This window comes from Lissotriton helveticus, chromosome 3_1 (genome assembly GCF_964261635.1).
Source record: "Lissotriton helveticus chromosome 3_1, aLisHel1.1, whole genome shotgun sequence".
In the NCBI taxonomy this organism is placed as follows: domain Eukaryota; kingdom Metazoa; phylum Chordata; class Amphibia; order Caudata; family Salamandridae; genus Lissotriton; species Lissotriton helveticus.
The window spans coordinates 1,797,774,931-1,797,919,109 of NC_136061.1; the positions used below are offsets into that span (position 1 = coordinate 1,797,774,931).

General features: G+C 43.2%; 1 protein-coding gene across 1 annotated transcript; it reads left to right on the forward strand.

Moving 5' to 3' along the window:
• Nucleotides 1-3,126: 3,126 nt before the first annotated feature.
• LOC144823825 (uromodulin-like) lies at nt 3,127-117,654 on the forward strand. Its single transcript, XM_078682686.1, has 11 exons — nt 3,127-3,266; nt 10,112-10,129; nt 14,482-14,643; nt 30,399-30,494; nt 37,709-37,929; nt 56,781-56,938; nt 63,504-63,749; nt 65,273-65,432; nt 78,022-78,091; nt 80,615-80,647; nt 116,016-117,654. The coding sequence occupies exons 1-11, from the start codon at nt 3,218-3,220 to the stop codon at nt 116,075-116,077; spliced, it is 1,275 nt and encodes a 424-aa protein (XP_078538812.1). The 5' UTR covers nt 3,127-3,217; the 3' UTR covers nt 116,078-117,654.
• Nucleotides 117,655-144,179: the final 26,525 nt, after the last annotated feature.

A 144,179-nucleotide genomic window follows, 5' to 3' on the forward strand; every position in this document is an offset into this window, starting at 1 on the left:
GGGCGTAGCCCCCACACCCTCAGTCAGAAACCGCCACTGGTGTGGGGGGTTAACTGCAGGCCTTCTGTAAACCCCTGGCCATGCACAGCTGAAGACTGTGCATGGCGGCAGTTGGATCAATTAAATATTACTTTACATTACGAAATATCTGGAAATTCACTGAAAAAACAAAGGTTACTGGGACATTACAGCTAGGGAATAGCAATAAAAAACTAAAGAAATTCACGGAAAAAAAACAAAGGTTTAAAGGACATTGTAGTTAGGATATTGAATAAAATAAACCTTCAAAATTTACTAAAAAGCCAAAGATTACAGGGATGTTTTAGTTAGGCTTAGATTTTACACATATAAATCCATTGAAATTCAGCAGCTAAAGTTCTAGGTATCTCAAGAAACTATAGGTATGACATCTTCTATGGCATCATTGATAAAATCACTGCAACATTTGCAATAAAATTATTGATAAGAAACCTGTGCATGGCAGGGGTGTGAGTCGTACTTACATGCTCTTTTCCTTTGCTGTCCAGTTGCAACCATGCCTACTCCAAGCAAGCTAGTTTACAGTTTGAGACCAAAAAAAAAGGAGAGGTACTGCAGCAATGGTTTATAAAAACAATATCTGACCTTGAATTGATGGGATGGAGTGAGTAAAATGCACAAGACTGCTCTGCACACGATGCACTCTTTTGGATGCAGTGCAATGATGCAAAGTAGTGGCAAATTGTGCAGACCATGCTGACTGTGCCGACTGCTCTGCAATGGGCACTGCATTAAAGCATTCAGAGACCACTAATCAGAAATGTTCCTCCAGGTGCATTGCTCTACTCAGAGTGCACTGTGGTTTGTGCTATGTATTGAGTGCAAAGGTAGCATGTCAGAGGAGGCACGGAAAAGGAAGCACTGTACTTGGCTCAATCCATAGGTTCATTTCTTTGCCAGTTTTGCATTGGGCAATTCTTTAGAATATTGCAGATGCAGGGAACATACACGTTATGCTGTGTATGCTCAGTGTCATCAATATGCTTTTAAAATCCAATTATTGTTGCCTCTAACATCACAATGGCCTGAATAAAAACATTTTCCCAGGCTCTGCTTCCTTAATGCACATGAGAAATAACAATGCCTTCAACAAATAGTCTGAAACAATATTCTTTTGTGAAATCTAAAATAAAAACAAAATATCCAGGTCTGATATTAAAAACTTCAAATGAAAAAGGTTTGTTTTTTAAATGTTAAGCTACTTTGGCAAGGCCAATTAAGTCTTGTCCATGAAAACGTTTATTTATTTTTAGGATGTTTTTTTCATTGAAGATTCAAAGCAATAAATCATAACATAAGTTAGTATATCATATAATCAACAGCATAGTAAGAGTGATAAAACAATCAAAATGAATGTCACCAAAAAGGCAATATATCAAGTGATATTATAAAGAAGAAAGAAAACTAGAAGGAGAGAAAAAAAGAGAAGGAAAAAGGCGAGGGGGTAAAGAAGAGAGTTAGAAGGACATCAAATACATTTTGAGACAATGTTATAATATTGCAAGAGGTGACAACAAAATATCCTATTAAAATCTGAGCAAATATAACAATAATTACTCATAACATAGCCGAAAGTATTCAAAAAAGGTGGTTAGTCTTGTGAACATTAACAATAGCACTATGAGATAAATAATTGGTAATTGGTATTCACAGTTTGTCACGTTTAATTTCTAACAGTAGGGAGTTCAGATTAAATCTGTCTAAATTCCACAAACAGTTAATAGACATATTTTCTTTGGATTTCCAGTTGGACAAAAAAACACATCGTTTCCTAAGTGTGAGCAGGAGAACACTACAAGTAAGCCATTCAAAAGGATGTAATGAGGCTATACTCCAGATGAGTGACAGCACAAGAAGAGGAAGAAAAGCAATTCAATAAGTCGCAAGAAAGTGAGAGTGAAAATAAAGCCAACAAATGGAAGCAGTGGGAGGTCTCTATACCCACTGTAGGTTTTTGCTATAGCCCACAAGAGGCATTTTGTAAACAGGGAGCATACGCAGTTTGGCAGGCTAGACCTAAACGTAAACCTGTTGAATCAGCAGTGGAAAGATACAAGTCAGTCAAATAAGAGGACGGTAAACAAGGAGTGAGTTAAATTAGTTAAAATCAAGAATAGAGAGAAAAAGCAGCAAATTGTGATAAACAATACAAACCAAAGGGCTGAGCCAGAGCCACCTTTGTGCATGTTGTATTATAGACAATAGGTCTTACACAAAAGACAGCTAAGGATGACTGTAGGTCAAGATCTAAGACTTTCATTTTAAAGAGTGAACAATTTTCAATGCAAAGCTGCAAGTCATAAAAATAAAAATACATTGCTTCCTTTACAATCAATGTATTATCATGTTTTACAAAGTGTTGGGTTCCTAGCACTCATAAATTGGGGAAATATGTTGCATAAAATTGTAGCTATGTAGCTGCCAACAAGGGGAATTCCTTGACTGGTGCTCTAATGGTCTGTGATTCCACTTGAGAACCACATATAAAGTGACCCTGTTGTTGAAACCAGGCTTCCATTGCTATTATTTATGTTTTAGTATGATGATGAATGTGCTGCAGTATGAGGTTGATTTTGAGGACTTAAGATTGTGGATATTTTTGTATATACTAGTGAGTATGAGTGAACTGGTATATGATATTGTTTGTTTCAGCTGATGATGTTGTGACCTTTTTAGCTAAGATCCCTGAAGGGGGTTCCATCTTGGTGGGAGGATCTGCTGATGGTGAGACAGATGACGGGTCTTTAAACAATCTAATTATATGGCTTCCAAAATGCCAATGGAAGTATACTGCCTGCAAGTATTCTATAAATATGTCACACACCCCTGCCTGCAACCTATACTTAATATTGTGAGAGAAGTCGTAAAGTAGGTTAACCCTCCTTTATCATACCTTGCATTCTTTCACTCCTCCACACCCTCACTCCCAACCCACCTGGACTGTATGTGGGAGAACCAATATTTCCGTGCCTTTTCTACCTCCCAATGAGTCACTTCCTTGTAGGTCTCTCTCTCGGTCTATAAAAGATCTGGCATGTGGGTGTTTCTGTCACTTTGTGGGGCTGGCTAAGATTGCAGCAGTGTTTGCTTGCCCCTGTTCTGGTCCTCAGCATTCAGCGTTCTCTTCCAAAAGGCACCTTGGAAAGCAGCAACCAATCCCAGATTGCAGACTCCAAAGATGGCACTCCTTATGGCACTGCTGTTTGCCGCTCTCCTGGGAGAAGCAGGTACCTATCCCTAAGCTCTGGTGCACACCCATCAATTAAAAGGGGGACACATAAAGGCAATTGGTATAAATTTGTAACTGTTTACTATCTGTTTACTGCTTATCTTGAAAATGTTTCATGGATGCAATCCTCTTGGTCTGTGTGCTGAACCTGCAGTTTCATTCTGAGAGATCTTCTGTGTATCGATTTGGAGATTCTGAAGCCAAGTATTGGGTTGTAGGAAAAGGGCGGGGGTGGAAATCCATTCAGCAATGGGCTGATTTATCACTTACTCGCGTTTAATTGTGTCACATGTGGGCCAGTATCTTTATATGTGTCTTCCTGGTTGTAATGTTGGCACACTCCTTGTCGAAGGAGTACATGACACTGCTGGGTGAAATCAGTGCTGCTCCAGTTTCAGGACAGAGCTAAAGACACAGAATGCAGTATCAATCCAGTAACTGCTATGTCACCTGTCACTCTCTGGCTGAATACTTCCTTTTGATGCTGCCCGGGGCTCCATTGCATTCAGGCTAGGTTCGCTCCATACAAACACCACACGCACAGAGACATAAATAAGTAGGTCTCCCTCTCTTTACAAGCCATCCCAAAGTCAGCAATCAGACCCCGTGCAGCATTCGGGGTTGACTGCTAGAAAGAGGAAGAACAATTATCTGACAATTAAACTAATCCAGAAAGGAAAGGATAAAGTGTGTTCAGAGAGCTGCCTCGTTGATCTAAAAGCAGCGTAACTTCAGAAAAGTGCGAAATGATTAAATGAAAAAGGACTTGTATACAGTGCGTTTACCGCGGTGTGTTTTGGAACTGCCAGCAGCCTGCTCAGCGAGCACAAAGAGCAAGAGACTAACGACGAAAGAGCCATGTTTGCAAAGATTTCTTGACAGCGAGATGCTCCTCCCTGGCCTGGCCTGGATATCATTCGGCATAGTATTGCAAAGTTTGGCTGACATAAGAAGCCATTGGGAATATACCAAGAGAATTTGGGCCTGAGGAATTCAGGCCCCCTGTTATACAGAGATTTGTTGGCCAGACAGAGCGCCTTAAAAATGGCCCTCCTCTTATAGGTAAACAATGCATCCTGATGAGTGCCTTAGAAAGTGACTGAACATTAAATATAAGGTGGGTAACCGTATTTTGGGCTACATGTAGTCTGATTAGGAATAAGTGATTAGTCCCAATGTAAAGGGAATTACAATAATTCAACCGGGTGAAGCCAACAACACCACTATAGTTTTGTTTGAAGTCAAAAGACGGTGGGATAGGTAAAAGTAAATAAATAAATAAAACCGCTTACCTTGTGTTCGCTGATTCAGCCATGTGGCAAGCGCAAAATAAGTGAGTTTTTTAAAATCTCATTTTACGTATCCTGTTGTATGTTGAATTACCCCCCTCCGCCTTGCCCCCGGCCCACGGCTCTTACCTGTACCGCCGACCGTGCATGGCCCGGCTAATCAAGTCTGGTCACTACCACGAGTGGCAGATAGCATCAAAAGCACCGAAGGATCTAGTAAAATATGCACATCAGAACTGTCAACTATACATCTAATAGCGTTGGCTGCTGCTGCCAGTGCCGACGCCATGCTTTAATCACTCCTAAAGCCAGCTTGAGACACATCCAATAATGAATGCCTTGCCAGAACAGCTATCAATTCTGCTTTCAGTGCCTTTTCTAGAACTTTCTTGGAAAGGGCTGATAAAGGAATTGGATAGTAGTTTTTATGTTCCTTAGGGTTAGCAGATGTGTTTTAATAAGAGGCTTTAGGAAAAACCCTTAAGCACATGATCTGGTTGCAAATTACTTTGAGAGCTTGGAAACGTGTCAGATGAGATACCGGCTTGAATGTGCGATGGGGACAAGGATCATTCAGTGATCCAGATTTAGTAGTGATGATAGAGTTTTGTACTTGCAGTTAGTTCTGTAAGATGCAAGAAAGTATGTAACACAGGGGAATTTTCTAATCAAACCATGGTCCTAAAAAGAGAGTCTTAATATAGGGCACTAATCTTGGTCTGAAAAAAAGCGGGCCAATCATCACAGAAGGGCTGAGTAAAATTGCAATTAGACAAATGACTCTGCTGGGCAACACAGAGGAGGGCTCTTTTACTGGATTTCTGGCATTGTTAATTTTACCAGGGAAAACCATAGATTTTTCATTCGCAATAGCGGTTTTATATTCGCAGATGACTTCTTTATAGAGCATCCTTTATCAAGGATCACTGTCTTGACTCCATTTCTGCTCCTGTCTGTGGCATTTTCATTTAAGTAACTTGAGAGACTCTGAAAACAAACCATAGGGAAGAGTGGGTAGACTGTTTTGGTCTAACCCAAGCTCCACCAACGAGTAGCTTGTGAGCTACTGGTAGCTCTCCAGCTACCTGTAAGTAGCTCTACTGTGTGCATTCCAGCCTACTATTTTAGAAGCTATTGCTTGATTGAAATAATATATATATATACACCAAATTTGAGAGTGCTGATGAGTTGATGTTTTCAGAAAAATAGCTGAATTTTCAATATGCATTTAAAGCTTATATTTGAGTGATAAATCATGTAGTACAGGGGAGACAATTACTAATACAGTTAAGTTGGTATTGGGAACAGCTATGGCTGTTATGCATTACCCATGTAGAGGCATTCAAAATCGACAGTCTCTTTTTACATTATTGCTAGCAACCCCGGATCAATACTAACAATCTTGCATAGGTGGCCACTAAAGTAATGTTGTCTGACGTGGTCACTATTTCAACACTAATAATATTAGTAGATCGGGGAGAGTCTCTAAACCTAAGTAGTTCCAATTACAGAAAAGATTGGAGACACCTGGTCTAACCTCTCACAAGGGAGCTACCGTGTAAAGTCCAGAGGATAGCCAGTCCTCATGGGCTGAGACTGCCTGATCAGAAGAGTGGGTATAGCACATTGGCATTTTAGTCAGCGCATGGCTTAGATTCTCCTTATTATCTTAATTCCCAGACTGCATTTGGAGAACTTGGGTCACTATTAGACCGTTGAAGGTTACAGGGACCTTAGGAGTACATTCAACCTGCATTTTGCATGTATGGGTACATATTTCGTACATTTTCATGCAAACTGCAAATGCATAGTATCCATAAAATCTGTAACTCTTGCAACAATTTTGTATTATAAGTGGAATAAACTCTGCCTACCACTACTATGGACAACTGGACCATATGGAATGCTTTTCCTCTGTCTGGCTATGAGACTCCATAGAAGGTGAAACCCCACTGTTCAGAAGCTGTTCACTTTGCAGATGCGAGCTTCATCCTGGGTCTGGGTGGTCTACAAGTTTATCATGATCAGGGTCAGACTGGGACAGAAAATAGTCCTAGGGTACCCAAAAAGGGTCTCCATTAACGAATTAGGAAGCTAAAAAAGGTGACCAACATTTGGAAATCATGACAGTTTTCAACTTGTAGAGACACCCTGTGTAGGGGTTTTGGAAGGTATAGAAGACTACCTGCATTTTTGATTTCTGCAGGGAATTAGTGTGGTAATACAGGAAAATCAACAGTAAAAACCAGCCCATAAGATGATAAAACAGGCCCACAAACAGGCAAATATCGGCCCACACACTGACCTGTCAGACTCATCTTTTTGAGTTAGATCCTATACATTTCATAGAATATGCACTGCAATACTACAATCCTCATTCACAAATAGGCCAATACAGGCACAGCAGGAACAGAGGAGGCTCAATTCCGTCAAAAATGTACAGCACAGTGAGAATCCAACACAGAAAACAGACACAACATGGGAAATATTCACACAAGCTTCCACCAGACACACAGGAAAGGATAAAGAGACAGCAGTGTAAGCTTCCTTCACACTGTTCTTACTTACAAACGCACAAAGAATAGGCACTGCATGGGCAGCGGAGTGCAAGCTTCCCTTAGTAACACAGACCAACCACAGCCTGGACGACCATGGTGCCTGCCAACTCTCAAGACCTTCACCTAAACTCATACAACCTTTTCTAGCCCTCTCCATAGACAACTTGTCTAATTCCAATGCGTAGTATCCACTACCGACCCCCTTCACCAATCCAACCGCAGTGCTCAAGTCAAACATATTTCATGCCATGATCATATTCAGTCACGCATTTGGGAACATTATATGTCACTGTGTTTCCTGTGTTCTGAGACCCAATGCCCATACTCAGTCATAAAACAATCTGGGGCAGTTTATTTATTCTCCACCATTCTTTGGTTTATATTGGGCTCAGTTGAATCTATTTCCTGATTCAGTTCTAATTTTTATCTGGCTCATTGGGTATATTATCTGGCAGTGACGGAAGAATTATCTGGCAGTCGTGGGCGCCCACTAGATATGTTGTGAGTATTTTCTATGATTGCTGGGACAGTCTTTGTCTCGGCTGGACATGCTCTCTTCAACAAATACATATCTTCCTGCAGCAGTGGGTGTTATTCTCTGGCATAGTTCAGTTTCTTGAGCATATTTAATGTCACAGTTGGTTTTATTTCCCTGCACAGTCGATAATATTAGCTGGTACATTTTGGAATCTTCTCTTGAACAATAGGGCTACTTATCTAGCAGAGTTGTGGGGGTTTCTTTGGATCCTTTGAAATTATTCCTTGAAATTATCCAGTAAAGTTTTGGCTCATGTTTTGTAGAGTTGGTTGTATTCTCGGCTCATTTGGGATTCTTTTCTGCCACATTTGAGGTATATCATGCCCAGTTTGTTCTAGTCTCTCTTTGACTTGGGCATGGTCTCTGGCAGAGTCTCCTCAATCATCTGCACAAATGTGTTTATTCTCAGGCTCAGCTATGCTTGTTATCTGTGACAAGATGGCTGCTCTATGGCCAAATGGGTGAGTCTATGGCAGAGCAGCTTCTATTCTGTGGTCCAACTAGAAGCATTTACTGACACAGCTGTACCTATTTGCTATCACAGAAAGGTGCAATCCCTATTTCTGTCTGATTTACTGTCGCATACAAGTAAGATTTATTGTCACAACTAAAGTTACAAATTATCTGACAGGGATTAGGCCAATCTCTGGTGCAGTTTGGACTTTTGCATGCAGTATCTTGATGGCCAATACCTATTGTATGATAAAGACCTCAGCAGTGAACACAGATTCTTGCTCTTCCTCTCTCAAGGTCCAATTTTCATTCCAACACAACACGTTCATCACACAAATGCAGGGGCAGGCCTGTTGGCTTAGTTAGCAATGGAAACCTGCCATTTTGGAACTGACAAAGCATTCACTTTACCTCTGAATGAGATCTGAAGGAATTGCCTTGGTAACAGGTGATCTTGACTAGGCACAACCACAGCCATAAAGGATAAAGTACTCCTGAAGTACATTATAAGTATGGCTCTCAGTTTTCCGTTTTTACTGATGTTTACATATAAATACGGACAGAAAGCAATGTGTTCCTTGTCTGGATTTAATTTTACAAGCAGAAAAATACTGAAAATTGTGCATTTTACAATGACTTGCTATGCTTCCTTCCGCAAATTCCTATCCAACAGCAGAACAGATAGACAGCATGGGGTGGTAAAGAACAGGGAAAGAGATCCCTTAATACAAGCATATGTTAACGTATATATTACTCTAATGCTATATTTACATGTGGATGGAGTGTTTTGTTATAGTTGACTGCTTAATTTGCTAAAATATGACAGGCATCAGTATGAGTGCATGCTTACAAGTTAAATAAACATGGTAATACACCATTTTAAGACTCCATCTATTCTCAAACCACAAAATTGATATGGATAAATACCATTAAGATGCCCCAAAAATAAATATGGATAAATACAGACAGAAATGTTACAAAAATAAATACCATAAATCCGGGGGACCTAATTATAAGGATATTGCTAGCCGATGGGGAGTTCTGTGACTGTATAAAAGAATAAAACCAAAGGCTGAGTTCATTTATAGGACAGAGATCTCCACGGTAACTTTGAATGTCCCCTAATGTGTGGCAGGGGGTACTTTATTCCTTGTAATGCATGTTCACACCATTATCTGTCCCACTAACCACTTAAGTCATTGGTGGTATACTCTTTTATATGAAAGACACAGGGGTTTGTAAATATGGAGAATATAATTGAAAACTCTAGTGCAAAATTAAACAGAACAAAAAGAAGTTAGATAGTTGTTGCAAAAATACATTACAGTTTATACAAGTCAGATTTAAAAACAAAAAGCTGTAGCTCAAAATGTCTAGAAACATGCAAATGGGATTCTAAAATTACCTAATGCAAGAAAAGTATAGCCATGTTGCCATAAATATCTCCTTTCGACGTATCACTCTACATCTAGAAAAATAGAGCTGAAGAGGAAAAGCCATGTTTTATTTCGTTTTTCAAAGTGCATCTTTTATTATACTCAGTGATCTGCCTTTCCTGTGGGCTGCTTCTCTGGCAGCAGGTATTGTGATGTCAGAAACCCAACTGTAATAATGTATTACAGTTACATCAATTCATTCAGTTACATCAATTCATTATTACAGGCGACTAAGGATATCACACGTTGCCTGTAATACGGAAATTAGAGACAGGTTTTCTACAGGTAATTTATGCTGTCATGTACTATTATGAACGATAGGCCTAGACTACAGGCATTATCTCTCATGTGATGTTCTCTGAAGAAGGCCTGAGTGCATAAAACAAGCTCATCTGAATATGTAATTCATCAAGACTTGCTTCAGTCAGTAGGTGCACAAAGCCTTTCAAAGACGCACAGGGGCAAATATTTGTGACAATTGATTTTTAGATTTACATTTTGATATTTTACTTCTTTTGAGAAGCAAGCAGTGGCTGACTGATTTTCCTCTTTTTCTCTCTTTTTTGCAGGAGCCGTGGATTGCAGTGGTAAGTGTCTGTTTACTTTCTTGTACAGAAACTAGCTTAGTTCTAGAACTTTCTTTGTGAAAAGGTGAGCTTAACTTTTTTAGGGTTTTTGTGTAAATTGAATCTTCAGCAGAGCACATTCCAGCAAAGCTCCTCCTGCATTTAGAGCCTATCCACACCAAATGTTCAATACCTGATACTTAGAGCCATCACACAAACTAAGTAGGATAAGTGACTATTTTTGTTTGAGGTGCACAAGTTGGTTATTTACATTAGTTGGAGAAAAGTCATAGAGACACAAGTAAGAAGCTGCAATATGGTTCTGAAAGCTGTAGGCCATTGAAAAGTGATCACTGCGGGGTTAAGCTCGATGTTTTGTTAATTACTGAAAAGTTCTTGTATTTTTTACACTAGTAGCTTTTTCTGGGACAGCGGTACATAAACTGTCTTCCTAGAAGTCTACTTGCATGTAGGCATATGCGGGTATGTGGATTTTTAGATATGTCGGTTCCCCCTGATCACTGTGGTGGTGTTTGAACAGCCAGGTCTGAAAGGAGGAGAAGAATCAGCTGATGGAACAAACTGGGTCCAAGGAATTGTTCTCTCTTGTAAGAGTGTGACATGGGAAAAACGTATCATACGTGTGTTCCTTTCTCAACCCCTGGGGAAACAAATAGCCTTGTGTGCATGGCAGTCGACCATTCAATAGACAAAACATTTCAATGTCATTGTGGCTGATATCAGGAGACATGACATGATAATAAGAGATGTGTCATATTAAAGTCATACGCTTGTGGGAGTATCAAATTATGGGAATTCGAATGAACCAAGTTCTGACCAGATGATATAAATTGGTTAACATGGATGTCAAATTCTGAGCTCTAATCCAGAAAGAATTATTTTAGGACAGCCTCAAGTTTGTTGTGCTTGTTGCTTAAACATGAAACACTGGGAGTGGGTTACCTTAAATATTTCAAAACAACCTACTGGGTTGCTGATCTCATAGCAGCTACTGAAGTTCAAATTTTGAGATACGATTTCTCACATATGATTTAAGAAAAGCAAAAAAGGAACATATCTGATTTTTGATTACCAGTCAATTTTCTATAAAGCTATGTCTTATCTATACAGGTTTGAAAATGAACGCCAAAACAGGTCCAAACCTACAGAGGAGCTTATCAGTAAAACTGATATGGATTCCTGTGGTATGCTGCAGTAAAGACCTAGCAGTGTCATGGTGAAACTGTCCATCAGTGGTCACTACAAAGAGGCAAAAGGTGGTCCAGATAAACATTTCCATGATAGCTTGACCAATTTGGATAACTGATACAGCGGACTGAAGTTGGGAAGGATGCATAGTGCAGTCAATGGATCCTGAGGGACAAGCTTAGGATCGGTACAGCGTACACTCTTCATTAGACATGGACAACAGATCTCTCACCTCTATAGTTCTCAAAGTCTAAATTCTTATTGAGAAATCCAAGAAAGTGTGTTTGTCTGACAAGCTTTGGATCTGGAGTGTCATCACTCTCTTGAATCGTGCTTAGGAGCTGGACATTCTACACTCAATGGTGGCATCAGATGGGCTCAAATACTTCGTTGGCACAAAAGATGCAATCCAGGACTGGTTATAGGTGTCACAGATAACATTAATTCCCATTGATTGGTGGATCAGCCCTGCCAATGAGGGAGCACAAATGTTCTGCAACTGTTCATCAAAAATGTAAAACAAGGTTCTATACAGGAACCTGAGCTCTGGGATTAACGAGTGAGGCAAGTCAGGGATAACCGAGCAGTTAATATGGGTTAAAAAAAAGGTGATGCTAGAAAAAAGTTATCAAATTGTCAGAACTATCAATATTCTATCTAAAGTGTAGCAAACTACACTTCTGTTATACTCTTCTTTGTGATTAACAGATATTGTGGCAAATCCTCTGTTCTGCCACAAACAGGGAATTACTTGGATCCAGTAGGATGGATTGAAAGGAACTTCTATCCTGTTTTGAGGCATAGTATAGGTTGAGAAATAAAATCCTGAACTAAGATAGCTACACTGTACCCCTTCCTATAGACCTTAGAAATCTTCTCATTGTAATTTTGTGCATAAAGGTCATGGGGCAGATTTACAAGCCCCTCGCACCACTTATGTGTCACTTTTAACATGGGAAAAGTGACGCAAAAGTGGCAGGAAGGGCTTGTAAATCTGCCCCTAAATTTATATGAACATAAAAGTTTTACATTCACAAACCAGCCATATCCCAGTTGCGTGAAACACTAATATTTGGTCCCCCTTACTAAGATATGCTTCCTCCTCTGAGATCTAAGATGTTTTTCATCCTAGGCATGGTTCCATGGTTAATATCAGGAGAACAGTAGTTCTGATGCATAGAACGTAGCTGTTTTTTAAAGCCTTCTGCCCGACAAAAGTTCATCAAGAAAAGTTCATCAATGTTTTGCAATATAGTGGTGGTTCTAAAGAGTGCCTCAAATCTCTTTGCTGTGTTGCACCTGTGTCTGCAGTAGTTTTAGAGCCTTAGTTAGTTCCACAGGTTACTCTGCCATGCTAGAATGAACATTGTCAGACAGAAATTTCACTGCAATGGTTTCTGATTTTTTCTATCTGAAGTTATAGGGCATCTGATTACCTTCACGTTGTTCCTCTGCTTGAACAGTGACTCGATTTTTCTTCCAAACTGATTCATAGATATTACCAAACCCTGTGGCCACTGACACTCCAATTTTATTGTCACTTTTTCATCTTGCAATTTTCTTTCTGTCTCACTCACTAGTGTGTTTAGAAATAGGAATGGTACATTTTGCTCCCCACTTTGTCCACCTTGTTGGGCAGAGGTTCAATTAAGTCCACGAAGGTTCGCTTCGTTTTGGAAAGGCCTGGCAAGTTTCATGAATGTGTGTTGTCCGTCCCTTAGTTGCTACCCAAATTGCAACTAGAAGGTTGGAAGAATTACTGGGCAGAGGTGGAGCCACATACTTTTTTAAGTTTCCCCAAATATATATAATTTGTCTTCTCTTTTATGTTTCTTTATACTGTTAATTTTATGGGTAAAATGACATTTTCTCAGCGGTATAATCATTCAGAATTAGGATGTTTGTTACTTCTGTCTTTCATCCCCACCACCCCTCTCTTCGTCCTGCCAAGCCACAACAGTTTGGCCTTTTGTCACTTCAAAACCACGCTTTCGTTTGCAGGTTCTACAATACCTTATCCTACTGGGGGAGGGGATGGTGACCCAGACATATTTTCCGACTCCCATTGTCACAGTGGCCCACTCTCACAGGCACACGCTTCCTATTAACAATATCCAGTGCTGACAATTGATGGTGGCTCTCCCACGGGTCAGTACAGGAGTGAAGTCCCACCCGATGGCGGCACACTGCTTCTTGGTACTGCGTCTCTAGGCCTGAGCTCTGCCTTTTGTCTGTGAGATGCGCATGTACACCATGACCCGAGAATTCAAAGCATTCAGAAGAAAGTAGTCCTCTTTGTGCCTTGGTATCCATGCCATCCATCTATCAGCTTTGTTTAAGGGCCAACAACACACAAGGTGCACGCTTTGAAAGGGAACATCTTAAGGATTTTGGGGACCCAGAGCCTTGAATGTATGGTGCAATTTCGGCTGTTTTAAGCACTCTTTGGGCAGTACACAGACAGTGCACAGGCAAACGCGTCCAACTTCTACATGTGTTTACATATAATATTTAGGGATAGAGACTCAATATTGCAGCACAGCAGCAGCTCACTAATATTGCTTCAAATAATCTCATTGACCCCCTCCCATCATTTATCATATGTGAGGTCCTGGTCTGATGATCTGAAAAATCTTTTTTTCATGGATGTTTTTATGAGACAGAAACACAATATTTCTCTGCAAATCGATTGTAATAGGCTGTCATACATCACCCACATACAAAAATAAAATAAAGGAAAAAGGGATTAAAATTAATAGTTTTAAGAATTATTCAAAGTCATCAGGGCGCGACTCTCTGCAGAACAGAGATTGAAACGCAGGGGCTTTGAGCCACAGTCCACGTTGGCCAAGCTGTAAAATACTCTGGCTTTGAGCCAGAGAAAGATTAATAAGATGCTTTTTCTGAGGAGGTTCTGAAAAAGATTGAATTTTATTTGCTGTACCGATGAAGTGACCAGCACTAACTGGGTGACTTGAAAGCAGCTGTCCATCTTGCTGGTGGTAGTGGTAGCATATTGTGTATCACAATGATTTCAGGATAGCTATTTCAACAGTTTTTTGAAAACCTGCATTTGTGACACATGTTATTTTTGCGCAAAATATTGACTCCAGACTGTGTTGAACTGATCTCCCTTTCAACTCCTTTCTCTCTTCTGTCTGCAGCGGCATACCCCTTGTGTAATGCCTGTGCAGGAAGCTGTGTTCAAGGCGCTGGCTGCTTCTGTGGTACTGATGGAAGCACATGCCTTCCCCAGACATGTGATATGGACACTTTGTGCTGCCCCGATGGACTCTTCTGGCACACTTCGGCGAACTGCTGCTCACGTGAGTCATGGGAGCTGGAGACTGTGTTCGGGGAATGTGTGACCTAGAGATGTTCTGAAAGCTGATGAAAGTTTGTTTTGCTTTAGGGTTTGAGGGAAGACACAACTCAAAAAAATCATCCTCTCTCCCACCTCCAGTATGCGCAAGGGAGCTGCGTTGCAGAGAGGTGTTCAGAGGCCAAGCCCCTTTTTACACCTCTCTGCAACACAGCTCTGTGGCGCATACTGGTGGTACCTGGTGAGCTAGTTGGATCCCAGGAACGCTCAGGATTCAATGGGACTTTATCCCCCAACTCAAATGCGCCACAGGGTGCGTTTGCACTGTGGTGAAGGGAGGGGGCGGGCCTGAGGTGACATGTGTGGAAACACACCCTGTGGCGCATTTTAAGTTGGGGAATTAATTCCTCTTCAATCCTGAGGGTCCCTGGGGGGCCAACTAGCCCACCACTTACCTCCAGTAAGCGCCACTGTGCTGTGTTGCAGAAAGGTGGCCCAGGCCATGTCCCTTTTTACAGCACTCTGGAGCGCAGCTCTGTGGCACTTACTGGAGGTAAGTGAGGGGCTAGTTTTCCCCCAGGGACCTCAGGATTCAAGGGGATTTAATTCCCCAATTTATAACGCACCAGAGGGGGCGTTTGCGCAGTGGTGCAGGGTGAGGGGGCGTGCCTGATGTCACAAGTGCGGAAACGCGCCCTGTGGCGCATTTTAAGTTGGGGAATTAAGTCCCCTTGAATCCTGAGGGTTCCTGGGGGCCAACTAACCGACCAGGTATGTCCAGTAAGTGCCACAGAGTTGGATTGCAGAGAGGTGTAAAATGGGGCATGGCCTCGGACCACCTCTCTGCAATGCAGCTGTGTGGTGCTTACTGGAGGTACATGGTGGGCTAGTTGGACCCAGGGTCTCTCAGGATTCAAGGGGACTTAATCCACCAACTTAAAACGTGAGACAGGGTGTATTTGTGCAGTGGTAAAGGGAGGGGGCGGGCCAGAGGTGACGTGTGCAAATACACCCTGTGGCACATTTTAAGTTGGGCAATTAAGTCCCCTTTAATCATGAGAGTCCCTTGGTCCAACTAGCCCACCATGTACCTCCAATAAGCACCACAGAGCTGCGTTGCAGAGAGATGGTCTGAGGCCATGCCCCATTTTTTTACCGCTCTGCAATGCAACTCTATGGCACTTACTGGACATACCTGGTGGGTTAGTTGGCCTCCAGGGACCCTCAGGATTCAAGGGGACTTTATCCCCCAACTTAAAACGGCTACAGGGCGTGTTTGCACACATGTCACCTTAGGCCCACCCCCCTCCCTTCACCAGTGTGCAAACGCACCCGTGGCGCGTGGTAAGATTTAATTTTAATCCCCCTGCCCTATTATGTACTAGGGGCTTACAGATGTGGTCATGCTAATCCCAGGGGTACCCCAACGTATAGTGTTCCCTAGTGTATGTAGGTGTTTTCACTGTATTTAAGTGTCTTTTAACATACCACTGACTCTAGGCCTGGTTAGTCAGAGTCAGTTACCACCAGTACCCATCTGAAAAAGTTGTGGGCACAGGATGATTTTGTAACAAGGCCTCTTTCTGCTCCTCTGTTGGTTCTTTCTGCACATATCTTGCTTCTTCCTTCAATTTTCTTCGTTTTTGAGGACTTCTATTGCTTCCTTCTGCATTTCATTTGCTCCTTTCTGTGCGTGTTTTCTTCTTTCTTCACATGTCCTACCTCTGTAGGCATAGTTAGAAACTAGCATTTAAAAAACCTTTGAAATTCACTGAAAAAACCATAGGTTTGAGGCACGTTATAGTTTGAAATTAACAATTAAAAAACCTTTGAAATTTACTGAGAAAAACATAGGTTTCAGGCACGTTATAGTTAGAAATTAGCATTTAAAAAACCTTAGAAATTCACTGAAAAAACCATAGTTTTCAGGGGCGTGATAGTTAGTTGGACATTTCACTCATACAAAACCATAGAAATTCCCCCATTATAGTTAGTTCAGCTAACTATAACTCGCGTGCCCGCAATGCAGTGCTGATGACATCACATATTACATCACTCATGACATGGTCAGTTACATCACTCATGACATCACTGATGACATCTCAAATGACATCACTGATGACATCATCCTTGTGATAGAGTGGCAGACCTCCTATCACCCTAATATAACCTTTGATACACGCACTCAAAAATACAAACTAACATTTTCAAAACAATGGACATACCAATACCAGTTACAACACACCTATTCAGTAATTCCAGGATCTACACACATCCACTCATTCACCAACAGTCCTATACAGTCACTCATACATGTACTCACTGATCATATGTACTCATACACCTATACATCCTGTTACACACCGCCACTCATCCATAGAGTTACTCACACACATAGTCACACATGCAAACAAAGTATCACACATCCATTTACTTGTATATGCAGTTATACACACACCACCACACGTACTTCTACAGAAAAGTACACATACTTACTCTCTTAAACCATCACTTATAAAAACACATACTTATTTATATAGGAACTCTTCCCATCTCTCACTCTCACATATACTCACTTATATACACCAATACTCACATATACTAGTTTAAAACATATGTAGTTACTCATAAAGACACTATTGAGACAGTCATTCACTCACTAACACACCCATACACACACTCATCCACCCATACAGTCCTGCACACATGCTGTCTTCAACACATACAAACAGTGAGTCACTCATTCATGCATCTATGCACTACGTATTACCCCCACTGAACCATACAGACACTCATAATGATACTCAAAAAACCAACTAATAACCCATATAGACACTCATGTAGCTACTCACCAACCCATGCAGCCACCTATACACAAAGTGAGAGACTGATACAGATATTTACATATTTAAACATTACTCGCTAACCCATGTATTCACTAAGATACACTTAATCAGTCAGTTATACAAACATTTTTACAAAAAAATCATCCATTTGGACATTTATAGACCCATTTACTCTTCCATAGGGCTTGAGATATACATATATAAAACATATTTAATTTTCAGAAAAAAACACATTCACTGGATGATGCTATCAGTGATGTCATCAGTGATGTCATTTGGGATGTCATCAGTGATGTCATGAGTGATGTCACTGACCATGTCATTAGTGATGTAATATGTGACATCATCAGCAGTGCGTTGCGGGTGCGTGAGTTATAGTTAGCTGAATTAACTACAACAGGGGAATTTCTATGGTTTTGTACGAGTGAAACTAACTATAACGCCCCTCGAAACCTATGTTTTTTTCAGTGAATTTCTAATGTTTTCGAAATGCTAATTTCTAACTGTAACGTGCCTGAAACCTATGTTTTTTTCAGTGAATATATATATATGCAACTTCTATCTATCTACCTATCTATCTATCTACCTATCTATCTATCTATCTATCTATCTATCTATCTATCTATCTATCTATCTATCTATCTATCTATCTATCTATCTATCTATCTATCTATCTATCTATATCTCTATCTCTCTGTCTCAATATATATATATATATATATATATATTTATATATTATTCAATTTGATCCAAGTTCAGGGCTTCCGGGTGCTCTGAGGCGGTGCACGCGAGGTGTTGCTGGTTTATGGAAAAATAAACAGAATATCGACTAAATACGAGTGTGGTATTATTGCTAATCACACGGGAGTGCACGAGGAAAAGCGTCTCTGTAAAGAGACAAACGGAATAATATATATATATATATATATATATATATATATATATAGAGAGAGAGATATATATATATATATATATATATATATATATATATATAGAGAGAGAGAGAGAGAGAGAGAGAGAGAGAGAGAGCAAAAGAGAGATAAAGATAGATAGATAGATATAAGTTACATATATATGTGTGTGTGTGTGTATTTCTTCTTATATAAAACCGAACTTAAACTACACAAACATTACAAATTCTGAAGTTACAGTTGTCTATTAAATTAATAATTTACACACAACCTTCAAATTACTACAGGTCGTGCACCTCCGTATAGTCTTGTAACCTCACTCACCACACAATATTAGCTATATCTTGCCCCTTCTGCATTCACTACCCTAGTTATACCCTTGCATATTACATAACTTATAGCATGTAAAAGCATAGCATTCATAACAACATTTATGACATCTGAAATGACTTGATTTGTGAGAACAGTGTATTACACAGGGACCAGTTCTAGTACATGTAGCATGGCGAGTAAGTTGGCAAGACTGTGTTCAGAGATGCACAATTTATAGTAATTTGGAAGAGGTGCATAAATTAGAAATTTAAGAAATAAATATTCCTTATAATATTTTTAAGGTGGTGCATAAATTATAAACTTAAGTTGGAACTATAACTTAAGAATTTCTAATATTTGTGTAGTTTAAGTTGGGTTTGTTTAGGAAGAAGAAATAATGTTTTCTTAATTCTAACTCATCCTTAACCTTTCTTTTTTGCATTATATTTCAATAGTTTTTAATGTTTAACCCCTTCCATGCTCATGACGGAACGGTTCCGTCATGAGAGTCGGTTGAGCTGTGCTCATGACGGAACCGTTCCGTCATGAGCCCATAGGCTCATTAGAACGTTCAGCACAGCGCGAAAATTCGCTCCGCGCTGAAGGGGTTAATAAAAAAAACCGATTCACATTGTACAGTTTACTGTTGTCGAGTGGAGTGTCATTAAGTGGAGTGTGGTAGAGTAGAGAGGAGTAGAGTGTCCTAAATTGTAGTGTCATACAGTAGTGTCGTAGAGTGAAGTAGAGTGGTGTAGAGGGGATTGTGGTGCAGTGGATTGGCATACGGTGGAATAGGGTACACTGGAGAGGTGTAGAGTAAAGTAGCATTGAGGGGTTTATGGTACAGGTGAGTGTGGTACATGGTAATGGCGTATAGTGGAGTGCATAAAGTGGAGCGGCATAGAGTGGAGTAAAATACATTAGACTAGAGTACAGAGGAGTGGCGTAGAGTGTAGTGTGGCAGAGTGCAACAGTTTACAGTAGAGTAGCGTAGAGTGCAGTAGCATAAAGTGGAGCATCTTACAGTTGAGTGTACAGTGTAGTGGCACACAGTACAATATCATCGAGTGGATAGTCATAGATTGGAGTTGCTTAGAGAGGAATAGCGTATAGTGGAGTGTTGTACAGCGGATTGTTGTAGAGTGTAGTGGCATAGAATGGAATAGCATATATTGGAGTGAGTTGTGTACTATGCATTGGTATAGAGTGGAGTGTGGTACAGTGGACTGGCATACAGTGGAATAGCAAAGAGTGGAGTGGCATATAGTGCAGTGGCATGGAGTGTAGTGGAATACAGTGGAGTGGTGTAGAGTGGAGTGAAGTACAGTGTAGTGGCGTAAAATCAAAAAGTCTAAGGTGGACTGTTGTAGAATAGCGTGGCGTACAGTGGAAACGTATAGACTGGAGTGAGGTAGAGTGAGATAACATTGAGTGTAGTGGCATACGGTCTAGTGACCTAGAGAGGATGTGCATGTAATGGAATAGCATAGAGCAGAGTGACATAGAGTCAGAGTCATACAGTGGAATAGCATAGACCGTAGTAGCGTAGAGTGTAGAGACATACAGTAAAGGGGCTTTTAGTACAGTGGTGAGGAATGTAAAGTTGTAAAGTGTAATAGCACACACTGGATTGTCATAGAGTGGAGTGGCATATAGGTCAGCATCGTAAATTGGATTGGCATTGAGTGGAGTAGCGTACAGTGGAATATCATAGAGTGTAGTGGTGTACACTGAAGTGACACAAGTGGAGTGGAATAGAATAAAATAGCGTGGAGTGTGGTGCTTTAGAGTGGAGTTGCATACAGTGGAATAGTGTACATTTAATTAATTGTACAGTGGAAGGGCGTAGAGTGAAGTGGCATAGATTAAAGTGCCATAGATTGGAGTGGTGTACAGTATAATAGCACAGAGTAGAGTTGAATAGAGTGGAGTGGCATAGAGTAGATAGTATAGTGGAGTGGCGTACAGTGGATTATCGCAGAGTTTAGTGGCATTTAGTAAATTGATATAGAGTGGAGTGCCATAGAGTGTAACAGCGTAGAGTGGAGTGGAATGTGTTAATTGAAACAGACGTAGCTTGAAAATGTGTAAATGGATGTAGATGTAATATTTCAGCAATATACATTATGAGGTGTTAATGGTAATTTTTGTTAGTATGGGTGAATAGTGTAAATAGTGTTCAAGCTATGCATCTTTATAGTATAGTGCTGCAGTATACAGTGGTAGGTTTGCAGTATACTGTGGAACATAGGGAAGAGAATTCAGTATGTGATTGACTAATTACAGTGTTTACCAAAGGTAAAAGGCAACCATGTTGTTTTTGTCACAGTTTTGCTACATTCTGCAGTCTGCGTTTTGCTGCATTCTGAGTTAGGGTCCTAGATATAGGTAAATACTAGATTTTATTGTTGTTCTCTACCTATTACCTCTTTATTTAAGTGGTAAATAGTAGTAATAGGTTGCAACTCCTATTTATTATTTTATATACATTGCATTAGGAGAACAGCACATTTTTTAGGAAGCGTGGTCATTTGTAGGTATTACAACGCTACTCTGTAGACATTCTGTGCATATTTAAATATGTTAAGAATAGAAAATACACTTTTGTACAGTTTTTTTAAATATGGTGTATTACAGTATATTTTGCATTGTTTAACATTTTCATTTGGCATTGCAGTACTCTAGAGGTAGTACTATGGTAAAAATATATATATATAGAAACTTATAAATATTTTACCTGCCTATTCCCACTTCACTAAAGTGGGACTAAGTGGGGAAAAATACCAAAACGACTACTTACCTAGATCTGAAGGCATAATGCACCACTGTCAAAATTTACCTAAAAACAGCGTGATTGCTTTAGCTTGTTAAAAGGTAGACATTAGCCAATCCCCTATGACTTGTTATTGCTATGTACTGCAGTACTTCTGTAAAATACTGCGAAATACCACAAAGTGTTGCAAAAATTCAGTGACAACAGATATTACTAAGTTCAAATGCCTTATAACTTAAATAATACTTACCCAACTTATCACTAGTACCCAAAAGGATCCTCTGTATACCACAATGTCTAATCCAGTCAAATTTTATGTAAATGTGTTCAGCTGTTTTGATGCTCCGTCCAATACAAAAGGTCTATGTAAAATGTATGTGGGCTAAAACCTGTTTTGGGACCCCCCTTACCAATTCAAAGAATTCCTATCTCTGGTAACCCTAACTATAACACAGAGTGGTTACGTGGCTACCACCACTCTGTAATATATATATATACACACACATATATAAAAAATATGTTGGTGTTAGCCAGTAAGTAGTTATAGGTAGGACCTAGTTTCCATAGGAAAAGCGTGTTTTGACGCACCTATATCTTTTGTGCCGGTTGACAAATCTTCATGAAATTTTCAAAAAAAGTATCATAGTAAGCCCTGTGCATGGGAAGTTTCACAGTGAGCCAATAAGCTGAGGCCGTGAAAAAGGGGGCAAAAAAAAAGTTTGTTTCCCCATTTTAATTTCCATGGGATGTGTAGTCAGACCTTCAGCCTAAGCCGCTGAACAGAATTACAGCAAATTTGGCAGAAAGGTAGATGTTGCTACGCAGATTAATGTTTTTGTTAATCCGTTCAGAATTTTTTTTAGAAATTTAAGAAGATCAAGTTAATGATATCTCTGGTTCGGAGCCTTCATGAAAAAAGATGAGCTCATGCAGGGAAATGCACAACTCTGATTGGCTGCCAACACTTCAGCTAGGAAGTGCTGGCAATCATTCTGGGACTCGGCTTCACAGAGTCCCCATGCAAAAATGTGAAAATATAGAAAATGGGACAGGGTAGGAATGCCTTGACCCCCAAGCAATGGCTTTGTGGTCCCTCTGGTACTGCATCACGCAAAAAAGCTAAATCAATGCCAGCTCCCGTAGGTCGCTGAGAGCCAGACTCCCCCAGTGGTCCCCAACTTGAGATTCTGTGTTCCCCCCGTGGAACCAGGCACCCAGTATTATGGCCAAGCTCCGGGTATGGGGTCCTCGGGACCAATATGGGCCCGGGAAGGGGGCAACATGAACCCTTCCTTTATTAACAAATTAAAAATATAAAATATATATTTATTTTTTTTAAAAAGAAAACATCGGCCCCAGGGGATGAGGTCCAGGAAGCAGTAATCGGCCCAGGGAGGAGGGACCATGCAGCCCCACTCCCCATTCTTAAAATACCTGGCCCCTAGAGATGGGGCCCCTATTGCCAATATCGGCCGAGGAAAGGGGGACCACAAGACCCCCTCTACAGGAACGATGCCAGAGTCACCCTCTCCTTTCTGAACCACTCTGCAGTAGTGCCTCCTGGCACACTGCTGGTTGGGGAATGAATTCCACATACTCGTTCGGGCCTCAGGACTAAAGTGGACTTCTTCCTTCAACCAGTAGTGCGCCAGGAGCTGTGTTTGCAGAGTGGTGACGAAAGGGGCGTGGCCTCTGACAACCACTTAGCAATTGAGCTGTGTAGGAGTTACTGGAAGAAACAGTAGGGGTAGTTGGCCCCCAAGGACCCTCAGGAGTAAAGCAGACTTCATCCCCCAATCAGTAGGACGCCAGTAGGCGCACTACTGGTTGAGAGTGGTGGAAAAAGACGGCATGGCCCCTGAAGACCTCTGGGCAATCTTCTTATGTGGGACTTACTGGAGGTAATAGGACGGCTTGTTGGCCCCCAAGGACCCTCAGCAGCCAAGGGGACTTCTCTCCCCAACCAGTAGTGAGCCAGGAGGGACGTTTGCAAAATGGTGGAGAAAGGAGGCGAGGCCTCCGAAGACCTCTCAGCAAGTTACTCTGTGTGAGACTTACTGGTGATAACAGGAGGAGTTGTTGGACCCCAAGGACATCTATTAGCTCGGGGATGAAGTCCACTTAGCTGCTGAGGGTCCTTGGAGGAGAGCAATCACTCCTGCTGCCTCCAGTAAGTCCCACACAGCTGAATAGCTCAGAGCAATTTGGAGGCCACACCCCCTTTCCCCACCACTCTGAAAATGCCTCCTGGTGCCCTACTGGTTGGAGAATTAAGTCCTCTTTGATGCTGAGGGACCTTGGGATAAAAAAAATCCACCTGGTACCTCCTGTAAGTCCTACACAATGGGATACCTGAGAGCTGGTCAGAGGTCCCACCCCCTTTCACCACCACTCTGCAAAAGCGTGTACTACTTAAAAAAAAACATAGAAATTCACTCAAGAAAACAACGGTTACAGGGACGTTATAGTTAGGATTAAGCATTTTAAAACCTTAGAAATTGACTGAAAAAAATAAAGCTTTCAGGGACCTTATAGTTAGGCCCAAGTTTCACTAATACAAAATCAGTGAAATTCAGCTGTTATAGTTGACTGAAATAACTATAACTCCTGCCCCTGCAATGCACTGCAGAAGACCTCACATGTTTAGGACCAGAGCTACACTTAGTCTGGGGCCCCAGGGGGCAAGGATAGAGTAACTACCAGGGTAAACAGACAAAAGTCGATAAATGCGTGGGTTGGCCACCACTGGGGAAGTTCTCCCACTGTAAGCAGAGCAGAAATTGCTAGAGGATGTCCTAGTTAAATCAAGAGGTCCCTCAATTCTCATTCCAGCACCAGCCCTGTTCTGAGAAGCACAGGGAAGTCACACAATCTCTCAACCCATTTCGGTTTGTTCTCTGAAGTGTTCCTCAGCCCATTCACTTTCTCCCACAACCCAGGTCAAATCCAGGCAATACTACCTGGCAACATGAAATTGTCGGGCCGGGTGAGGAGAGGACAGTTGATTTGTTATATTGAGGGCAAGCTGGAACACTAGGTGAATGGGGGGTTTGCAGCTATCCCTGCATACCATGGGAAGTGATACAAAATCTCTGGTGCACATTGATCCGAGTCACACCAGACAATCCTGTCACAGTGAGACTTGAGTAGAGTTGTGTGTACCTCCCTGGAAATGAGGCACAATGTCTGGTGCATGATGAAATGGGTCACACCAGTCAATCTGGTCACAATGAACCAAAGGTTGTTTTCAACGTACCTCCCTGGAATACAATACAATGTCTGGTGTGCTATGATGTGCTACATTCCACTGGAGTTAAGCTATCCTGCCTGATGAGGGCTGAAATCCCAAAACCGGTCCTAGGATGCTTGTTTCCAGTCCAGGGAGGACCTAGCCTGGCAGTTCGGGCTGGACTATTCCCATTGGGCGCTGGGTCAACACTGATTTGCATATGGCTGAGTCCAAACTGGAATGGCATGGTGAGCAGAACAACGATGGATTTAGGCCCAGATCTCTGTACTGGGGTGAATGGATGACATTGTTCTGCATTCTGTCCATCAATTGCTGTTTTTGCATTTGTCACCCCTTGTGGGATGGGTATGCCCAGATGTGGGTCCCCTGCTCTCCTTGGCACTGGAGTCAAGCTACCCTGCCTGATGAGGGCTGAAAGACCGAAACAAGTCCTGGGATGCTTGGTTCTAGTCCAGGAAGGACCTGGCCTGGCAGTTCAGGCTGGACTGTTCCCATTGGGCACAGGGTCAAGACTGATTTTCATATGGCTGGGTTGAAACTGGAATGGTATGATGAGCAAAAAATGATGGATTTAGCCCCAGATCTCTGTACTGGGGTGAATGTATGACATTGTTCTGCATTCTGTCCATCAATTGTTGTTTTTGCATTTGGCACCACACAATTTGGTCCCACACAGACAGTCCCAAGTTTAGTAGTACAGCAGGAGGTAGAATGAGGCCCTACTACGGATGCGGTTGCTCTCCAAGAGTCTCAACCCGTGAATCGGATACCACACTCAATGAGCATGCAGTTGGCATGTTGCACGAGGGTGATGCAGCATGGTGGACAACGAGGGCCACACTGAGCCCTGCAACTGGTGAATCAACTCATTACCAATGAGATGCTGTGTTCCAAGGCCCCATGATGCAGTGGCCACATGCCTTAGATGGGGGCATAGTTTGGGAGCTCTGCACAAGGCAATCCGGTCTCGAGGCACAATGCTTAGTTCCATGCTCACGCCGCACCACTGCATTCAGGATCAAGCAAACTGAGTAGGCGCTTGAGAGGGTACCGCTCTTCAGGTAAAAAAAGTAGATGGAGTACGTCCCTCATGGGAGGTCTTTGATTTTCCAGATACCTCCACAAAGAACAATGGGCAAGCCAACAAGCCCTTGAAGATCACACTCAGCACGCCACACAGCAGCATGCAGTTGTCCCAGGCCAGCCACCATTCACTGCACTGTCCCTTCAAATGGCAGTTTCCTCCTCTGGCAGTGTGCACCACACAGACCAGAATGCCTCATCCCACATCCACACAAGCTATCTCTGCCCTGCTGAAGTATGGCACCAGTAGATATACTGCAGTGTGCCTTTGAAGTTGGGGGTGGTTCAGAGGATTCCCCTTTGAACTACAGATATTTTCCCAAATTTCCATCCTGTCTGTCTTGAAACATTAGAATGCAGATTTTAATCTCTCCCCCCAATCTATTCAGCCAGGTCCTCAAATGGCAGAGGTCTGTCATTCCAGTTGCATGCCCAATGTTTATAGCTGTCTTTGGGGCATAATCAGATGTCCTCCCCCCCCCATTCTACAGTGTGGACTGGAGTCAAACTAAGAGGCACACAAAGAGTTTAGTGCAGAGAAATACCCACTCTAGAAGTGGGACTGCTAAGCTATCAATGACAAATCCACCTTTACCACAAGGGAGTATTTGTAATTGTGACTCCAATAATGGTAAGCAACATGAGGCTCCTCCACTGTATCCACCACAGCAACTTAAAGTAATCTCAGCCAATCACCCATGCTAAACTATGGGGAGAAAAAAGCTCATAGGTAGTGAAAACACAAATGGGTGTTCTTCACTACCTGGGCCTGGAACACACATGTACCTGCCCTGCATTCCACCTATCACTTGCTCCACCTCCCCCCCCCCCCATGGCTACCCCTAGGAGTGCCCTAGTGTTAGTGAAAGGCACCCTCAGCATTGGCCAATGACTTAGATAGGCCAACCTGAGCATAACTGCAAATGCTCAAAACCGGGCATGCAATGGCAGGCTTGAGACATGTTTGAAACCACCATGAGACTACTCCCTGCTGTAAGCTAAAACTGTAGTTTACAAGTCATTCAGCAATTATCCCATGTTGACCCATGGGAAGAGCAGAACTCCTAGATAGGGAAAGCCGACATGAGGATTATTCACTACCTGGGCAAGGAGCACACCTGTGTACCTGCCCTGCCTTTCCCCTACCACTTGTCTCACCCTTCAGTGCTTACCCTCGGGGTATTCCAGTGGTAGTGAATGGCCCACTCAGCTGTAGCTAATTGTTTAGCATAAGTGCACATTAGTACACACAGACTGTAATGGCAGGCATGAGACAAGTTTGAACAGCTATTCTTGCGGCTGTCACAATCAATGATACGGCCCTGGGTATGTGGCGTGAATATGCCTCATTTTCCCGCATTCTTTTTTTACGCATGCCATTACAATGCGGTCATTACAACTACTGCGTTGAAACAATGCATGCCATTACTCTGCAAGTTGGAACAACAACTTGCTCTTGAGGGGGTGGGGGGGCGCTGGATGTTAGAATAGAATAATTTACTATTCCAACTCTAGTCTGTGCAACAGTAGGGAAGGTGTTGGATTTTAAATCCAACAACTTCTGACCCCTAGAGCAAGTCAATTTTCAACTTGCAGAGTAATGGCATGCGTTGTAACAACATTGTCGTTGTGACAATTGCGTTGTAATGGCATGCAGGGTTCGGGCTTTGGGGTAAACTATGTTTACCATATGGAATACCTCTTAATAGGGTTCTCAAAGGTACAGTGCCTAAACCAATCAGGTGAGCACTACATCCTAGCATGTGTAAGAAAGGCGGGTGCACTTTTCCACTGTATTACAGTGGGGAAAGTGCCCAAAGTCCTAAGGCCACGAAAAGAGAATCAGCAAAAGCGAGGAGGAAAAAAAAGTAAATGTTTTAGGGAAATCATCTAAGAAGGGCCATGTCTAACACCTGTTCTGATAGCCTCTTGTTTTCGGAACACCGGGCCTTTCACCCTCTTGTCATCCTCCAGCATCCCTAATATCTTGTTTTCTTTTTAATGTATCAAGTGATACAGTAGAATAATTATCAAGCATTGTATGTCCTTGATCTGACCATGTCAGGCAACTCTTCAGTTTCGTATGTTATATTACATATAATCGCAAAGTGCACCACCACCTGCAAGGGTACCCTGAAGCTGAGTAGGTGTGTGTGCCTTGCCATGCCTGTGGTAGGCTGATTAATTGGAAAGCCAGGTCTTCAGCTTTTTCTGGAATTCAAGAAGAGATTAGGAGGCTCTGATGTGTAGTGCGAAGTTGTCCCATGCTTTAGGAGGGATGTACGAAAATGCTCCTGATCCTCCTGAACTGGTTCTGTGTATGACTGGAATGTGTGTGAGTAGCAGTCCTATGCCGTGGAGATGTCTGGGTGATTGGTGGAAGAAATCCAGCTGCTAAGGTAAATGGGGCTTGAGTTGAGTAGTGCCTTCAATGTGTGTGTGAGGACTTTGAATTGAATGCGTTTGCGTATCGGGAGCCAGTGTAGTTCCCTGAGATGTAGAGTGATGTTAGTTCTGTGCAGGAGGATGAGGATGAGTTTGGCCACTGAGTTATGGATGGTTTGCAGTCTTTTAGTGAGTTGCTTGGTGATCCTGGTATAGAGACTGTAACCATAGTCCAACTTGCTGGTGACTGGGGCATGAATGCCACTCAAAGGTCTTCCTCAGCATCTTCAGGGTGTGGAAGCAGGACACAGTGACAGCACTGACTTGTGCAGTCATGTCCATTCTGCTATCACTAATTATTCTGAGCATCCAGACACCAGTTGGAGTCCAATAGTTAGGTGTTCTTGATGAATATCACTACTTTTGTCTTGACGGTGTTGAGCTTGAGACAGTTGACTTTCCTCCAGTTATCGGCTTCGCTCATGCAGGTGGTGAGCATGTTTTTTGTGTTGGGGGTCTTGTCCAAGAGGGACAGTATGAGTTGTGTGTTGCCTGCATAGGAGAGGATGTTGATGTTGTGTGCACATATGACATTAGCCAGATGGGTAATGTATGATTACAGGGGGTGGTGCTGATCAGTGAACCTTGAGTGCAATCCACTCTTTAGTAATGTGACTTCTGAAAGCACTACTTTTAAAGCTACATGTGTCCCAACGTCATGTTGAATCTGTAAGTAATGTACAGGCATTTCAAATGCCTGGGCATTTCAAACTCACCCTGAAGTTGTTGAACTACATCATGAAATCAGATCTGCACAGGTACAACATTTAAACAGATAAATCTAGCCTTGTTTGATGCTCAATTGGAGTCAAACATTGTTTATCGACAGGCACACCTTCTTACGAAATGAGCACATGGGCGTTGTTGCATCCTCTCTTTTTCACTTTCACTTTGCTCTTTTCTGATAGTCCCAAAAATATTTTTCAGAAAATGCCAAACCTTCAAGATTTCCGGATACTGTAGAAATGGGTAGACCTTTATCAATGAACTCCATTATGATTGAACATAGGAAAGCCATTCACTGATCCTGTCTTTCTTTATACACTCATTGCTGACATGCCATGCTTCCCTAAACTTCTTCCATACTTGTCTATAAAATCTTATATTGCCCATGGGAAGAGATCCAATACACATATGAATTAAATACCTTAAAACTGTAGAATCTTTATCAGTTTATAACTATCCCTCTCCGTGATCATTAACTTGAAGAGCACTCAAAATTTCAGTCACAGAACAAACCATTGACATTGCCTTATTGACAAAAAATATTTATTAAACTGTATACCTAACAGGCCAAAAACGTCCTGTTGTACTTGTGGGAGGCAAGAGCCCCACCTAATGTTACACCTTGCCCTCTCTAAACCGTTGACACATCCGCAAATGAGATCCACTGTTTGGATAAGTTTCAGTAAGTCATAAACTATCCATTTAATCTATAAAGTTGACCACAGAGTCACCTCCAGGCAAGAACAAATCATGCATGCGTCCTTAATATTTTTGAGACAGTGCTCAGCAGTGAGAGTGACGAGCCGATTTGCTATCTTCCCTTATTGCATGTATTATCCTTTACTGGTGCCATTCATAGTTCCTTCCCACATCTTATGGTCCTTTGCAAGGGAACAATCAGCATTCCTTGAATCCCATCCCTGACAGAAGGAAAAACCTTCAGACCCCTTTCCCATTCCCCCCTCCTCTATCAGAGCCTGTACTACCTGGGTGTTTTTTCGGGTTGATGTTGCATTATACCAAGGAGTGCCTGTTTACACTCTTTGAGTATTAGTGACAATCTTTGCACAGCCACTGGGTGGTGATTTGTTGGGCATTGGAATGAAATAGTCCAGGCTAAGGGCTGCACTGATGAGGTGGAGGTGTTCAGAGTAAATTATCCAGGGGTGTTATGTTCCCTAGTGATAGAGGTGAATAGTGAGATAGCAGCGCCAAATAAAGGGGTATAGGGCGCATGGAGTCCCCCAGAACAATGAGTGGGCTATAAGGCGCTTACCTTTGTGCATATGGGCGTGCATGACTTTGTGTGTATGTAGGTTTGTGGGTGCTTCAGCACACAATGGTTTGTGTTTGTGCATGTTTATGTGTATGTAATTTACACTTCCTTAATGCACATTTATTCTCTCTCACCAGTTGAGCCTACCTGTTACCCTGCCTGTATGGCTGATGAAGCCTGTAAACTGCCAGAGGGAGTGTGCATCTGCAATTCAACCTTGCACCAAGGAGCACGTAAGTCTAGACTCTTACCCATCATGTTCCAATAAAAAGTAAAGAAAGGGTGTAATAAATTAGGTTATTGTTTGAGGGGTGTGGAAGCTCCACTCAGGAAACAACCACAGTCCCTGTCAGGGTGAACCAATAAAGTCACTAAAGCAGTCAGGCTTAAGTTAAAGGCAATCTGTTAAATATTTGTCCAGAGCACAAACAGTAATACAGTGAAAACATAACATAGGAACAATCCCAAACTGGTTTAGAAAAGTACTGTATATGTAAATAAATACCAGACAACAAAAATCCAATAAGCAGAACTGAAGATATTGAATTGCAATATTTTAGGTAAAAATAGCTGCACAAGCAGGAAGTGCAAAACTCTGGGTATAAGGTCAGGATGGACTGGTACAAAGTCACAAGTTCAGGACCACTGCCATGGAGCGCAAGCTGTACACAGGGCTGAGTTTGGCTGCTAGGAGTTGTACCTTAAGTCCTGGGTAATAGATTTGTGCAGCGGCGCCGCTTGGCATCAGTTTCAATGAAGCTGCCACCTGTGCGACAAGGCTTTGCGGGGTTTAACGTGGCTTTGCACCAGATATGATGGAACCTTCAGTTAGACAAGGGGGAGTGCTTTCTGGTGTTTGCCAAGGCCGAGGGTGTGTTGGGCAGTTCTTGGGGATCAGGCCTCATGCCAAAAAACGAGCAGATGTCCCCACCCCAATTTAGAGTGTTTGAGGCGCTATGCTCTCTAAATAGAGCAGACAGAAAATCTGCAATGTTTGAGTCGATGTCCCACGTCCGTAAAAATCTACATTTACAGGGGCAAAAACTGCTGACAGGGTGGACTAGTTGAGGCTCGCCTATTTAAGAGCTCAAACAACATTTACTTGGAAAGTATTGCTTCACCAGCACAACTTTTAAAAACATTAACACCACCACTGCTCTGGCAGAGGGATGAACCAATCAAGGGGTGATACTTACTTTATTGGGGCTAACCGCTGATGCCCCCTGGGGCATCAGAATTGTTGTATTATTTTCTTAGTATCTCTTTCTCATCATTTAGACACCTTCCTCCACAGTAAAGCATGTTGTGCGTTTGGGTGCTTCTAGAAGCAGGGACCGCTTCCCCTCGCACTTATTGGCCGATAATTTTTGCTCTCTCTGGCTTCCCAAATATTAGAGATGTTTCTCAATGCTGCGTACATCCAACGGGCTTTACAACAGAAAGATGCGAATTCCTAAATAATGAGTTTCCCACATAAAAGTAGTAAAGTTTCCGTAGCATCGCAATGTTCTTTGCGTCCATTTGTCTATGCTTGGACGTCAAAGTGGCCTGCGGTGTGTACTGTGGAATTTATTAGCACGTGCGGGTAGTTACCTTTCTTCACAGGTCTGTTATTTTCTATCCATGAAGCACACACGCTGCTTTGGAAAACACAGATCATAAACTAAAATGGAAAAACTCGTACGCCTCTTAAGATAGCCATGCCAGAAGACAGGGAGATTACAAAGAGATAAATATTGTTTTTTCCGCAATTTATCAATTCCCACACCCGGTTTTTCGAATATTACATGCGCCATTAAACAAGGAGATTGTTAACAGTTACACATACCATTTCGTTGCAGTATCGAAATGGACAGGCACAAGTGTCATGATAGTTGCCCAGATACATACAAGACGTGGGCAGGCAAAGAAATTCTTAGAGAACACTAAGCCAGATCCGAGCCTGAGAAATGATTTCTCTCTAACGGCCAAAGTAAATGCCATGGGTTTGCGTGACCAGGGTAGAATACATTCAATGGCCTATTGTTTCTACCTTTTGAGTGTTGTTGCCTTCCCATGCATGTTACCTGGTGTCTTTGCCACAGCCCAGTCATCTATGGCAGGCACTCCTTGCCTAAGCCTAAGCCATCAGCCTCGGAATCTGGCCACCGCAAGATCTAATACTGAGCCAACAAATTACTTTTGTCATCATCACCACCTCTAGCAAACATCTCATACTCCTACACCAATGCCTTCTCTTTTATCAGACCCCAAAACACACTAAGATTACTTGCATACTAACTGTGTCTCACATTTTATACACAATGTCCGGATAATTTACTGGTTATGCCAAGTCCTACTTTTCCTCCTTCCAATCCTTATCTTTGAGATGTAAACCATCCACTTCTTAATGCTAGAACACCTAAAAGTTCTATCATCCACTTTTTTAAGTCCTCCCCAGAAGGAGGTATTAGATGGTTAAACCTCCACTGCATTGTCTCATGCTTGTAAACTCCTATGGAGGGGGGAATGGCTTGCAAGACTGTGACAAGGAAGAATAGTACTCGGTGTAATTAAGTTTATCCATCAGTCATCAAAATGCTTTCACCTCACCCCTTGTCCCTTAGCACACTTTAGATATGAGGAGATAGTAAACAACAAGAACAAGGGGTTTGTGGGATGAAACTACACACTTGTTTACCATGCATGCCGGTTCCACGCGGTCTTAACCATGCAAGTCTCAACCACGCATATGCCTTTACCACACATGTCTTTACAGCAAAATAATTGTTGTTAAGGCATGTATGGCAAAGACATATCCGTGGTTAAGACTTATCAGGTAAGTCTTACCCCCCTGCCCCCTGCCCCCGCCCTAAGTACTAAAACGACCCCCTTCCCTCCTGAAAACTAACCCCCTCTCCTCAAGTCCTAAAAACCTCCCTTCTCCCCAAACCCTGAAAATTACCTCGGCCCCAGCCCTTAAAACTACCTCAACAAGCTACGCTCCACCCCCAAAACCGGCCCCCACCTACCTCACCTCATCCTCACCCGATCCTTCTTCTTACTGCTTCCACCCAGCAGCCGCTAGACCACGCACTGTCTTGACCATGCATATGTTGGGTTAAGGCACATGCGTGGTTAAGGCAAGCGTGTTAGTGCTTGCGTTGTCAGAAAACGCGTGGATCTGCTCGCATTGTTCTGACAGTTTCCCAAACAAGGGCACTGAAGAAAATAACACGTGACAAGTAAAGAACCCGTTCAGTCATCTGAGTTTGTCTTCATCTAGTAACATGAAAACGGGGACCCCCTCTCAAGATACTTAGGGCTAGGGAAAAGAGGGGAAGAAAAAAACCACAATACTAATATATTCCCTCATAGCCTATATACTTTACAAATTGAAACATGGTTCATAATTTTTTTATTTTTTTTCAAAGACCTTCAAAGCACAACAATTACACTTTAAGTGATTCTATTTTTAAATTTTTTATTTGTTTTATTCCATATTTCATTTTTTTCATTTTTTTTAAAGTTATTCAACTCTTTTTATCATTTCATGAATACAACGTATAGAACATCTTTATAAAAAGTTTTTTTTTTAAATGATCACTATTCTGTACAGTACATAGAGATGTCCACAATACTTTTTAAATAACAACAAAGAAACGTGTTTTTGGTTATTCGAAACAACCACAAAAGCAAAAAAGAACAAATGATACCCTGGTTACACAACATCAATATTCCTAACATACAACACTCACACCAATTGATACACTTCCATACCATCCACTAGCACCCAACTCTTATACATAGCAAGGTAAGCCGTTAGGTAGAGGGAAACTCCACTATGATGGAAACCACAAAGTGTTTTAGTAGGGTTCCACGCCAGGTCGACGCGCGTTTCGGTGGGTTATAGTATGTAGCAACCACCTTCCTCAGGACCTAAACAAATATGAACTCTTCCTTTCTATGAACCAAGGTATCTGCAATCAAAAAATATAAAGATGTATTGTACATATCCCAAAACATTAAGAACGAAGGTAAATTCATTTTACAATTGAATCCTTTTAATTTAAATGTCATCAATTTGATTAGACTGGAACCAGTGTGTACGCATCCATGACAAGAGTATGGAACAATAAACTGATAACTGTCATGGACAATCAAGAATAAACTGATTTCATAAGGACATACATTAAAAAGAAAGATTTCCTTACTCAACCATTACATTCACACAGAAGATAGCCTTCACCTATGTTTGACAATCCCAGAAAAAGTGAGCAAAAGTAGAGGTATGTACATGCAAAAGTATAGAAAAGCTCCAAAAAGCCGGAAATCTTCTGTAAGGTCATCATTGTGGCTGTATTCTTTTGGTCCTAAAGGTCTTTCTTGGTATATTACGATTGACCAGCTTCAGGTCTGGTTACAGTCCCTCATTGGATTCCAATTAGGTAGATATACTCATCCAACATGTTTGACGGCACAGTGTCCTTCTTGCACTGAATCAACAGGGTGAATTGGCACGTTTGGTACTTTTACTTTTTGTGTGCTTTGATGTTCGAGTATCGCCATACTCACAGTAATCTGGTGGCCCTCTATTAACTTGCTAACTTTGAGTTTACTTCACGGTGCATCTCTGAACCTCCCTGGATAATATAGGTCCATCGCTTAATGTTAGTTTATGTTTCAATTAGACAGCAATGTTTATTTATTTTTGTAATATATATGTGATATAGTTGTCTGTAGATATCCCCTAAAAACGGGTGTTGGTTACACCCGAAATGCATTGGGATTAAGGAACAAGCCCCACCTCATTGTTTATGATCTGATTAAACGGACTGTTGAAACTCATTCTTGATTTGGATTTACATCACACATGCAAATAAAAAGAAGCACATCAACAAGACGATTCGGTTTATGGTTTATTCGTTTTGAATACTCATGGCTTATGGATATGTTTTTAATCAATAAACATTACTGTTTTTCCTCTGTGAAAAGTGTCTAACAAGTTTTGATGAATTGTTAATATACACTTGTGTAGGAGTGTACCAGGTAGTGCACATCCTGTCTAGAACATTTTGCTCTAGTTTATACGTTCATTTTGAATTGGTGGCAGGGTGGAACCACTTCAGGGAGTGCACACCAAGTTAGAATATCATTGAATATTGGGTATATTTTGTGAACAAGTTTAATTTGAGTGCACACAAGCTATTGCTAGTACCTTTGACTTTCTAACATTGGCATTTTCAACCACACAATTAAAAAAACACCAAATCTCTAGCTGTTCCCAATTGAGAATTGCACTTCTATGTTGTTTCAATGAAGCTTCAATGATAGCCTATAGCAGAGCTATTCCTCACCATGATGAAAAATGAAAAGGGCAGTATTTCACTATTATGAAATTCAAAACACGCCAGTACATATCTTACCTTTCACAAACACAGCACCCTGCCAATGGGGTATCTTGGGCCTACCTTAGGGGCCCCTTATTTGTAGTAAAGGGTAAGGTTAGGACGTGGCAAGTGGGTGCACTTTCCAGGTTGACAAGGCAGTTTAAAATTGCACTTACAGACATTGCAATGGCAGGCCTGGGACATGTTTACAGGGCACTTCGTGTGGGTTGCACAATCAGTGTGGTAAGCCCACTAGTAGCATTTGATTTACATGTCCTAGGCACACATGTTGTGTACTATACTAGGGATTTACCAGTAAATCAAATATGCCAAATATGCCAATTATGGATAAACCAATCACCAATACAATTTAGACAGAGAGCATACGCACTTTAGAACTGATTAGCACTGGTAAAGTGCCTTGAGTCCTAAAGGCAACAAAAACGGCACAAAAATAAACCTGCAAAAAGGGCTAGATCCAACAATACCCTCCAAGACTGGTTGATGAATACTGAACGTCAGAATCCCCTCAAGAAAAAGGAAGAAAAGAAAATATGGTAAGTCTTAGGAGTTGCTTAATGGAGTGTGTTTAGGACGTGACACCATCACATAAATAGTTTCTTAGCTTTGTAGTAGGGTCAGGAGGCCCTGCTTTGGGACTGCCATGTCTGTGTTGTTGTTTTTAGTTTTTATGATTTTAGAAGAAGTTTTAACTTAGTCATTTTTGAACCAGGAACTTACATATATACAGTGACCAGTTTAATAAAGAAAAGTAGTGAATCTGCACCCAAATAGGTACTCCTTGAATGGATGTAAATGTACTACTTTTTGAAATTCACAAATATTGGCAGGGTTATGCTTGGAAAGCTGCATCAGCCTCAGGTTTCCAGGAATGCTATTTGAAATAAAAAACACTCAAAAGATGATTGGAAAAATGCTTGCAAATAGTCTAGGCACTGACAATCATTTGGCGCAGCATTAAAACTCTTTGTTTTTTGCTCACTGTGCCAATAAGACTGAGGGCCTGAATGATGGTTGGGCTTACCTCTGGTGGCTCTTTTATTCCATTGTGCAGTCAAAGGAAGTTTTACATTGGCAGAGTATATTTCACACTGTCTGTATATAATTTGCATCACCCCAACTCAAAATTGGGGGAGTGGCCCTTCAGTTTAATAGTATGAGTACTCCCTCACCATTGCTACAGAGTACCTTGTCAGCCAAACTCTAAATCAGCCCCAAAAACCCACCTAATGCAAATCAATATTGACCCTGCTCCTCATGGGAACAGTCTATACCAATTCACCAGATGGCCCACTGCTTTCGTAGTTGGGAGATCTGATGTTCACAGACCCTAATCTCACTAACTAAGCTACACCCATAGTAAGACTTTAACTTATTATACGTGGATAGGAGCTGCAGCACCAGGCACATGTCTTTTCCAAAAGAGAGAAAACAAAGCAAGAATGACAGGGCTGCTGTAACTCTCTTGTACCTCCTGCTGTGAGAGGAGTTAAAAAAGAGAAGCAAAGGAAGATAGGGTATTTTGGTTGTCCTGTCCTTATGAGGGAGATGGTTTACATCCCAGTGATAACGACTGTGTTGAGAAAGAGGTACAAGGAGCTAATGAAGCTTCCCTTCTGTCTGTAAAAAAAAGTGGTGTAGAAAGGGTGCATGGCCCTAATGCAACAATTTAAAATAGTCCCTAGAGTTTGCTTGGGTACAAAAAGACAGCCATAACATGGGTGCAGTGGTCCACCACACCACCAGGCATATGTGCTACTGCGCCTGCTGCACTACTGCGAGCTACACATGCTCTGAAAAAACTCTCTCCAAATACAGGCAATCCAATACACCAGCAACACTCTGGTCAGATGAGAAACCCTCAATCAATCAATCAATCAATCAGGGGTTTGTAAAGCGCACTACTCGCCCGTGAGGGTCTCAAGGCGCTGAAACCCTTGCCTTGGAGAGTGGGACACTTATGGCGCTCAATTAAGATTAAGCTTGTCCTTAGACATCTCTACTGACTTTACACCTCACTGGGCTTAACGATTTATCTGGTTATCTTTTTCTTGCAGAGGTTACGGATGTTGTTCCGATGTTCATGTGTGATGAGGCGTTGATAACCATCACGGTCCCTAAGTGCTTGTTGGAGAAGCTCCGGTACAACCCAGCGGGCATGCACGTCAGAACCCCCACTGTTGATTGCATGAACAGTTACAACCAGGTCCTGAATGGAATCCGTATGTGGTCCGAACAGATCCTGCCAGTCACTGGATTCTGCGGGAATGAAGTTGTGGTGAGTAACTATGTTACCTATAGTCATCAATCACAAAAGCCTTCTGCTGACTGTCTTCGCAGTTCCTCTTGTGGGCCTGTGGATTGCTCTGCATTCACGATGACTGGTTTATGTGTTAGACTGTAGGATGTGGTGCATTTACCACTATCGGTCCATATTGGAGACTGTAGGGACGATGTGTATTTATTACCAGACGTCATGCTCATAGTCATGCGTAGATGCACTGAGGGAGACGCTCCCAGGCAAGAATTGCAGCATAAAAGGGGTAACAGGGCTAGACACAGGGGTGTGGTTCCTCACCCCAAATATCTATTGTGTGTCCAGGCTTCAATTTTATAGAACACTTACATTTTTTAAGTATTTTGTTAAATTCTACCTTTACAACTTGTTATTTCTATCAGTAGGAAAGAGTTGCTTTTTAAAAACACAGCATTTCCATACACGGTTTCTGACATTGATAATATTTAAATATTTCTTGAAAAGTGCTAAACACACTGCCTCGTCCTCCAGCCAATGTCCTTGTGACTGTTAATGTCCCTGTGTCAAGTCACTGTCCTGGTGTTGTGTCGAACACTAATTGCCCCTGCATCAAGGTCAGGGCTCGTGCTGCTGTGTCAATGCCCTGCCTGTGACTCATGTTCCCCTGAGAACAAGGTAAATAAACATGTCAGTGTTACTCCCCATGAACAAATATTGTAGTTTGTGTGTTCCAGTAGTATTGTCCCACTGTCAGTGGTATCTTCTCAGTGGTTGTGCATCAGCACGCACTGTTAGTGTCCAGCTGTCACTAGCATAGTGTTCCAGTATCACTCTCTTGGTGTCAACAATCGTGTTTGCTAGTGTTCCTGTCCCAGTGAACTGCCCCCTGCCAGTGCCCAGCATGAGTGTCTGTTCCCAATATTAATGGCCTAGTGTCAATGCTCCCATATCGGTACTGGTGCTCCAGTTTCAGTGGCCCATGTGCCAGTGTTATAGCATAACCAATGCTCTCTACCCGCGCGCTGCCCACTCACTTCACATGTGGGCAGGGACAGCATCTGCCTGCGTTAACTGGAAATAAAGGTCTCCAGTGGGCCTTGCTGTATGCAGGAAGGCAGAGGAACAGGGGGCGCTGTTCCTCTGCTGCTAAGAGCTGCATTTCGCCTTTGTCATCAAATCCACACTTGGACAGCGGGGTGCTGCCCTCCAATCCCCTCTCACAATGTCACCAGGGTTTCTCTTTGGACCTCATCGCTGAGGTATAAGGGCGCTCACAGAGCCAAGAAGAGACAGCTGTGCTGTCCTATAGCACAGCGCCCTCCGACCTCTTCCACAAGTCACAGCCTGCACTGTGCTTTCTCCCTTTGACCTGGACAGATCAATTATGGTTAGCCAGGGTCTGTTCTTTCGACTTTGACTCTGATTATAAATTGCACAATATTAGGGTAACGATAAACTGCATGGGACCGTGCAATAATTTCACACAAGCACCGGACAATTATCAGTAAACCCATATGGGAGAGTAGGAGACGGAGTAGAAGCCTTTTTCACCCGTGGATAGAAACAAAAACAGATCGGGGAATGGGTGCTACTGAACCCAAAGCCTCTTGCTAATTGTCCAGCTGGATTTAGCAGCCTAAAAAACGGCGCATAATTCTCCTATTCCTGAAAAAACTTGCGTGGTAAACCCCACCAACTCTGTACCTGGCAGAGCGTTCCTCCGGCTCGGAATCGACCCCTCTGGGCTTTGTGGAAAATGTGTTAATGAGGGAATTAAGGGCCATATATAGGTAGCTTAATACCGGTCGGTAACGGCCGAAAATCGGTAGATTTGCCGTTACCGACCGGTATATAGCTTTTTCTAATGTAGGTGGCTGGATTTAAGGATTCGGTAATTTACTGATTCGGTAATTTAAGGAATCGGTAAATTACCGAATCCTTACAATACCGAATCGGTAAATTACCGAATCCTTAAATCCTATGTAGGGAGCACTCAAGTGAGTGCATTTTTGATTTAAGGATTTGTTATTTACCACCAACCACAAGTTGCTGGTAAATATCAAAAACCTTTAAAAAAGTAATGTTGTGCTTTTTTAAAAGTGCCATGTGACAGAAGCATGTATGTGTGCCACATGTGCACACATGCACGATTCAGGGGTGCAACAGGGTGTCAATGTGACACCCTGCCACCCTTGAATATGTTCCCCCTATTACCGAATCGGTAATAGTGAATGGCTTCCCATTCATTCCTATGGGCCTCCAGGCCCATAGGAATGAATGGGAATTACCGTATCGGTAAATACCGAATCGGTAATAGCGAATATTACCAATTCGGTAAAATTTACAGAATTTTTACCTACATACTATTTACCGATTCTTAAATACCGAAAAAGTTAAATTCAGTATTTAAGAATTGGTAAATAGAGATTACCTACATATGGCCCCAAACTCCTATCTAGACCAGGATGACCGGTTTGCACACGCTGAGGACAAACATTAAAAAGAAAGTTTTGAACACTTTAGTGCTTTTTTTTATATGGTGACACATATAATGGAGGAAATTACCAAAAAGCATCCTTCTTATCCTCGTGCGTTTATTTCTGTTCAGTGTTCTCAGGTAACAGTGCAGGCCCAAGTCCAAAACCTGACAGGGCCTACTGCAAAGCTGACTAGTCCAGCTGCAGATCTCTCTTTACGTGCCACATGAAAGTTGTGAATGTGTGAGGTACAATATAAGACCCCATTGAAATATAAGCATTGACAAAGCCAATCAGTCTAGCATTGTTTTTGGCAAACTTAAACAACAGGCATTAAAAGTGTAAAATTAATACAAAGTGGAAAATATCATAGTCTAAAGGTGGAGTGCAGCTGCAACACTGTAGTGGACTACTTTTTTGAAGGAGTGCAAGGTGCAAAAGTGAAATGCTGAAACTCAAATTGAAGACAGCCAATGGTTGAAATGAGCCATGACATTGCCTCTTGCTCTGGACTGTGGTGGGAAGAAGCAAAATGTCAGTGGCACTTCTGCATGCTAGTGGAAGAAAAGGGCTGACTGCAAGCCCTCTGTATGTATACATATATGGTTTTTTTTAAAAACATGGAACTGGAGAGACAGCTAAAGCTGTCTACAGCCCAGATCTAAAAAGGTATAGCACAAGGTCAGAAAGATGGATTAACTGATGGAAGGATGTCAATACATAGCGTTCCAACTTAAGGCCTGATGTCATGAAGGCTGTAAATGGCTCAGCATAAACACATAAAAAAGCAATGCAAGTATGTTGCTAACCAACTTTTTAAAACTTTGTTAGGGAATCAGACTAATTGATCAGGGTTTTCTGATCAAATATGAAAACAAGGTGCGAACCCAACCTTCCTACAGGCATCCATCGGAGTATGTGCAGCAAAAAAGGAACCGGGTGCAAGCAGACGTATTACTCCTTAGAGCACTATATACAAAGAAAGTAAGAGACCAGTGTTAGGAGGAGTAGGATCACACAGATGGACTACTGTTGCAGGAATGTTGAAATATGGAGTCCCGATTTCAGGCATAAGGGCATGAAATGTATGCAGGGAGGCTATACATGGCTAGGCAAAGCAGTATAAAAATGTCACACAATGTTACTGCTAACACCTAGTTTTAAAACTCTCAGACAAAACTTAGTTTTATTTTAAGTATGGGAAATACAGCAAATGGCACTACCATTTCTGCGCACAGGTGCTATTTCCACCAGATCTCAGGAATTGCACTTTCCAGTAACCCTTGAATCATCTTGCAGGGAACTCTCCTAACAAGTTGAGTTAGTTTGCTCTTTTCTACCAATGGACCCCACATGGTCGAACATCCTGCAGCTTCAAACAGCATCAGTCCAAGGTAGGAAGGAAATAAGTGTCTGAGATTTAGGTTTTAGGGGAGTGGGGTGGTGGTAGCATGCCTGTTGGAAAGTGGGTTATTAGGAATGATAAGTCGAGACTTACCTCTTGTAATAAGGTGAATAACACAATAAAAGGTTCAGTCAATATCTCAATACATTATTCCCTTGCGCAACCCAATATAGCTTGCAATGACCAGGCAGGCATAACTTACGAGACAGGTGTGTAAAGCATTTAAAAGCATCAATACATTAAATAAGTAAGACATAACACACAACAAAAATCCAACTCTGATTTATAAACATAGATTACATTTTAATGAAAAAATAGATACCAAAACAACAAACATCACATGTAGGTAACCAGGGATATGCATTTTTATGGAATAAAAGTAAAACTAGCGCTTAAAAGCAGATAGCACTTAAAGAGTTAAAAAGGGCTGTGCTGGACTGGGACAAAGTCAAAAGATCTTTACACTTACTTCCAGAAGTGTTTTATTGATGCAGGAATATGGTCCACAGCACCAGCCAAGGGTTCAGATAATCTGATTTGCCTCTTGGGATTGGGACTACAACTTCCACAATGCCCCTGGTCAGTTTGTGGAGCATTTCACAGACGTTGCTCCAAACTTCTTCAAACTTCTGTAGATTTTTCTAAAGGGGCTTCTAGAGGGTTCAAAGTGTCCACAACACAAATTCAGGCCAATAGAACTTCTGAGATGGTCCTTGGGAAGTTGGGACTTCTATTTCTACAATGCACTTGGCCAAATTCCACAGTCCACTAGGCACGTTCCAGGATGTGGACCTCTTGGCAGAGATGATGCAGGTGGGTTCTGTTAACTTGTATCATGCAGGGCATCCACTCCTTGAACCTTCTTGAAGCAAGGCACAGTCCTTAGGGCTGTAGTCCCAGAATGTGTTGCAGGTGCAGTCCTTTAGAGTGCAGTCCTTTGGGGTGCAGATCAGGTTTCCAGCAGGACAGTCCTTCTTCCCCTTGTAGTTTCAGGCAGCAGATCTTAGGAGATATACAACTCTCCCATGTTTATTCACAGTTTCTAGGTTTCACTCAGGATGGCACCCCTGGCCAATGGGATGCAGGGGCCACCCAGTTTTATGACAATTTCCTCCAAAGTGTGGCATATTCTTGTCCAAGATATCACTATTCTCTCAAAAGCCAACATGAAGAAAGTCTCTCGTTAAGATTCGGCTAAGCCACCCCACTGTTACGGCCACTTACACACCCCTTTCACTCCCCTGACTAATCCAATTACTGAGGCTCCTGTGTAGCCGGCAATGCAGGAAGTGGGGGTCAGCATGTGCTGGTCCAAAACTGTCATGCTCCCTTTGAAGACCAGATTGGATCCCCCACCCTCCTCTAGCCTTTTGACTTCTGCAGCTAAAGTTCACCACCCACAGCAAATCCATAGTCTACTTTGACAGGACACTTCACACCTCATTAAGCAGCTCTGGCTCAGCCTGGAAAAGGCTGGCCAATCAGGAAAGAGCATCTTGATAGCTGGATTTTGGCTCACGTAAAGAAACGTTTATTAACATATTTTCTCCGATAGTGATTATAAATCTAACAGTGGCAAGTTGTTGGATTTTTCATCATTATCATTTTAAGGTCCTGAATTATATTTTTTAGCTACTTCCTATCAATATTTATACTTAAATAAAATAAACCCACGGGAGACATTAGAGATCACTTATGTGTAAACATAAGGTAGATTACTACATTGGAAGAACCTTTAATTCCAAAGTCGAATTTGTATATATTTGTAGTTTAAAAGCAGCCTGCCAGGCAGGGTTAGCTTTAAAAATGACAGCAGGCAACACAGTAGTGCACACTCTAATGTTCAAAATGTACGGGGCCTCCAAACCTCCTTGCCTTATTGTATACTAGGGACTTATAGTAGTAGGCAGTTTGAGTGTCCGACATTGGCAATTATATTTAGGGCTCCTGGTTTTATGGTATTTCTTTTTTTAACATTTCCGTCTGTATTTATCCATATTTATTTTTTGCCCGTCCTATTGGTATTTATCCATATTTATTTTGTGTTTTTAAAATGAATGGAGTCATTAAATGGTATATTCCATGTTTATTTAACTCTTAGACAGCACTTATATGTGAATGCTTGTTGCGTTTTTGCAAATTAGGCAGCCACATATAACAAAGCATTACACCCACAGGTAAATATTAGTTATACTGCAAATATACATCAATTTATGCCTGTATTTAAGGAAACTTCATCCTGTTTTGCAACTTCCATGCTGTCTATCTGCTCAGCTTTTGCCTGGAGTTCATGAAAGACAGCATGGAGAGTCTCTCACAAGGAGAACAATTTTCAGTATTTTTCCGCTTTAAAAAATAAATACATATTATTCTGTAAAAATCAGTATAATCTGAAAACTCGGAGCCCTAATTATAATTAAACCTAACCATGTACTTTTAATCAGAGCACAGGCCTTGGGCCTGTTTAGCAGAGCCTAGGGCACAATGAAAAACAAGAAAACCTGTACCTAGCAGTCAATGGGGGCAGAAAAGTGGGAGACACTGCAAACAGGTCCTGATTTCCCACGCAACCCCCCTCCCTCAAAAGCTAACAGCCCAGGAAACGCAGCTCATCCATGGGAGAATTATTTTGAACTTTCAGGCGAGGAAGAAAGTGCAGAAATAACTCTGTACCATTGCTGTGCCTACTATACCATACATCCTCTTTCCAACGTCACTTCCTCTGTGAAGTGGACCAATCTTACAGTAACAAGACCCATTTTAAACTGAACCTTTATCACAGCTGTTTTATTTTCTTCCTCCTTTTTTAGTTTGGATAGTGAGGTGCCCACCCCCTCTATCTCTAACTTTGCTAGGGCGATACCTAGCTTACACACAGAGGTTACCGAACACATGAGCAACTCCACCATGACCAACAGGGTCATAGAGCCTAACTTACTTTTGGACATGGGGCTTGCCTCCCATGCCAATTACAGTGCTGCCATGAAAGACGGCACCCAGCAGAGGTTACTGACAGCTGTTCGAATCCCGAAAACACAAAAAGTGAGGCGACACTGCAAAAAGATTCATATTTCTCACATGGCCCTTCAATCAGCAACCCATCACTACCCTTTATTCCTTATTGTTCAAAGTTAAACCAATAGATAGCTAAGTAAAGGTACCGCTGTCAACATGGATGCTAGAAGCATAGTCTCGAGGTGGGGTTACGAGGAGTACACACTGAGTGAGTTGTGCTCACCAGTTTGCAGTGTTCTTAATCACTGAACAAAATGGCAGTATCAAATCAGAAACGTATTTGTGATTCTCTCATTCGACTCTACTAGCTTTATGCAGAAGCAATTTGCAAAAGCACACAGTTCATCTTGTGTATTTTCTATTGAGCAAGCAATAAAAAGACCGTTCTGACCGGAAATGTAAATTGAAGAAAGGACTTTTCAAAATTGTATCTTTACTTTCTTACTTGACAGCAAGCCACAAGATGGCCATAATTTAGTGGTGCTATGCCAAATAAAGAATACAGTATGAAAAAGAAAGGTGACAATAATTTCGTTTTTTAATATTCTGATTTCTGTATTTTGCTGTAAGAAATCAGTCTTTCAAAAAAAAAAAAACGGAATGTATTGCCGCCTTTCTTACCAAAACTTAGATGTCGCCGTTTTAAAGAAAGGGCCGGACTGGCAACCGAATGCTGCGTTGACACATTTTTTCAGAGCAGCCCCGTACGGTGCATAGAAAGCTAGTACAGTGAGCAAGATTGCCCACTACAAGGGGATTTTGGGGCATTTCCCCCCCAAGAAAATTTTGAAAAAAGTGGCAGAAATGGTGCATGCGACAACACATTCTTCATTGTATATTCAATTGTATTAGCTTTTGAAGCATACTAAATTATGACCTTAAAGTGCACCAAGATACCTAGTCATAACCACAGACATTCTTACGGAGAAGACAAAAAATAAGATGTCAGGTATTAAACATGAATTTAAATATAACATAAGTGCACAGAACATATAAATAAGTGCATTCGCTGATAAGCACAGCCAAGAAGCTGCGAACACAAGGAAAGACCATTATAAGGAATGTTAGCATCCTCCAACCCAATAAGAGGCATACCAGGGTGGGCTCTCGCCCTGGTGGTGCCCGTTGCGGCAATATTTTTAGGCGCCTTCTCTTTCACAGATTCTCTCACTATCACTCTCCACCAGTGCCTCTCATCTCTCCATATCCTCTCTCACATATGTATGTCATTTGTTTATAGCGACTTTCATACCAGTGTAGTGTGTCGGAGCACTTTACATTAAACACATATACAGAGACAATAAGTCATATGTGTGTAAATTAGTGTATAGAAAATGTACATAACACAAAGGTGACTAAAAGGTGTAGGATTCAAATGTCATCTATTTTAGTAGGCATTTTATAAGAGTGCTTGGCCTACAGAAGCAAAAACTTAGGATTTAAAACATAACAGAGTGGTTAGGGTTGACTTTACCAATAATGAATGATTGAACGTGACCTGCTTTGAAAAGTGAAGTTGACAAGTAAAACATAAATTTCACTAATGCATTAGTAGTAGAGTCTGCATTAACTAAACATTTGAAAATTAAGTAATTGTTTTGAAGTTTATTTCACAAAGCAGTGTTGGTGGTTTGTTGCAGCTTACATGCTAAATGAGGGAGTGTTCAAATGGGCTGACCTTTTGTTTTTATTTTTATTTATTTTATTTTTGGAGTTTTCTATAGCGCTGGCCAGACCCAGGGGTATCGGAGCGCTTTACAGTCGGTCTGGGTGAAATAAGTGCGGAGCAGTACAGCAAACAATAAACAAGATACATCCTAGTTCGGTTCTTAACAAAGTTGTTTGCCGCCTCAGGGGTGGTTTTGAGGTAGTGTTTTTGAGGTAGTCATAGTTCCATGGTGGGCTATTGAGGTAGAGTTCGGGAATGCACGGTTGAGGTAGAGAGTTTTTAGACGGCTCTTGAATTCGGGAAAGGAAGGGGTAGTTCTGATGTCCACTGGGATGCAGTTCCAAATTTTTGGTGCGTTGCCGGCGAAAGAGCGGCTGGCGGTTTTTTGTTTCCGGGTTTTCAGGGGGATGAGTAATAGGGAGTTTGAGCTACTGAGATTTCTGGATTGGCCCGCCTTCTTGAGTTTGGAGGCTAGATATTCCGGTTTCCCTGTGTGCAGGGCTTTGTGTGTGAGACAGGCCGTTTTGAAGTTTGCTCGCATTTCCACTGGGAGCCATCTTAGATCTTCGAGTGCGGGGGATATGTGGTCGAATTTCCTTGCGCCTGAGACCATTCTGGCTGCTGCATTGAGGGTTGTTTTTAGTGGTGCCAGGTGTGAGAGGGCTGTGCCGGTTAGGGTTGCGATTCCATAGTCCACTCTGGACAGGACCAGTGTTTGGGTGGCTTGTTGGAGATCCCTCTGCGGGATGTGTGGCTTGATTTTGTTGAGGAGCTTCAGATTGAGGAAGGCGCTTTTTGCGGAGTTCTTGATGTGGTTTGTCATTGTAAGTTTGCGATCAAGTGTGATTCCAAGTGATTTTACTAAGTTGGTCAGGGTGAGATTTCCTTTGAGAGCATCAATAGTTTTCACCCATTCAGTGATTTGCGGGTTGTCGTCTTTGTTGGAGATGAGGAGGATCTCTGTTTTTCCTTGGTTTAGTTTGAGGTGATTCACCCCTAGCCAGTTTTGGATTTCTTTTAGGGTGTTATTGAGTCTTAGAATGTCGTTGGGGGAGGTGGTTTCTATGTAGATCTGTGTGTCGTCCGCGTATAGATGGAAGGGGATGTTGGCTTTCTTCAGTATGATGGTGAGGGGTATCATGTATATGTTGAACAGTTGAGGGGAAAGAACGGATCCTTGGGGGACCCCTCTGGTCACAGGTAGAGGGTCGGATGCGAAGGATTTTATTTTGACTCTTTGGAAGCGGTTCTGGAAGAAGGAGTCGAACCGTTTCAGGACCACATCGTCCGCACCTACTCTTTCTTTGAGGGCTTTGATGAGGAGCTTGTGGTCAACCGTGTCAAAAGCCGCTGACAGGTCTAGGAGGATGAGTAGGCAGCACTGGTCTGAGTCAAGGGAGTTGCGGATGTCGTCTACTATGTTCAGGATTGCGGTTTTGGTGCTGTAGCCTTTTCTGAAGCCTGATTGGTTATGGTCAAGAAGATTGATGCTGTCGAGCTGGTTGTTGAGTTGGTGTAATACGCATTTTTCTAGGATTTTGGCTAGGAAGGGAAGACTTGAGACTGGTCTGAAATTGTTTAGGTCATTTGAGTCTAGACCTGGTTTCTTCAGGAGGGGAGTAACCTGGCCAACTTTAAGGCAGTCCGGGATGATGCCAGTTTTTAGAGAGCTGTTGATGATTTTACACCACAGTGGTGCAAGGGTGAGTTTGAGGTCTTTGGCCATTTGGGCTGGGATGGGATCAAGGTTGTGAGAGGAGGGTTTGGAGGATGAGATTATATTGAGGAACTCGGTTTCATGGACGAGGTCGAAAGAGGACCATACGATAGAGGTTGGATCTCCCGAAGTGGTGACTGTTGAGGTTAGGATGCTGTTGTCGGTCGTAGTAGGGTTGATGTCTAGGGATAGTTCGATCTTGGCTATTTTTTCATTGAAGAAGGACACGAAGTTGTCACATAGGGTTTTGGAGGGTTGGGCGTGGACAGTGGATGGCTTGGAGGTTTGTTTTTTGATGATGTCAAAGAGTTCTCTTGGTTTGTTTTTTGCCTTGTCTAGCGCATTGCAGAAGAAGTTTGTTTTTTCATTGTTGATGTGATTCTTGTACCTTCTTCTCATTTCTCTGAGTTCCTCGCGGCGGCTGAAGGAGGGTTTTTTTCTCCAATGTCGTTCTGTGGCTCTGAGGAGTCTTCTTTCCTCGTTGATGTCCTTGTTAAACCAGGTTCTCGATGGGATTTTCCTTGTTTTTTTTTGTTTTAGGGGCGCCAGTTGGTCCAATATGGCGGACGTGGTGGTGTTGTAGTGTGAGATAAGTTCAGTGGTTGAGAGGCCTTCTGTGGAGCTTGGCATTGAGGAGGCTATTCTTTCTTCTAGTTCCTTTGAGTTGACTTGTGCTAGATTCCTGGACCACGTGGCGGGGGCTGCGATGGGGGGGGTGGGACTTGACCTGTTGAGTTAGGTGGAATAGGATTAGGTGATGGTCTGACCAATCTACCGGGAGGATGTGTTCAATAGAGATTGTATCGTCTCTGGCGATGATGGCATCCAGGGTTGCGCCTTTGTTGTGGGTCTCTTTTAAGCAGTGTTGGGAAAGATTGTTCGAGTGAAGAAGTTCGTTTAGGGATTTTATTGTGGCATTGTTTTCCTTGTTCCAGTGCAGATTAAGATCCCCTAAAATGAGGGTGTTGGTCTGTTTGAGGGAGCAGTTGGCGATCAGGTTTGATAGTTGTTCTGTGAACATGGTGTTGTTGCCTGGGGGATAGTATATTAGGTGGCATTGTAGTAGATTGTTGTCAGTGGTTTTGATGTTGGATGTAAGGCATTCGAAGGAGTTGTAGTTGAATGAGTCAAATTCTGCCACTGAGAGGTTGTTGTTGTGGATAATTGCCACACCTCCTCCTTTTTTTTGGTCCTTTCTATCTTTGTTGATGATGGAATAGCCTGGGGGGACAAGCGTATCTAGGATAGGTGGGGAGGAGTCGTCTAGCCAGGTCTTAGTTATGAATGCTATATCAATATTATGGTTGAGAATGGTCTCTGCTAGCTCAGTGGAGTGTTTGGTGGCAGACCTGCAATTTATGAGCATACATTTGGTCTGGAGGGACTCCTTTATTCTAGGTTCGGAGGGGATGGTGATAAGGGTGATCGGGGGTCGGGGGGGTTTGCGTAGGGGATGCTCGTTTCTGAGGCTGGTCTCTTGCTTTAAATGCAGTCTCTTGATCTGCCTGACCGGCCTGCTGACAGTTGCATTTTGTGGGCCGAGCATCAGCCTAGGGGTCAAGGAACTGTGACTTGTAGTGGATTCATAGTTACAGGTGTTTGTCTGAGGAGTACGTATCAGGCCATAAAGCTACTGTAACAGATTTAAGTATGACAGTGTAGAATGCTGTGCATTAACTTTTACAAATGTAAATACATTTGCTCGGACAATGTGCGTTTGATAACACAAGTTATTAGGATCAGGCTCCGGGACGCTCTGGAGCCGGGACCACTATGCTCTCCAAGAAGGTGAATACTGAGTTCCTGTGCAATCAGTGCTCCAACCATAAGGTCTGCTACATAGTCAGCCTCAGGAAGTAGGGTGACCAGAGATCCCGTATTTCCCTGGATAGTCCATATTTTCTGAGGACTGCCCCGGTCTCTTGACACTTTTTAAAATTTGTAATACATGTCCCGGTATTTGGACAAAGGGCAAGTTATCCTGTACAGCAGAATAGAAATGTATGCCCTAGTTTTCACTGGGCCCTTCGAAAGTCTGAATTAATTAATCAATTTATTTTGTACAGCACAGGTCGGCTGCATGCTTCTAGCAAAGGGGTGAATGAGTAGGGAGGGCGGCTCAGAGTGGTAGCCTTGTAAATGTGTGTGTATATGTATGTGTATATATTTATATATATATATATATATTACCTACTGCCGGTCGCCAGTAGGTAGTTATAGTTAGTACCTAGTTTCCATAGGAAATCCACAACATTCTATTTGGAATAACTTTAGCGCTGGTGGACTAATCTTCGCAAACTTCTCCAAGAAAATGACCTGCTCGGCTCTGCTCCTTCCGTGAAAGTTTGGGGGAGATTCATCAAGTGGGGGCCCAGAAAAAAGGGGAGTCCCAAAACGTGTTTTCCCCATGCAATTTTCCATAGGGACCTTTATCCAGGGCTACAGCCTGAATGGCTCAATGGAATTACACCAAATTTGGCAGAAAGGTAGAGTTAGGTTCGCAGATTGTGCTTTTTGTTAAATGGTGTAAATCCGTTCAGTAGTTCCTGAGAAAATCAAAATCATAGCAATATCTAGAGATGAAGTGCAGAACGCGTACCAAAATCCGTACAATAACGAGCACGAGCCGCATGCTGATTGGACGTGAACTGTCTGTCAACACTCCAAACCAGGAAGTGTTGGCAGCCATCTTGTGCCTCGGTAGCACCGAGTCACAAGAAAACAGTAAAAGAAAGTTGAAAAATAAGGAAAGGGGGCAGGGTAGAAACATGTTAGGCGCAAAAAATTATTATTTTTTAAAAATAAAAAACTCGTACGCGGTGGAAAAGAAAAAAAAAGTAGAAGTTCATTTTATTCTTAATGAGCTCCCGGGGGGGTCAAATCCCGGGGGTATTCTTTTTCTATAATGGGGTGCTTGGAAGTGTCCAAGAGGAACAAAAGAATGAAAAAAAAAACTAATGTCGAGGACAGTGATGCTCCTGCTCCCTGCGTTTTATCAGGTCAATAGACTGTTTCCCATAACACAAATGTTTATTGCAATAAATGCATAGAATTTTGACTTCACCAAAATCAGGATTAATTTGTGGGTGTGGAGTGTTTGCTGAAAATGCTGCTGCAGCAGTTGATGTGTTTGGTGCAGTAGCAGGTGGGTTGTCCTTCAACCTCTGTGTTGCAGCTCGAGCAAAGTTGTTGGGGTGTAAGTTCTTCACGTGTCGCTCCATATTTTGCATATCCACGGTATCATAGCGTTACTTTTTAGCCTGTTTAAGTTTGAGGTTTACATGAAACAGTATGCTCTAGGCAGATATGGATCTTTAGGCAGCGCTTATCTCCTTGAAGGTTGGTTATTATCATTTACATATAGGTGCATGAGGGAGGGAAAAGAAGTCTATCTGAATGACGAGGATTGCACAATAGCACCAGATCACTCCTTAATTTGTAGACACATACTATTGCATGGCTCTTGTAAACAAGATGCGCCTAATTTGGCCTGAGTTTTGAAAGGCACTCCGACACCTGCTATCATACCAACGTTCAGTTTACTGGAAACGTGAGTTATTTAATTTGAAATAATGCAGATTGTTGTGCAATGTTAGCAGGCATCGGTTACATGATTACGGTAACTGAGCATGTGGTTTGCTATATAAAAGTTGTGTTTACTCCTCTGCATGGGAAGCTGGATGTTTCTATCTGGCCGTCGATTCCGACCTTGAAAGCAGAGTCAACCAAATGAGCCATATAAGAGTGCTATTGTCTCAAAAATAGGTCGCTCTTACATCTGGTAGAGAAACATTTGTCCTTCACGTGGCAAATACCCGCACTGAAGTGCATGCATTATTAAATACTGACCTGTCCTTGTATTTTGGGGAGTTAATTTAGACTACCTTTAATGTGTCCTTGACTACGGAGTTAATTTACTTTTTTAAAGTTATAAGCAGTGGCATTGTGACTTCTTTTCAAACTATATTTGGTATCTTGTCTGCATTTTTCCATTCAATTTTTTCCAGCATCGTTGGTGGATTCCCCTTAATACTCGCATTAGTTGCCGGTGTGCTTCTATTAATTTGTTTACTTAAATATGGATGCACATCCTGCAGCACACGACAATATTTCTTGGTTGTTGCTGGTGCTCAACCGAATGCTTACTTATTACAGAGCGCTGCCTCTGGCTACATTGAGTGCAGCTTATGGATTATCGTTTCGATTTTACTTTTTCACATGCATTCAACCTGTCTTCCTTTGCCTGAGCTGTGATTTCGACTGGGCCCTGGATTTGTGTCTCTGCAGTACGGTGTCTCCCAACGCGCATTATGACCAGCTGATGAGCCCCTTAGTGGTTCATGACTTGCTCTTTCTGGCGGCGGGATTATGGCCTTAACAGCAATGCATGGAATAATGGGACTTTGGAATGTTTTTGCAGCGGCGCATGACTTCTTGGAACGCAGTTACATTGAAGATGACCCGAGTTTTCCTCCGATGGTGATAGAGGCTCAGTCGTTGAGTAACATGTATGTTCATTCCCACTATTGAATTGGATGGCTGAAATGTTTTCAGATGAGAACAATGACTTCCTCTTGGAGGCTGTTGCTACATACTGTGCTTATACGCTGTTGGAGTAAGACTCTTTGATTTTTCTTCCTATTCTTGATTATTTAGTTACTGCTTTCTATGAAACAGCAAATCATTTTTTTTGCATATATGAACTTGACTGCTTTTCAGGCTTGGACTCTGCGTTCGTAATTAGTCCACGTTTATATCACGTGCTTCGATCAAGGAAGGGTGTCGTGGGGCTGAGGCTTGCACTCACACCGTGCTAAGTATGCATGGGTTTATTGGAAGCCTAAACGCCATTTTTGCTTTCCTGCTCTGCTTTGCACACGACACGCACTTGTGATATTCTTTAGAGAAGGCTGAGTATTTTGATTCAATTGAGAATAATTTGTTATGCTACATTTGTAGAGTGCCTCGCTAGTTTAGTGTGTATAGTGAGAGCATGGAACATCAAGGTTATCTTGGAGACTGGGTCTGTTATTTGGAATGATCCTCCCACATTCGAGCCATGGCACAAATGCAGCTGTGGCTACCGCTTATACTGGTGCGTTTAATAATGCACTGTGCAGGCATGATTACACACAGTTGGAGAACATTCGTATCCTGACAGTTTGTGCAGAACTCAATGTCATCCACTACTCCTGAGTACCAGAGGTATGGGTTCGCCCATGTAATCCTATGAGACCTTCTGTAGTTATAAACTAACCTGCTAGGTAGGGAGTGTGAAAGCTAGGTATATTTTAAATTTCTTTCCCTTTAGCATTATAAGATGATTTCTCCTTTTGTATTTTATGGAATAGTAACAATGCTGACATCCTTGTTTTTGATAATATGTTTGCTTGTATTATCTTAGGTAATGTGCATGAGATTATGGTGTTAGGAATAAACATTTCAAACTTGCACATGTCTTTATTTACTGCTTGTTTTGGACTGATGTAAAACTATAACGAAAGAGTGCTCTTGTTATCCACCTTACTTGAGGTAATCTAAGTTTCATGTTCTGGGTTGACTAGTTATTGGTGTTTTTGCTATAGGACGAAGAACCAATGAGTCACTGATCTGATTGCTAGTCTGTTAGGGGGTTTGGATACTAAGGTGGGTTTTGGCACTCTGTAATTCACTGAAAAAACAATAGGTTTCACACACGTTATAGTTAGGAATTCGCATTTAAAAAACCTTGCAAATTCACTGAAAAAACCATAGGTTTCAGCCACGTTATAGTTAGGAATTAGCATTTAAAAAACCTTGCAAACTCACTGAAAAAATCATAGGTTTCACACACGTTATAGTTAGGAATTAGCATTTTAAAAACCTTGGAAATTCACTGAAAAAAACATAGGTTTCACATATGTTATAGTTAGCTGGACATTTCACTCATACAAAACCTTTGAAATTCCCCCGTAATAGTTAGTTCAGCTAACTATAACTCGCGCGCCCGCAATGCACTGCGGATGACGTCACATATTACATCACTCATGACATGGTCAGTGACATCACTCATGACATCACTGATGACATCTCAAATTATATTACTGATAACATCTCAAATGATATCACTGATGACACCACTGATGACATCATCCAGTGAATATGTGTTTTTCTGAAAATTAAATATGTTTTATATATGTATATCTCAAGGTCGATGGAAGAATAAATGGGTATATAAGTATCTAAACGGATGATTTTTTTTGCGTAAAATTGATTGTATAATATGTGTGTGTGTGTGTGTGTGTGTGTGTGTGCACGTGTGTGTATCCATATGATTATGTATGTATGAAGGCACACATTTACAGGGCTACGCATAAACCTGGACAGGCCTTTAGTGAGAATAAAGGCTTTAGTCTGACTTTAATTTCCAGCATGTTCCGGTTTTTGCTTTTCAAAATTAAGTCACCCTATCAATAATAAATATAAGACTTGATTTCAATGGTGCACTCTCTAATTCTTTAAAGTTCTCTGTGTGTTAGTCTAATCATCTACTGGTTAAAGAATGTTTAGCGTGCTATACGGTATATGGGGGCTGCCAATCCCCCTTTGTTAATAGGCAATTGACATTCAAGCAAAACATGTACTTGAGTAACTATGTGCAGAGCTCTTTGTGTTTCCACAAAATATTTTTTCCAAATGTTATGTTGTCAATATAAATTACAACCACATAGTCACTGAATCTTTTTTCTTTGTTTTCATTATTGTTATGTCAAAAACATGATAAAAGTGAATCACTCATGGTCATAAATTTGAATTAAATTAGATATATATAAAGAAAGCAAAAAAAAAAAATTCAAATCATATTATTGATGCATATATCCTCCTTTGGTGTGACTCCTTCTTATTCATGCTGTGGCCTATGTATTTCGGGACACTACAGGGCTCATTACAATGACGGGCAGATCGCCACCGCCGGCCTGGCAGTTGCGATCCACCCGCCATCGTTATGAGATTCACCCCCTCCATATTATGATGGCGGTGGGTACCGTGGAGTGGTCAGCATGCTCAAAATGGCGGCGGAATTACCATGCCGGTGGAAGCCAGCCTTTCCGTGGCGGTTGAACCGTTGAAAGGCTGACGGAGAATGCCTTCAGGGGCCGGTTGCGGACCCCCCTTGTGTTTGGGGGAGGTGTGGGTGGACTGGGGGGTACCAATGGAACCCAGCTACATTTCATTGCACCATGTGCCAAGCACAGTGTAGTGCCTGCCACGCAGTGCAGTGAAATGCACAACATGCTCCTTTCAACATCGCGGCGGTGCTGTTGTCAGCACCCATCGGCGCAATGTTAAGGGCGCAGAATCTGACCGCAGCGGTGGTCGTTCCATTATAAGTGTATAGGAGGGACCGCCGCAGGCATGGCAGCTGGACCCAATCACTGCTACAGTGGCGGGCGGACCAAATCCACCCGCCATCGTAATGAGCCTCAAAGTCTCTTCTTCAGGGACCTCTGCAACATGATAACATAGAATCAATATATTCAGTAACGGTATCTATACTTCACATTCTACCATTCATTTCCTACACCACCATGGGTCAATCGTGAGCTCTATTTACATTTTATACTAGTACAACTATGATGCCTATATTACATGCCATTCATTATCAACACCAGTGTTGCAGCTAGCTGTCATAAACCAACACCTTGGTTACTTATGATCCTCAGAGAACCAACCACCACTGTCACATTCAATATACCATATTGAATGTGACAGTGGTGGTTGGTACACACAGTTACCTACGTACATGCTTTACTTGAATGTCAATTGCACCCTATCATTAATCCTACATTGCTCTCCTGACAAATGTGGATGAGCAGTCGAGCACTAACTAAAAGTGTTGTGCTTTTTTCATGCCTGGCTACTGTCTGCCTCAGTGGCCTACTGCATGAGTTAATATCATCAATATAAGCAGCACAGATGGTTACATAAAGCAATAAATAGTTCCTACAGTTATTTTGTATTTTACAGTTTCACTGGAATGGAATAATAGCGCAAAAAGTTCCTAAATGCCCATATCGCTGGCATCATTTACAATGCAAGACAGATATTTTTGATTTGCCAATTCTTGTTCAAGTTTCTTCTGACAAGTATACCATCTGTCATGCATGGCAATAAAGCAGCAACGTTCAAGTGGTTCATTGCCATGGCGGCATATAGAACAAAACAATAGAAATGTTCAGTTACAATCCACAATATCTATATTTTTTAATATGATGGTTTGGTTAAGTATGACACAAAAATATATGTTTGCCAAATGTAAAATATAGGTTGACTAGTTATTTAGTAAAATAATTGAGAAATTAATCTCTACATGTTAATCGACTACACTTTAGTCAAAAATAGGGCAAGGACCTTGACAGCTACACTTTCAAAGGTTCATTCAGGAAAAGAGAACTGAACCTATGGAATGCTTGTGTTTTGTGAAGAGGCAGTCAGAGTGAGAAAATAATTTTTAGACCATCCCCATATAGAATTAAATGTATGACTTGTTGAGTACATAATGCACCCTATTTACATGAGTTAATGACATTGACCTCCCATCTGTTTCAGATTAATGGCACGTATACGACGTACAGCAACTACCTCGAAATTCCAGCTGCGACCATAAACGGAATTATTTATGTGCCTAATCTGAGATATAACTTCTCCTGCTCATACCCACGGAACATCTTGGCCTCCCTGGACACAGTCATAAATCCCATATCAAGGTAAACACACGTGAACTTATGGGGGAAAAAGATATGAAAAAATTAATTCTGCAAAATGTTATGAAATGTGATGCCAATGCCACACTCTTGGTACAAAAAGTAGTTTCCAATTATCTTGAGTGACTTGTTTAGGGTATAGCATATTTTGCATAAAAAAATCAGACATGGCAAATACATGAGCGAAATATACCTCCCAGTGAATAAGTATTTACTGGGTGAACATTATGGAAATTCACATAATGCAAAATTTAGAAAATAATTGAATATTTCATGTAACGTTAAATTGAGAAACTTCGCAAATACAGTCAGGGTAATTTATATTTTGCCTGGGCGTAGGGTTAACTGCTTTTCCTCGTACTCACTGTGCACTTAAACTATTTTATAGTCCACTTGCAGTAGGCACTATGATATTGTTACAGATTGAATCTCTTGTAGATTTTGGATTACTCCGATTTCTGCCATTCCTTTTTCAAATGGGCCTGACCTCTGTAAAGCGAGACCTTTGTTAGCGGCAACCCGAAGATGTAAAAAATGCAACTCACTTGGGACTTAATGGATTACAAATTCACAGAGACCCTATTTCCTGCAGTCTGATGTTGGTGCCTAGATTCACTCATGACGTCCGATGGGGACTGGCTCATGTAACCAGCACATGCCGATCTAGTCATGTAGCCATTTTAGCTGGGAAGCGCGCTTTTAAAGGGTCCCTAGCAATTGGTAACCTCATTGTCATTCATGTTTCTTTTACGCAGAAAAGTGTTAGTGGTCCATCTTTCCACATTACTGGGTTCTAAAATCTCATAAAAGTTTAAGGGAAAATTTAGCAGGAGCATTGAGTCCCTTTGGGAAGGCAGACAAGTGAAAAGGAACTTTAGCACTGGTGGCACTGGTGGAACAATCATTTTGTATGCTAGCACACTCCATGATCGCCTCCTTGGATTCTCTCACTACCACCGGGCAAAAGGGCCCCCCATCTCCAATCATAAGTTATTGTTAAATACAGCACACCTGCCCCCCTTTCTGAGGCCAGCTCTCCCTCTGCGGCTCAGTGCCCAGTGCTGCCGCAGCAGTCGCAGTGCCCTAAAGCCGCCCTGGAGTATGAGCTTCCACTCACTGGCCTCACTGTAACTGACTCACCCAGTGAGTCAGAGAGATACCTGAGTGAGGAGAACGAATAAATAGGGATGATGATAATGCCTCAAGAGGTGTTGTGAAAGGATCATCACTATCATTATATGCAGTGGGTATCCAACTCTCAAAAGCAATGTGACAGTTGTTACTTACAGGTACTGTTTGTGGTGAAATGACAGTTCAGCCTTCATGATCGCTCTTACGGTGGATGATCTTCACCCCTATGGTTGAGATGCATTAGATGAAAACTGAAAATTCCTTACATCCTCTGATGATCTGCACTGCATGTAGGATGGGCTTACATGGCTGTATGTAGAGTAGTATGCACTTGATGGGGAGACCAGCAGTCTCTGGGTTTCCCAAATGAAGAGACTGTATTGGCAGGTATCCAACAACTGGTCACAGGAGGTCTAGTCTTCCCTAGTCTCCCTTCACACTTCCTAGTCTGAAGCAGAAGCTAGACTTCCAACTCTAGCAAGGAGGCATGCAGGAGAAATCAATCCAAAGTCACATGCAATTCAGGAACAGGATTGCATCTGAAAAACCCTTAACCACATCGGGCCCACTTAACAATGTCCGGTGGAAAGCCTCTAACCAGCTGTCGGAGGCTTTCTGCCCGACATCGTAGGTTTCAGACCAACCGCCGTAATAGGATGACAAAGGTTAGAGTGAAACTTATCTGGGGATTCTGATGCACTTCCAAATAGGCTCAAGGATCCCATCAGAGCATCAAAATTCCCAAATGACGCTGGGGCCAGGCTCACCTTTGTGGTCTGGATTATGATGCAAAACAAACAATTGATGAATGGGATGCTAGACAATGCAAACATTCACCTGTAGTCACAAGGATCTAAGTTTAATCCATTGCTCTTTTGCTCACCACACCACCCCAGTTTGGACACAGCCATATGCAAATCAGTTTTGACCCTGTTCCTATGGGAACAGTCCAGCCTGAACTGCCAAGCCATCTCCTTCCTTGACCAGAAACAAGCATCCTGGGCCGATTTTCTGGGCATCACCGCCCATCAGCCAGGTTAGCTTGAATCCAGTGGTACAGTGAGCACGAGACCCATGTCTGGGCATAAACTTCCCACTTAAGGCAAAAAATCCAAAAGCACCAATTGATGTACAGAATGCTGGACAATGCAAACATTCACCCCCAGTCACAGGGATCTGGGTTTAATCCATCATTCTTTTGCTCACCACCCTAGTTTGGACCCAGCCATATGCAAACCAGTCTTAACCCTGTTCCTTATGGGAAAAGTCCAGGCTGAACTGCCAAGCCATCTCCTCCCTTGACCGGAAACAAGCATCCTGTGACGATTTTCTGCGCATCACCCCAAATCGGCCAGGTTAGCTTGAATCCAGTGGTGTAGTGAGCACGAGCCCCATGTCTGGGCATAAACTTCCCACTTAAGGCAAAAAATCCAAAAGAACCAATTGATGTACGGAATGCTGGACAATGAAAACAGTCACCCCCAGTCACAAGGATCTGGGTTTAATCCATTATTCTTTTGCTCACCACACCACCCCAGTTTGGACCCAGCCATATGCAAATCAGTCTTGACCCTGTTACTTATGGGAACAGTCCAGCCGGAACTGCCAATCCAAGTCCTCCCTGGACGGAAACATCCTGGGACCAGTTTAGGGCATCACCCCTCATCAGCCGGACTAGCTTGACTGCAGTGGTGCAGGGAACACGGGACCCACATCTGGAATAACCTTCCCACTTAGGGTAACAAATGCAAAAGAAACAATTGATGGACGGAATACTGGACAATGCAAACATTCACCCTCAGTCACAGGGATCTTTTTGTGTCGAGATTAGGATGGCGCTTTCCGACAGCCATTTTTTAAAGTGGGCCTTTTGGACATGGAAAGGATGTTGGAAAGAGTCTTTTGAGCCCCTAGCAGGACCCCTTCTCCCCCTGTCCTTCCGCTATGTGGGGCATACATCCCTGCACTGCTTGGCACACCACCACTACTGTGCTTCAGGCCCTTTCAGCCCACAGTACAAGCTGCCATTATAAAATGCATGTTTTGGACCGCCAATAAGGCATTCACAACCTAATACTGAGATCGGTACAGCTGACCTAAGATCGAGCGGTTCCAGACCGCTACGGTGCCCGGTGGAATTAAGTTCCCCTGACGTCGTTATGAGCCCCATATAGAAACCTTAAAAGTGGGTTTCCAATTAATGTCAGAAATTTGAGTTATTAATATTGGAGTCAGGCACACATACCAACAGAAAAAACACGACTCTGCGTAGATCAAAACACAATCCAGAGAGAATCTCTTGTCAACCTGTGATAGCTGTGGCACAAGCAGCAAACAATCCTCAGAGAATAGTGTGCTAACTGCAAGCAGTACCATCAAGTGTAAAGTCAAATACACTACACAACAGTATTCTCAAACCAATTTATAAAAATAGAGGAATTTTAATAAGAAAATGGACACCAAGTTAATTAAAATGGATTAGGGGAAAATACAATTTTCCCTATTATGTGTCAATGTAGTTCATTTAAGCTGCATTCCAAGCCGACCACTGTAGTGCTCCTGGCAGACATATATTTTTAGCTGGCATATGGTGGTGTAAATACACACTTGCAGCCACATATGACATGTTACATTTAGCTTCCGTGACATAGATGCATCTTTGAGAAATCTACAATGGATAGTTAATAGACCTATTGTTTGAAACCAATTTTACCACTACCACTTTAGCTGGAAGGCACACATGGTGCTCCTGCCTGGCGAGGCTCTGCTTTGAAAGCCCGGCACTGGCTTCCATACTGGACCCCTGAACTGGAGGTACCACCTGAATCCTCCTGACTTGTGGTTTTCAATAATCAGGACAAAATGGAAGGCAAAAATGCCAATACGATTCTTTGATGCTCAATCTGAGCAAAGGAAGTCTAGGGAGGTATTAAGCGAAACATCTCGCGCATTATAATTTATGTCAAACAGTTGCGAGTAATTTGTTTTTTCAAATCTGAAAGCATATTTTAAACACAATGAAATCTGTGGACAACTTCAGCTTTATACTTCATTTTTGGGAGAATTTTGGATGCCTCTCACCCAGACAAAGTCTAACTCTTCTGGTGACTCATCAACGGTCCCACTTGGGATTCATTGATTCAAAGAACATACAGAATAAAGCTAAATCTGTAGGCAGCTTTATAAATGACAACACAAATTTTCAAGATGCAAAAGCGATGCAAAGGGAATTCTAGACTATCCTCCCTAAAGTACTAAGCGCAGTGATTGTAATTGTAAATTGAATTTATATGGGGCTTACTACCCCTGGTGAGGCATTGGATCGCGCTGCATTAAATAGGACACTATTCACAAGATTAGATGTTAATAGGTTGCATATGAATGAATAATATGTGGTGACATGGAGCTAGGGCAAAGGTATACAACAGCACTATAAATAGGTTCAGACAGTCAAACATAGTGTATGAGGTTACTTCTAATGTCAGTGACTCGTTTCCCCTTGGTCAGAGATGATGGTGTCCCATGTGAGCCCTCTCTGACACAAGTGTGCGGAAAGGAAAGCCTTGACTGTCTTTGGTAGGGTATCTCTTGGAAGCGGGATAGACGCCCCAGTCAGCACGCATAGGTAGTGTAGGCTGGAAGTGACGACAAGCGCTGCAGAGACCTCTCAGGTGATCACTGGGAGGTTTGTGGTATTGCCACGTCACCTCATAGTCTTCCTGATTCGACTCCCGGTACGTTTTGGAGAAGTTAACGATGTGGAGCGGTGACAAAAGTCCGGTGTCCCGATTACGCAACACTTTTATCACTCTATTACTGCTGAGGGGGTTAGTTCTTTTTCCACTGTGAGTAGGTAAATATATAGTACCTCTTCTAAGATCCCATTCACTTTCATGCTGTTTTTTAAACTTATTTTATGAGGTTCAGGGTTTCATGTTTTATTTTAATTGATATATGGTTGTGTGGATTACATTCTATTTAATATGTGTTCATTAAATCTCCTTTCTTGTGTTTTTATATGGAGAGTACATTTTGCTACTTTGCTGAAACTGACAACGCAGGAAAATGCCCACCTCCCCCGGTGCTCATGCTGCCGTAGTAAACAGCATTTAAAGCCAGGGGAACAGAACATTTTCTTTTTCTGCAACCCTATATGGGTGTTAAGATTTCCCCCAAATTAGCTGCTGTAACAGCGCACTCTCGGTTAGGGTTACTGCGCGGGTGTGACATTTCTACACTGATACAATGACTGCACCATTCACATGTATCCTGTTTGCATCCATCCCGAAGTCTGCAAAACACTAGAAGGCGCACTGTTTGCCTGCAAACATTTCATTATATTTCACATGGAATAAAATTGTGGTATGTGGCAAATGAAACTCCTCGGTATTAAGAGACAGCTTGTAAAATGAGAGGAAGAGCTTTTAGTCAGAGAGACATGTCAGGTTTCCCTGAAATGTGTAGTTTGAAAACTGTTTCAGAATTTAAACAGCTCGAACGCAGCATAACTTAAAAGTTGATTTGAAATTGTAAAGTACCCTAAACTTGGCGCGGTTCATCCTACTGTCCTGACAATGGATGGTGCTTCACAGCACGTGATGTTCACGCCCAAGCAGCGTTCTAAGCTGAAGGGTCAATGTAGTATGGCTGACTCTCTATTGATGGTGCAGTCGAGCGACCACCTTAGATAACCAACTTCTGACCGCTGCTTCAAGGTAGGGTGACTAGAAGTAGACATCTTACAATCCCCCGGCCAAACAGAATTTCTAGTGCACTCAGCCTATCCGTAATTGATATTCAGAGCATCTGAATGTTTTCTTTACAGGCAGACCCCATCTTTGCCACCTCGACTATCAGTTATCTCAGGCCACAGCAGGAGGGGTCGGCAATGTTATCCTTGCTGGCAGATCCCCTCTTATGCACCCAAGCATCCACGGGTGTAGGAGTTATCTCAGGACAGGGCTGGAGTATCTGATGTTATGTTCACAAGGAGAAACATGTCCTAATCTTTGAGACCGCCCATTGTCTTCACAGTGAGACAGTCCCATCTCCATCGAGATGTTGATCATTTGTCTCACGACATAGATGAGGGCTTGTGAATGCTTCCTTTTTGCGGGGGAAACCACCGGTCAAGCTAGATGTCTACATGATTTCCCAGATATAGCCGTGCCAAGGACCGATAGGTTTTGTCTGCACAGGCAGAAAAAGTCTATCCCTGCACACCAGTTGTCTCAGCTCATAACCAGGGCGGATGGGAGGGTTTGGATGGTCTTCAAACTGGGAGAAACTCTCCACCCATTTACAGCATCACCAGATTTCCTATGCGGCTGCGTGAGGTGTCTTATTCATGTTTCACCTGTTGGATGAGAGGTGTATGGGTTCTCACCTTCCATGCAGTATTTACACCTGTCTTCTTACCTCTCCTTTTATTTTGCAGTACACTTACTCTGTCACTAGGAGGAGCTTCTGGTGTGATCACCGTGACCATGGCGGCCTTCTGGGATTCATCATACACTAATCCCATAACAGCTGTGCAGCAAATTGACGTGGGAACAACCTTTTATTTTGGCCTTTCAGCAGCATCTCCTGACGATGGAACATTTGTTCTAAGAGCTGACAGCTGCTACGCCACCCCAGTGAACGACCCCAACAGCCCAACCAGGGTGAATCTGATCACAGGAGGGTAAGACCATCACAGGAGAAGGGGGGTGGGCTCATCTAGGAAAGGTGGGGCAATAGAGGGGCGAGGGGCAGGTAATGGAATGTTTAAAAACTAATTTCAGAATATCAAACCGAGGGGTTTAAGAGGTGAATGTCCCCAGAAGGCTCTACTTAATGATGAACAGGGAGTTCAAGGGTGTGAGCGGTTCATGCCTGAAAAATAGGAGCTTGCAACCCCCCGGAAAATAGTCTGGGTGATGGGATCAGAGCACAGAGGTCTTTTGTCAGAGCCCTGTCGGCTCTGGACTGTTGAGAGATCCCAGTCACAGAACCAGGTAGGTTTATAAAGATGCATTGCAGGAACAAAGACTGAAGCTCTACAGCAGGGGTCCCCAAACCGGTCCTGGAGGGCCGGATCCATGCCAGATTTTTAAAATTACTACATGTATCTCAATGGGGATATCCAAAAAATCTGGCATGGATCCGGCCCTCCAGGACCGGTTTGGAGACCCCTGCTCTACAGACTCAGTGGCCCTCAGTCCCAGGAGCAGAGCCTGTAACTCTGACGACTCAGAGTCTTAGTTCCAGGAGCGGAGCTGTTTGCTTTAAAGTCCCACTGGTCTTAGTTACAGGAGCGGAGCCTATGGCTCTAACGTCCCACTGGTCTTAGTTACAGGAGCGGAGCCTGTGGCTCTAAAGTCCCACTGGTCTTAGTTACAGGAGCGGAGCCTGTGGCTCCGAAGTTGCAGTGTCTTATTTCTAGGAGCAGTGCCTGTGGATTTTGGGGTTTACAGGGTGCTGGTTGCAGGAGCATTGTTGGTGAATCTCGATGGTCAAGGGAGTAGAGCTTGTGGGAGCTATACATGTTGTGGGCTATAAGTCCAGAGGCAGAACCAGCTACACGGTGTCACGAGAGCAGAACCTCTGGCTCTGATGTTTGCAGAAATTAAGCCTGAGAAGTCTCCAGCATGTTTAGGTCTGGGTGCAAGGAGTGGAGCCTGTGCTGGGATTGATCAGCTTCAAGTTTTCTGGGCTTTGAGTCATTGGGAGAGAGGATCCTGGGGCCTCATGAATATCCTGTGCTGTGTCCCAGCAGCTGAAACTGGGATCTCTGGAGATGAGCCTGGGGCCTTTGAGGCCGAGTCCGGTTGTTCTAGAGTCTCACAGCGCTTTATCTCAGGCGCAGAGCAAATGGCCCCTGGAGCTGTGCCTTGGGCCTCTGGAGCCACACAGAGTTCTGTCTCAGGTCCTAAGCCTGGGATATCTGGAGACTCAGGTTTATTGTCCGGGTAACAGAGCTTGGGTTCTTTGGAGTTGAGCTTGAGGCCTCTAGAATTGATCCTGGGGTGTCTGCAGCATCATAGTACTTTGTCCCAGGAGCTGTGTCTCAGGACCTGAGTCTGGAGACTCAGCAATTTCCTGGTGTTGTGTCCAAGATGAAGAACCTGTGAGTCTGGGTTGATCAGGGCTCTGTGCCCGTGGCTCGGTAATGTGCCAGTGGCCCTGAAGTGTCACTCCTCCTCTAACTGCACGCCTTTTTTTCAGCTGTTCTGCAGATCAGGGGGTGACTACACAGGTGCTGATGAACGGAGTGGCCATGAGCGTCTTTTTCAGCGCAGAATCATTCGCCTTTGATGGAATATCCTCAGTGTACGTCTTCTGTAACACGAGGCTGTGTGTGAAAGCAGGCGGGAACTGTACGGCGGTAAGTACGCTGGGTGCGGGCAGGCTGGTGGAACATGGGTATGAGTACATACGTCAGGAGATATAGGAACTGTGACAGCTCTTAAGCATCACAGCTGTTGCCCACCTGAATCCCTCATCACTCTAAAAACAACATATGTCGGCATGAGTAGAGGCAGAGGGTTTACTCCCGTGGTTTCCTGAATCAAACGCTCTCCATTTCTTTTAGTTAATCCTTCCTGAGGACTGCTATAGCGACAGGACACTAAAGGTATTGCTGAGGTCGAATCACTGAGGAAATGACAAAGAGCCATATGTATGAACAGATTTTCGCATAGACACAGAATGGGTAAAACCCTTTAATACATCTGGCCCAAAGAGCGTTATCATGCACATACTTCACTTAGTTTGTGCAGGTGGTTATAGGTTTGGGCACCTATTTAGCGTGCCTTGACTTATTTTTCGTCATCAGACTCTGACCCAAAGTAGGAGGAAGAAAGGCAGAAAAGGAATAAGAAGGAGGCGAAAGACAGAAGGCAGTGGCAAAGGGAGAAATCATGAATAAGACATAAGGTATAGAGTGTCAGGAGCAGGTGGCATGCGATGGAATCAAGACTACGTAACCATATTATTTTGCAGATTATTTAACTCAACAGCGCCGGATCCGAAACAACATTTGTTGCCCCTTGCCCATTACTGAAGGGCGTCAACGTTTGCTCCACCCCGGAGGGTATAGGGAAGACAAAATTGGGAAATGACCGAAAACTGTCATAGGATGGTGACTCAAGGGGTAGGTATGCACCAGGTGATTTATAAGGGGTAATGAGATTTATAAGGGAGAAGGCGTTGTGTAGCAACCTCGTTGTCCTACGTGGTGCTGCATCATGGAGGATGCTCCACATAGCAGCCTTTAGTTCCAATCTTTTTTTTTCTTTTCTGTGTATTTATGACATGGGGCAATACATGCTAGGCTGCATAATACAACAGTTCTATTATTATAATATGGAGGAAACAGATATGAAAATCAGGGGCGACATGCTCTTCATACGTAGCTCACTTTCAGTAATTAAACCCCATACCTACATTTAGAGTAGGTAAAATATTGTGCGTGTAACGTCACAGCATGAGAACATGAGGGTTAGATTGACCAGCAGGATTAGATTGACCAGGAAAGGATGTGGAGTGGACGAGGGGGCAAAGGAGAAGGGGATGGCAGGAGGAAATTCCTCTATGATCTTCCACATCATCAAAGCACAGCTATCGTGCCAACTATCTTCCTTTACATCACCTGGTCATTACTTTGCCTCGGGGTGAAGGAAAGGGGGAGTGGGTCCCATCTTGTTCTTCACTGGCACCGCATCGCAAGATATGGGCAGTGCACAGTCTTTTACTAGCCGTATGGAGGGGTTATACAGTACCTCCAGGCATATACTCTGGCGTAGCTCATTCCAAGCCAATACGGTGCAGCTGACCGTGTCCACTTCAGGATGCAACCTGACCTGTCTACTATACAGGGCCATGTGCATGAATGGGAAGAGGTGTGGCGCCGCGGCCAGGGCGATTGACGCTGGAATCTGGGGACCACGGTTCGATCCCCGGCTCCGGCGGCAGGTTGGCCCAGCACCATGTGACTCTGGGCAATAGCTCGCTTAATCTTCCCGACGGCCCCCAGCGCCTAGAGACCCTTACGGGTGATTGTGCGCTTTACAAATGTGGACTTTTTTTTTTAATGTGGCATTGCCTGGTCTTGTTATGGAGCTGTGTATTCCATAACATGCATAAGATACACCCAGTGGAACCTGAACTGTGCCTGAGTACAGTGGAGTACAAGTCCAAGTTTGGTGCGCACAGTCAACCCTGCTCAAAGGGGAGCGCCAGAATTTCCCAGGTATCTCTGGGCTGTTTTCCCGCCCATGCCAGTGTTATCATATTTTAAGCTGTTGACGAGGGGAAGGGGGATATTGGTAAATAGATAAAGGCACTTGGGCAAGACCACCATTTTGATGATTACCAGGTGTCCCACCAGGGACAGTGGCAGGCGCATCCATCTTCCCAGCTGGTCACCCAGCCAGTCGATCAGGTGGCCATAATTCTTCTGCAAGAGGCCATCTGCCCAACCGAGGGAACTCCGAGGGTGATCACTTTGAGACCTTGGTGAGTAGAAAGATCACAGATTTCGCCAAATTGATGCAGATGCCTGATAGCCCGCCAAATTTGATGAATTCCTTGATCAGGGGATCCAGGTTTTCTGCTGGGCATTTCACATATAATGTAACGTTGTTTCTGTATTGCGAAACCAGTGTCAGCCAGGGGCTAAAGGCCAAGCTGCGGTGGGTATGGTGCTGTCTCAGGTGAGCCACCAAGGGCTCCATCGCCCCAGCCAAAAGAATGGGGGAGAGTGGGCACCCGCCTTGTCACCCAGGATACCGGGAATTGGAGGGATGACCACCCCATTTATGCGGAGCCTCACAGTGGGTGTGGTATACAGGAGACATATCAATGTATAAACTTGGAACTTATCCCCAGGCATGACAGTAATATAAATAGGTATGGACATTCTAGAGAGTTGAAAGACTTAGTGGCATCCAAAAAATGGTGGCCGCCTCCAATTTGGATCCACCTCTTGAAGGGTGGCAAAAAAAGTGCGCAGGTTATGCTCTGCAGCTCTACTCTGAACAAACCCAGACTTATCTGATGGCAGCATCATGGGCAGCAGCGGGCGAAATCGCAAAGTCACCAGCTTGGCTAAGATTTTGTTGTCAACATAAATCATGGACAGGGGCCAATACAACTCACAGTTAAGCAGGCTTTATCCAGCTTCAGGGTCGTTACAATGAGATCAACTCTAAGCAACAAGGGGAGATCTCCACTTTCCAGTGATTCCCATACATAGGTATAAGGTGTGGAGCCAGTATACCTGAGTATTCCTTGTAAAATGCAGCTTGCAGGTTGCACAGACCACAAGCCTTGTCAGCTGGGATATCTCTGATCACCTGTAACACATCCTCTGCTGTGAAGGGTTTGTCTCTAAAGCAGCAGTGTCCACCCCCTAGCCAGAGCAGTTGGATTGAGTCAAGGAAGGTCTTGAGGTCCAGAGGAGCCAGTACTTGCCTCGCCCCATAGAGCGAGGAGTAGTAGTACATTTCTGGCTGCACCGCCTCTTGACCCACTACTGTCTCATTCTCCAATATACAGAGTTTCGCAATATAATTGTTCACTAAGGGTTTCCAAAGTAGGCAAGCGAGGGTCATGCCCACACAGCCCCCCTCTCCATATCTCCTAGTGCTCACCTCCTTGCCCAGATAGTGACCTTCCCTTAAGGCTGCTGCCTCAAACTCCCAAATTTTACCCCTACGCAACCCAGCACTTAAGCATTGTTAGTGGCCAAAAATGCACTTTTGAGGCCTTGTATCTCCTCCTGGATTCGCCGCATGTTGCTCCTGATGGAGAGCAACACCCTTATTTGTTTCTCTATGAACTGTTCCCTGATTACTATTTTGAGCACTTCCCAAAGTACAGAGTAGGATTCATTAGTAGCTGTATTGAGGTCAAAATATTCCAATATCGCAGCCCTGATAGTCAAATGGAACACCTGGTCTCGAATGGCCCTGGGAGGCAACCGCCACCCAAATCCAAACGTCCATCAAGGAGAGCTCGACCAGCACTTGTGAGTTGTCCGAGAGAGTCCGTGGCGATTGAGTGGTGTAGAAAACCCAAACCGCCGTGTCCCAGGTGTCAATCCAGTAGTCAATTCTCGACCAAGAGGGGCCTACAGTAGTAACACACATGCCCTCGTCTCTGTCCCCTGCCTATCCCTCTAGAAATCTATGACTTTGTTTATTGCTATTATGGAGTATAGCTGTGCTGCCGCCTTGGGATGCGGTAGCCAGGATACTGACCTGTTCCTCCGAGGGTCCAGGATTACGTTGCAGCACCCACCCACAGAGAAGAGCACCGGGCCCCAGGGTCTAAATCAATCTCCAAACCTCTGCAAAGAAGTCAGGATAATCAGTGTTAGGGCCATAAATAGATACAAGCCTGAGCGGGTGTCCCCTGAGTGTGCCGGGGAGCATCACATAGCTACCCTGTTTGTCATACAGTGTAGTTCGCATGCTCCAGGCAAGCCGTTCCTGATGAGTCTGGCCACACCTGGCGAATAGTTGGAGTAGCATGCCACATGCCTCTCTCCGATCCATCCGACCTACAGCTGTGAGCAAATATGAGCCATCAAATGCAGTTTCTGTAAAAGGCTAATATCTGCCCCAAGTCGGAGCAAGTGCGGGCCTTTCACCTATCATTCAGTCCCACACATTTTAGGTAATAATTTCCAGCCTATCCATACTGAGCAGTCAGATATACCTGTGCTTGCTTGCCAATCTATCCTCACATACATCAGCTAATCAAGGTCTGCCAGAGAGGGGGAGATATTTAAAAAGGAAAAAAGGGAAAGAAAAGGGATGGGAAAAAATAAGTTTACTTGAGCCAACATCTCAGGTATTGCCCACCCCTTCCCACTTCAGCCTCCCAATCAGCCTGAATAACACCCCATCCAAAATAGACCCTGCAAAGACTAACACCTCAACAGAACATTAGAAGCATCCCTGGGGGAAATAGCAGGTGCCCGGCACTTTCCAGTGCAGATAAGCCGGGTTGTCAGAATGAATAGGTGCGTGCGGCCGTCTAAGACCACTCGTTGGGGAGGCACACCTATATATATATATAGGCGGCAGTAAGGTTAGTCCATCAGGTCGCAAATCCCAGTGCAATGGGCCCAAGAATCCTGACACAGTTAGGAAGCCTCTCCCAGCGCCTGTTGGTACCCAGCAAGAGTTAGACATAATCACTGGCACAGCCACATTCGCCCCTGTCCTGCTCTGATCGAGCATTCATCCTAGATGGTCAGATGCCCCTTACAAACTTGGCAGCGGCCTTCGGGTCTATGAAGTAGGAAGTCTTCCTGGTGTGAAAGATGTGCAGCGTCGCTGGGTGTGGTAGAGAGTATTTGGTATCAGCCTTCTGAAGAGATCGCTTCACCATCATGAAATCTCGCCACGCTGCTCATACTGCTGGGGTGAAGTCCGGGTAAAAAGCCAGGGTGTTACCTTCAGGTTACGTGCCAGCCTGAGCACTGTATCTCTGTCTCTATAGTTTAGGAGGTGGGAAATGATAGGTCTAGCTGGAACACCTGGCATAGGTCTTGGACCCAGTGACCTATGAGCTTGTTCTACTATGCAGAACTTCGATAACGAGCCCCTGAATAGGGTGCACAGCATTTACTCAACTCAACTCAACTCGGGCACTTGGCAGTGGATGCTAGAATACCTAAAATTCTTATGTTGTTCCACCTGGACCTGGTCTCCAAGTCCACGTTTTTATTATGAATCATCTCCAGCCCTTCTTCCACGTGGAGCAACTCCTGCTTCATCAGATTATTCTCGTCCTCCACTGCTGAGGTTTGTTGGTCCAGCTGTTCACTCGTTCATCATTGTTGGACACCTTTTCTTTCAGGGAGTAATTTTATTTATTACTAGTAGTGAGGGACTATTTTAGGTCTCTGAACATTTCCCTAATGTCAGGGGCCATTGCGCCATCCTATTCAGATTCCTGCCTACCACCACCAGTTGGAACTGGTGTTATCTTAGCCGGTCTACGTTGGTCAAAAGACAGCTTGGACTGGTGGACAACGGATTTCCCCATGGGAGCGACGTGCACACAGATCTTTTAAGTCAGGCACCTCCTCCTCATAACAACTTCTTGCCGGTAGCCCGCAGCTATACCTCTTGCATGCAGAGATGGGTTTGGTGCACAAGATAAGTGGCTACTTCGGCTACTTCTGTTGCAGGAGGCACACTAGTCCCAAGCCCCACTCTCCGCTGATGCGTCCATTTGCCAGTGTCAGAAGCCCAGGGAAAATCCACTCACTCCGAGGTGCTGCAACTCGGGATGCACCCTCAGTGCTGGCCGCTCTCATCCATCCTCACCCTCCCTCACCACGGTGGCAGGCTGCAAGTGTGGACGCCACACTCCAATCGGTGCTCCCAGGACACACACCCTCACCACCATGAGGGCCCTTGGTGCCGTCACACTCAGCCAGAGTCCTGGCAGGCTCAAAGCAGGATCCAGGAAATTCCAAGGCCTTCCCTCCTCCGGGGCCTGTCACCGCTGCCTCCTACCTTCCGGGCAGTTGCGCACCTTCACCGGACAAAGAACAAGGCTCAAAGTCACCACCTCCAGGCCGCCCCATGAGCCTGTCCCACTGCTCACTGTTACCTTCAAGCTGCTTTCAGCGCATCATGCACTAACTCTGAGGAATTCTGAGTGAAATATTTGCTCTTTTGACACTGTAAACACAAAAAGCACAAGCACTAACTTCTGCTTGGAGGCATCACAGCAGTTCATAATAGGGCTCTATGTTGGACCTAATTTTCAATTACAAGCATGCAATCTGACTGTGGAAAAAGTCAGCAACACTCTATCTCAGTGGTTCCAAAACTGTTGACTCCTGAGGATTCCCATCGAGTTACTACAATAAGCCGGGGACCCCAAAGCAATTTGTACTATTCAAATTTCAAACAGTAAACAGTAATTTGCAAAAAGGCAAAAACAAGTGAATATCAAACAAATACTAAATGTACTTAAGATTTTATTATTTTATTTTGAAAACATTTCCAAAAATCTAAATGTTTTATTGAGAAGGTTGGTGCTGCATCCCGGCGACTAACTTTTCAATGTTGGTCAGACAAGAAACCCAATGCAGCCCTGACAAATGTTGTCAGACCAGTCTCCGTACGGTGCATACCAAGTGCAGCGAGTGAGCCTGACCACTTCAAAGGAGGGTTTGGGGGGTCTCCCCTATGAAAATGAGGGTCAAATTGTGCATTATACAACACATTTGTCATTATACGTTGAACTGTATTGGCTTTTAAAGCTTAGTAATGGATGGCCTTACTGCGTACCAGAATACGACAATCTTTGCTGGGGCTCTTCAATGATTCCCTCACTATCACAAATAGTTCCTCTAATCTCTCTACAGCCCCTCTGTCACATGCATTTCCAGAGTACTCTACATACAGAGACAAAAAAATACGTACATGTGTGAATCGGTGTGTAGAAAAGGTTACATAAGGTAAAGGGAACTACAAGGTGTAATTTTCATGTCATCCATACTAGTAGACATTTTGTAAGAGTGCTTGGTGTGGAGAAGCATAAACTTAGGATTCAGAACATAACACAGTGGTTTGTGTTGACTTTAATCATAAGGAATTATTTCTAGCCAATCAAACCTTTTTTAACAGCATTAAATAATAAAAGACTAGTAAAAAAGCATTACTCACTAACTTGTACCATGCAGTTTGCATGCAGCTGTTTGATGCCAGTACATAGCTCTCTGTGCTAGATTACCATTGTAACTTATGAACTGCACAGTAACAAAGGGATATATGAGACAAAAGCAGTAACCCACAGAGTTTTGCACATAAAATATTGTTTTTTAAATGCATGATACACCTTCTTTTCTGTGCTACCTTAGTTAGATGAGGTAAAGCTGCCACTGTACAAAACTCCCATCTTTCTCCAGCAGGTACATTAATCACTGGAGTTATCTTGACACTTTTATTGCTGCCCAAAAACTGCTGATTATACAAGAAACTTTGCAGTGCTTTTAAAACTGCAGTCTGCAGACCACAGTGATATCTGCTTCGCACATCACTGTGCTAGGCTTTCAGTAAGAAATATGAGGTTAGGGGTCCAAAGTTCAGATGGGAGCTCACTGCTCAAGCTTAATGGCATATTTATTTAAAAACATAAAAACAATTTGCTCCTGCTTGATTGAAAGTGGTATAATTAATTCAATTTTTGTATCAAAGATTGGAACTAAAGGCAGAGCTATAGAGCTTGTCTGCCAGATGGCTGCCACTCTGTGAGGCTACTGGTTGGTAAAGCTATCTGTAATTAATCCAACCTTGTAGGTGGCATCTGAGGCCATGGGTGAGGGCAGGGGACTACCCAGATGCAGGGGATTCAAGTGGTCCATTTGAGACCCAGAGGACAGGAGAACTAATTTGGTGAAAGATGACCGCCATTATGGCTGGAGAAGCCTGCTGTCCCGGCTGAGCGGGACTCGGAGGCAGACCTCGCAGATGACAGAGACGCTTTGGGTCGGACTGCTAGTGGCTTGCTGGTGACCGGAGGGGCTCCCTCCGCCTCGCCTGCATCGCGGAGGACCAACTCTTGGATTGATTGCAGGGTTTGTGAGGGAGAGCTGCTGAACCCAGCCTGCGAGCACGCTATTGGGTGGGTGATAATCTACTGGCTGCCTACCTGGGGTCGTATGTGGAGGCCTGGAGAACACAGGAGGAGCACATCTGCCGGAGGGCTGTGCAGCTGTTTACAGTGACCCTGGGCCCTCAAGAGGGGTATTCGATGGCAGGGCTGCTCCACGCGGAGACTGGTGCCACCCGGCACTGCTGGAGGAATTGAATGGTGGCTCCACAACAGCGTGTCCAGATGAAGTGTATCCTCCAGGACCTGGAGAGGAGGAACCAATGGGAGGAGTAACACTTTCTTTCCTCCAACACACACTAGTATCAACATATAGTGAATAATAGCTTTGTTTCAATATTTCACAGATTCTTTTGTTCATATGTTCTTTATTTTTTCTTAAGTCCTTAGCTGTTCTTAGCCAACACTTGTTTCGTCGCCTCTGGGAATCATTCCTGCGACTTCATCAGGGCTGATAATTTTCATTTAATTTATTTTTTCTTTATGCCGTTTCTAATTCTGTCCCCGCTTGCACATCTATAAATCACATCTGGAAAAGTGGATTCCTCGTGCTTCTGTATCCTGCATGTGTGAAATGTGAAAGAAATGTATTGAGGACATTCGGTCAGTATGAGAATAGGTAAAATTACTAGTACTCTTCAGTTTAATTACCTCGGTCTTTCAAATGCAACTACCCTGTGGCTAAAGGGAGACAATCTGTGGCGGCAGAGAGACTGAGTGGAGGCCCGCAGTGCGATCCCCCATTGGTGCAGGGTGCAAGCCAGCCTGGCTGAAGAGCAGTGTTGCCCCGAAACTGGTCCAAGATGCTTGTTTCTGGTCCACAGAGGGCCTGGCTTGGCAGTTCGGTCTGGACTGTTCCCATGAGGCACAGGGTAAAGACTGTTTTGCATATGGCTGGGCCTAAACTAGGGTGGCTTGGTGAGCAAAAGAACAATGGATTTAACCCAGATCAATTGACAGGGGGAGAATGTTTGATTTGCTCTGCATTCCGTCCATCATCTGTATGTCTTTTGTATTTAGAATATGGGCATGAAGCTCCGCCCTCTTTCCATCCCTTTTAAAATGTTCTCCTGGTACTATCCTTTGTAAATGGTGTCTTTTTATTGGTTAATAGGCTTAGTAGTCCCTCCTTAGTACCAACTTTTCTCATGTTGTGACTTCCCATGTGCCTATTATGTGAGTTGTTTCTCTGGATTTTTTAATTACAGCCTGAGAGCACTGTTTTGTTAAATCATTTACTCTTATCTGGTGTTGCAGGCAAGACACGCTCTCCTCCAATGCTTTATTTTTAAATGTAACCAGCGTGGCATGCCTCAGCAGCAATAATGGCGGCTGTGCCTTTCTTTTGTTATTTGTGACTCGCTAATCTCAGCTGCATGCTTTTTTTAAATTTCTGCTACATCTTTACCTTTCTACAACTGCAGCACGTCATGTTTAAGCTTTAAATAACTTATGCTAAAGGGCTGTTGCCGCGATTGCCTCAAAAGTGAATAAAATGCACCCCATGCCTTTTTCTGTTTCTTCACTTTTGAAGCAATCGCAGCACCTGCACTTTAGCTTAAGATGTTTAAATCTAACATGCGGGTGCCAAAATCTTAACAAAAGTAAATACATAGAGAAAAAAAACATGGCCCCAACATTTCTTTTTTAATTTGTTTACTTTTTAAGCGATAGCAGCACCTGCGAATTAGCTTTAAACATCTTAAGGATGCCGCAATTGCTTCAAAAGTCAATTAATAGAAAAATAAATGTGGCTGCACAATTCTTTTTCCATTTCTTTACTTTTGTTACAATTGCTGCACTCGCCCTTTAGCTTTAAACGTTTTAAGCTAAAGCTCTGGTGCTGCATTTGCTTCAAAAGTACAAAATAACACAAAAAAAGAGGTGGGATGCATTTTTTTTCTGTATCCTTACTTTTGAAGCAATCGCATTACCTGCTCTAGCTTAACTTGTTTAATGCTAAGGCGTTGGTGCCACAAATGATTTGCAATGCAATAGCTCTTGCATTACTGAAAGTTTGAGCTATTGGTGTTGCATTATTATTAGCAACGCCATAAGCTCAAACTTTCAGTAAAGCAAAAACTATTGTATTGCAAATATTTGTCTTTTATTGCCCATGGTGAGACCCATTTAAGCTGGTCAGGAAACGTAGTAACATAGATATGAGCTTAGCCAGATATATTCACAGGTGCTCAATTAAAAAAAAAAAAAAAAAATGAGTTAAGCGGACCTTAATTTGTAAAAAAAAATAAGTGCCAGGGCTCTAGTCAGGAGGCCTTTACAGCTTGCACCACCCATTGCTACTGTCAGCGTTGCCAACGACCGAGCCTACACAACCACTAGCCAGAATATTTCAACGTGTGACAATTCAGCCTATATCAGGCCCCCAAAGCTATAAAAAATAGTTTGGGCGGCAGGTATTGGTTGCTTTTAATATATACTGAATTAATAAACAATTGCTGTTCGGACCTTCTCTAAATTATACAAACAGCACCGCCATGTGGCAGCTGACATAAGTGCCAGTGTCAACAATTAAGTGACGGGACCAACAATTAAGTGCTGGTACGGAGCTGGAAACCACTGGCTCAAATTAAGCATTGGAGTTAAGGCACACAAAGTTTTTATTTGGAACCTGTGCCTCTGAATGCTGGGTTTGCAAAGTACTAACATTGCCTAGTCTCGTGTCTGCCGTTTGTCTATTTCTTCCACTACCCTACACTTCCTGTCATTTTGTCTTGGTCTTGCAGGTTCGTTTTCATCCTTTCGTTTGCCCTTTGCTGCCGATGTCCCGTCTTTCTCTTCTTTCTCTCTTTTTTCCCTCTCTTGTTCTGGGTGAAAGTCTGACTTTGAAAAATAAGCACACATCGATTAAATGATTGCTGGTGCCCACCATCTGGAACCACCTGCATAAATTAAGTACTGCCACAACAGACCAAAACAGCTGAATATTATTTGCAATTGCATACATCTTACTGTTTGATTACATTGTCCTTAACATTTTATAGAATTGTTCAAGGAATTGTCGTCCGTGTATTACATTAATGTGCAATTGAGGTGCACATTTTTGATATAGTAGTTTGGAAAGCTTCTTAGTGTAGAGTTGCTGCCAATGTTTCACAAAGCTAAACCAGTACTGTTCTCTCCAGGAGGATCAAATTGAAGAGTAAAAATGTAAGATTAATAGTCGCTTTCATTGTGCCCCACTATACGACAGTTGCAACAATAAGCAAAAGGTTCTACATATGCAAAGGTGTAGTTAAAGGAGCAACAATAACATTGGAAACATATTATCCAGCAAGCAGTGGCAAAGAGTCTGTTTTGCTTTAATGTGCTGAAACATGCAGACCCAAGCATTCACAAATACAGTTTAGCATAATAATGTCAGTCGGAAATGCTTTGGCAAAGGTGTGAAAATCGTAGCAAATAAGGATTATTTCTCTAGTGTGTATATTGAGGATACATGTTTGAATGTGATAAACAGTGTGATAACTGTGTGTACTATTTACATGTAAAATAGTCCCATTCGTTTTCAAATTGAAGCACTTCCTAGTAGGCAGAATGATACTCCAAATAGCCAATAATTTAGGAAGAAAGAGAAATACTCTTGTGGATGTAGCAAAAAATTCACTCTAGGCATATTGTATGGAAATGTTAACAATAGGTCACACACAGAGCATCGCTATCGGACCAGACATAAATTAATGGATGATTTACTGAAACAATAACAGACTCCATAGCAAGTGACAGCAATGGAGGAATCTGTATTGAGCTTCAATTAAGAGGACGCAATTTATGGGTTTTGATGAACTATATTTTCCTGTTCATCACATGGGTGATCATTACAGTGATTTCATTTAAAATGATATTTCTCTGAGTTAGTCTTTACGTTTCTCTCTTCTTTGTTCCCTTTAAATCTGTGCCAGTTATGAGAAGATAGGGTTCTATTATTCGGATGTCTGCCTTTCCTCTGTGCAGCCGGCTCTGGTGGCTCAGTGGACCACTGCATCCACCCCAGAAGTCGGTGTTTGACCTCAAGGTCACAGTTTCGACTTGTGGTGGGTTTTCTCAACCTTCCATCCATCCAAGGTCGAGATAATAAGTGTAGTTGAGATGGGTGTCAATGAACATCTGCAGTTCAGCAGTAAGATTCTTCCCCTAGGTGTAAACGTACACGTTGCAAACAGATGTTATGATGTCAGTATCAGAGGGGATGGAAGGGCACTTCCTTACATTCTTCTGTCAGTAAATAGAGATGTATCTGTGCCCTCTTTGCTCTTCTTCCTTTCTGTGACAGTGTAAATAAGGTAATCGTCTCTTTCCTTTTCTTACAGTGTGGCAACATTGCAGGAAGAAGCGCTGGAAGTTCAGGAAATATTGGTGTTGGTCCATTCACGATGTCAGGTAACATGCGTTATAAAATGAAACTATAGTCATGGCCACTGGAATTATGAGCCATGGGAAATCCAAATTGTGAGGTAGGGTTGACTAAATTATGCTTTAAAAAGAAGCAAATTATGCAGCATAATGCGGCATGTTTTGAGGCCATATTACTTAATTATTTTTACGGTTTAACACTGGGCAAAGTTTCATATAATTGATGTCAGTTTAACATATAAATATAGCAATTAGCAGCTCAAAGTTGACCAGCAAAGGGTCTTCCGCCTCGCAGCAGCATGCGACATCATGCTTAGTAACTTTGATTTGTTTGAGCTGGGAACAGTTTTTCTTGATAAAATCCACAAGTTATGCAACAGATGATTATGTGACAAGTGCATACAGAATCCACCACATCCTCATAGTTGTAGTATTTCAGTGCCCATGGATATAGTAGATAAATGCCTATTGCATTTGTATCAGAGGTTTAGCTCAAACCTACTTCTAAAACAAGGGAAATAGGTATACAGACCCACTTCTGAGCCTGTCATGTGGCACAGTGTCACTGAACATTACTCAGCGGACCATATTGCGTTTCGACGCCTCGTCGGAGGTAGTAAGCACTATATAAATGCAAATACAATAAAATACAATACAATATCATGCACATTTTAATGTTGCTCTCCATGCCCTTAGAGACCACCCTATGCAAATCAGAATTGGCCCCATCCTAAAAGACACAATCCAAACCAATCTGAAAGATTCTCTTGACGAAAACAAAAGCAACAGGGATGGATCCTCTATAATGGAGGAGAAGCGTCGCCCCATTGCTCAGAGAAAGCAAATAAATAAAATAATAATAATACCATGTTGCTATAATTTTATTTATCACTGTACTCTCAGCCGCAAAGCTGATGAGTCTGGGGTCGGACTGGGCCATGGTGGAGAGGAGAAGTGGTGGGGGGTGCTGTAACTGCGCATGTCGGCATCTTAGGCCAGCCAAACAGACATGCACACTTCAACCCAGCTGTATTCTACCGCCGGGTGGAGAAACGGCACAGCGGCAGTTAAGTCACTTTCTTTTATTTTTATTCCTCCCCATGACACCCTACCACTTTAGACAGGCGGCAGCCGCCACCTAGAAGTAACTCCACAGCTGAAGAGATTAAAGATAGTTGAAACATGTCTGGATTTACTTGTGTTCCAGTCATGAATCAGAATCTGACTGTATAACACAGACCCAGGTGTCATAGCACAGAATATCACCACTAAAAACAAGCCCTGTTCTGGATCTGCCACAGGATGGAACCTCACTGCACATGACAGGGCCGGCTCAAATTAGTGATGGAGAATGAACCTCACTGCATGTGACAGGCTCAAACCAGTGATAGAACAGAATCTCACTGCACAGGCCCAGCTCAAACCAGTGATAGAACAGAATCTCACTGCACAGGCCCAGCTCAAACCAGTGATGGAACAGAATCTCACTGCAAATGACAGGCATGGCTCAGGGCCAATCCGAGAGCAGAGACTCTCACTCCAAAGTTAAAGTTACCCGGATGGTTTTCACTGATGTCATCGACTGGGCCATCACTTGCCATGAAGTTGGTCCTGTCCCGATTCATTATACAATCCAGTGCTTCAATAGAGCCAATGGGACCAAACAAAACAATCAGAGATGAGGCAACAATATGCAAAGACAAATATCTACAACCGTAGGTCTAGTAGTCTTGCTATCCCCCCCGCATGAGTCTTGAGCTCTATCCTTAACACATGCCTACATTTCCAAACGCTGCTTAGACACACCAACTCAAGCCTTTTCTTTCCTCTGTCTGAGTGTGAGACATCTGTAACTGTAGCTCATGTTTTGAAAGCATGTAACTCATTGAGGATATTCTCTAGCCACTATATTTATATATACTATAGAATCTGTACGTACTTGGACAGGTCTGTATGTTGCCGCTTTGGCTATGTTCACATTCTACAAAACCATAACAAAACATAAAATTACTATTCTTGTAACAAGAGCAGAAAATAGAAACCAGGACTGAAATAGAGAAGAATGGAAAGGGATGAAGAAGTGATGTGAAACCTTGACATTTTTTGGATGTTTGTTCAGTGTTGAAATCGTAAAAACAGTACGTGTCAGGAACTTTCTTAGAGGCCACTGCAGCCTGCACCACCCAGTGCCCCTGCCATCACTGCCAATGATAGTACCAACACAACTACTAACCATCCGCTCATACTAGTGTGACAATTCAGACCATTTGAGGTCTCCCAAAAATATAGGAATAGCATGAGCACACGATATTTTTATTTTTGAATGTATATTGACATATTAAACACTGTTGTTGTGCTCATCTCAAAATTAGACAGACAGCACCATCATGTAGTCTACTGTCATTAGAGCCGGTGCTGACAATTAAGTGCAGTGCCCAATATCCGAAATCACCCGCTCAAATTAAGCACTCTATTTGTCTCATGTATTGTGCCAAGTTAAGGAAAGCCCAGCAAACCTTAATCATGCATGTCTCACTTTCTCTTTTACAGAAATACCTGAACTCAATTTCGCTTCACAAACAGGTAATATACACATTTTGTTATTGTCATTTAAAATGGGCAACGTTTCTCTTGGCTGGTTAGGGGTGGGAGCAGTCCTTTATCCCTTTTTCTTCACCAGTAGGCTTGGCTTGGAGTTACTGAGTATTCTTAGACCCAGGGCTGCCAAGACCTCCTGTTTTTTTAAGAAAGTCTGCACTCGACCGCAGCTTGTGAAGTCATAAAAGTGGAGATGTATTTTCAAAGTGACTTTCTGTGGGTTTCACAGTGGCTTTCTACTCTTCAGCTAGAAGCTCCCTTCTAGATTTTACAATGGACCGCTTGCACATCCCATTCTGCGTTTCTTCTAAATCCCATTCTACTATGGAGCCAAGACCATATGCCATAGATGAGTTATAGTGGAACCCTCTGAGCCACACATTCCCTGCCTGTTCTTAATACCCTCCTAAATATGGAGTATATCAATGTATAATACATGGGAAGCTACGATCCCTGAATAAAAGACAGTCTTTAGTTTTCTTGTTACGGTCTAGTTCTGATTCGTCCAGTCACCTGTAATAAGGAAATGAGGTAGTGATTCAACTGTAATACGTTAATATCGGTGGGCTGTGATGATATAGGGCTTCCTGCCAGAGCTAGTGGTGAAGGTGAAAGACAGGTTACAAAGCAGTATAAACAATGAAAATGACAACTGTTTTTTTGTTCTTCTATTTTTTTTTTTAAATGAACAGTGGACAACTGATATAAACATAGTGATATAAATAAGTTACAGAGCAGCACAGAAAAGAAAAAATCACTATCATGTTTCTAAACTTCAAACTTGTTCTAATATATTTTCGCAACACATTATTGAGTGTCTTTTTGTGCATTTACATTTTCAACACAGATTCCATTTTTATTTAGATTTGCAACCATTCTATCTCATTCATATGAATGAAAAAGACACCAAGGATTTATGCAGTTTGTCGGATAGGTGATAGTGTGACCATATATTTTATGGAGAAACATACACTCTACTGTAAGTTACAATAGTATTGCAAGTCACTTCTGAGGATAACAATGGTATAATGAAATTCAGCATGCAACACCATTCCTTTATATGCTCATTACACTCTATGGTGTCCTGCTGTATCCTTGTAATGTACAAAAGGGAGCATTTCATCCCATATATTTAGTGTTTTGCATTGGATCCCCTGCATGAACATCCCATACTGTTGCTCGTCCCAATTCCCTTTGACTTATGGAGCACATGTTAATTTAATTTAGGGCCTGATTGATATATTAGCAGTATGAATACCCGCTGCAACGGCTATGGAGTATACATTGTGTCAATATGAAGGTCCGGCTGCCTGATTTAAATGAGGGGATACCTTCAAATTTGCAACAGTGCAAACGATTCTGCCGTGGACAAACTTCTCCGACAGCCCTTACACCCTAGGAGAAATGGATACATGTTCACCCGCCCAACTTAGATGTGGGGGCATGGGGTAATTTCTGCTGTTCGTTGCCACCAGGTAAAACCCGGCAGTAAGGAACAGTAAAAAGGTTATAATGCTCTCCCCGCCATGGGAGAAAACTCTCATGGTTAGGGAGCATTATATCTTTTTCTTTTTTGAAGGAAAACCCTGTTTTGGGATTTTATGACTGAAAATAAGGAAAATAATTCTGTTTGCAACAGGGCTCCATCCTGCCTACGCAGCTCTTTAGCAAGGAGTAAAATGCATTGACATGACGGCGGTTTCTGCCAACGCTTTTTGTATATGACCACCTGCTTGGCAGTCATTTATTAATTTGGCGGGAAGTCTGTTAGTCATGGGGAGAGTGTAACTTACTGCATCCTCATTGCAGAAGGGCAAGCAGCCCACTGTTATATAAATCGTGCCCTTAGTAATATACTTTGGATCCCCAGATAATCGTGTTTGAAGTTCATCCCAGTCCTCTTTGAATTATGGATACCTAAATGTATCATTTCGAGCTACATCCTTAAATTCCCCATTCTGTACTTAATCCAAACTCGCTGTGAATTATTGGGTGTGCATCTGGACTACAGGGATATAGATCTCTGTGGCATCAACTACTGTGCACACAATATCGAAAGGTAAGTAATTTGTACCTTTTCTATCTATCTATCTATCTATCTATCTATCTATCTATCTATCTATCTATCTATCTATCTATCTATCTATCTATCTATCTATCTATCTATCTATCTATCTATCTATCTATCTATCTATCTATCTATCTATTGATCTGTCTATCTGTCTATCTGTCTATCTATCTATCTATCTATCTATCTATCTATCTATCTATCTATCTATCTATCTATCTATCTATCTATAGTTCACTTCAGAAAGACTTTATTTCGATCACTTTATATCAGAATAGTACTACACGGAACACAACACATACAATCATTAAATAGTCCAACATAAACTCTTTAAACAGATAAAACTAGATACATAAAACAGAAGGAACTTTAAATGCTCATTTGTTAGCCCATTTCAAGAGCAGCATATGAGACAAATGTAACTTTATAAAACCATGAGAATATTCTTTAAAACACTTTCAAAATAGCAGCAAATAAAAGATAACAATCTTCTATAAAAACTAAGACATTTTTTACCATCAAAACATCGAACTAGCAGCATAGGGGAAGAAGGTACCCAGAGAAGGGGGGCATTTGAGGACTATCATGTACATTTCGCGCATCGAATCCACATTGCCATCAGGCATTGGGCCATGCAGAATACTACAATCCGGCTTGAATCTGTGTGCAGTATTCCCAAAGCCTCCTGATGCGTCCTAATTCCAAGTTTCCTGAAAAGCGGGGCTATCCATTTAACACTGGACTATTTATAAAAGCGACAAAAGAACACAACATGCTTGAGTGACTCAGGCCCTTCTTGACAGCAAGTACAACACTCATCACCCATTCCCATTTCTTTGTTCCACTTCCTTCTAAAAATGCCAGTGGAGAGGAAATTGTATCAATGGTATTCTCATACAATGGAGCCGATATATTATCAATAAAAGTAGCTGACAATGAGCCCTTACAGTTCTGAATATTGTCCACTTCCCCAATAAACAGCTTTAATACTAGACTTTTGGATTGGACCCCTGGTCTCTGGAGAGTCCCAATATGTATCAAGGCTTAACTGCTGGAGAAGAGCCTTTACAGTGCAGAGCCATAAGATCTTCCTTAGACATTTCAGAGCCATAGGATCACAAAGGCCCACCCTGTAAGATTCTAGGGCTGTTGTAGACCAATATCGATGCCAAAACATTAGAAGTCTGTACTCAGTCTTATAAATGATTTTTTTCTGTGCCAAATCTAAATAAGGGGGGTCAGTGGGGTACTTATTGGGGGATTTAGTAGAAATCTAAGAAATGTATCTTTCACTACTGACAATCTATTGTTTTTTGTGCAGTCCAATTGCTCCACGCCATATAAGACTGCCCCTAGAGCCTTAACAATGTAGATCTCTAGTGCAGGAGCCATTCTTCCAGATAGTTTTTCTATGTATTTTTGTTATGCTTGCACCAAGGACAGCTGTGCCCTTTTCGTGTGTAGGGACCAGCATAAGTTTCTTGTAAATTGTATACCTAAATAGTGAAACCCAGCCACTGCTTCTAGAGGGGTGCCACCAACAAGCACCCATCTCTTGCAGTGAATCATCGTCTGTGAGGAAAAAAATCATACATTTGGTCTTGGATTTATTAAGCTTCAAACACTGCTCAAGACAGAACAACCGAAAATCAATCTACAACTGCTGGAGCCCCTGAGGCGACTTTGAGAACAGCAGAGTATCATCTGAAAAGAGGAGAGTAGGAGCCCTCCGCCCTGCTATTTTGGGTACATTGCACCCATCCTTACTCAAGTAAACAGCGTTGGTGCCAAAATGCACCCCTGTCTTATCCCTCGGTCTATGTGAATGGGTGCCCCATCCTCCCCATGTCACTTGAGCTTTAGTGTCTGCATGTAACCTCACCACAATGTTCAGGAGAGGAGCAGGAACACCCATTTCCTCGATTACTCCACATAACTTGTCTCTTGGGACCATGTCAAAGTAAGATTAAAGATCGACAAAGGTAACATATAGTTTACCCTTGTCGATGATCACTTCTTTACCATAAGTACAAACAAACCGAAAGATCTGATCTACAGTACCCACATTGGATCTAAATCCTGCCTGCCAGTCTGATAAGACACTCAGCCAGTCAGTCAAGAAACTTTATTTGGTCGATTTGACCATCAAAGTATAATGGGTACAGAATAGTAAATTCACCAACACTTACAATGATTACTGATGTTACAGTATATAACATTAGCTGACAATAAATACATCTTCATAAGAAGGTTGAAAATTAATAGAACATTGTAAATTTAAAAAAAGAAAAGAGAAATTGGAACTTGTCGATAAAAAACATAAATTAGCAATAAACAATTATTAAAACATGCAGCTAATGTCTAATAGGCGCAGTTTCCTTGGATCATCTGAGTAGCTCCTTTAGTTGAGTCGACTAAGCTTATAAACATCATAATAAAAGGAAGCTTCAAATTGATAAAGTTAAGCTCAAAGATGAGCTCCAAACAGTGTACTCAGACATAAAACATCAGAGTGGAAGATGGAGAAGAAAAGTGCTAGTGCTTATAATACAGGAATACCACTGTACATCCTTGTTATTTAGCTAGAACAAATGCAGCTTAAAGTATTTTACCCTAATAAAGGGGAAACAAATGCGCAGATCCACGTATCTGTATAAAAACGCTGACTACGAGCGTTCAGCCCAGATCCACGTACTCTCCTGAGGCGGAAGCCCGGAGCGAGACGTGTTGTTTTTAAAACTTTTGTGTCACTAAAATCTGCTGTATTTTAATCACGTACTTCACTTTCCTGGCACCTCAGGACTCTACTGCCTGATCCTCAGCTCACCGCACAGCGGATCCAGCACTGCTACGGATACGAGCACTAAAACAATTCTTGGCGCCATTGCCGGCGAGCCGCGGGGCCACGCCCACTTTGAGGCCACGCCCCCCGCCCATCTGTATAAAAACGCTGACTACGAGCGTTCAGCCCAGATCCACGTACTCTCCTGAAGCGGAAGCCGGGAGCGAGACGTGTTGTTTTTAGAACTTTTGTGTCACTAAAATCTGCTGTATTTTAATCACGTACTTCACTTTCCTGGCACCTCAGGACTCTGTTGCCTGATCCTCAGCTCACCGCACAGCGGATCCAGCGATGCTACGGATACGAGCACTAAAACAATTCTTGGCGCCATTGCCGGCGAGCCGCGAGGCCAGCCCACTTTGAGGCCACGCCCCCGCCCTTTTCACCCCCTTGATAACATGTGCATCCACCGTACGCGCAGCAGACGCGTCGTTTGCGCGCTGAAGCCGTGCCTAAGGCAAGCCCGTCTACGCCCATCATCGCCAAGACATCGCCTCTCGCCTGTCCCCCTGGTCTAGCTACACGGGAAGTCTACCACTATGACAGAGAACTCCTTGTCGCCCTGAACCCTGGAAAGAGCTGTGAGAGGATATCGGGACATCTTGGACAAACATGCCTTCAATGTAAGTCATGTCACTTTTCCACACCCAGCCCCTCTTTACCTAGGCGCCTCTCAGTTGCGCATAAACAAACCCCTCTCACCATCTTACAACTAAATGTTAGGTCTCTCTTCAAGCACCACATAGAGGTTCATACCCTCCTACTCGAAGAGAACCCTGACATTCTCTTTATCTGCGAAACCTGGCTTCATAATGATATAACTAGTGTATCTAACCTCACGCTACCAGAGAGCTACCTAATGAAATCAATAAATAGAGACACCAGAGGTGGCGGCATTGCTGTCATCTACAAAAAGCAATTTCTCTGCTCCTTTACTAAAGAAAATATCTCGAGCTGTGAAAGTGCTCGCTTTAAGATCACTACGGGCCCCCATTTCTCCCTATCTGGCCTTTACATTTATCGACCCCCCGGACCTATGTCTACATTCATTGAAGCTCTCCTTGAAATAGCGAACTCCCTTGTGGTGGACTCGGCAAACTTCACCATATTAGGAGACCATAATCTCCATTTCGACCGGAATCAAGACTCCATCATTAAAAATCTTCTGGCCGATTTGTCAGCCCTACAACTCCACCCTCTGATCCAGGACGCTACCCACGCCGTTGGACATGTACTAGACCCCGTCTTCACTAACATCCCAGAGACTATAACAGAGACACCCAAACCCATGGGATGGACAGACCATTACCTAATCAAATTTACTATATTGACTACGGAAATGTTCAACAGGGCTGAACCTACCCGCCGCCTAAAAAGATCATGGCATAAACTCTCAACCAGTGACCTGCACTCCACTTTAGGGCAATTCCATCAAGAGGCACATATGAACATCAATACCACATATGCTGCCTTCCATGACTGGATCACTCAGGGACTTGATGTTCTCATCCCTCTCAAATGGACTAAGGGACGCAGTTCCCCCTCCAACCCATGGTACAACAACACTCTGAAATCCATGCGGAAGGAATGTAAGAAAGCTGAGAGAGCCTGGAGGCGAGAGTACAATGACAGAGACAAATCTTTCTATCTGTCCAAACAAAAGCTCTACCACAAAGCTATTTGCTCCACACGCGCCGCCTTCTATGCTGAAGAAATTAATTCTAGCCCCAACCCCGCCAAAGTTGTTTTCAAACTCGTAGAAGAACTGCAGAGTAGCAGATCTCCTCCCTCCAGTATCACAATGTGAGGACCTGGCCACATTCTTCACTGAAAAAGTGCAAAAAATCTATAAAACCTTTCCACAGCACTCTGATACAGCACCCAGCCCCCCTATTCCCATCAGTATTGGCACCACGATGATGCAGATCCCTGAAATCTCTCATGAGGATCTCACTAAACTATGTAGGAAGGTCAAATCTGGTTACCCAGCAGACCCAATGAGACCGGCCCACTTCATCGAATCCCTAGACTTTTTTCTACCTTCCCTGGCATTCATATTGAATCTTTCCTTCTCCTCGGCTAGTGTCCCGACTGCTTGGAAGCAAGCCTGGGTCTCTCCCATTATTAAAAAACCGACCCTTGATCCCTCCAAACCGGAGAATTTTAGACCCATCTCATTGCTCCCATGGCTGTCCAAACTCGCAGAGGCCCATGTAAACAACATCTTGTCTAAACACATGGATCAAAATAACATCTTAGATCCATCCCAAAACGGGTTTAGGCCGGGCCACAGCACTGAGTCTGCCCTCCTAGCCACGTCGGAACATCTCCGGACGATACTTGATGCCGGTCAAAGTGCTGCGCTGATCCTATTGGACCTCAGCGCTGCCTTTGACACGGTATCTCATAACATTCTGTTAAATCGTCTGGCCACTGCGGGAATTTCAGGTCTTGCCTTGGAATGGTTCCGCTCCTTCCTGAAAGACAGAACTTTCCGGGTTTCAGCTCCTCCATTCCTCTCCCAGTCCCATTCGATCGGACAGGGAGTCCCTCACGGCTCTGCACTCAGCCCATCCCTTTTCAACCTATATGTGCAACCACTTGCTGCAGTAGGTAGAGAATGGGACCTCACGCTGGTGTCATACGCCGATGACACGCAGCTGGCCATCTCTCTCACCGAAGGTCCCTCTACTTCTGCCACAAGGTTCAGAGATGGTCTGGCTGCGGTGGCCCAGTGGATGACGGACAACTGCCTGCAGCTTAATGCAGGCAAGACGGAGGTGCTGCTCCTCGGAAAGAACACTAGCCACTGGAACCAGCACTGGTGGCCTTCGTTGCTGGGCACCATTCCACCCCCCAAATCCTTGGTCAAAAACCTAGGCGTCTGGATGAACTCCTCACTAAACTTCCAGACCCACACAAAAAAGGTAGCGGCCACCTGTGTGGGCCTGTTAAGGAGCCTCAAACCTATACTTGGCTTATTCGACCCCAAGGTCCGCCAAATGATTGTCCAAGCCACAATTCTCTCCCGCCTGGACTACGCCAATGTCTTACTCCTGGGCGCCAACAAAGCGGAGATAGCGCGACTGCAACGCGTGCAGAACACCGCGGCAAGAACCTTGGTCGGTCTTCCCCGCAGATGTTCAGCCAAAGCCACTATTCAAAAGCTGCACTGGCTACCCATCGAATCCCGAATCCAGTTTAAAGCTCTCACCATGATCTTTAAAATCCTTAAAACTGGGCGCCCAGAACTTCTCCGGCCACTCCTTACACCCTATGTGCCACAGCGCAACTTGCGCTCTCTAGGCCAACATCTGCTAATGGTCCCCCGTACAAAGCTAGCCCGCACTGGTGGACGTTCGTTCAGGGTGCTGGGAGCCAAACTTTGGAACACCATACCAGTTAACATCCGCTCATTGGAAAATCTGTCTGCCTTTCGTAAAGCTGCTAAAACTTACCTATTCCCTTCCCCTTAGGCCGCCCAGCTGTTTTCCTTCTGTTCTCCGTTGAGTCTCCGTGGTTCTTAGTGCCGGGATGCCTCTTTGCTGGGGCAGCTGTTTGCGCTTTATCAAATAATAACATAACATATATAAGGCATATATAGATAGTAGAAAAGTCTGCTTCGTTTCCATAGCACCTCAAGCCCGAAGTACAATTTGTGAACATTTACTTCCGAGACCACAGTCATGATGACAAAACTACAGATACTAGGGCTAATGGTGTAACATGCTCAAACTATATCTGCAAACTAAAAGGGCCGGGTAAAGTTAGAGCGCTACAGTAAATAGCTTAGGCATTCTATAGTCTAAGTCTTCTTATAAGCCACATTTTTCCAAGAAATGTGGCCACTGCACAAACTAATAGTGGTCTAGAGTCTGTTTTTAGTATACGCAGCGCCTCTTGATGACATCGGGTATCCATCAGCCTACAGACGGGGTCTAACCACTTGAGCCTCGGGAATTTATACAGTGGGCATGCAAAGAAAACGTGGCTAAACGTCTCATGAGCCCTGAGCAGAGGGGACAGCAGCGTAGTGCGTCGTCAGATCCCCGCTGCCAGTCAGCTGTAAATGAATTCAGTGGGAGAATAACAAATCTAAACTGTATGTATAGCTTTCTATCATTTGGGATGGTGATTACCTCCATATACTGCTCATACATACTAAATAGCTTGCAGTTAAACACTATTCTGTTGTAAGGCGTCCACCTGCTAGCGATACATTTCTCTGGTCTACCCAATTCCAATAACAGGTCTTGATGGAGTCCCTACTACCTAGCACACTAATATCAGACTCAGCCCACAGATTCCCCAAACCGATTGCAGAGAGGGATTTTTGCAAGTTATTAAACCACCCACTTTTTTTCGAACGGTCTAAGCTACAAACTTCTTCAAGGGCAGCCACCTAGTGGATAAGCTCAGGTGTCTTTTTCAGACAAAACCAAAAAAGAATGGGGCATAATCTGGCTTTGTCCACTATTGTGGATCTACCCATGTCGTGCCTTAGAGGGAGCAGTGGAGTACTCTGCGGGAGGGTGCAAAGGGACCTCCTGAATTTATTTTCAGTGCAGAAAAGACCCTCAAGGTTATCAAACCCCCACAGTTCAGCTCCGTAAAGAGCAGAGCTTACCACTTTCTGACCGTAGATTTGGAGCAATGCTGCTATCGACCTAGTTTGTGAAGCCCTGTGTTCGTCATTAATGCCCCTGTAGTTTTTCTTCTGCTGGAGGGACCATTTCAAGATGTGATGTTTCAAGGACATTTTCTCCTCAGTCCGATAAGACACTTTCTTCACATATCCAATCTTGGAGATGTTCAAACATTTGCTTACAAAATGTTTGTGGTAAGAATCAATCAGGCTGATAGGCCTATAATTGGCTGGTATTGCCAATCACCCTTCTTTAATATATTTTCAGCTAGCTTCCAAGAATGGGGAATGTTCATACCAGCTAAAATACTGTTAGAAAGCTGGTTTATAAATGGCCCACAGATTTCTGGATTTTCTATAAACAGATCATTTAGCATTCTATCACTGCCTGTGGCACGGCCTGGGATACAGGAGTTGATTGCCTCTATTGTTTCTTTTAATGATAACTACTGACTACACACTACTGAGGGTGCACCGTTTACCTTCGCAGCCCTACAGTTATTAGAATAAAGCTGGCTAAAATGCACTACCCACTCGTTAGGATGAATACAGAAGTCCAGCGTTGGCTGATGAACTTTTGTGGTCACAGCAACTGAGCTACAAAATGCCTTGGTATTCTTGTTAAACAATGCTTTATGTAGATTCATCCATAATTAGCTCTCCCACTACCTCTTTGCATTTGTAAGCACTTTCGGATAGTGAGCCCTAGATTTAACTACCTGTATTTGTGATCTGCATTTAATAGCCACAAGGAGCTCACCTTTGGCCACTCTACAATCACCATTATAACAAGCATCGGGCTCTTTCCTTCTATCTTTACCAAACACTTCCCTGATCTTGTTAAATAGATTATCATGACTACATGCCAGCTCCTCATTTCTAGACTCAAGGGGAAGTTTAGACAAGTGCTCATAGTCTACAATAACACTTCCCTTTACAATATCTAAAGATACAGTCCCTCTGATAGATTTGAAGTTATTAGTGAGCGAGCGTTCTCCTATTGCTCTATTTCCCTTACCTATGTAAGCTGGAGCTGATTTGACACATATTGTAATGCTAAGGTCATTACGGGCACTGTTTGCTCGGTCTATCACTTCAGAGTCCAAGTTAGCAGTCTAAAGCTTAACATTAGCCAAAAATAGTCTATTCAGCTAAAGTGGCCTGGCTTATTGAATATAGATGTGCTCTGTCAATTGGAGTGACATCTAAAGTTTGTGGCTCTAAGATCAAAATTTAGGGGCCCATTACGATGTCGGGCGGATTTCCTCCACCAGGCTGGCGGTGGCCACCGCCAGCCTGGCGGAGGAAATCCGCCCGACATCCACTGCCCAATTCCCCCCGCCATATTTGGATGGCGGGGGGACCGCGGCGGTGTCAAACACCGCCCGCCTGTTTTCCGCCCCGGTCGCCTTGCGGCCGGGGTGGGAAATGAGTGACATGGTGGCGGTGTCTGTTAGACACCGCCCGCCATATTACTATGGGCATTTACAAATGCTCCATTGCAGCCACGGAAAGGCATGCGGAGACTCCCTGCGGGGGCCCCTTGCGGGCCCCATGGGAGTCCGGGGCTTGGGGGTGCAAATGGGGGGTACCTATGGTACCCTCCCGCATTTCAATGTGCAACATGGCAGGCACCGCGCGGTGCCTGTCATGTTGTGCCTTGAAATGCACAACGTGCATTTTTACCATTGAGGTGGGCGGAGATTTCAGCTCCGCCCGCCGCAATGGTAAATATACAGGATGCGCCCGCCTGTGTGGCGGGCGCATCCTAATGCCAAAATTGAGACCCCCACCCTGTAGGGGGGCGGTCCACATTACCGAAAGGGTGGCAGGCGGGCAAAGCCCGCCCGCCATCCTAATAAACCCCTTAGTGTTAATGCCTTAAACTGACCAGCTGAATGTGTCCATCTCACTTTTGGGAAACCTATCTGTGGAATGCTCCACTGGTTGTCCAGCTCACAGGTTAGATCAAGGGGGGTAGCAACCATTGGTTCAAAGGTAGAGTTTAAATCTCCTGCCACCAGAGTGAGATCCTTACCCACATTTTTTAAATGCACTTGAAAAAAATTAAATATATATATATATATATATATATATATATATATATATATATATATATATATATATATATATATATATATATATATATATATATATATATATATATATATATATATATATATATATTTACTTACTTATTTATTTATTTCTACCTACCGGTGGTAGCCAGTAGGTAGTTATAGTTAGGAGCAAAGTTTCCATGAGAAAAGTGTTTTTTTTTGTTCTGCCAATAAATTTGGCATCACGATGAATGTTCACGAAATATTCAAAAAGCTTCCTCTTTTTGGTTCAGCTGTTGTGTTGAAGGTTTTGGGGTGATCCATGAAGTGGGGACTGAGAAAAAGGGCGGGGACACAACTCGTTATCCCCGTGTTATGTCTATGGGGATTTTCCACTTTTTGAACATGACTACAGCCCAAACCGCCAAACGTAATTACACCAAAGTTGGCAGAAAGCTAGATTTTGACCTAGAAAGTGAGCCTTTTGTAATTTGGTGGAAATCCATTCAGTAGTTTCAGAGATATTATTGATTAAATAATATAGATATCTGGGAGACCAAAATACTACTGAAATTTGATTGACTGCCAACACTTCAACCAGAAAGTGTTGGCAGCCATCTTGGGATGCCGACTACCACCAAAAAATGTTTTTAAAAAGGGAGCCCTAGGCCTCTTGGGTGGGTCCAACAGGGACCCCGCAGGACCAAAATAAGCATTTTTTAAAAACAGTTTAAGCAGGATCCGTGGATTCGGACAAAATTATTTTTTTAAGTGAAGCACGGGCTCCCACGCTTCATTCATTATGGGCCCTTGGGTGGCCAGGTACGGGGGGACATTATGCAAATAAAGGACGGGAGGCCATACGGGCCCCCCCCTCCTGGGGCTTATTAATGCCCCAGGGACCAGCACCTCCCTGGGGCTTATAATTGTATAAATGCATGGGCCTTCTTGGACCCTGCCACCTCCCCAGTGCTTTACTTGAAAGAATGCTGGGGGGTGTATGAACCCCCATGCAGTTCTAGGGGCAGCCACCTCCCTGGGTCTTTAATTGGACATAATGTGTGGAGGCCGGGGGTACCTCATTGCAGCCTTGGGCCCACCATCTCTGCATGGCTTTTGTTGTATTGAATTAGGGGGCTGTGCCTCCCGCAGCCCAGAGGACTGTCCCTTCCCCAGTGCAAATAGAACGAAAGGAGGGGTCTGTGGATCCTCCCTCCTGGAGCCAACATGGCTCTGGGAACCACCACCCCTCAGTGCTCCTGCTACGTCTTGGGGTGCCCACCTCAGGGATATAGCTGTTTTCTATGATTTGCTGGGAGCATTAGTGCTCCCGCCAAGCCATAGCAAATGGTGCTCCTTGCTTGCCCAAAGCGGAGCATAATTGCTTTCATGCACAAGGAGCTGCATGTTAACAGGTCCCTATGTGTAAAAGCACAGCCAGCCTCTTTAGGAGGTGGGGAGCTGCAAGGACCATGAGGGCCATCAGGCTCCCCCCGCAGTCCTTACCTACGCACCCTGGGGATGGGGTCTCTGGGGTCAAAATCATCCAGGAGGGCAGGTGGCCCACCTCCCATTACTATTTCTTTCATTTAAAAAAGGAGGCTGAGCCCCAGGGGATAGGGTCTCCGGGCTGAAATCATCCCAGGAGGGGGGGCCGTCCAGCCCACCTCCCTTATTCTAAATTGGCCTGGCCCAGGGGATGGAGTACCCAGGGCAAAAATTGGCCCAGGGAAGGGGGCCACATGGCCCCTGCTTCCTGCATAAGGAAAACGTTTAAAAAAATACCAACAAGTTGCTGAAGACCCCCTCCCCATCTCAATCATTCTACAAATGTCCCTCCTGGTGCACTGCTGGTTGGGGGATTAAATGCCCTTAGGTGCAGAGGGTCCTTGTGGCCAACAAGCCATCTTACTACCTCCAGTAAGTCCCACACATTGGGATTCCTGAGAATTCTTTGGAGGCCACACTTCCTTTCTCCACACTCGGCAAACACGTTTCCTGGTGCACTGCTGGTTGAGAGATGAAGTCTTCTTGGCTCGAGAGTGTCCTTGGGGGACAACACACCCTCCTGTTACCTCCAGTAAGTCCCACACCGCCTTATTGTTGAGAGGACTTCAGAGGCCACACACCCTTGCTCCACCACTCTGCAAACGTGCCTCCTGGCGGACTGCTGGTTGGGGGATGAAGTCCCCAAGACTGCTGAGGGGCCTTGGGGCCCAAGAAGATCTCCTCTTACCTTCAGTAAGCTCCATGTAGCAAGATTCCTGAAAGCTGGTCAGGGAGCTCTCACACAACCATGCACTCACCCATACCTCCACTCATACAACCAGCCACTCACCCATACAGCCACTCATATAGCCACACACTCACCAATACAGTTATTGACACACCCACTTATTTATCTATACAGTTAAACACACGCCCACTCACTCACCCATACAACCTCTCAACACAGCCACTCATTCACTCATATGAGCACTCACACACTCACTCACTCATACACTCACACAACCACTTACATACCCAATCACACATCCACACAAGTACTCCAACATCCAATCACTCACCCATACAGCTATTCACACACACTCTCCAATACAGCCACTCACACACCAATTTGCTTAACCATTCGCCCACTCAAGCAGCCACTCACTCACACTGCCACTTACACATCAAGTCCCTCACTCATGCAATCAATCAGACAACCACTCGCTTACCCATACAGTCACTACACACCCACTAACCTAACCATAGAGCCACTCACACTGCCAATCATTCGCTCAAACAACCACTGACACACCCCCTTACTCACCAATACCACCACTCACACAGCATGTCACTCACCCACACAGCTACTCACACACCCACTTATACATCCATACTGCCACTTATAACCACATACACACAGGGATACATACAGTCACATAACAACTGACATAATATAAATTAGAAGTATTATCACTCAGTAATAGTGCACCTAGTATACTAATTTAACTTTTGTAGTAGGCTACTATATATGTTTAACACCCAAAAACTGTTGAATACAATTACACTCACATGATGATGTAATCAGTGATGTCATCAGTGATGTCACCGACAATGTCATGACTGATGTAATATGTGAGGTCATAAGCTGCGCATTGTGGGGCATGAGTTATGGTTAGCTTAGGTGACTATAACTGCTGAATTTCACAATTTTTGTACAAGTGAAATCTCAGCCTAATTATAACATTCCTGTAACCTTTTTTTTGTGTGAATATATATATATATATATATATATATATATATATATATATATATATATATATGTATATATATTACCTACTGGCGGTCGCCAGTAGGTATATATAGTTAGGATTTTTTCTCTATGGGATTTTTGAAAATTCTATGTCTAATAACTTTGGCGTTTGTGGACGGAATTGGCTGAAATTCTCAGGAAAATGGCACATTTTGTTTCTGAGCAGCCCCTGAAAATTTTGGGGGGGTTCGTCAAGGGGGGGCCGAGAAAAAAGGGGGGTCCCAAAACTCGTTTTTCCCATGTTAATTTCCATAGGGCGGTTGGCCTCACTTTTAGCCCGAACGGCTGAATGGATTTGCACGAAACTTGGCAAAATTGTAGGGACTGGTAGCCCGATGTGCCTTTTGTAGGTCTCAATATATGTGCTCCAGTGGATTTTGAGAAATTAACGTTTAAAAAAAGATATATATCTGTAACAGCGGACCGGGCAGCGTCCCAGGACGCGTACTTTTCGCGCAACGGAGCTTTGTGAAGCGAAGCTGATTGGTTCTCCGGCATCTGTCAACATTCCAAACAGTCCGTAGCGGCCGCCATCTTGTCTCTCGGTAGGATCGAGAGACAAGAGGAGGCGAAAGCGAAGGGGCAAATGACCATAAGGGGGAATAGTAGATCCTCGCTGACCCCCTAGGTTTGATGTGGAGGTTTTAAAAGGGCCCCGCGGGGCAAAAAAAAATAAAATAATAATAATCGAACGGCTGAATGGATTTGCACGAAACTTGGCAAAGTTGTAGGGACTGGTAGCCCGATGTGCCTTTGCTAGGTCTCAATATATGTGCTCCAGTGGATTTTGAGAAATTAACGTTCAAAAAAAGATATATATCTGTAACAGCGCTCCGCTTCGCGTACTTTTCGCGTTACGGAGGTTTGCGAAGCTGATTGGTTTTTCGGCGTCTGTAAACATTCCAAACAGTCCGTAGCGGCCGCCATCTTGTCTCTCGGTAGGATCGAGAGACAAGAGGAGGCCAAAGCGAAGGGGCAAATGACCATAAGGGGGCATAGTAGATCGTCCCTGACCCCCTAGGTTTGATGTGGAGGCTTTGAAGGGGTCTCGCAGGGCAAAAAAAAATATACAGTTTTTTTAGTTTTTTTGCGTGGAGTGCGCCCGGTTCGCGAACCGGGAAGCGTTCTGGGGAGCGTACTTTCTTGAAAATTAGTGAAAAAAGTTAGAGTAAAATAATAATTGTGAGTGATCAGATGTAGGGTAGCTCTGAGAAGAGCTTTTGGGTTTATGGTACATTTAGGTACTTATAAGTAGGTACCAATGCACATTCTTAAATTCAGAGTGAAAACTCTGTTGCCCTCATCTGAGAAGTGAACTCCATCTCCTCTGTAGATATCTTGCATGTAGTAACGCAAGTTATTGTTGTACAGGGAGCCCATTCCATGGTCTCTCATGTAAGCTGAAACAGATTTGTTTACATGCTTCCTCGACTTCTCAATTTGTGGACAAAATTGGTTCGACCACCTCCATTTCTGTCTTTGGCATATATTTGAATATACCAAGGCAGTCTGAGGAAAAAGTGCCATCAATTGCTCAAAGGTGTCCTTTAAAAGCATTTCCAGACCTACCCCAGTCAAAGTGCCCAAATCATTACCTCCACAGTGCACAATTAACAGGTCAGGTTTTGGCAAATGCATAAAGGTTTTCACCAATGGTATCAATTGGTGACATTTTAATCCTCTGTGGCCAAACCACTTAATTTCCACATCTTGTAAATTGAGGTTAGGTAAATTCCTGTTTTCAGCGTACGTTTGAGCCCAATAGATGTAACTATGTCCAACAATCCAGACAGAAAACATGGTGAGAGAAGGTTCTGCTGCAGTCAGATGAAGTGTGGCAATGAAATGGCAGTTGAAAAAATGAGAGTGTAAAATGAAAAAAACTGAGGAGTTTCTGTGTTAATGAAGCAGTAAGAGTGATTGGTGGATTTTGATTGCTGAAAACAGAAAGTTAGTGTGCATGGATGAGTTCGTTGAAAGATGTATTTTGAGTGGCGAAGAAAAAATCATTAAATGAAAGAATGCTCTGGATATGCAGGTGCACTGAGAGTTCAGAGTTCAATTGCAACATTGTTGTGTGAGAGGTCTTGCAAGAGGTGGTTGCTATGCAGAAAAAGCAGAGAGGGGGCAGAGGGGGGAAGGGTTTTGCTTTGAAAAAAAGTGAGGGAAGAGTTTTGATTGGGTGACATGAGAGATATGTGTGAGGAATTACAGCATTTCTGTGCTTTTGATAGCTGCAGACTCTGGAGTGCATACCTTTTGCTCTGCTGAAGACAAATTGGTGTGTTTCTGAGACTGTTTTGAAACTCAAAGTATTTGCTAAGGTGAGAAAAGATTTCTTTAATTTAGATAGAAAATAGTGTGCTTTAAGGAGAAAATTATGAAGAAAGTTGTGTTTTTCAAATGTTGCTTTGTCTCAAGTGTTTCACAAATAGATTTTGTTTCTTTGAGAAATGTAATTGGAGAAAATGTGAAGTATTAGTACTGACAGGGCTTTTATGTGCATAGGAGCTGTGGAGTGTTTTCAAATTATGACTTGTAAATCGTTTTTGAGAAAAAGCAATGGTTTTAATATTGATGAGAAGGACATAATGGTGTCTGCTTCTTTATAAGGTAATTGAGAGTCTCTGATGTTATTTTTCCCATTTCAATGTAAGAAGTTTGTCTGTGGAGCAAATTGCTTGTAAATATGCTCCCACCTGTGCATGGCAAATTTAGATTTTGAATGTTTCCGTTACATAGGCATGTTAAAGGTGACTGAAACATGCTGCAAAGGCAATCAAAAAATGCTTTTATGTGTCTTAAGGACATTTTAAGTCATTTCCCCATGTGCAGTGTTTTCAAATTATGAGTTGAAAATCGTTTTTGAGGTAAAGGAGTGTTTTCAAAATTTATGTGCGCCATATGACCCCAAATTTCTTTTTCAGGGGTGCAGCAGGGTGTTCTTGAGACACCCCTGCACCGTCGGAAAAATTCGTAATTTGCGATGAGGTAATTGCTAATCGCAAATTGCACCTTCATTCCTATGGGCCTCCTGCTGCATGGAAATGAATGGGTAATTTGTAATTAGCAAATAGGTCATCGCAAACTAGGAATGGTAAAGAATCGCTATTTATTCCTTAAAGTTCGCTATTTAGGAAATGCAAAAAACTTTGATGATACATATGGCGGTTTATCTCTAACAAGATAAGAAGCATAGGGATAGATTTATGATGACTGGCGCATCACCAGGGATGTGTTAGTCATTCTGTGCCGCTGTTCCGTCACCTATGGTGTGCTGCATTTACAATGCGGCGCATCATGGGGCAAAAACAGCACAGATGCGTGACGTATTTGTGCCGTAAAGTTGTCGCATTGCTGGAGTTGTATCGCAAGTGTGATGAAGCTCCAGTAAGGTTGAGGGGTGCCCCTGTCGCAGGGTTTCTGTTCTGACACAGAACTGTGGACAGAGGATTGGAACCTCGGCGAATTAGGGTGTCCCAAAACTCACCTTAGTAATCAAAACCCCTTAGCAAGCTAGGTACAGTGTCACATTGGATATAACAAACTCTCAATGTTTAGACAATCCAGAATATGAACTTATAGTACCTCAGGATACGTGGAACTCATGAACAGTCGGTCGTTATATATTTCTTAGAAACGAGAACATGGAGTTAAGAAGAACACATGTGTATTTGAAATGTTTATTTACTAATGCCGTCTTCTCAGGCGTAGTATCTTAGATTATACAAGTACACATATTATCAGTAGCAAAATTACCAGCATAGTCAATAGTACATAAAAAGCGAATGGTGACAGTATGTTAACATGCTGTAAATGAATAAGAGTTAGCAACACTTATAAGCAGCCGCGGGCCGTGGAGGGAGTTACGGTGGGCAGGGAGGCGGGGAGGGGGAGTGGCAGGGTGGAGAGGGCTCCACCCTGCCCCTCCCCCTCCCCGCATCCCTGCCCCACCGTAACTCCCTCCACGGCCCGCGGCTGCTTATATCTCACCCTCCCTAATACACATAATATATTATTTGCTAAGAAGGTCTCTTTGTGTTGGTTTAGGGCGTGCCGATACTGTCTTAGATTTGAAGGAATCACATCAGCATAGAAAAGATAATCCATATGCCGTGCTTAATATCGCCAACGGCATTGTGCCATAATATTCTAGCATGCGATTGCGGAACAGTGTCAGCAGCTGCAGGGCGGGAGCTTGCACAGGAGGGACATCCATATTTAAAAATGTAAAAAAGCACAAGAGCGTCCGCTGGTAATGCAAGTAAAAATGGGAATCCACGAAGCAGAGTGGAAAAAATAGAATGTAAGAAAGCAGGGATGACTCCAAAGATTTTCTCAAATGAAGTCACGAGACCACTGGTAACAATTTTAAAAAAGTGGGCCAGGCCCTTTGTGGAGGACGCGTTAGAGATAGTCCGAACCATCTTGCTGAAATGGAAAGGCGAATCTGTATTTAAAAGGGTCTGCACCTCTGTACGGGTGTTCGCTGTGTGAAGCACGAAAGTTTCACGGGCCGAACTCAAGGCCACCTCTCTCTGAGACAAAATAGCTCTTATTCTTGCCATGCCTTTGAAATGTGCTGCCAAGGTTGGTATTTGTGGCCAGATTGAAAACTCCCTATGTTCATGTGTGGGAGGAAATAGAACATTTCTGCAGCAAATAACCCGTTCATTTACTGTTACGATAAAATGAATACTTTTAATTAACCCAGAACAATCTTCATTATTGAGCATCAAATAACTACCATTTTCCAAGAACTTGAACGTGGGGATGATAGCAGGAACTGGTGTGCCTTGCAACACGCAAGCCATATTTGGTCGGTGTTTGTTGCATGAACCGTGTAACTGTATGTGCCTACACATTAGTGAATGATCTGGCGTCTCAGTGCATTCCTCTCCATTCAGATAAAGTTCTTGATCATCTTTGAAAATCTGTATGTGTATGGAAGCGACCAGACTTCATGAAGAAAACCACTACCTAAAGGTTAATAACGACCTATTGGTATATATTTCATACAATTTGAAAACTTATATAAAGCAAAAGGCAGCGTTATTAAACCGTGGATAAGGCACGTTGCCAAAGCAGTCAACCTTTTGGATTTATACTGGAAATGTTAAAGGAAGAATTACGGAGTAGGGCCTGTAAATCTTTAATAGACAACGAGTAAAATTACTGCAACCATCATATTCCTCTAACTCCGGGATAGTAGGGGTGTTTAATTTTTTAGAAGTAGCCAATCCAAAGCATTTGGTCTGGGAAATTGTTTCATTCACAAACAACATATGTTTTGGGATGAGACATGCACGGTGGAAAGCCTCAGTGCCTTGTTCCTGCCAGGTTCGTGAACCCCAAACTGATGTAGATCCTGGATATTTTTACTCTGTATTACGTTAGCATGGTCTCATTACTGGTTTAAACGCCATTTTTCCTTTTTTGTAACTTCTGCACACGACACTTAGTTGTTGCTTTAGCTTTCAGCCTACCTGCGTCAAGATCTATGCCTGCTTCAAGCAGGCGCAGGGTTTTGATGTAGCTTTGTCCTATCTGATTGTAAATGCGGCACACCGTGGGTGGCAGAGCAGCGGTGCACGTTAACTGGTGCATCCCTGGGGATGTGCTAGTTAATATAAATCTGCCCCTTTACATTTAATTATGTGCAGGGGACACAGAGTAGGTGAGGTTTATCCAAGGTTAAGAAGAGATGAGTCCTGTTCAGTGAAAAATTGGAGATAGGCTTCAGTATATTATATACTTAAGTAGTGTGTTAAGTTTTTGATGACTGTTATTAATTTACTGTTGGGTAATAGTGGTTAATAACATTTTTTATTATATTTTACCACAGATTCAACTGCAGATTATTTCAAGATTTTAGGATGCCTAGCAAAGAAAGAGTAAGAAAGGCTGCAAAACGTCAAAGACAGCAGGACCATGGAATAATGCAGCAGTCCTCTAACAAAAAGATTTGTCAAGTCACCAAGAAAGCACCGGGTAAGAGTCGAAAAACAGTCATAAGAAATATGTGTAGTAAAAAAAATATTACTACAGAAAATGTTTCAGTCCAGAAAAGGAGAAAGAATTCAAATGGTAAGGAAAGGCCAATGAGAAATGTTACTGCTAGAGTAAGAGATAACTCTATGCATGAAAGTAGAAGGAAACAACAGTTTAGGGATATTCGTAAACGAATGTTCCGCAACAGGATAATTGGGAATTTGTTAAAAAATATTAAGAAAGGTCAGCAGAAAGTGGTTTTTTATAAGAGAAAAAAAATAGTTGAGAAAGTTATTGATCAGGCATTTGAAATTAAACGTAAGTTATTTATTTTGACAATCAATAGAATTAGGAAGCTAAACAAGGTAATTTATGATTTCAAAAGAAATAGTAGATGGAAGAGAATAGTTAATCGTAGTAATTTTTGTGAAGTTTTTTCTGGAGAATGGATGCATAGTTCAAGCTCTGAGGCATTTTTTAATGAGGAGAGTTATTTCCAGGATAATGATTTGGTGCATGCAGTTGACACCAGTGGTCGAGCTTATGAAGTGAAAGATGGTTGTCCAGTTGAAAAAGAAAAACTTGTGAGAACAGAGATAGAAGAGGTGTTAGGTAATGAGGTTTTAGGGAGACGTCCTAAGGGTCCTGTGTACACCTGGAAGTGTAGTAGTATTTGCAGTGTACGACAGGATTCCATCAATTTGCTTTGTGATTTTATACGGTCATTTAGTAAGAAAAGTTTGAAGCAGAAAATGAAGTTGTTGCAAGAATTAGATCCTTGCAGAGTGAGAGAAGTGATAGGTTTGCATGGTCATTCACTGGCTTGTCTTTCCAGGAGAGTATGCCAGAGTGTTTTTCATCATTTCAGGATGCTAGCAGTGCATCATAATAAAGTGAGGAAATTAGTTAGAATGTTGTATTATGCTAAGAGTCCAGCAATTATGCTTAAACAATTATGCGCTGCTCTTTTGCATGGTTCTGAAATAGATGTGAAGAATATATGTGAAGAAATTGAGTTTTGTTACTTTGGAAGTAAAGAGGAGAATGTTGAAATTGACCAAGAAGAAGAGAGTAATGTGGAAGATAGTGTACAGGTTTCCAGTACAGATAATTTCCAGAGGGAAATTGCGACGTTTGAGGTGAAATCAAGTGAGAGGCCAAATTTCACTTGTGTGTGTTGTCGACGCACTTATTATAAGAATCAGACTAAGTTAGTGGATTTATATGGAAAAAGTGAAAGGGAAAATATTAGTGAATGGAAGGATTTTACAACATACTTGATGGTAGAAAATTGTTTTGATTTGGGATTGGATCAACGTGTGTGTACTTATTGTTGTAACAAATTAAATCAAAACCAGATGCCTGCTAGAGCAGTTCATAATAATCTGGAATTGGTTGAGATTCCTTCTGAATTGAAGGATTTAAATACTTATGAATCTATTTTGATTCAAAGTATCCATCCCTTTCAGGCTATTGTAAGAATGGAGCCAAAGACAGGGAAATTGCCTCCATCAGATTTACAGAGAGGATTAAAGGGAAGAGTTGTTTATTTGCCTCTAGATTTGAAGAAAAACATTAACACAATTGGAGTAGAAAAAGTGGAAGAGGAACCTCTTGTTATCTTAGTTAATGGGGTTCCGACAAAGAATAAGAAAATATGGCAAGATTTAGTAGATGTTAGGAAAGTCAAAAGGGCAACATTGTATTTGAAAAAATATAATAAATACTATAAAAATGTATATGTTGCAGAAGAGGAAGTAAGTGAGGAAGAGGATAGCGATTTGTGTGCTGGTCAAATTGAGAAAGTAGAACCCTGTACTAGTGAAGAAATATATGAACATTATAGTGTTCATCCTTTGCATTCCAAGGAAGTCATGGGGAATGCTATTGAGTTGTTTCAAATGAAACAAGCGAAAGGGAGTCCCATTAGTGTTTGGGAGGAAAGTTTGGAAGCTCGGTGTTTCCCACAGCTTTTTCCAACAGGTCAGGGAGGAAGATATGATGAGCGACCTCATCAAATTCCTGCTTCTGAATACCGGACTTTGCGATTGTATGCAGGAGATCCTAGGTTTCGACAATGCATTCCTTATTTGTTTCATCTCCTGTTTGAAAGCGATCTGTCTGGACTGTCATATGCAGTGAACCACATCTTGAAAATTGGTATACACATGCAAAACATCTCGGCAAGTGACTTTATGGATAAAGTCAATGTCCAAGACAGTATTTTGGATTCTCACCTGATTAATCTCATGGCGTGTCAGCGTGGTACTAATGAGTACTGGTACCGTCGTCATGGTGATTTAAAATGTATGCTGAGGAACTTAGGAACTCCCACATGGTTCCTCACTTTGAGCTGTGCTGAGTATGGCTGGGAAGACTTACTTGAATTTCTACGAGAGGCAAATGCTAACGTAGAAAACATCGAATTCAAGACACCCGGAGAACTGTGCTCTTTGGATCCAGTCAATGTATGTAGGTACTTCAATCATAGATTTGAAGGTATGATGTCTTTCATCATGAATAAGAAGAATCCACCTCTTGGAGAGGTGTTGGATTTCTTCTGGAGGAAGGAGTACCAAGCAAGAGGTGCTCCTCATATACATATGTTGCTGTGGATCAAGGATGCACCTAAATTTGGAACGGATGCAGACGACTCAGTGATGAGTTTCATAGAACAGTATTCTACGTGTGCTGTTCCAAACGCAAAGGAGAAAAAAAGCCTAAGAGAAAAAGTTCTACGTTTCCAAAGCCATCGATGTGGAAAGTACTGTCGTCGTAAATTCCGGAACAAAGACAAGTTCTACACCAAATGTCGTTTCGGCTTTCCACGATCGGTGATTTCTAAAGGAAGAGTGAACAGTTTGATGTCTTCGCTGCGACATAATGTGATGAAGAAATCACCTAAAAACACATACAATTTGAAGAGGAACGAAGAGTCTAAGTACATCAACGACTACAACCCGGTGATTTTGTCCATGTGGAATGCTAACATGGATATACAGTTTGTGGCTGATAACTGTATGGCTGTGGCTCGGTATGTGACATCTTACATCACCAAAAAAGAGAAGACAGAATTGAAGGATATGTGGGAGGACATTTCCCATGAAAAGAGCCTCAGCAAGAAGTTGTACAGTTTCAGTCTGAAGATGTTGTCGCATCGAGAAATCGGAGCTTACGAATGTTCTGACCGGTTGTCTTCAGCAAGTCTCTATGCCAAGTCCAGGAGTATCGTTTGGGCGAGTGTTGGTCTTGCTGCAACGCGTAATCGAGTTCTGAAACCTGTGCGGGAAATTGAGTATTTGGCGGAAAAGGAGCCAAACAGTACCGACATTTTGAAGAGCAACATGTTGGATACATATTATCCAAATCGAAGCAGTCACCTCGAGAATGTTTGTCTGTATGAGGTTCTGCAAAATTACATATTCAAGAGGAACATCAAAGAAGATACTGAGAAAGGAGTGTATGCTGTAATAGGAAGTGAGGGATGTCTGGTCAAGCAAAGAAAATGCCACTTGATAAACCATCGAAAATTGAGTGGCGAATCTCCTGAAAAAAAGGAGTTTTTCTATTTAGCACTTTTGCAACTTTTTAAGCCTTGGCGTGCAGAAGAGGAACTGCTTGGAGATTTCCTTTGTTACGAAGACTCATTCATTGCTGCCAAGGAGACCATAGAATGTCCTGCTTTTCCCAAATATGTAGAAATGTTGAATGTGGAAATTGAGCAGGAAGCAACGATTGCAGCCGAGATTGCCAGAGACAGTTCTCAGGACAGTCAGAGTTCTGCTTCATTGAGTCAGGATCCACTAGGAGGACCTCTTATCGAAAATGAAGCTGCCACTGCTATGAATGAAGTGGAAAGAGCCATGGCACATGCTCAGGAGGATGTGGTTAACTTAGAAGAGTTGGAAAGACAACTCAACGTTGAGCAGAGGAAAATATATGACGAACTTACCATGCAAATTGATCATGGATTAAGTCATGACAAGAAAGAGTGCTCATGTACGTCGTTGAAGCCTGTCCGACTGTACGTGAGTGGAGAAGCGGGAACTGGAAAAAGTTTCCTTATTAAAGCAATTTCATGTTATTTGCAGGAAAGGACAGAGTCATCGCTGTCTTGTGTTGTCACCGCTCCAACTGGACTGGCAGCACATAACATTAAAGGGATTACTTTACATCGTTTACTGATGCTGCCAGTGGAGCATGACAACAAATTAGAATATCACAAGCTATCTGGAGATGCTTGTTTTGAAGTTTCAAGAGTCTTGAGGAAAATGAAACTTCTTATCATTGACGAAGTAAGCATGGTTTCCAATGTCATGCTTGCCTTTGTGCATTTGAGAATGCAAGAAGTTCTCAAAACAGAGTATGATGTGTTATTTGGTGGCAAACACATCATTGTTTTCGGAGATCTTCTGCAGCTGACACCAGTGAAAGGGCAACCTGTGTTCAAAATGCTCACGCATGAAGATACCAGGAAGTGCTTAGGGAGTATTGGCAACGTCAATATATGGTTAAACTTCAATTATGCTGAACTGCATGAAAATATGCGTCAGGCAAAGGATGAAGTTTACAAGACTATTCTACAAGATGTTAGAATTGGAAAAGTGACCGAGCATGGGAAAGAAGCTTTACATGCACGATTACTGACAAATTTATATCCAGACGAAGATGTTGTGCCTGAGAATATTTTTCAGAAAGTTACTGAGAAAAAATCTGGAATATGTTTGATGCCAACTCTTGCAGAATGTGCCAAATTCAACAACAAAATGTTGCATTTAGAAAAGCAAGAGATTGTGAAATTGGAAGCTATTGACAGAGTAGAGCATATGGGATCAACAATTATTTTGTCTGAGAATCTGAAAACAAAATTGGATTCATTAGAGAAGAGTATATCTAAAACTGCGGGTTTTGAAAAGACTCTGAATGTGTGCTTGAACTGCCGTATAATTTTAAGAAGGAATTTACATGTTGAAAGAGGTCTGGTAAATGGATCAATGGGTAATGTTGTTGATTTTGTGAAATACAGAAATAGAGATGGAATTGAATTTTTAAAAATTAAATTTGATGGCATTGAGGAAGTACAGCTAATTGCTCGTTGTTCTGCTAGATTTTTGCTTGTAAAAGACTTATATGTTCGTCGTAAGCAGTTTCCTGTTTGCTTGGCATATGCGGTGACAATCCATAAATCGCAAGGTTTAAGTGTAGACTGTGCATTGGTGAATATTGGCAGTTCTGTGTTCAAGGAGGGTATGGCATATGTGGCATTGTCACGAGTTAGGACTTTATCGGGATTGTACTTGATTGAGTGTGATGTCACAAACATTTGTGCGGATCTAGATTGTGTTAAGGAATACAATAGGTTGAGAAGAGAGTATGCGCCACATTTGCCTCAGTATCCTTTGTTTGAGAAACGTGTGGTAGGCCGGAAACGAAGAAATGTGACCAATACTGGGGAGGTTGTAGCAAAAAGACGAAAAGTCGATGAACCTGAAATTATAAGCAGAAACAAAAAGGATTCTGTTGAAGATGTTGTTGGTTTTCAATTTGAAAACAGTTCTGGTGTCAACTGCTATGCTAATGTAGTGGTTAATGTTTTGTTTTCTCTACAAAATGTAAAAGAAGAGATTGTGGTCAATTCTGATCAAAGATTTAGCAGTTTGTTAAATTCTGTGTTAGAGAAATGTAGCACTGATAGAACAAACATAGAAAGTGTGTCTGAAATTCGAAATCTGTTAGACAGATGTTCAGGCCAAACACAATTCTCTCAAAATAGTCAGCAAGATTGTCAGGAGTTTTTAATGTATATGCTTGATGTATTGTATGCTGAAGGTGTAGATGTAGATCATCTGTTTGGGCTTTCTTATCAATGGCAGCATGACTGCGAGAACTGTAGGGTATCAAGTAGTACTAGTGTAGACTCAGAAAGATTTATATATTTAACTTTGCCAGACAGTAAATCAGTCTCTTTTAATAAGCTAGTAAAAGCAGCTGATCACAATATGGAGTGTAGGCAATGTAAATCTGAAATGATGTCCACATTATTTATACGAACATATGGCCAGTATGTCATTTTAATGTTCCAACGATGTAGGCCTGATGGAACAAAATTGACAACTTTAATTAAAAATTTTGTGGCTTCACAGTTGTCAATATCAGGAAGGACTTTTGTAACTGTAGCAATTATATATCATGATGGTTCTTCAATAACATCAGGACATTATACAGCTTATTTAAAGTGTAGAAATGGCTGGTCATTCTGCAATGATTCTGTTTTAATTTTCAAAAAAAAATTGCCATATGACCTTAAAAACTCTTACCTGGTGTTTTTAAAACCAAAATTTTAGGGAAAGAATCTCGGGATGTGCTCTGAGGAATTTCAAGAAGTTCCCATGGCTCCTACACTATTTGGCCTTGAAGATAAGTGTAGTACAGAGACATAACTTTTTACCATAACACTGGACGTTATTGAGAAATACGTGCACTTTGAATGAGTTCAGAAAAACTATTTCTTTTTATAAGCTAATTGAAGCAGCGAATCAAAACATGGAGTAGAGGGAATGTAAGTCTGCAATGCTGTCTACTGTTTTACATTGCTTTGTGATTAAAAGTGATGTAGAGAATTAAATAATTGTACTAGTCATAAAGGTAGTGTAAGTCTGCTTCATAGTAAGCAGTATCAGTGTGATAGGAAATGTAGAACATGATTGAGCAAGAAGGGGAAGATATTACTAGTCCAGGATTGTGTAAATGATCTTCAACATTTTAATTCTGAAAGTTGCGGAAATGCGAAAAGACGGGATTGGCTAACAAGAAATCCAAGAGTTATACATGGCTCTGACAAGATTTGGCCTTGTGGAATCTTGTGGTAGAGAGCAAGAAGTCATTTATTGTATGTAACATGTTTTTGAAAACGATGGAGGTTTTCTTTCAGAAAGTGGCGGGTTGAAAGTAATAACAGCACAACAGAGTGTAAGCTGTTCATAGGACATCCTTGGCCGTCATGGAAAGTAAGTTAACTTTAAGGAGTTCTGAATTCTGATTTGTAATGTTGTATGGGTTTTTTAAACACAATCATTTTGATTGTGTTTTTTTTTCCCCGCTGTTATATGATGAATACCTTCAAGTCACTGTTTTAGTGAAATTTGATACATTCTGAGAACAGCAAAAATAAACCATTTAACATGTATAATTAATTCTGTTCTGTTTGCATTTATGATGTACATGTAGAACTGTGTAGGAGGCATGGAGAAGGTGAGGCTTCTGTAAGTGTCAAAGTTGTTGCATACAGTGCTCATATTCTACGTAGTCTTTTATATTTCATTACTTTCACTGTTTCTGACTGATCTAAAAAAATATTTTTTAAAAGAACAGTAAGTATAAGGGAAGGAAACAGACAGTTATGTTAAAAGAAACACAGCTATAGGGAATAAACTAGGGTTACTGTTACCCGCAATCCTCTGCTGATGATGTCACTGAGCATGTCATGAATGATGTAATATGTGACATCATCAGCAGTGGATTACGGGTAATAGTATCTCTAGTTTACTCCCCTATAGCTGTCTTTCTTTTAACATAACTGTCTGTTTTCTTCCCTTATACTTACTGTTCTTTTTTTTAAAAAAAAATTTTTGGTTCGCTTCCGGTTCGCGTACCGGGGAGCGAACTGGGAAGCGAACTAAGAGAAATAGAGGTTGGCACAGTTGCAAATATTGTACCAATTTTTTAATAACGGGGAGGTAGTTCTGAAAAGAACTTTTTTTTAAATTGTTTTTGTTGTTTTATATTTTTTTTATTATTTTTCTGAACATTTTTTTACTTTTTTTGAATTTTTCTGAACAGTTTTATATTTTTTTTGTTTTTTTTTCGGAGGGGGCAACGAAAACGATTCATTGTAAAGGGCTCAACAGGAGCAAGAAAACAAAAAAAAAGAATTTATTGTTTGGGGAGTTTCGGACAAACATGAGCATGATTGTCAATAGCTCTGTTGATCAGAGTGATGCTACTTTCTCCGTAGCAAATGAATCCACTGCAATGTACGCAGACTTGTTTTACTTCACGAAATCTCGTTTGTATATTTGGCACCATCTCCCTGCCCTCTGGTCCCGTTACTTCCGGTACAACAGATCTTCTGGCCATAATAGGGAGATTATCTAGGTCGTCCTGTTCCTCTTCTTCCTCTTCTTGCTGAATTATAACTTTAGCAGGTGGTCCACTCTTCCTTGGATGTGGTGGAGGTGGTGGGGAAGCACCAGCTGAAGCTAGTAAAGAAGCCATTGCTCACTGGTAACAAAGGGTCTTTCTCTCACAATGATGAAAGTCAGAGTGAGGAAAGAAGGAGGGATTTTCACCATTTGGGAAAAAAAATAGTTCTCAACCAATGAAAAGTGTTCATTTTAGATCATATGACCTAGTCTTACATCATTAGGAAACCGAAAGTGAAATGAACCAATGAAAAGTGTTATTACCAAGTCACATGACCTGCTGTGTTTACGTTACACGCTTTGCAGGGCCTCCCGGTTTGCTTCCAGAAACCTGTGCTTTGCGACTCGGTAAGCGTACGAGTTTGCTAACGTAGCACGTCATATGACGTATCACGCGACAACGCGAAACGTCATGCGGACGGGAGGCGTCACGATGTTGTTTTCTAACGCGGCAGTTGCGGTAAAGAAACGTTTACCGGCTCGCGGTCTATTTCGCGGCATCAAGGTCAGCTAACGGGAAGCTTCCCGATTCGCGAAGCGGGAACGAAGAAAAAAAAATATTTAAAAAAAAAGTTATTAATAAACATATAAAATATATTTTTGGATTTAAAGAAGAATACATTTTACAGCTACAGATATTAGCTGTTAAAAAACCAATGAAATTCACTGAAAAAACCATAGGTTATAGACCATATATAGTTAGGAATTAGCATTTACAAAACCTTGAAAATTCACTGAAAAAACCATAGGTTATAGACCATATATAGTTAGGAATTAGCATTTAAAAAACCTTATTTTACTCACACAAAACCAATGAAATTCCATATATAGTTAGTTGCACTAACTATATATCGCGCACCCGCAATCCACTGCTGATGATGTCACATATTACATCATTCATGACATGGTCAGTGACATCACTGATGACATCACTGATGACATCTCAAATGACATCACTGATGACATCACTGATGACATGTGATTTGACATCAATGACCACATCACTGATGATATCATTCATGTGACAATACAATGTATCTCCTCACATTTTAATATAACCTCTGTTTCACCCAGTGTTAAATACAGAGTATAATTTTTGAAACCATTGACACACCAATACTAGTTACTACATACGCACTCACTGATTCCTATGTCTACACACACATTCACTCATTCACCCATACAATCATTCATACATACAATCACTCATCTTTACAACACTATCATATGCACTCATACACCTATACAGACACTCACAGTCTGCCACTCATCCATGGAGTTACTCACACACGTAGTCAGTCCTGTTAAAGAATCAATGACACTTCCATTTTCTTGTCTATACAGTTAAACATAGAGCACCTTACATTTTCAAACATATACTAACACATACTTACCTTCTTATAGAATCATTGATACAAGTACACATTGATCTGCACAGAGTCACACACCTCCCAGCCAGCCAGCCACACACACACTCAGTCTCCCATACAAATACTTGGACAATCAATCAGTAACCCATATAGTTAATCATACAGCTACTGATCAACACGTGCAGCAGTTTACAGAACAACAGACATAATGATGCTCAAATTAAGATAGTTTAGTCACTAACCCATGCACTCAGTGAGACACATTTAATCACTCACTCATACATTCAGTCATGCACCTACTAAATCCTTTGTCCAGACACTTATACTTCCACTCATTCTTCAATATGTAAGACACATTTTAACTTTACAGAAACACACAGTCACTGGATGATGTCATCAGTGATGTCATCAGTGATGTCATTTGAGATGTCATCAGTGATGTCATCAGTGATGTCATTTGAGATGTTATCAGTGATGTCATTTGAGATGTCGTCAGTGATGTCATCAGTGATGTCATTTGAGATGTCATCAGTGATGTCATCAGTGATGTCACTGACCATGTCATGAATGATGTAATATGTGACATCATCAGCAGTGGATTGCGGGTGCGCGATATATAGTTAGTGCAACTAACTATATATGGAATTTCATTGGTTTTGTGTGAGTAAAATAAGGTTTTTTAAATGCTAATTCCTAACTATATATGGTCTATAACCTATGGTTTTTTCAGTGAATATATATATATATATATATATATATATATATATATATTACATATATAATTAAGAATAGTAAATATATTCTTCCTCAATATGCACTTACCTTTCAACAGTTTGTCCCTCGATATTCTGTCTATGATGGTAGTACATCACTATATTCCTATTCTCGATATTCCATAGTACAATTGAATTATGAAGCACATGATGGTACAATTTAGTGATATTAGGTTGGAAAAATATTCACAAATGAAGCTCACAAATTTGCATCAGAGCCCCTAAACAGTTCGCAAATGCAGCTTGCTGTAGTACCATATGCCCAGACACTGGCTCACTCTCTAGACACCCTCATCAATGCTTCGCAAATCTATAGAGCACTGGACCACTGCGCCATTTCCAGTAGTCGTCATGAGGGTTGTATGACACTATATCAAGGTCAGTGATAATGTTAAATCTTTTTATTAGGGTTTTTGTACCATATTCAAGCAAGATCCCATGTGGGACTCATAACAAATTACAGGTTTTGCAGTATAAACATAAACAGTGCTCGGTATCAGCTATCATGGCTCATCAACAGTAAAACAATCTCCAGTTTCTAGAGTGCGGTAGGTGGAAGAAAGTGAGGGATCTATAACGTGACCCCCCTGTGTGTTGTGGGAAACTGCCTCATCGTGATATGACGACTGGGATAGATTCGGCCCCTCCCATGGTGAGTGAGCCGAGTCAGATGAGGTTATTACCCCCGTTGGTGTTGTGGTACCCTTGAGGAGATGTGCACAGAATCATGTGTGTGTAACAGAGTCGGGCCTCAAACTGCCGACTGAAACTAGGCTACTAACGGTGGAAGAGGGTTACCTCCCTCAAAAAACAACAAGGAAATAAATACAGGGTAGGAGTGGGTCGGGTTATCTGAGGGGGGGGCGGGGGATAGCGCAGTGGGTATATCAAGGTCAGTGATAATGATCTACAGTAATATTGCAGCCACTGCATTGCTTACCACTACATCTTCAAGATAATTACATTAATATTATTATTATTATTATTATTATTATTATTACCTCAATATCTACTTACCTAGACTTACCTTGCGATTCAGTGGCCAGATCAGTGTAGTGGATGCAATATTTTTGTTGTGTAATATAATGCATGATATTAAGTACTAAAATCATGACCGCCATACTGCCAATATAGTGTAGGCATTATATACCAGTCAACAACCTACCCTCCAATTCCACTGACCAATAATACAATCCTCTCTCTCGTATCAGGCATTCCTGACTCAAATGGCGCTCATGTTGGCTACTGTTCAACATAGCAAATCTGCTAATGCCAGCTCTCCTGTTGCAAAGTAGGCTGACTCATAACCTAACAACATATTAATCCCACATGTAGCTCCAGTGGGCAATGCACTTCTTGAGCCTCAGTCTAATAGTTGATGAGTAAGCCTTAGGGTTATTGTACCAAATACTGTAACCAAATTATTGTCTGCCATAAATATTATGCCCTAAATATTGTTTAGAAAAATATAACATTTTCGGAATTCTACACCCAATGGAACATTATCATATATGTAAATTATATTTAAGTCACACTAGTACTTTCAGGCAATATTTTTGGTAAGGATTTTCTGAGATACACCCTCTGGTTGTCCTTGAATAAGGGGACTGGGCCCCAGGGGAATCTTTTATATTTTGTTATATATGTATTGTAAGCACTTATGTCCCAGACAGGGTTTCAAGGCATTAGGAGGGGAAGAAACAACATAACATGCAAGCCAACATTTGGGTCTGATTTACAAGCTTGAGAGATGCCATGTCGTGAAGTTTTTATGTAAGGGCTAACGTCTCTAGTTGTTCTTTCCATGGGATTATGCTCTTCTATTTGTAAAGCATTTAGCACTAGGCACATGTATGGGTCTATTCATGGCACTGCATCCTCATGAATTACCATTGGCCCTATATACAGCCAGATTCATCAACGGAAAATCGGCTCGCAAAGGGCCAGATTCTGAGAATCTGGCCCATTGCGAGCGGAATTTTTGCATTTGGGATTCATCACCCCAAATGCAGTAATCGCAAATTGCGAAATCGCTAAATTGCGAGGAATTGCATTTAAGGAATCTCTATTTGAGATTCCTTAAATGCAATTCATGAACCATTTTTGAACTGCGAAATTGCTATTTTTGGCCACTATTTACCGCGAAGTCTGACTTCGTAGTAAATAGCAAATACTTAGAAAAATGCACTTTAGTGCATTTTTCTAAGTTGTATGTTACACACACACATGTCCTTTGGACATGTGTGTGCGCAACATCAGTCTACATTTACATTTCAGGGGTGCTACAGGGTGTCCTTTGGACACCCCTGGCACCCTTGAAATCGCATCCTTATTTGCGATTAGCAAATTGCTAATCGCAAATAAGGAAGCTGTAGAAATCGCAAATAATATTACGATTTCTACATGAATCCCGTTTTGCGAGTCTTTAATAGCAATTCCTTAATAATCGCTATTAAGGACTCGCAAAAGAGGACAATGATGAATCTGGGGGATAGTCTATGTAAATCAGTTTGGATGGGACAAACTGTTGAACGAATTTCACCCAGTCTGCGAGTGAGTGACTACTAAACATGGTCCTAGTGAGAACGTTTTTCCTTCATTGTCTCGATAACGATTAGGGATGGAGACTTTAGACTTTCATCATCCTTCTTTGTTTTTACTGTAATTTAATTGTTTGTTTATTCTTAATTTAATAACTCGTGCTGGAGAATGATATTTTTATTTTGTGTGTGTAAATCATTTCAAATGTGTTATCCTCTAGCCATATCCACTTTCACACCATTCCCAGTGCCATAAGCTGGCTTTGGCTGCTTGACCACACTGTTCATGAGGCTTTGAAAGTCTATCTTTCTGTCTCAGATCAAGTGCTCAGACTCATGGTCAGTAAGTGACACAGACAGTCCACACCTTTGAATTTGATGTTCAGATAGTTCAAACTTTCCAGTCTGCTAGACTTCCGGATTTAGCAAAAAGCCTGGCTCCAGGTGTCTGTAACTCCCTCGGCTCTAGTCCTTGTCCCACCAGTCATTCACGCACATTCTCTCCTTGCAGTCAGCCAATCACTGCGTGCATCACTGACGCTGTGAATTGGGCTTTCAGTGTGGGTGGAACATTGCCCTATTTGTGCTACCATAGGTGGTCTAGCTTTGAGGGGATAGATTTACACCTTGGGGGCATATTACCAATGGCTTTATCTCCGCTTTTTTGGCTTTAAAAGCCAAAGAAGCGGAGAGAAAGAATTTCGCCCTATAAACAACAGGGTGCTAACATGTAAAATCGCATGTTAGCACCCTTTTCACTACGCTTGCCTTAGCATCTCTAATGAGATGCAAAGTGGGCGTTCCAGTGCAAAGTAATAGGAGAAATGTCGCTAAGCGGCATTTCTCCTATTATCAAGCTTCACGCTAACCCTTTTAGAGACAAAAAAAAACACTAACCACGGTTAATGCTGCTTTTTTACGTCTGCTAATTTTCAGACTTAGCCATGTAATCCAATTGTAGGTGGATTACATGGCTAAATCCACCATGGGCTATCAACTAGGATGTCCCTATCCTTGTAGTTTTATCGCTGCAATACCAGCGATAACCTCCCAAAATGCCGCTATTGCTGGATTTTTTAACGCCTAGGTGGTTAGCATTGTTAATAATGCGATAACCAGGTGATATTATCCAGCGATGGAGCGCGTTAAAAAAAATAATACTAAGCGCCCTTAGCGTTAATTTTCTCTGTTCCTTGTTAATATGCCCCTTAGTTTCTAAACACTGCTACCAATTTAGCATCTGTCTGTTGTGCAAAGTATGACATTTATCTTGCTAGCTTATGCTTTATTGATTTGCAGAAGCCTTGATTCCCTCGTTTGCACTCAAATATTCCTCAAAGGCCTCACCATATCTATGCAACACTGCACATAGGCCATTATAGCATTATAGTAAAGGCATCAACTCTGAGGTGTTAAGATTTTAATTTCTCTCTAACCTAATTTCCTACAGAAGGGACTCTGTTTGTTGCATACAATGTCTTAGGTATTATGCTGCAAGTACCTTTGGGATTTGATGATGATGGGCAGCTACTTGGAAGAATTAATTCCTCTCCCTTTGCTTCCAGTTGTCTCCTGGACTGTGCTGGTGAGCTCCCTGATCACACTGCTGAGTGTCCGACTGATGTGATGACCCGATGAAATGTCTAGACTCATCCACTTGGCTATGAACCTGTTTCGTCATTTTGGGGTTAGGGGTGGGGTACTGTAAAAAAGTAGCTAGAACTTTACTGTCTTAAGTGCACTATTCTGCCGGATCTTGTTCCACATCATGTAGACATCCCCTGAGGGTGAAGAGCAGTTAACTGATGGAATTACGCTTTGTGTTAACTGTGAGTCAATAAATATAATGCAGAGTGAGAGATCTGTTGATATGGTACAGAAAGAAGGCAAAGATAGAACATAACCAGCTGAAGAGGAGAATGATGAGGTAGAGATGAAGTGGACTGGCATCAATCCTGGAGACTGATGGTGTTGGGTACCGGGAGAGAGGCGAGGGAAACTACAGGGTCAACAGTGAAGCAGCAGCACAGGCAAAGGAGGGCAAACATTTCATGGGCTGTCCCTCAGAATCAAGGATTGCCACACGTTAGTGTTTGTCCCAGTCTGTTACTATTTCACTTCCCAGGGTTTGTAAGATAACGTGTCAGGACTCTGCACATCCTGTGCCAGGCTTTGTCGAAGTCTGTGCAGAAGCTGCAACAATCCTTATAAGGTTGGAAAGGTCAGCATCAGTGTCTGTCATTGCAACATTTCAGAGCATATCACTGCCTGTCTCAGGAATTCTGCCAGTGTCTATATTGACACTAACCACAGGAAATGAATTGGTCAGATACAGGAAGACACACTTCAGGGTTGTCTCAGCCTGTGACAAAATGTGACTGAGGGGAGAGTGGCTCATAGTAGCATTTTAATGTCTCCTTTAGATGCGTGTCTTACATGCAGACACACACATTACAAGCCCAAATTACTCTCACCATAAGTGATGTCTGCTTTTTGGCACCTGCTTTACTGATCGACGATTAAAAAACAAAAACAATAAGTAAACAGTTTTTTTTGTGATTACATACGAGAAGTGATCACAACTAATGAATCACACTTGTGATCAATGCAGTGCTAAAACTGCGAATAAACGTAATGTGTGCCTGCTTGTAACGTTACCCTGGCCTTTAGTTGATGCGCTGAGGCTGTAATTATAAAATGGCGGCAAATCCTTTTTTGGACTCATGATCCTGTTATCAACTGAAATGGGGTTACCAGTCACACGCATTTGTCACCTGGTGAGAGTTTGTTGCAGTAACTAACAGATGTGGGTACATATTGCACACAATTCAGGTATGCACAGCACCTGTTAGATGAAAATGTATACAAATTGCACATTATTTGCCATTCTGGGGAGTGCACCAAACGATCAACTGCAAATTGTGCACCGCTAATTACCTCAACCCAGTAGCAGCAGTTAGCTGGTGCACAATTCCCTCCTATGATTTGCCTGAGTCATGTAATCAGGGCCTTAGTCTCTGTCACATACACAGTGTCCTGGATTTGCTATGATGTCAATCTGTTATTGCTGTACCGTCTTCCCCTCGTGGGTGTGGCTTAATGGTTGGGTAGAGATCTGGATTTGGGCTGTCTTTAATTCTGTACTTGTGCTGTAATAATATTGCGTGACTTGTGCCAAATAAATATTTTTTCATTATCAGCAAATTTTCTTGTGGCCTGACTGTATGCAACGTTAATCGTGTTCTATGCAGTTTATAATTCATGCTTTGTAGTCTATAGATGGAGGGTGTGGGCCTAAAAGGATGTGAAACTGTCCATATGGTGGCTAGGAACAAAGGGGCATATTACCAACAACTAGCGATAATTTTTGTCTCTAACTTGTTTAGAGACAAAAATTATCGCCGCACATCGGCGATTTTTATCGCAGATAAACCTTGCTATTAGCAAGGTTTATCGCAAATGCGATAGAAAACGGCCGCAATGCATGAATATCGCTGAAAAGTCAGCGATATTCATGCATTATCGAGCAAATGCTCTTAGCCATGTTATCCACCTCCCATTGGATAACATGGTGAAGAACTGCTCAGGGCAGGTGTTAGCTTTTGGAGATATTCGCGCTTAGCGCGAATATCTCCAAAAGTTGGTAATAGGAGATAGCGATGTTAGCGACTGTTTCCAGTCGCTAACATCTTGGCACGCCCACTTTGCATGTCATTAGTGATAAATATCACTGACATGCAAAGCGGGGCCCAAGATGGTCGCTATCTCCTATTAGCTGTCACTAACTGGTGTTAGCGACAGCTTGGAAATAGGGAGATAATTTTATCTCCGCTTTCTTGGCTTTTAAAGCCAAAAAAGCAGAGATAAACCCCCTTGATAATATGCCCCAAAGTTATAAAGGAAATATCAAGATAGGGAGATAATAGAAGTAGAAAAGAGATGTTACTGAATAGTGCGCTTAAAAAATGGGGTAAGCGTTAAGTAGTGAGAAGGTGGCAGATACTGGTGCACAGCGGTAGACAGAAGAATTGGCAGATAATGCTCATTAATGACAGAGTTACAGTGATAGAGAGGCAGGGGAGGACATATGCTGTATAGTAAGGGCACAGAGATGGAGTTGGATGGGAAGTGACTGGTACTGTTTGTATTTTTATGCATTGTTGTGTTATGGTACATCAGATGCAGTCACACAGTGTACATTCTTTGAGCAAGGATAACATTCATATTTAATCAAACATTCCCTTAATAAAGGTATCAAAATCCAAAATAAATTCACGTCTGATTATGGGGTCTACTTGCATTCTGAAATTGGTACAAGTGGGTATCCCTTGTTTGCTACATTAATTTAAATACAACACCGACAACACAACCTGCAACCTTTCACACTGCCCATGTGGTTGGCACACAACATTTGATTCATTCGCACATCAGCCAAATATGTTGCTGTACCTCTCCCAAGAGTTATTACATTGTGGATTAACAACAAAAGATACAGACACTTCTCCTTTAAAACATTTAAATCACTATCCCCAGTGAAGATTTGTATGTCACACTGTAGCTGTGACATTGAGAAGGGCTGTGGGAGCCATATTTACGTTTCACTGAAAAGTTTTCCCATTGTTTGAACTAAAGTCACGTGCTTTTTTTTACAGTTAAGATCGCGTTTTAAAAGTACACGAGTGTGTCACCGAACATATGAGGGTTTGGTGCCACAAGGCAGGACCCATGTTCCAAGCTTAAATTGAAAAAGATTAGATCAAAAGTGGTGTAATTAAGTTCAATGTATATTATGGCAGAGCATCCTGGTTAAATGTATTTCTTACATATGAGTAGAGATATGAACTGCCTATTAAGGCTACAGGTAAGAGAAGTATACATTAGAAGGTACAGATTTTCATATGTTGTTTCCCAAGGGAACTTGTTCTAATGATATATTTCAGACCAGTTCTCTTTTTGGGGCTGGGGGGGCACCAGGCAGATAGGGGCAGCATATTCAGTGTTCTAAGTTATAGGGTTATAATCCAGTTCACAATCTTCATTGAGGCACTGCACTTCTTTGCTGGTCTCACCTCCACTATTGGACATTGTTACCATCTTCGAACCATGGTATGTAGCATGGCTCTAGCTATGTTTTAAACATAGATGTGATTCACTCAGCTCAGAAATACCCCAATGTTCTGATGTGCCAGCAGTTTATTTTCTTTTAGTCAATTCAAATACACCCGATAAAAGTCTTACATTTGGCAGAATTCCTCTGCCTTCTTAGGGGGATATGTACAAGTGAAGCAGTGGAGTGAGGTGTTAGCTATCACAGCTTAATGCCTCACTCCACCACTTCTGAAAAGCAAAGCAGCACAATATTTACAACGATATGGTGCAGCCTTGCATTTCAACCCTGCGCTGTGTACCACCAGTGCAGGCACCCTTGCACCATAGTGCAAGGGTGTCTGCATGCAGGGGAGAATTGTTAATGTACAGGAAGGTGTGCCTTCCTGCACATAAACAATGCTAAAATGCCATTTTGTCACTTTTATATGTGCTGCTTTATGCAGCACACATAAAAGTCACAAAATGGCATTTCTTTTTTTCACAGATTTTTCACTGTTTATGTACAGGAAGGGAGAACATCCTGTACATTAACAATCCATGGCATTTTGCTTTTTCCATGTGCACACATGGAAAAAGCAAAAACGAGGAGAAATAATGCATTTCTCCTCGTTTTCACAAATTAAGACCAGGTTTTCCCTGCTCTTAATTTTGGTGCTGCCTCCTATGTATGCTGTCCTTGTACATAGGGGTCAGCGTCAAAATCAATGGGTGTTGCGGTGGAATGCACACCACAACGCTCACTGCCCACCCCTTTCACGCTAAGCACAGCATGAAAGGGGACCTTATTTGCAAGGCAGGGTAAGCCACATTAAGTGGCTTAACCCTGCCTTGTAAATAAGGTTAAGCCCCTATCACCACCGCAAGGTCAGAAAAAGTGACCTTGTGTTGGCGATAGTGGCTTGTACATATGCCCCTCTTGTTCTACTCATAGTTAGGACCCCAGTTACCTGCATTAGAGTAGATACAGCTCTGTTGATGCTGAATGGGTGCGTTCAGTGGTCCTACTCCTGCATCACCAGTTCATATGCTGCGGGAGCCATAGGTGAGACCCCACTCAGAATGTAAAGGCTAGGGGCGATCAGCATGTCCGGCGGCACTTGTCTGTGGTAGTAGTGGCCTCACAGGTCAAGGGCAGAGGGGGCTCTTGGAAGGGCAGATGTGGCCGCTGGGCTGATCACCCACGCAAGGGTATTACCAGCAGCTGGGGACTCTGGACAATCAGGTTTTCTGTATCTGCAGTGATGAGAAATGCCCATTATTAGCAGCAGCAGCAACAGTCTATCAGGTGCACAGCAAGCTCCTGATAATACAACAATGATTGGTGATACAAAAATTTGGTCCAGTTCACAGTAAGATCCCTTCGGAGAGATTGAGGAACCTCATCACACTTAGGTTGCTCCTGGCTTTTCTCACTTGTAGTCTGCTTCCCCTGGTTGTCCCTCATATTGGGGACATGTTGTGCTTCTTCTCCTAGACAGTCTCTCCTCCTGCAGGGTCAGGCACACTTATTTGTTCTCTCAGCAGACAAGAAGACTTCGAGGCTGTTGACAGACCATCAGCTCCTCCAGGAGACATTGCAGTCTAGAGAAATATCTTCTTACATCTGGAAGGCTAGATGTTATTCAGACGTTAGAAATTCTTTGAGTATCCTTTATGGCATTATCTTCCATGGTCAGGAAAATATTGGACTGGAACAAAGTGGAGTGGTTTGGATCTCACTAATTTACAATACAATGTAAAACAATTTTTATTGAGATTTTCCTTTTGAAAACATAACAGTATACAGTACGGTGCAAGTGATACAATACAGAAGAAGTATCTGTGGCAGAAAGGACAGGTAATTCTGACATGTATTCCACCTGAATCTCACTTTTATACTCATTTTCCTTACAGGGTATGTGCCCCCCCCTGTCTAAAGTATTAGACGTTTGCAGGTTGGGTATGGTTCTCTTTTAAATGTCATTTTCTGACTGCTTTTCAGAAGCAGCCTTTCTGCAAGGTAAAGCTCCCACAGCATGTATCAAGGATTCAGACTCCTACCATGAGCAACCAAATCAAGGGCACAATGAAGTGTGAGTTGTCTGCATGTGGCTGTCATCAACCATTCTCATTTAGCAAACAAGGATAGACAAAAGGACAGCCCTGCCTAGAAACACCCTTACCTTGAACATTGGAAACTACAATCCAGCCCTCTCCTATATCATGTACCAAATGGCAATTCTCTAGAAGAACTAATCAACTGTCCTTTGCTAACAAGGCATTCATTGGATTTCAAAGGATTCTCCTGAACCCATCCTCCCTCACTTCAGTGTCTGGATCTCTACCCTCTAGCCACAAGAATGCAGTCAATACACTTCCACAGTATCGGGAGGTTGTATACACTCTCCATCTTGTGCCATCATAAACAAGGGTGTATATCAAAGACAATGTCTAAACAGGTAATATTTAGAAGTCAGTTAGGTAAAGCATGCACAATAAATTGCAAAGAAAGGTAAGAGAGACTGAAGAGTTCGGTAGAAGATGGAAGAAGCAATCTGTATTGAAGGAGGTTTGAGCAGAACATCTTACTTATCAGCTCATCAAAGCACCCCGGCCGGTGGTGCAGCTTGAATTTACCATATTTGGCCTTCCTCCCTTCTGGGACTCATTAATTCCCATTCTTGGATCACACTCAGCACATAAAATAACAGTAACCTGGTCCTGAAGATGATCTTAACTCACTAAAGCTTGAAACGCCATTGACTTCTCAGCACAATCCTTGGCACAAACCTACTGTTCACAAAATTGTTAATTCTAGGTTAAACAATTACTGTTAACTTACCTGTGAACCAATCAGTGCCTTGTATATATTTCTAAGTGTGTTTGCCCTGTACCATTCCTCGCTGTGTCACTTGTCACTTGTTCCGCTCACTGTATGTTCCACGAGCACTCATGTGCACAAGTATTTATTTGGGTTACACCCACAATTACTGTAAACAGTGCTGATACTGTCCTTCTGCTTATAGTTTCTTCAATACAGACTGCTTCTTGCATCTTCTACTGAGCTCTTTAGTTTCTCTTTCCTTTCTTTGCAACTTATTGTGCATGCTTTACTTAACACTCTGCTAAATATTACCTGTTGCAACATTATTTTTGATATACACAATTACCACCCAGGTCTCAACTGGGTCTACAGGTGATCTCCTGTTGGTTGATTCCAATAACACCTAACACACACAGAGTCCCTCTATCATACTTGTGTTACATACTCACTACACATACATGGACCCAACAAGCACACAGATTGTCAGCATAAGATCCAGGGCTCAAATAACATCAACATGTATTAGAGAGGACAGTAGGCTACTCTCTACATGATACAGAGAAAAAGGTCTGGACACACTAATAATTGAAAAAAACTTTGCCATTTTATACAAACACAGTTATGGTAATGCAAAAAAGAGTCACAGACTTCAGCTAGGCAAGCTCAGCATTTAAAGACCTGAGCTGTCATAAATACGTTTTATAACACAGACTATATCTCTATAATGAGTGGCAATAATACACTATTTTAACATTTTCAAATAGTGATGTCATCGTTTTTCACTCTCTTCAATCTTTGAAATGTGGTTCAGTCCTTATTTATTTATATTTTAGCTTCTGAACATGGCAAACATGATTCACAATATCCAATTGTTTTGCCAGGGCCAAGAACCACTACAAATCAAACATTTGCAATTCAGATTTCCTTCAGCATTTATCCATGGTCTAAAGTAGTTTTCCAAAACATACAGCCATCCCGGTCAAATATGTAAATTGCATCAATTGGCTCCTTAGCAATTATATAATTGTCTTTTCCAGTGTCCAGGGCCCAGTGTCCCAAATTCACACCATTTCAAGTGACTGTCCAAACAAACTCCATTTTATGTGAATTATACCAGGCGTGGTCAGTAGTCTATTGCGCTATGAGGGTATACTGTGTGTCCCCTTCCTAGTCACAGAATTAGTTCTGGATCTGCCATTACAAGGGACATGCCTAGTTCTCTCTACACACAATAGACGATTGTAATGACATGACTATCATGTCAAATTACCAGTTTCTCATGTTATGGGGCACTTAAGACAGCAGTGAAAGCCTGTTTGCTATGAAGGGATATTCCTGGCCCAAGAGTGTGTCATGGAGAAAGGACCAGGCATTCACTCCACATTATTTACACAGCTGAACAGTGTGATTTTGAGAGGGTGGACACGATGCGTGCTGTATATTAAGAACATATAGAGGACTAGAGAGGCTTGAAGATATACACAAACACAGTTGGTATTGTATGCAGGAAAATCTAGGGTGGTGAGAGAGGGCACCTGCAGTGCATTAATGAGACAGAATGTGAGTGGGTGGGTGGAGAGGAAATGGATATTAAGGGGTATAGATATTAAGGTTAGGTTTACACAAGAAGCGTGGCTCAATGGTTAGAGCGGCAGACCCTGATGCAGAGGTCTAGCCCAGGACCAGGGTTCAATTCCCCGCCTCAGCAGGTCTTGGGCTCAAAATTCCATGGACCTGATAATTCTCGCCTCGGTGCCTATTCCAATCATGGAGTCCCACTCTGCAACTCTGGGCAATAGCTTGCTTAATCTCCACAACGTCCCCCACAACGCTAAGAATGCCTGGCCTCCACCTTGGGGGTGCCCAGGAGTGGACACCTCACAGGGAAAGCCAGGATGGGTTCCACAGCGGTATTCGTACAAGCGCCTTGAGACCCTTGCGGGTGAGTAGTGTACTATACAAGTATCAATTTACATTTACATTTTTCATTTACAAGATGAGTGTAAGAGATGGTGTGGGCACGCCTGCTAAGCTAATAACACAGAAGGTGAGTATTGAGGAGGCAGCGGGTACAGATAATGTGTATTAAGGCAGCAGAAACAGGCGGCAAGCATTATAGATGTGGGAATGGGCACATAGGGAAGAGAGAAAATGAAAGAATGGCCTTGTGGAATGGTTCAAAACCACAGAAACAGAACTCTGTCTGTGCATTACTAATGAGCAGGATTAATGTGTAAGGAGAGTGGGCAGCAAGGGCTTTATATGTACATCCACTGGATAGCTCAGTCACTGCAAGTGAAAAAAAAATGTAAGTCCGTATTTGCACATGCTTTCCATTTGTAAGTATGGCTTTGCGGATGTGTGACTTAATATTTTGACTTGATTTCCTCGTCCATACATCTGCCCAATAGACAGACAAGGTATGAATTCTAAAGGATCAAGAAAGCATCAGAGGGTTTCCTTTATCCTCTGTTACACTCGCCCTGACTCCAGTGAAACTTGTCAACTTTTATAAGGTAGAAGACATACCTCTAAAACTTTCCTTCAAAGCTGAAGGGTTAAGGATGTCTTGTGAGGAGTAACAAGTAGCAAGAAATTCCTCTCACGAAAAGACTGGGACCCAGATTCAGTAAGGTTTTCCTTTGCCTTTGTGTCACAGACAGCGATGGGGCTTAAGTGATGTTTACTAAGCCACACGAATCCCCCTGGTGTTGCATGGCTTAGTAAATCCAGATCAATACAAGGCAGTGCAAATTGCTGCTCTGCGTTATTGTACATTGGGATGGATGGCATTCTGTGGGTGAAGTGTTGGCGTTCCCACTCATCCACCCATGGATTTTGTTTCATTCCCGATTTACTAGGTCTAAACCTGGGAAAATGTTAAATGCTATGCCATGCCAAAAGAGGTGTAAAGAAGAGACATGTGTATATTTCTCCTTATTATTTCCTCTTCCAACATCTGCCGCTTTCTGCAGCACACATGAAAAGATGAAAATTCCTCTGAGATTTGTTTTTGGACAGGAAGGTGTACCTTCCTGCAAAAAACATAATGCTACCTTTAAAGCAGGCACACTTACACCATATTGCAAGGGTGCCTGCCTGGCTTTAGGCTAAACACAGCACACCAGCACTGAGAGAGAGCAGGAATGCACCAGATCTCATATATGGCCCATTTCTGCTCTTTCCATTTGACGAGGCACAGTGCAGCAAGTTGTCTCGCTGATTTGCATCACCTCAAATAGTAGTAAATGTGGCCATGGGTTTCTACAAAGGGACTTAATCCTACAAGACCTTAAAAGGGCGAAGGTTTCACTTATGAGTCTCTTTTGGTACTGTAAGGGTACTGGAGGACTGTGAGCCATAAAGAGAGAGGCAGCATATTTCCTGGATGCACCCTCGTAAAATGGATGCGTTCTAGAGCTTGCAGTCTTTTTTGAATAAGATACCATCATGCTGGTGAGCTAAGGACACTTGAACACCTTTACAAGCTCTCTCATGGAGGGTGTGGTGTCTTCTATATCTACACCCTTCCTGTTGGAAAGTGGATTATTAGGAGGGGCAAATGTATATCTGGCGCTGGCAATAAGGCCACTAACACAGTCGGGGGCTCAGAATAGATCTTAGAAAATTATTCTAGACAAAAAGCACAGTAAAAATCCAACACTAGTTTATAAAAATAGGAACCATTATTATCTTTAAAATTACATTAAAAAAAACAAAAATCCAATGTAGGGAACCAGAGATATAATTTTTCAAAGATTTTGCATCATATAGCACATAGAAAGCCATAGCACCTTATTGGGACATTTAGTCGCCATAGACCGGGGCAAAGTCAAAGTTTTAGGGAGACCACGATAGAGCTCTGTGCTGCTAACCCTCGCAGTAGGTCTCAGTAAAAGTTTTTACCTTCTGACTTTGAAACCTTTCTGGAGCATTTCTTCCTGGGGTCCCTCGAAGCTTTCAGCCAGTCCTGATTCGGTGAGGGTTCGCCAGATTGCCTTTCCACGAGCCCCTGGTCCCACTTATGGAAGTCAGACCTCCGGAGCGTTCCAGCGGTATGAACCAAGGACCCAGTCTGGCTCAAGGTTGAAGGCAGGCGGCCTGGCTCTCGTGGCTGCTCCCGGTTACCTTTTCTTCGTTCGGACTTAGAAACTTTTACTGAGCTTTTTCTTGGGGGGGGGAGGGGGGGGCTCAATGCTCTTCACCAGGCCGGATTTGGTAAGGGTTCGCCAGCCTTGTATTTTGCCTACTCTGGAAGTCGGACATACAGAGCTTTACAGCGGTCCAAACATAGGGCGTATTACGTATTGGCATTGTTTGCACCCAGTTCATCTTTGAAAAGGTGCGCAGGGCACAAACAATGCCAATGCACCCCATTATGATGAATGCGCTGCCCTGGGGACAGCCTTGGACTCACGCTGCCCCCAGAGCAGCAAATCCATGTGAAAACACAGAGCAGTTGCTCTGCGCTTTCATAGTGCAGGCGGCACGGCCTGTACTTTTAAAGGAAATTAGAGAACCCCTTGCAGGCGGGTGCAGTCAGTGACTGCGCCCACCTGCAAGGGGATGTCTGGTCCATGGGACTCCCTCTGCCCCCTGTAAAGGGCTGCTTTCAGGGGGCGTACTGACAGTCTGCCACCTTTTAAATGGTGCACTGTCAGTGCATCTCCTGAGGGCTTCTTTGACTCTCTGCTCGCGTCTGTGATATGGCCGAATCACGGTTGAGGGTCGCCGGCTTGACTGGCCAGGTTGAGTCGGTCGACTTGTGTTTTTTTTCCCAAAATTGCTCCAAACTTCTCCAAACTTATGGAACTTCTTCTTGAAGTTGAGGGGCGCTAGGTGGCGCCCTTGTGAATGGTGGCCTTTGTGTGAGGCTCCCGCCGCCCGGCGATATAAATCCTTTAATTATCCTTTAATCGGCATAATTCTGAGCTGTGCTTCCACCCATCTACTCCACGGAACCTCCGGTGCACGCAGCCCAAGTTTGAACCAAATCGGAGCTTCGCTGTGCTCAGGAGCAGCGAGGATATCCCCAGCGGAGTCGACCTGTGGAGGGGGCGTCGCAGAAGCCCGGCTGGGCGGATTAAGTGAGACCGCGGCTTCTCCTGCGGCCCTGGGCCGCAACTGGCGCGAATTTTGCCGGAGCTGCTCCGCTCCTTATTATATGCCTACATCCTTTGCTTGATTGCATCAGAGACACTAGCGGAGAGCTTTGCACCTACATTGCACTAAACACGCCGTTTCATGCACTGAGGGAGCGACCGACGGCCAGCGGACAGAAGTGCCTCTAACCATCTGCTCCACGGAACCTGCGGTGCATGCTGTCCGGGCTTGGCCCACATCGGAACTTCATTGTGCTCTACAGAAGCGAGGATATCCCCAGTGGGGTCGTCTTGTGGAGGGGATGTCGCTACTGCCCGGCTGGGCGGACTGAGAGAGATCGCCGCTTCTCCTGCGGCCCTGGGGTACAACAGGCGCGAACTTTGTCGGAGCTGCTCCGCTCCTTATCGTATGCCTGCATCCTTTGCCTGATCCCATCGGAGGCCATAGCGGAGAGCTCCGCATCTGATTTCAGTCCATCCCTGCACCCCCAAAAAAAGGGGCAAAAAACCCCCCCAAAAACCCACTTCAGGCACTGAGGGAGCGGCCGGCGAACAGCGGACTGGACCGCGCTGGCCTTCCCGCTGGTGCACTTCGTGCGGGCCCCCCCCCCCAGAACGGCTCGTTAGAGGTCGGCAGGATTGATCCAGCTTGGGGCATATGCCATTGGAGGTGGTGAGTGGACTACTGTGCAGGTTCCGTGAATAGAATACTAGGGCTACGCTCACGGGCCTACATTGCACGGACTTTGGCCTTAACGCCACCCCCAGGCCTATGTAATACCTGTCTTGGGGCTTCTATCTGGTGGTGGGGCACTGGGCTGCTCCCTGGCTGGGACTATACGACATTACTGGAGTTACTGTAGGGTCTCTGTCGCTAATTAGCCCTTTGCAGTGCTGTTCCGCTGAGTGCGCAGCGACCTGTGGAGGAGACATAGCCACGAACACTGAGCTGGGGATGGCCGCTACATAGATCCACGTGGGCCTCGAGCAGTGCCCCCCCCCACCACCGTGTCGGTGTGCACCACTGTGAATTGCACAGTGTGATCTGCGCCGAAGGCCTGCTCGGGCGGTCGGCCAGAGTGGGCTGAGCAGGCATTGGGGGGATACCCTGCTACGACCGTTACTCTACCCTAACAGCGCCAGGCGAGACCCGTGGGGGATCGTGCAGGATATACTGGTCCGCAAGCGTGGTAATTAGTCTTGCCTTGTGAGACCGGACACACTGGTGAAGGGCTTCCTCCCTCTCCCATTGATCCTTTTGTCAACTGTGCAATCTTTCCTTGGCGCATTTGCATCGCAGGGACTGGTATAGTTGGACTGGTGCGTCAGTGATTGGTGGAGGCATTAGCCGGGCCTGTACTGTGGCGAGAATGGGGAAGCCAGACACGAGGCAGCCGAAGATCACGTTTGAGGCGGCCCAGAGGCTGAACCGTGCGGGACCGGACCAGCAGCAGCAGACCGGTGCTAGCGGAGACACTGGGGGCCCATCGGAGGCATCATCGGATCTCAAAGAAGTTCTCAGGGAGATGCGGCAGGGATTCGCGACCATAGCTGATAAAGTGGACAGGATGTCATCGCGCATGGACGCAGTAGTTCACAAGCTAGATGTGCACGAAGGGAGGCTGAAAGAGGCAGAGCAGCGTATCTCGGATACAGAGGACACTACGACACGGCACACTTCGCAACTCTCCAGGATGGACAACTTGCTGCGGATTATAGCAGCCAAGAATGAGGATTTGGAAGCGAGAAGTAGGCGCAATAATATTCGCACAGTAGGTATTCCGGAGACGACCAATGTGGGCAAGATGGAGGGCTATGTGGAGAAGCTTTTGCTGGCGGCGATCGGCTCTGAGGCCTTCTCGCCCCAATTCATAGTGGAGAGGGCGCACCGATCCTTAGGCCCCAGACCAAAGCCAGGCACGTCACCGAGGCCTATCATTGCCCGCCTGCTTAAATATCGAGATAGGGATGTAGCCTTACGAGCGGCCCGTAGCACTAACTCGCTCTCGTATGATGGCAACAGCTTCACCATTTATCCTGACTTCACCCCAGTGGTACAAGAGGAACGTCGGAAGTTTCTTGAGGTGAAGGCCAAGCTACGTAATCTGCAGGTAGATTATGCGCTGCTATATCCAGCCCGGCTGAGAGTAACGTACCAAGGGCGGCAGAAGTTCTTCACGAAACTGCAACAGGTGGAGGAGTTCATCAAGCACTACAGACGTACCGAGCGGCCAGGTGGGGAGAGGGAAGAGGGCCCGGACCCACCGCCCGAGAGGATGGATGAGGAAGAACAGTGACTGTATTGGCCTTGAGAACTTATACTTTTAATGGTCGCTTGTACGTGAGTACTGCACTGTTTATGAGACTGGAGTTAATGTTTTCTCTGATGAGCTTTCTGACTGCTACATAGATGGGGCGGGGTGCAGCTCACGGGATGCCAATGTTATTATCGCTGGGCACCCCCTCGTTCCACTTTCTGGGTTGCAAATATTTCTTGTGGCTCTGGTGGTAATGAGGGGTAATCGTGTTGCCACCTGGAATGCTTCCCAGCGGGAAACACCCTTACTGTTTTTGTATACTCGGGAGTCCGTTAGCCCTTGTTTTCTGGGAGACATGGGGAGGGATGGGGAGGGCAAAGGGACTGGCAGGTTGGAGTTGCTTCAGTGGGAGGGGGGATACGGGAGTATGTGTGGAGGTTGACTGAGTTGATTGAGTGCAATATATACAAGCGTGCTTTGTACTTTACGGTACAATTTTTGAGGATGAAGTGTTGGATGATGCCACAGAGGCCTATGCTTTTTACATTTTGTGATGTGGATGGTGGGCATAGGAAGGAGTGTATTGTTGGGTGGACTATTAAGACAGGGTGAGATGACCAGGACCAACTTTGATTACTGCTGGCCGTATGCTGAACATTTCCAATGGGTGAGGCAGACTTAACTACATGCAAGTTTTTATCATGGAATGTGCGCGGTTTAAAGGATGCTCGCAAATGTAGACAAATGTTGGCTTACTTTGATAGACATAAAGTGCAGGTGGCTATGTTGCAGGAAACGCATATTTCCCCTCAGACTACCTCTACCTTTGCTAGCAAATGGGCAGGGATTAGAGTTTTCTCAAATTACTTGTCCTTTGCTAGGGGCACAGCTATCCTTATACATCGCACCACTCCCTTCACACTCCTGGGTCAGCAGATAGACAGGACAGGGAGGTATGTTGTTTTGTGGGGGAGACTGGGCAGGGACACCATCACACTTGCCAATTGCTATGCTCCTAATGTGGACACACCTGAATTCTTTGCTATAGTATGGGGGGTGGTGTCAGATACTGGCTCACGTCACATAGTGTGGGGAGGAGATTTCAACGTAGCCATGATCCCGGGGTTGGATAGGGCCGATGGGCAAACGCACTATCATCCCAGGTCAAGAGAAATATTGTGGGGCATAGTAGAAGATGAGGGACTTGTAGATGGCTGGAGACATGTACATCCCGGTCTCAAGGAGGGAACGCATTTCACATCCTACACTGGGATGTGGGCAAGGATCGATTACTGCTTATTGTCTAGAGAATTGGCTCCATGTATCATAGATGCGAAGCACTTGCCTAGGACTCAGTCAGACCACTGCCCGGTGTTGGTTACTTTGGCCATGCCTGGCTACGTCCGGCCTCAGCCTCCCTGGCGATTACAACCCAATGCCTTGGTGGATGCTGTATTCCGGGAGGAACTTAGAGAGGACATAGTAGAATTCTTTCCCCATAACAAAGACACAGTGGACAGTGTGGAGACGATCTGGGAAGCATTTAAGGTGACAGTGAGGGGTTGGTGCATAGCTAAGAGTTCTGGGGTCTTAAGGGACATACAGCGTACACTGCGAAGTCTGGAAGGGGAGATGCGGGAAATTGAGCGTAGGATGTTGCAGGAGAATTCAGGGGGATTACAACAGGAGTTTAGACATAAATTGTCGGAGTATGAGGCTGAAGCGCAGAGGGAAGTCCACTTCAGGGACAAATACTGGAAAGCTCGCAGATACAACGAGGGGGATAGGCCTGGCAGGGCACTGGCAGTGACGGTACGCACGGAACATGGCACTAACACCATCTTGGAACTTGAAAATAGCGAGGGGGAGGTCTGTAGGGACAATGATCGGATTCTGACCACACTTCAGACACATTATGAACATCTATACTCTACCCGATCCTCCGAAGCCATTGATCTAGAGGGATTTTTAGGTGATCTGGCACTATGCTGGCTAAGTGACGTTTACAGAACGTTTCTCGGGGCTCCATTCGAACTGGACGAGGTCCGGGATGCCATAATGTCCCTGAGCAGCGGTAAAGCACCCGGCTTGGATGGCCTTCCGGCTGAATTCTATAAATGCTATATTGACGTCATGGCGCCGGTGTTGAGAGAAGTCTTTGAGGACTCGCTGGAAGTGGGAGTACTGCCCCGTTCCATGAGAGAAGTAGTGATCACATCCCTTCTCAAACCGGGTAAGGACCCATCGCAATGTGACTCTTATCGACCTTTGTCACTCCTTAACTGCGATGCTAAGATACTCGCCAAGGTGCTAGCCACAAGACTTTCCTTACTCATGACTAAGATCATATTGCCTGACCAGTCAGGCTTCGTTCCCACGAGAGCTACTTCCCATAATCTCCGGACGGTCTTCTCGCTGATTCAGACTGTGGCCCCTGCAGTTCCGGTGGTTGCAATTTTTCTGGACGCCTCCAAAGCGTTTGACTCCATGGAATGGAGATATCTATTCACGGTGTTACACAAGATGGGCTTTCCTCCGATTTTTGTAGACTGAATACGCTTATTATATACTGCTCCTAAGGCGAGAGTATTGGCAAATGGTCGACTGATGGAGGCCTTTGAGATTACGAGGGGCACTCGTCAGGGGTGTCCTCTGTCTCCCCTACTGTTTGCAATAGCGATCGAACCATTGGCATGTCGCATTGGCAGTTGCACAAGATCAGTTCTTTTAACTGTTTCCAGAGACAACTCTCCATATCATTGTATGCGGACAATGTCACGCTCTATGTTAAAGACCCTCAGAACAACTTGAATGCTCTTTTAAGGGAGTTTGTGGCCTTTGGCGGCCTATCCGGCGTTTTGATAAACTGGGGGAAGTCTCAATTATTTCCATTGACGGCTGCAGTGTCTGAGTTCCCGCTTGATTACCCCCTGGAGTGGTGCCATGCAGATCTTCGATACTTGGGTATCCAGATTTCAAGGGATAAGGAAGAGACGATTCGGCTGAATTATGGCACGGCCATCACTAAACTGGTAGAGTCGGTATCGCGGTGGATCAGGTTACCACTATCCATGGCCGCCAGGGTGTCCCTTATTAAAATGATAATTTTGCCACGCTTTCTTTATTATTTTCTTAATATTCCATACTATCCAGGTTCCTATTTCTTTAAAACATTGAGGTCTGAACTGATTCGGTTAGTGTGGGGAGGTAGACAAGCACGCCTTAAATGGACTGTCATGGCACAGCCTTACGATATGGGAGGCTTTGATATACCCGACTTTGAGATATACTATCTGAGTGCCCAGGCGCACTTTCTCTATCACTGGCTGAAACCTGCCGCCTTTATGCCACAGATAGCGGCTGAAGATTGGATTTCCCACCCATTACCGTTAGCAGGCATTGTCTATGCCCCTATAGCGGCATTGGACACCCCATCCAACACAGTGACATGCACCATAGATGCGTGGCAAAGGATAGAACCACGGCTGCAGGTGTTGATGTTATATACGCCCCGAATGCCGCTGACCTATCACCCTCAGATGGCGCTTCTACAAGAGACGGGCTTCCGTAATATGTGTCACCGGCTTACTATAAGCACATGGGGTGATCTCTTTCTAAGCGGCACGTTTCGTTCTCGGCAACAATTCTTTGGGGAGCACGCCCCTAGTCCTTTGGAAGTCTTTTATTACATACGGCTGCGCGAAGGACTGAAAGCTATGCTACCTGATTATCCACATGAACCTCCCAGTGTGGCTCCTCTTACAGTGGTACTGAATAGTTCGGATGGCACACATCTGGTATCTTGCATTTATAGGAGCTTGCGGGGTGCTATCCCGGCAGTAGTGGGCTCTGCCAGAGCGCATTGGACAGTGGATCTTGGCAGGGAAGTTACTGATGACCAGTGGGAGTACTGCTGTGGACTTGCTGGCTCGCTGATGTCAAGCTGCCGTTTCAAAATTATCCACTATAAGTTCTTACACAGAATATATTACACCCCAGCTCGGAAATTCAGATTCAATCTTGCGGACTCAGACTTCTGTGAAAGGTGCGGACAGGCTGGTGCTGGCTTCCTGCATTTAGCATGGGAATGTCCACAAGTTCGGCTTTATTGGACACAGGTCCACGGAGCGCTACAACTTATGACAGGTGGCACATTGGAGGCGGATCCGCTGTTATTTTTGCTGGGTTATACTGCACAGATCCCGATAAGCACTAGAAAGTTCACCAATGTAGCGTTACTGTTAGTTAAAAGGCGGCTGGCTTGTAGATGGGGGAGGGGTCGGTCTCCTAAATTTAAGGATTGGATACAGGACATGGTGTACTGTCAGGAGCAATACGGCATATATTCAGAAATGCAACCAGTAGCGTCTCGACCGGCACATATTTGGGGTCCACTTCAGTCATATTTGATACAGATAGCAGCTCAGGAAGCGAATGCTGATTTGCCCAACGAGGAGAGAGGACTTACCCCCACGGGCACACCTGAATAGATGGATGGATGTTATTTCCAATACTGCCTTACTCCGGCTTTTGATACATACGTCATGGGGTTTCTGTCAGCCACATTGGGCGGTATGGTGGTAAGAACTTAAAAGACCCCGGGACTGGAATGAGAGCTGTATGACGTAGCTGCGCAAGGCAGATACCCCCCTCAAGCAATGCACGATAAGGACAAAATAAGCACCGTTGAACTGCTTGGGCACAGTTGCATTAACATATATCCTGGCCACGCATGGCTGTCTAATGTATACAAGCCTACACTCCAAATGGGGTTGGGATTAGCCGATCTACCATATGCCCAGGGTTATAAAACGTTCTATGTTAGGTGATGGACACCTGGATCACACGCCCGCTAGATTGTTTGCATGTTAGTACTCTTACTCGCCCAGAGAGCGTTGACTATGGAGATTTGGTTTTGCTGATGACAGACTATCACGCGGACGGCCCGGACAGGGTTGTATGCAGCTTGCTGTGTTATTTCGTCCTTTACCACTGTACGTCTTTCACTTTTGGATACTGAAGGTACTATGCTGCCGGCCAGTTATGGTTGTAGGAGCGAAGCTGTGTAATTTTGCACAAATGTTAATAAAGGTTTTTGAAAAATAAAAAATAAAACAAAAAAAACTTCTTCTTGAAGTTCCCTAAAGGGTCCCAAGGTGCTCAAACTCCAAGATGGTCCTTGAAAGCTGAGGTCTTCAGGACCCACAATGCACTTGGACAAAACCCTTATAAATCCACAGGTGGTGCTCCATGTTGAGGATTCTTGATGGTGATGTTCCAGGTGAGCTCTGTTAACCTGTAGCTTACAGGGAGTCCACTCTTTAGTCCTTTTACAGTAAGGTAGATGGCAGCGCTGCCATCCTATTCCTGTGCAGGTTGTCCTGTTCCTGTCCTTTATGCTGTAATAAACCTGCAAACTCCTACTACCTCGAATCTTGACTCTTATTTTATTGAGCTATCTGTTATTGCTAAGTCCAGACAAACCTAGATCCGGTATTATTTATTTATATACCACATAATGGCACCCGAACAGTGACTTGCCCTTTCCCCGCGCGTCGGTGAAGCCACGCCGACCCCCTGACCCTCTGCAGTCGTGACGGAACTCTTCTGCGCACCGGCAGATATTTCTGCTTCAAGTATCCCTCAGGCCCACGGAGGAGACGGAGGTGGCGGTCCAGCATCCAGACGAGGCGGTGGAGGAACGCGGCGAGTCCCGACCAGAGCCCAAGCCGAGAGTCCAAGGTCCGAGGTATCCGGAGGCCCACCCGTAACAGAAGTCCGAAGTTCGTCCGTCCGGCGTCGAAGCAGTCCAGTCCAGTCCGAGGCCTTCCGTTCGTGCTGCCCGGTGAGTACCGTTGCTGGGGTAGTATCTAGACAGGGTCAATCTAATTGACTCTGGTCCGTGGGTTGGTGGTACACAGACCCACAAAACGAAGTGTCCACTTCGGTGGATGCGGGTCCTGACGTGTCTCTGTATGAGACCGGTAAGTTTCGTACTGTTTCAGCAGTGCATCTAGTTTCTGTTCTAGTCAGTTCTGTTCTCGAGAAAATTCATGTATTCTGTTTTCCGTATTCCAGGTAGTATTCTGTTCGAACTGTTATTCTGAATGTTATTCGTGTATTTTAATGTCGTGGTATGAGTGCGAAGTAATTACCGTGTTTATTGTGTATTGTATTGTGTCCAGATTATAGTTCAGTCATGCCACTCTTTTCAAAACTGCGTCAGTTAAAAACCAGAAAAGGTCTGCTAGAAGCAGCAGTTCCTGTCCCTCCTAGGGACAGTCCAGGTCATTTTATGTATCAGAAGCATGGCATAAGCGCCATATTGTATCTAGATTTATGGGTAGAGTATACCAAACAGTTAGAAGAAAAGTATAGATGGCCCGTATCGGGTACATGGGATGCCGAGTGCATCATGCGAGTAGAAGAAGCATTATGGAAAAAGAAAGCCAGACAGTCACAGAAAGATGCCATCGAGTTATGGCGCAAAGAATCTCATAAAAGAACTGAAAAAGAAATCAGAAAGTCAGAATTAAGTAGAGAATCCTTAGAACGAGCCCAAGAAAGGGAATTAATCGAGATTGGTGAACGAGTTAAAACCGAACAGTCAGACAGACAGAGGCATGCTCTTATTAAGGGTATGTATCCTCTTCTTGCCGAGGGCTTGCCAAAAGCGACCCCGGAGGCATCCAGTAATTTCCCGCCACCACTAGTTCCGACCAAGCTACGTCACAAACCGACCGCAGCTGATATTTTCATTTCGTCCTATTTGGACGACACAGTCCCGGAATATGCAAATCCCGCTCCGCCAGTCCCTGTAAATCAGGCACTTCCTGCTCCTCCAGACACCGGAGTACCTGTTACGGTACCCCCGGTCCAGCCCGCCATACAAGTCCAGCCTGCATTTCCATTCCCCACTCTGCCAGGACGAAGAGCATCAGTAGACGACTCTAGTTTAGGGGCCGCAGGGGGAGGTCCTCCTCAAACCCCGCCGCCACACAAGCGTTTAACGTTAGCCGAATTACATGCACAAGCGTCACAGCGTACGCCCAGGTATCAGTCTGTTGCAGAAATAAGAAAAGCCCTTACCGAATGTGGCTATGATCCAGTCCCAGGCGAGGATAGTATGGTTTTATATTCATTACGCGTAAGAAAGGTGACCGAGTATCTAGTCACCCTACCAGATATGAAAGAAGATCTAGACAGAATATATCGTTTCATCCGTACAGGGAATGATCCAGAAAGTATTAGTGATGTCATGTGCCAAAGAAAAGCTGAAGTCCAGCTCATGCTATTAAAGTTTCTGATTAATTGTCTAATAAGGGAACAAGATTATCCGACCAAAGATCAAGCCGAAATGAGAACCCTGACAAGGTGGAGTGATAATATAGCCGAGGGTAAGCACAGAACCATCAGTAGTATAGAGAGTATGTACAAGAAAATCCGTAAAGAAATAATAAGGATACACGAACAACGCAAAGCAGCACAAGTAAGCGAGAAAGAAAGTAACTCTGATACAGAAGAGGTAGAGGACGAGAATCCCGACAGAATAGCATATGTAGGAAAATCTAGATTTCCAGACCGCCATTTGCGCCTAGAACACAAGTCAATTTTTCATCATCCAGCACCAGAACAAGGTTCTCTGGAACAAGTATTTCAAGCTACCGATCACATTCTGAAGTCACGAATCGGTTATAGCGAGTTAAGTACTATGCATGAACAAGAACTAGTCCGATCAGCAGTCCGATGGATTACTGATTCTACCACTTTTCCAGACGAAATAGTGGCACAAATGTTCCTGAAAATGCCCCCAGCCGAGCAGCGACTGGCGGGTATGTATATGATCCAGCACCTCATTACATTGTATGAGGGTCAACATTCTGATCCAGGTCCGTTACACGATGTCCTGAACGAGTTACTCCAGTATAGATGGAAAGGTTTAGGTACCGATTTGATTAGTGTTATTCTAGAACAGCGCCACAAATATAGAACGTTTTTGAACCCGCATTTTGTTCATGTCTCACCCCCCGAAAGTAAACCCTTTTACATAGACAGACAGAATCCGTTACGAGAAGTGCATCCAGTTAAGACAGACGGTGGTGAAATGCAACGAGTGTTTGTTTACACCCCGGTCACAAAGATGGAACTCTTAGAGATGAAAAAGTTAATTCCCTGTCATGATAAAGATCCAGCAGGGTTCCACCGAGAATTAAAAGACATGCTCCGTATGGGAGAATACACATATCCAGATATTATTAAAATGTTGAAGGTCCTGTTGCCCGCAGGGGTATATGAGAAACTCAAAGAAAAAGAATGGGAGGTGGGAGAGAAAAAGATCGATTGGGCAGTTCTAGAAGCTGAAGACAAGGCACGAGTACCAGGTACCGGTCTTGGAGATAAATGTAAAGAATTACCAGAATTATTAATACAAGTTTTGCCTAGGTTATTGACAACTAGAAAAGAAGACTGGGATGCAATCTCAGCCTGTAAACAGAAACAAGACGAAGATATTAGTGATTTTTATTCTAGATTTGAGAAATGTTTTACCATAAACAGTGGCCTCAAGACAAGTAGTGAGTCATACCCTCATCTTTTTGTTACTAAATTAGTCGAGAATTCAAGTCCACCAATTAAAAATCGAGTTTTGAAAGTCGAAAGTACCTGGCAAGCTAATACCCCGTCCCAGATGTTACAGATGCTTCAATATCACCAGAATAGAATCAGAGAAGAGCAAGAACATGAGAGAAAACGTATGAAAGACACGAAAATGAAAGTACTAGTTGCACAATCTGTTCCTCAAGACAGTCACAAGAGGGGTCCAAATCAAACCAGTCATCCTGCAGCTCCCGTTAAAGGGAACTGCAATTATTGTAAACAGCCAGGTCATTTTATAAACGAGTGTGCAGTTCTGAAACACAACATAGCTACCGGTAAGACTAAAGAAAGACCACGTCCGCCTAGACAAGAACAAGTTACACAGACTCCTCAGTCACAGAATGCACCACAGACAGTTACAGCACCGCAGCCTATCGCTGCAACACAGCATGTTACACAGCAGATGTACCAGTATGCACAGTCTGAGTATCCAGAGTATCAACCATATTCATGAAACAGCCTAGAGAGGGAGGTAGGCTTGCCTCTCATCGAGATACCTGTAGATCAAGAAGGTCCCTATGTTCATAGTCAAGTATTAGGGAAAGACAGAAAGTTTTTGATTGATACAGGGGCAAGTAGGACCACTATAAGTCATGCCGAAGTTCCAGGGGCTCCGCTCTCAGGCTCAAGAAATGTTTCCCTTGGATTTTCAGGAAAACCTATTGTAAATGAAATATCAAAGCCAGTTACTCTAGAAGTAGGTCCATTGTCCCACACTACTGATCTGTTACTTACTAAGTCATGTCCAGAAAACCTATTAGGCATTAAGACACTGAAAGAATTAGGTGCAGTTATATGCTGTTCCCCAGAGGGAATACGATTGTTCCTACGTGACTTCAAGGGTCACTATGTATTACGAGATTTTGATCCCAGATTGTCTAATGTTCCGCAGCATCTATGGGCGCAAGGTCCAACTGATGTTGGCTTTATGCAAATCACACCCCATCGTGTGACTCTCAAGCCAGGTGTAGTCCTGCCACGAATTAGACAGTACAGATTGCCACCTGAGGCTGTAGCAGCCTTATCCAAAATTATTGACGAGCTCATGGCTCAAGGAGTAGTTGTAGAAACTGACTCCAATGTATGCAATTCTCCGATCATTCCAGTCATGAAACGTACTGATCCAAATGCACCTCCAGTATATCGATTAGTGATTGATCTCCGAGAACTTAATAAATGTATTATTCCCCAGTACCCAGTTGTCCCAGATATCTCTTCCCTGTTGACAGCCATTGATTCCGAAGCCTCATTTTTTACAGTCATAGACCTCAAGAACGCGTTTTTCAGTGTCCCCATTCATCCAGACAGCCAGTTCCTTTTCGGATTTTGTTTAAATGGAAGGAGCTATATGTTCACACGAGCTCCTCAAGGTTTCACAGAAAGTCCTAGTATTTACAGTCAAGCACTCAAGAGACAACTAGACAACATTCACATGCCAACTGACACTGCCCTGCTCCAGTATGTCGATGATCTACTGATCACAGCCCGTTCTGAACGTGCTTGCGAGCAAGCCTCACTTACAGTCTTGTATTTCCTAGCCGAGATGGGGCACAAGGTGTCCCCTTCGAAGCTTCAATTCTGTGTCCAGCAAGTGGTCTACTTAGGACACTTACTGTCCAAGAGGGGTAGGCAGTTGACACCAGACCGAATCCAGTTAATAGCGAGTCTTCCTCAGCCAAAGACCCAGAAGGAGGTACGTGCTTTTATTGGCCTTACTTCTTATTGCAGACAATGGATTCCTCAGTATGCATTTCTAGCTAAACCACTGATACAGTTAACGACACAGGAGGCAGCCGTATCGACTGTCCTCCCTTGGACATCTGAACATACACTTAGTTTCAATGAGTTAAAGAAAGCCCTATGTCAAGCCCCAGTTCTAGCAACACCGAACTACAGTAAGTCTTTTACACTTTTCGTCACTGAACGTGAAGGTACAGCATTATCTGTCCTCACACAAGATCAAGCAGGACAGTACAAGCCCTGTGCTTATTTTTCGAGCACATTAGATCCTGTAGCCCAGGCTCTGCCTGCGTGCCTCAAGTCAGTTGCAGCCACAGCACTAGCTATCAGACAAAGTGATTCCATAGTATTAGGACACTTATTGACAGTACAAGTTCCACACTCCGTGGAAGTTCTTTTAAACCGAACACAAACTCAGCACTTGACAATTGCACGTTTAACAGGTTATGAATTGACACTGTTCCAGCCACACATAGAAATCAGACGCTGCAACGTTTTAAATCCTGCTACACTGTTACCATCAGTTAATTCGAATTCTGCCACGCACGACTGTGTGGAAGTAGTTAACATCATGACAAAGCCAAGACAAGATCTGACAGATATTCCATTACCAGATCCCGACCTGACACTTTATGTGGATGGTTCATGTATGAGAACAAGTACAGGAGAACTAGTCGCCGCGTATGCAGTGACTACCGACACCGACGTTATAGAGACACACCATATTGACACCCTGTCTGCTCAAGCAGCAGAGCTAGTTGCTCTGACACAAGCCTGCATTCACGCCAAGAACCTGAAAGTTAATGTTTACACAGATTCACGCTACGCATTTGGAGTTGTACACGACTTCGGAGTGCTCTGGCAGGAGAGAGGTTTTATGACTTCTCATGGAACCAAGATTCAGCATGGTCTCCTCATTCAGGCTCTGTTAGATGCCATACACTTACCGACATCCATTGCTATCATGAAGTGCAAAGCACATACGAAAGTTACTGACATTATTTCCCAAGGTAATGATCTAGCAGATCGCACAGCCAAGCTTACAGCTCAGACTCCAGACATTTCAGTTAACCCGACACAGACACACACTCCAGATCCGACTACATGTATGACAGTTAAGGATCCTACTCAAGATGTCATAGATATCCAGTTACATGCTACTCCCGATGAAATCAAGAAATGGTCCGAACAAGGAGGGGTCCAGACAGATCAAGGATGGTTAACGAAGGGTAGAACCACATGGTTTCTCCCCGACTCTATGGTTCAAGTCATTATCAATACCGCACATAGTCCAGCACATTTAGGAGAAAAAGCCATGTTAGACAGTATCCAGAACATTTGGTTCAACAAGCATTTACGAGCTGCAGCCAAGCAGAAAGTCCGTACCTGTATGATATGTTGTCAGTTTAATCCAGGTAAAAGTGTCCCGGTGGAACAAGGTGGTTTCCAGCCCCCTGACCACCCTTTTGAAGTCCTCCAGATGGATTACATTCAGATGGAGCGATGTCGAGGTTTCAAGTATGTCCTTGTAGTTGTATGCGCTTTGTCCAGGTGGACAGAAGCATATCCAGTCCCAGATTACACAGCCGCGACCACTGCCAAGCAGTTGGTTCGTGAGTTCTTCCCCCGTTACGGACTCCCTAGAGTCGTATATTCTGACAACGGCCAGCCATTCTCATCTGAACTCATGAAGCATGTGTCCCTTTTGTTAGGGTACCAGTGGAAGTTCCATTGTGTACGCCATCCTGAAGCAGCTGGTCTAGTAGAGAGACATAATCAGACCCTGAAAATTCGAATTGCAAAAGTTTGTCAAGAGAAAGGTGTGGACTGGCTAGTAGCTCTGCCAGTCGCCCTGTTCTATATGCGCATGGTCGCACATTCCAGATCAGGTCTGTCCCCGTATGAGGTCGTTTTCGGCCGCCCCCCTAACATGTGGGGTACTCCTAGACCCCGAAGTATTACCGATGTTTCAAGTAATATGCTGACAGATTACCTAGCTTCCTTGATGTCTGCCCTCAACTCTTGTCGTTCACAGGTTGCTGCCGCATTTCCAGACAATACCGAGGTGGCACCGCATGAAATCGTTCCAGGATCCATGGTCCTAGTGCGAAATTTCGACCGTTCAAGTCCGCTGGAGCCTCGCTGGAAGGAGCCCCGACAGGTCCTCCTGGCCACCCGTACAGCCGTGAAGTTGGAGGGACGCAAAGGCTGGGTGCATCTTTCGCATATTAAAAAATTTTATGGATTGAAGCCAGTCTCAAAGAACATTTCCCAGGATTCAAAGGACTGCCAAAGTACTATTCTTAAGGACTGTCCCGCAAAAGACAATGATACTGCACCCTCCCTGTTAGAGAAAACTCCGCAACAGGAGTATAAACTCAAGTTAAGGTCTAGTAAAATAAGTCAGCCAGTTTGATTGTCTAAGTCCTCCCCTAGGTGAAACGGTTAGACTGTTTCTGACATGTATAAAATAGACCCCCATAGTGAGAGAGTTAGTCAAAACTCAATCCGATGTATCGTTTTTCTATGTTTCATATTATTTCTCAGTATTATGATTTCCTGCACCAGTTATGCATTTTACCTGTATTTTCCAGTTTCTCATGTAAATAAGTCTTCCAATGTTACAGTAGAGCACACGTTTAGTGATCTGCCTCCTCATGAACTCTCTTACCGCCTCGCTATGCGAAATAATTCTTTTATCCGCATGTTACATTATTCACACCAGACCAGCAATGCCACTAATTGTTGGGTGTGTGGTCGACTCCCCCCTTTCCAGACACCGAAGGGAGTTCTGCCACTCTTTCCTTATCCATTTTCACATAATGGTTCGTGTGGAGCATGGTCCACGTTAACGTCATCCTCAACAGATATGTCTTTTCTTAACAGTACGTTTCCCAGACAAGCAAGGTCTTCCCCACAGAACAGGGTTAGATCTAGAAAACGAAGTTTACAATTTAGGAAATTATTCTTCGAATTTCATGGTCCTGAATGTTCAGTCTGAGTCCACTCCAGACTTACCTGCTATTTCAGTACTACCAGTCAAAGGCGAATTATGTGTTAGAAATTATGGTTCCGTACATGTAGGACATAGTGATTGTACTACTATTGTCAAGTATAGTGACAGTAGGAAATCTATTTTCAAAGCTTCACGTCATTCTTATTTTATTTGTGGTCAAACTGCATATGTTCGTCTGCCCCTCGATTGGGAGGGAACCTGTTACATTGCCTTCCTACTGCCACCTGTTTTCCTAGCTCCATCTGATTATCATAGAAACACACATCTAGTACACATTAGGCATAGAAGGGAGTCCCCCATTGTCGATTATACTGAAACTGCTCTAGAACAGTATACAGATTTCAATAGAGGTTTCTTCTTCTTTATAGGACCCATCCAGAATAGTAAGCTATTTCGTAGGTTAACCAGAACCCTTGAAGTAGTAGTCAATGAGACTGCCTCTGCTCTAGGTAACTTAACCGAAGAGCAATCTGCTATGAGATTTGTCGTTTTACAGAATCGTCTCGTCCTTGACGTCATACTGGCCGATAGGGGCGGGGCCTGTAGAGTCATCGGATCTAGTTGCTGCATTTTCATTCCAAATAACGCGCCGTCTGTTTATTCAGCTATAACCAGACTCCATAAAATTGCCCATCTGTTACACCAAGATCCAGGCACCTGGACATGGTCCGGTTGGTTCTGGAATATAATTTCCGCCTGGGGATGGAAAGTCTTGTCCTTTCTAGGTATTGCAGTAGCGATCATATTCAGCTGCTGCCTCGGTATACAATGTGGCCCTGCGATTTGCGGCATTTGTGCTACCTCTTGTATTCCTAGTCCCAAGTCCCGTTCTAAAACCCGTTCCAGGATAATTCGAGACGAGCAAATGATACTGTATGAAATGATAGATGGTATCATGAATATTGATGTTTCCTGATGGAAACGTAGTGACAAGGAGGGAATGTGGAAAAGTAAAATTTGCCATGTTCTGTGTCCCTACGAGTCATCCATCATATGTTATCTGTGCATGATTGATATGCATATGTATTCCCCATTTTCGATTAAAG

Coding starts and splice junctions, on each gene's coding strand:
- LOC144823825 (XM_078682686.1), top strand. CDS start 3,218: ATGGCACTCCTTATGGCACTGCTGTTTGCCGCTCTCCTGGGAGAAGCA. Junction 56,939..63,503: donor GTCATAAATCCCATATCAAG/GTAAACACACGT, acceptor TTTATTTTGCAG/TACACTTACTCTGTCACTAG. Junction 63,750..65,272: donor GTGAATCTGATCACAGGAGG/GTAAGACCATCA, acceptor CCTTTTTTTCAG/CTGTTCTGCAGATCAGGGGG.